Source organism: Nycticebus coucang, chromosome 6 (assembly GCF_027406575.1).
Source record: "Nycticebus coucang isolate mNycCou1 chromosome 6, mNycCou1.pri, whole genome shotgun sequence".
NCBI lineage: Eukaryota > Metazoa > Chordata > Mammalia > Primates > Lorisidae > Nycticebus > Nycticebus coucang.
The window spans coordinates 108,389,131-108,533,309 of NC_069785.1; the positions used below are offsets into that span (position 1 = coordinate 108,389,131).

The following is a 144,179-nucleotide window of genomic DNA, read 5'->3' on the forward strand; positions in this document are numbered from 1 at the left end:
AACTATGGATCATTCTTGGAAATGAGGTATCCAATAAATAAGTTTAGAAAACAAAATAATACCTTAAAACGACAATTTCAACACAGAAACAGTGTAGTGTCTTTAAATTTGGTAGATGATCTTAATGTTACATTATTCAAACACTATCCAATAGGAGTCATGGGTGATTTTTAGCATTTGAATATTCTCCCTATATTACTGTTCCTTGTAAATAACACGAGACTTACATTTCTTATTTATTGTATGTTTTAAAAAGATATCCATAATTTGTAAAGTATGTGAGTAATGTTGGAAGTATTTTCAGAATCACATGATTTCAGAAATTCCCTACAATTCCTGAGAATTCTAATTTCTTTTTCCCAAATCCTGAAGAGATATCTGGAGAGATGGAGAAGAGTTGGAAACACTACATCTTTGAATCTCAGTTCCACGAGATACATTGTAAATAACAAGATTTTAAAAGTTTATTTGTGTCAGAGTTTCTAACAAAATTGTTCTATGCATCGAGGTATTATTCTTTGGAATGTAGTATTTGTCTCTAACTCAATTTGAGTTCATTTTTATGATTTGGCCGATTCCTAATATGTTTCTACAAAGAAGTAAATATGACGGTGGATTAAATCTTGGTTTCACTGCATTTTATTTATTGTTCCAATGCTCTTGTATTGCCATAATAAACTATTACACGAACTTCCCTTTCTGAAAGCAATGTGAAGATTCAAGAAATAGTTTAATTTACCATGGGACATTTAAATTTTAATCCCAGTGCGTTAGGATTACTTATTCTCAATGTATGGGTTTTTCAATGGTCTGTTTGGAGATTTCAACATCCTCAGTTCACATACTGTAAGAAGTAGGTGTAAGAAATGTTCAAAAAAAAGCTCCAAGAATTCTAATAAGCAAGATGCATTTTGCTAAGAATACAAAAATGATTTATCACTCACATCAGGCTACATTTAATATTCTTCCTTATCTTGTGGAAATTGACACACCACTTTTTTTCATATTTTATTCTTCAAAATCCCTGAAGCAATTTGTTTTCAGATAAAGGTCAAGGAGGAAGAATGCTGTCAGCAGCCTCCTTCTGATTTCAAACCTAAAATTACATCTGCCCTGGATTCTAGAACATTCTAACTCATAGAAGGTGCTTCTAGTGGATTTAGTGAATTTTCTCTGATTTCATGGTTGCATTTCCAATGAATACTGAGAAATTTGAGAAATTTTCTCAGGTTACAAAAAATGGTAATTAAGTGTGAAACTTATTTTAAAGAAAAGTTTCTTTAAAAATATCAGCTTTTGACTGCATTAAAAATAGACAAAGACAACCACTTTTATAAGATTTTAATAAAATATTATAAAAAATGATTCTGTATTTGTGACACCTGTGGCTCAAAGGAGTAGGGCACCAGCCCCATATGCCAGAGGTGGCGGGTTTAAACCCTGCCCTGGCCAAAAACTGCAAAAAAAAAAAAAAGATTCTGTGAAATCAACATGCCTCATTGATTTACTAACAAATCACATAACTGTTTTCACATAATTGACATGTTGCTTTCCAGATACTCAAAAGTAATAATTTGGGTGAAGATTGAGGAAATAACTCTTTCCCACATCATATGTTGTCCAAAGCAGAGCACATAAATCTCTACTTGTTATAAATCCACAGAGTGGGGACCCCGGACTGGCTGGGGTTAGACAGTTGCTCAGTCTGCCACGGTGAGAGGTGGGGATCAATGCTGTGACGCTATTTACCTCAAACATCCACAGTGTTTCCTAACATAACTGGTAAAAGAAAACTCGTCTGTGTCCTGCTTACAGAGATAAACATACAAAAACAGCAGTGCTACTCCTCAGAGCTGAGTGTTTTGGGGGCAAGATGTTAACAATGTGTAAGAACTAGATGCGTGGTCCAGCCATGGACTCGAAATTAGTCCAAGAAGCGTCTCCTGGAGTTAGAAATAACAGTCAGAGCATAATGGAAAATCAAAGCGTGGATTTTATGGTGCTGTTTTCTTTGAATAGTGATTTTTTTTATTACCTAATTTTAAAAGTAATCCCAAGAAGCAGTACAGAGAAATCATAAACAGAAAGCATCACAAGTGAGACTAAACGGCAGCTGCATGCAGAGAAGAAATTTTTGTCAGTTGCATTTACGACGTCCAAAATTGTTCAAAAATCTACCTGCGGTGTCCCTTCCACTTGCGTGTGCAGACGGGTCTTCAGGGCACCTGGCCATTTCTCCCCATCAAGACACAGCTCAAACAGCCCCTTTGCTCAGTAAAACATGATCATGCTGTATCTCTACCTTCCACACCAGTCTTTTATAATTTCCAAAGTGAGAATTACCTGATTTAAGAACTAAATCTTAGCTTCTAGGTGATTGTAAGTTTAAGGAAAAATTTGCCCTCTCCCCGGCTATGACATTACTGCCTCAGCAGCTGGAAGTTTAGGCTGGTAACCTTGGTCAAATTCCCCAATTTTTCTATTCTTGAGTTTCCACATTTATAAAATTAGAGTAGTTTAATTTATTTATTTGGCTAATTGTAAATTTATTAAGATAAAATTTGCATAGTATTTGTAACATCTAGCCCATAGTAGACACTCAATACATATTAAAGAGTTACTGTTCCGTTCTTGTTGCTGGGTTTATTGTCCTCCAATAATGGGTCATGTTAACAGTGGTAGACTGGAGGTGAGACCCTGTGCTAAAAATCAGAGCTACATTTAGTTACTCAATTCTGTATCCCTCTCAATTAGACAGTGTGCAACGTAAGTCCTGGGTTCTCAATAAGTGTTTTGTTTTATTTTGTTTTCCAACAGAATAGACCTTCAATGTTCAACCTAAAGATATAATTCAGATGGAAGATAATTTAGAGCAGTCCAGAACAGGAAGAGGTTGATAGATTCAAGATTTGGAAAAATAAAGTGATATCCAAGATGTGCATCTGGGAGTAGGCCGTGAGCTGTTCAGATGCTCTGGAAGGTGATGACCAATCTGGGATCTGCTAGTCTACCTTTTGTGTTCTTCCGTTTTTGGGGAGAGGGGGTTAAATAAATAATTTAATAAACAATCTAGTGTTTATCCACTTCTATTACAAATTAGAATTATATTTAAAAACATTAAAAAATTATATTAAAAATATTCCTCACAGAGAAAAACAATAGTTCACTAATTAATGCATTTATTTATCTTTCACTTATTTATTCATTAAGAAACTTGAGTGTGCCAGAGACTGTGCTAGTATTGAGGTTATTATTATTTCGTCTTTTTTATAATTAAAAATATTGTGATGGTACAAACATTTTTCATTACATGTTGTCAATTTTGTTATTATTACATCCAGGTTGTAAGTGTGCCCACTGTGTAGATAGTGTTCACTGGACCCATTAGGTAGGTTTCTGCCCATCCCTTCCTCCCCCTGCCCCCCAGCTTGATTCCCACTGAGTCTTAACTTCCCTCTTGGCACATGTGTGCTCACTGTTTAGTTCCAGTTTAATAGCAAGTCCATGTGGGGTTTTCCATCCCTGAAATACTTAACTGTGGTTCTCAACCTGTGGGCTGTGACCCACAGGAACTGTAGTAAAGGGTTGCAGCATTAGGAAGGCTGAGAACCACTGACTTAGGATGACAGTCTCCAGTTTTGTCCAGATTGTTGCAAAAGGCTTTAGTCATCCTTATTCATGGCTGAGTAGTACTCCACAGTATACACCACATTTGTTAATCTACTCATGAGTTGATGGGCTCTTGGGTTGATTCCACATCTTTGCAATTATGCTGCAATAAATATTTAAGTGCAAGTGTCTTTTTTGGTAAAATGTCTTCTCTTCCTTTGGGTAAATACCCAATAGTGGGATTGCTGGATCAAAGGCAGGCCTACTTTTCCTTCTCTGAGGAATCTACATACAGTTTTCCATAAAGGTTGTACTAATTTACAGTTCTTCCAACAGTGGATAAGTAAGCACTCCTTTCTCTGTCCATCCACACCAGTATCTATTCTTTTGGGTTTTTTTAACAAAAGCCACTCGAACTGGGTTAAAGTGGTATCTCATTGAGGTTTTAATGTGCATTTTCCTGATAATCAGCAATGTTGCGCATTCTTTTATATGTGTATGTTTTTGGCCATTTGCCTTTTGTCTTTTGAAAAGCTTCTGTTTATCTTTTGCCCACTTTTTAATTTAATTGTTTGTCTATTTCTTCCTTATTTGGTTGAATTCTTTGTAGATTCTGGTTGTTAGCCCTCTATCATATGTACAGCTTGTGAATATTTTGTGCAGAAGTTTTTAAATTAAACAAGACTGTGATTGCCACTAGAGCCAATTTGTTGCCTCAGCCCCTATCTAGAAGAGTTTTTCAACATTTTCTTCTAGAATTGTCATGATTTCATGGCTTTAATTTTTTTTCCACTTTGAATTAATTTTTTTGAATGGTGGGAAACATGAATCCTTCTTCTGCATGTGGCTGTCCAAATTTCCCAGCACCACTTACTGAATGCAGCTTCTTGCCCCCAGTCAATTCCTTGTGTTCCTTGTACCCAGTAGGTAGGTTTGTCTCTGGCTTTGTCACAGATCCTTTGGCTGCATGTGGATAGTTTCCTATCTGGGTTCTCTGTTTTGCTCCTTTGGTCTATACCTTTGTGTTTGTGCCACTACAATGTTACTTTGGTTATAACAGTCACCTTGTATTATAGTTTGAAATCCGGTAATGTGATACCTCCAGGCTTTTTTATTTTTATTTTTTTTCTTAAGATTCCTTTGACTAGTCAGGCTCTTTTCTGGTTCCAAATAAAGCACAGAATTATTTTTTCTGGATCTGTAATAAATGATGCTGTTATTTTGATGGGAATTACACTGAATCTGTGAACATCATCTTGGGCAGTGTAGGCATTATAATGATCCATGAGCAGGAGATGACGACATGTTTTTCCGTTTGGCTAGATCGTACAAACAGAACATAAAGACTGGACTTAAATGGGACTCTGGAACAAAGGGGTGTAATGGTCATTTACAGAACAAGTTGGTTCTTTGAAAAGATAAAATGGATAAACCTCTTGCTGGAGTAACCAGGAATAGAAAAGAAAGGACCTGAATAAGCTCAATCAGAAATAAAAAAGAAGATACTACAACTGATTTCATGTAAATACGAGAACATCATCTGTGAATACGATGAAAATATCTGTGCACATAAGCATGGAAAAGTAGAAAAAATCAATGACAATTTCGTGGAAACACACAACTCCCAAAACTCTGGCAGGAAGACGGACGACTCCTGAATAGACTCATAATGAGCAAGAAGATGGAAACAGGAATAAAAATCCTTCCAAAAAACATCCCTAAGCCAGGTGATTTCAAAGCTGAATCGTACCAGATCTACTAAGAGAGCTGGTACCCACATTGCAGAAATTATTCTGTCACATTGAGAAGGAGGGAATCCTCCCCAGCATTTTCTACAAATCCGGTATCACCATGATATAAAAGCCAGGAAAGGACACAACAAAAAAAGAAAACACAGACCAATATCCCTTATGAATGTAAATGAAAAAATCCTCAACAAATACTAGCAAACCAAATTAAACGGCACATCAAAATAAAGTATAATAATAATAACCCACCCCGACCAAGTGGGCTTCATCCAAGGGATATGTACATCAATAAATGTGATTTATCGCATAAAAAGAAACAAAAGCAAAGACCTTATGACCATCTCAATAAGTGCAGAAAAAGCATTCAATAAAATTCAGCACTCTTTCATGATAAAACCCTCACCAAACTAGGCATAGAAGGAACTATATTATCTCTATATTACAAAAGCCAAAATCATCCTTTCATGATAAAACCCTCACCAAACTAGGCATAGAAGGAACTTTATTATCTCTATATTACAAAAGCCAAAATCATCCTTTCATGATAAAACCCTCACCAAACTAGGCATAGAAGGAACTATATTATCTCTATATTACAAAAGCCAAAATCATCCAAACAGGGAAAGTTGAGAAGATCCCCCAGTCCTTAAAGGCTTCATTTCCTGCGAGTCATGGGGCTCCCACCAGTAGAGGGGAGTGGAACGGGACAAGCCATCCAAATCAGAGCGAGGAAATGTCCACGATGAAGACGTGTAAGCCTGTTCCTCTCACGTGTTTAGCCATGTGGTTATCTTTTACAGTTAGTGGTTGAGGCTAAGATGTGTTCAGGAATAAAGATGTGCCTCTTTCTTGTGGGTAAGAAATTGCTGTTGATTCTGGAGGAAAGTCTCCAGGCAGGGTTATCTCCTTTTCACTACAGGCAGTAAGGAGGCAGGAACCTGCAGCTGCTGGCACATCAGATCAGCACACATCTGCTCGGATTCCTGCCCTCCCCTCTTCTCCCTGCATGATCCTGCGAGAGTTACCTGTCAGGGCCACAGTTTGCTTATGTGTAAAATGGAAATAACAATAGTATCTATCTTACCAGATTGTTATGGAGATTACATGAGTAATTGTGTAAAACATTAGAACAGTGGGTGGCCTGTATTAGCGCTCATTAAGTAATAGAAAATATAATTACTTTTAATCTGCTCAAGAATAGTTACTTCCTGGTAATTTGCTTATTAAGTATTGTAAATTGAGCAAGTACATAGGTGTCTTACTTTATTTAAATTCAAAAATATGAGTTAGCCAATCGTGTACCGATGTCCTAATTTAGCACCAATAAACCTGGCCCTGTAATTTGACTTGCAGGTAAGTTTGAGGAACTGTGCCTGGAAGGGGTGTGGAGGTGTTCTCAATTTCTTCCACATCTCCCTTCTCCCCTAATTAGGTAACCCACCTAGCCCAACTGAAGAGGAGGATTTGGTGTTGACTGTTCATTTATTACAACCCACAATTTACTTTTAGTAACTCTTGAGATAGCCATAGAAACACAGATTCACAAAGTTGCACAGGGCTTTCTGTTCATCCAGTTCAAAATTCATATTTTACATTTGAAGATAAGTGTATTCATTTGGACCCAAAACACTGCCTTCTCTCTGACTTTGAGGGGAAGAGTCTAAAATGTATTGTAACAATACAACACCGTGGCCGTTAGCCTTTGTCTGTCTGCTTGTGTTCCTGTGCACTTGAGCTGAGAGTACAAGTGTTCAGGGGACTGAGAATGAGGATCCTGATGGACTTGGCCAATTGCATGCTGTTTCCTCTAACTCTACCCAACCATTGCATAGTCATCAAGCCCATAGGTACAGTTGTAGCACCATAAATTGATGTGAATGACACTTTATTTTGCTCAATAACAATACAAGCACTATAGATGTGAATCTTGAAATATTCTGAACTTATTAATTTATGACCTGGCCTTAAAGTTTCTTGGACTTTGCGATGTTAATATTGGTATCTCTGGCTGTATATAATTCCAGTTTGGTTTCTGAATATGGGGCCTCATGCATGACAATGTTGAGATTTTTTTTTTTAGTTCAGATTTGATATAACAGGATAACAAAGAAAAAGAATAACGGAGCATGTGATACATTTAATCCCTAAATAGATGACAGAATTCCATATTATTCAGAGTAACTTCACACATCAGCATTAACAGGAGCCCCTCATATACACAAGACAGATCTTCAGCCAGAGGAAATGTGGTGGCCCAGATAGTGCAAATGACAAATTTGGCTTGAGGTAGACAGGGGGCATACTTCTACATGTCAAAGCACATACAAGACGCTATTGAGAACTGAGCCATTTTCTAAAGCGTACTGAATACAGTCTTAGAATGCCATGACTTTTCAAAAGGTGCTGTATTCTGATACCATCACTATTACAAGAAAGAGAGAGCATAGCTTTACACACCTGGGAAACTGTAAAGGGGATATTATTATTGTCTGAAATACTAAATATATCTAACAGCATATTTTTACAAACTAATGTTAGTATATTTTTATTAACAAAATATGCATGTGTGTACATACAACATATTTTCTAATAGTGACTCAATGCATGTCAGATACTATTTGAAAGCTTCCTTTACTCTGCAATAAAATGTGATAACAGGGTTTTCAAGATTAAATTGTTAAACAACTGAAATGGTGAAGCTGAACGCACTATCCCCTTCATGGTGGTTATTCAGAGAAATTGAAGCCAAATGGATATTACTTTTTTTTACTATATATGTAAAGGGTTTATTTTTCTGGCATTAATTCTTCTTATTTAAATATTGTTTAAATAAATCAGTTTGTAGGGCTAATGCCTACCATTTGAAGACCACTTAACATCTTAACAGATGTTAAGAATACAGATGATCCAAGGGAATTAAGGTTTATTTTGATGCGCGTATAGCCTTGTAAAATACAGACAAGCATGCACGCAGGCATTTATATTGCATTGCTGTGAATCACAAGCATAGAATAATGTTTTCATTTCCCCCCACTACAAAGATACATACTCTTTTTTAATAGGGTATATTTATTTCTTAACTGAAAAAATAATCATTTTACCATAAGGACATATGCACATGAATGTTTATAGCAGCTCAATTCACACCTGCAAAGATGTGGAAACAACCCGAGTGCCCATCAACCCATGAATGGATCGATTAATAAACTGTGGTGTGTGTTATGTGTTCAGCCATAAGAAATATGGAGACTTTGCATCTTTTGTACTTACCTGGATGGATTTAGAGAACATTTTTTTAGTGAAGTATCTCAAGAATGTTTAAGCAAGCGTCTCATATACTCAGTACTAATCTGAAAATATAATTTCAACAACAACAGGCCCACATGAAAGAAAAACACAATTAAATCCAAGAAGCAGGGCTCAGCGCCTATAGCTCAAGTGGCTAAGGTGCCAGCCACATTCACCGGAGCTGGGAGGTTCAAATCCAGCATGGGCCTGCTAAACAACAATGACAACTACAACCCAAAAATAGTTGGGTATAGTGGTGGGCACATGTAGTCCCAGCACCTGTAGTTGGGAGGCTGAGGCAAGAGAATCACTTAAGCCCAGGAGTTGGAGGTTGCTGTGAGCTGCGATGCCACGGCATTTTACCAAGGGTGACATAGTGGGACTCTGTCTCAAAAAAATAAAAATAAATTCAAGAAGGGGGCAGGTAGAGGGGTTCAATAAGTTTCCACTTACTGGGTACAATGTAGGAGTATATGGCATACTTCCTGGGTGAAGGATTCAACTGTAACTCAGACTTTGAATTTTACCCTACAAAAAGAAATAATGTAATCTAATCATATGTGTACCCTTATATTAATCCAAAATTTAAAAACATGAAAAATGAAATTGTATATATTTATCTTGTACATGTTTTTTTGAAATATGTATACATCATGGAATGGCTAATTAAGCTAATTAAAATATTCGTTACCAACACACCATTTTTTTGTGGCAAGAACACTAAAATCTACTCTCTAAAGCTCCAGTGGTTCTCAATCTTCCTAATTGCCACGTTGTTACAAATGGAAAAAAGGGGTCACAACCCACAGGCTGAGAACCACTGCAGCAGTTTTCAGGAAAGTGATAAGTTACTTTCAGCCATTGTATTATGCAATATAATCTGTTAAATTTATTCTTCCTGTCTAACTGGAGTTTGTATCCTTTCATCAACATCTCTTCAACACCATCCCTCCCCCCAGCCCCTGCTAACTACCATTCCCCTGGTTAGGAGTATGAATGCAACTTCTTAAATTTCCACATGTGCAATCATATGATAGTTATCTTTCTGTGCCTGGCTTATTTCACTTATTCAAATTTCCCAATGAAACAGCTGCAGTGTTGTCCTGCATACAATACTGCAAAGAACTGTTATGAATAAATAGGTTGTTAAGAAATAGTTCAATTGTTGAGAACAGTCTGACCTCTCAATTCTCAAGTCATTTGAAAAGTAGTGTTCTACCACAATGGCAAGCATGTTAGAATAATCTAAGAAGATTTTTTAATAATACCCACAATCTAACAGCACTTAATTTTCATCTCATGAAAATCAGATAATCAAAAAGTAAGGTCCTATGTACTCAATTTTGATATGAGGACAATTAATGACAATTATGGTTATGGGGGGGAGTAGAAAGAGGGAAGGAGGGAGGGGGGTGGGGCCTTGGTGTGTGTCACACTTTATGGGGGCAAGACATGATTGCAAGAGGGACTTTACCTAACAATTGCAATCAGTGTAACCTGGCTTATTACACCCTCAATGAATCCCCAACAATAAAAAAAAAAAAAGATTTGACTTCTAAAGCTCAATATAATATTGAGCTAACTAACTAATATTTTGGATAAGTCCCATACACTGGAGATCATGAAGATAGCAAAATAGCAAATATAAACCTCAATATCACACTAACTAATATTTTGGGTAAGTCACAATATGCCACAGATCATGAAGATAGCAAAATAGCAAATATTTTAATCTGTAAGAAAGGTTACCCAATTTGCAAAGTGCTAACTTGTCTAAGGGATAAGTTTATGTGAGCGTTAAATGAAATAAAGGTTGTGACAGGATTTCAAAATGTAGAAATTGCCATGCAAGTGTAAAGACTCATTATTATCATTAAAATTAACAAAAAGTTGAATAGTCACCAAACCAGTTCCTTTATGTTTCTAAAAATATGAAAATTTTTGGTAATTTGTTAATATATATAAATTAAGTGCGAACAAGCACAGGATGTATGTAGAATGAGGAAAAAAAGTCCAAATTTAGGGAAAGTAATATTTAAGGGAGAGTGAAGAAAAAAAAATGTTTCAACAGAAAACTATATATTGTCTACATACAGCACAACCTTCCAGATGTCACTTACTTCTAGTCTTTTGTTGACTAAGATATTTTATAGCACTTTGTAAACTGCAGGTCACTAACAGACATGCAAATTCTGTATTGTCTATAAAAGTCCAATAATCCTTTCCTTAAAACTAGTTCTGCTCCATTTACATATTTATTTCAATATTCCTTATCTACAAATGTGCCTGTTTTTAAATTCTCTGTTTAGCCAGTTATAACGTGTCTGATAACTACACTAAATGATCATAAAATGTCTTTATTTTTATATCCATATGAGAGTTACGATTTTGACTTTTCCTGAAAATTATCGTTTAACACACTAAGGAAGGAGGGTCAGATAAAGACAGGTCAGCTGAATGATCGTTTGAACAAGCCAAAGAACACAATGAGAGATTCGTGCGTGAGACCAGTGATAAAAACGGCGGTGGAGAAGGGAGCAGTTATCCAGCTAAGGGGTGTTTGGTAAATTGGAACAGATGAAGAATCTGCTGCATCTGGCTCCTAGGTAACAATTGGTATCTTTGAAGAATACTTCACCCTGTTGAGTTACGCAGTATATGTGGAGTGTGAGGAATGAGGATGAGGTGAGACGGGACCCCTCGAAGGGAGCCGTCTTTTTCTCCTAGGTTTTTTTTCTTTTTTTTTAGAGACAGAGTCTCACTTTATCACACTTGGTAGAGTGCCATGACATCACAGTTCACAGCAACCTCCAACTCCTGGGTTTAGGCAATTCTCTTGCCTCAGCCTCCCCAGTAGCTGGGACTACAGGCACCTGCCACAACGCCCGGCTATTTCCTAAGTTTTTTTTCTTTTGAAATTTACTCTTCTCTATCAGTACAATCATAAATACTCATTACCAAAGAATATTAATATAAAAAGGTAAAATGAAAACATGGCTGCAGCCTTACCTGAAAGTGCACTGACATGTATTAAACATCTTTTCATGAATGTTCCTCTAAAGGCACACAGTTTAAACAAGTGGAACCATAATATATCTGCGAGCTCTCACAGGTGTAACTTAATTTTGTTTTTATCACTTAATGTTACACAGTCCTACTTAAGCTTTTAATTTTTTTCTTAGTAGTTTAGTGGTTAAAATATCCTTCTGGCAAAGAAAAGATAAGTAACAACACATGTTATTTGAATTTATTTACATGCTTCTTTCATTTTTATACCACTTGTGTCTACATAATATTTTATAATTCACAAAGTATCTTCTTCTAATTTATTTATTTAATTCTTAAACTCTACGAGGTAAGCTGAGGACGCATTTTTGTTCTTAGTTTTTCAAGGAGGAATCTGGGGGCTAATATGGTTACATATCTTGCCCAGAGTCATAAAACTGTTATTCAAATCATTCATCCAGTCACAATACGCTGGAGATCATGAAGATAGCAAAATAGCAAGTGGTCTCTGATGTTCTTTCTGCATTTCAAAATTTATTTAGAGAAAAAGGAATGTAAACACACACAAGCAAATCATTCAGTGGTCTCTGAGGACAGACTAGACAAGTTAGGAGACAGTTGTCATCAATTTTTTGTTTGCTGACAGAATGAGCAGCTCAGAACAGAACAGAATGGTGGTGCCATTAACTGAGCAAAAAGAGAAGGGCTCCCGTTTCAAGGAGCCCTGGTGAAAAGTGGGGCAATGCCTTTCTTAGGCACCCCTTCTTCAGATATGGACTTGTATGTAAGGAAATAAACTTGGTTCCAATATGATACTGAATTTAGTGAACAAGCAGAATAAAAAGAACACATCCATAATCTGTGGACATCTTTTCAAGGTAAACGCCCATCATGCAAACACAGTGAAATGAGTTAGAGAGTTTTGGCAAAACTGTAAAGTTTGCATGTCATCATCTTCAATTTCAAAGATCCATGCTGTCTGTCTTTACACAGAAACTTGTGGCTATTGTTACAGAAAAAAATCTTTGAAGCTAAAATTGTTGGCAAGCTCAGAGCAATTTCAGGTATCTTCTAAAACGGCAGAGAGTAAGACGCATCACCATCTGAACCAGCCCAAAGACTGGAAAAAATAATATTTAAGAAGAGCAATGAAATCTGGTGTCCTCACTTTGGAAGTGAAGAGGCAGTGACTGGTGACAGAACCCAGCAAAGACAAGGGGCATTCATTTGTAGAAGTCATGGAAAAGGATGAGAGCCTCAGAGAAATCAAAGGCTCTGGTCTGAACTGAGATTAGCCAACAGCAACTGTAGAACAGAGCACAGAGTCAATTTCAAAGAGGTTCTGATATCCTATTGAAATACCAGGGTTTTTATTTTCTTTGCAATAATAACACAGACTTTTAGTTTCCAGTCTAGCAGGTAAGGAATTAGGAAGTCTTTATTATAATGATAAGTACAATTTGAATAAACTGAAAAATAGACAACTCTTCCCAGTTCTATCAGAGAAAGGAGGTCACAGGGCAAACCACAGAGCCCCGTTACTAGAGAGACAGGTAGGCAGATGCAGAAATCACAACTCACCGGGCGCCAAACACATAAGCAAGTGGATCTTATAAAAGTTATACAAATGTAATTTGAAATATATAATGTATTTCTACAATGACTTTTATTTAATATCTTTAATTTAGAAATAGAAAGCATTAGTCATTATTCAGTTACTTTGTTGTATCTGCAGCACACACAACTTTTTTATTTCCACATAACTTTTTGTTTTTTATAAGTTAACATTCTTCTACTTAAAACACAATTTTACAAAATTTGGTGAAAATCAAACTTACTCTTTGAATGGGACCCCTCCATTCCAGTCTTTAAGGTATGGTCAAATTCTGGTGTCTTGCATGGATCCAAGGTGTTGGGAAGTCTTGGTAAATTGCTCTCTGTTGATATTGATTGTTGCAAGGAATCCCATTGTCCCAGCCTACCTCGCCACAACAGAGCTGCTATTCCACTGCCTCTGTGCCATGTGGAGACGCCGGTGCCGGTTCTCTGGCAGGAGAGGGAGTCCCAGGCTGCACTCAGTGACCTGGTGTAACACACAACCATGGGACCCCAGCAATTGGAGACCCCAACTGCTCTGTGGTCCTCCACCCCCTGCAGCCTCCAGAACTCTCTGATGCTCGCTGTTCTATTTATATACTTTCAGCCACAGGGGAAATTTTAGTGTCTCAAATACCTCTCTCTTTTTGTATATTTTCTCTAGCTTTTGGACAGCAAAGACAAGAAACCTTGCCATATACCTCCTGAGCAACTAGAAATCAAGATTCCTTCCTACTTTACTAAATGGGAGGAAAAAAATTAAAAAGAAAATAGGTCCAAAGTTACCATGTAACATTTTGAAAATAAAATTTTATTTTTAGACTGTACTAGTTTTAAAGGATCTGCCATGCAAAACCAGTTCTCCAAATGCTCCTAAAATCAGGTTGATCAACTCATTTGACTTTTCAGATTCAAATATAGTTTAATCAGCCAAAGCTGATATTAATGTAAAATCAGGCTTTAGGGGGCAGAGCATGATGGTGGACAGGATGGACATGTAGCCCACCTCTCCCAAGCCATCAGGTGAGAGGAAAGGCGGTCTGGACCTTCCCTGTGTGTGGATTATTGGAGTGGACAGAAAGCTGGAGACGCCCAGCGAATTGGCAGATTGCTATATGTGAGGGATAATTTAAAATCACAGACTCTGTTGTAGAGATTCTTCCCTGCTCTGCTGTGGCCAGCAGGCCCCTCCCCTACAGAGGTCAGCAGCTTGTACATGCTGACAAAACCCAATTGACAAATAATCATTCCTGAACTGAGGGAGGCATCTGAAAGGAGAGCCACTCAAAACCACGGGGAGCTGGGCAAACTGTTGGACAATTGAAGGGAAGGGATCCTGCCCAGGAAACAGACATTTTGAAGTACCCAAAAGGGCAGGCACCTTTCCCCCAGGCGTTGGAGGGGGCTGGCAGTTCAGGCTGCGCAGCAAACTGGCAGGCGCCAATCCAAAAGGGAAACTCAGTGGCCTCACTGGGCGCAGAGGCCCTTCTGCATGAAATTATGAAAGAGAATTTTCCAGACATGCCTAGAGAATCTGAAATTCAGATAGCACATAGCTTCAGACTCCCAGCACGACTCAACCCCAATAAGACATCCCCTACGCATATCACAATTAACTTCACTGAAGTTAATATGAAGGAGAAAATTCTCAAAGTGGCCAGGTGAAAGAAAACTATTACCTTCAAAGGGAAGAACATTAGAATGACTGCAGATCTCTCTGCTGAAACTTTTCAAGCCAGAAGAGGGTGGTCATCAATGTTTAATCTCCTCAAGCAAAATAACTTTCAACCCCAGATCTTGTATCCAGCTAAACTGAGTTTCATTTATGATGGAGAAATAAAATACTTTAATGACATACATATGCTAAAGAAATTTGCCATAACTAAACCAGCTCTTCAGGATATTCTCAGACCTATCCTCCATAATAACCAACCCAATCCTCTACTACAAAAGTAAACTCACTCAGAAACTTCTGATCAAACTCCAACTTCCACAATGGCAAAAGTATTAAAAATGCCCACTGGACTTTTCAAACACTCAATACCCAAAATTTCACCAAACTTATCAATACTCTCCATTAATGTGAATGGCTTAAACTGCCCTCTAAAGAGACATAGGTTAGCTGATTGGATACAAAAACTCAGGCCAGACATTTGTTGCATACAAGAGTCACATCTTAACTTAAAAGACAAATACAGACTCAGGGTGAAAGGATGGTCATCCATATTTCAGGCAAATGGTAACCAGAAAAAAGCAGGTGTTGCAATTTTATTTGTTGATGCAATAGGCTTTAAACCAACGAAAGTAAGGAAGGACAAAAATGGTCACTTCATATTTGTTAAGGGTAATACTCAATTTGATGAGATCTCAATTATTAATATCTATGCACCCAACCGGAATGCACCTCAATTTATAAGAGAAACTCTAACAGACATGAGCAATTTGATTTCCTCCAACTATATAATAGTTGGAGATTTTAACACTCCTTTGACAGTGATGGATTGATCCTCCAACAAAAAGCTGAGTAAAGAAATTCTAGATTTAAATCTAACCATCCAGCATTTAGATTTAGCAGACATCTGAAGAACATTTCATCCCAACAAAACTGAATACACATAGGTCTGATCAGCCCACGGAACTTACTCCAAAATTGATCACATCTTAGGTCACAAGTCTAACCTCAGTAAATTTAAAGGAATAGAAATTATTCCATGAATCTTTTTGGACCATCATGGAATAAAACTTGAGCTGAGTAACAACAGGAATCTGCATACTCATACAACAACACGGAACCTAAATAACCTTATGCTGAATGATAGCTGGGTCAGAGATGAGATCAAGAAGGAAATTGCCAATTTTTTGGAACAAAAGGACAATGAAGACACGAACTACCAGAACCTCTGGGACACCACAAAGGCAGTTCTAAGAGGGAAATTTATAGCACTGCAAGCCTTCCTCAGGAGAATGGAAAGAGAGGAAGTAAGCAACTTATTGGGACATCTCAAGAGACTGGAAATGGAAGAACACTCAAACCCCAAATCCAGTAGAAGAAAAGAAATAACCAAAATCAGAGCAGAACTAAATGAAATTGAAAACAAAAGAATAATACAACAGATCAATAAATCAAAAAGCTGGTTTTTTGAAAAGGTCAACAAAATAGATATACCTTTGGCCAACCTAATTAGGAAAAAAAGAGTAAAATCTCTAATCTCATCAATCAGAAATAACAATTACAAAATAACAGACTCCTCAGAAATCAAAAAAATCCTTAATGAATATTACAAGAAACTTTACTCTCAGAAATATGAAAATCTGAAGGAAATTGACCGTTACTTGGAAGCATGTCACTTTCCAAGACTTAACCAAAATCAAGTGGAAATGTTGAACAGGCCCACATCAAGTTCGGAAATAACATCAACCATACAAAATCTCCCCAAAAAGAAATGCCCGGGACCAGATGGTTTTAATCAGAATTCTACCAAGCCTTTAAAGAGGAATTAGTACGTATATTACTCAACCTGTTCCAAAAGGTAGAAAAAGAAGGAAGACTACCCAACATGTTCTATGAAGCAAACATCACCCTGATCCCCAAACCAGGAAAAGACCCAACAAGAAAAGAAAATTATAGACCAGTATCACTAATGAATATAGATGCAAAAATATTCAACAAGATTCTAACAAACAGAATCCAGCAACATATCAAACAAATCATACATCATGACCAAGTCGGTTTTATCCCAGGGTCTCAAGGCTGGTTCAATATATGTAAATCTATAAATGTAATTCAGCACATAAACAAATTAAAAAACAAAGACCATATGATTCTCTCAATCGATGCAGAAAAAGCTTTTGATAACATCTAACATCCCTTCATGATCAGAACACTTATGAAAATTGGTATAGAAGGGACATTTCTTAAACTGATAGAGGCCATCTACAGCAAACCCACAGCCAATATCATATTGAATGGAGTTAAATTGGAATCATTTCCACTCAGATCTGGAACCAGACAAGGCTGCCCATTGTCTCCATTGCTTTTTAACATTGTAATGGAAGTTTTAGCCACTGCAATTAGGGAAGAAAAGGGTATCCACATAGGGTCAGAAGAGATCAATCTTTCGCTCTTTGCAGATGATATGATGGTATATCTGGAAAATACTAGGGACTCTACTACAAAACTCTTAGAAGTGATCAAGGAATACAGCAGCGTCTCAGGTTACAAAATCAACATTCATAAATCGGTAGCCTATATATATAACAACAATAGTCAAGTTGAAAAAACAATTAAGGACTCTATCCCATTCATAGTAGTGCCAAGAAGATGAAATACTTGGGAGTTTATCTAACAAAGGACGTGAAAGATCTATATAAAGAGAACTATGAAACTCTAAGAAAAGAGATAGCTGAGAATGTTAACAAATGGAAAAATATACCATGCTCATGGTTGGGAAGAATCAACATTGTTAAAATGTCCATACTACCCAAAGCAATATACAATTTCAATGCAATCCCCATTAAAGCTCCACTGTCATACTTTAAAGATCTTGAAAAAACAATACTTCGTTTTATATGGAATCATAAAAAACCTCGAATAGCCAAGACATTACTCAAAAATAAAAACAAAGCATGAGGAATCATGCTACCCAACCTCAGACTATACTACAAATCGATAGTGATCAAAACAGCATGGTACTGGCACAAAAACAGAGAAGTGGACATCTGGAACAGAATAGAGAACCAAGACATGAATCCAGCTAATTACCATTATTTAATCTTTGACAAGCCAATTAAAAACATTCAATGGGGAAAAGATTCCCTATTTAACAAATGGTGCTGGGTGAACTGGCTGGCAACCTGTAGAAGACTGAAACTGGACCCACACCTCTCACCATTAACCAAGATAGACTCTCACTGTATTAAAGATTTAAACCTAAGACATGAAACTATAAAAATACTAGAAGAGAGGGCAGAGAAAACCCTTGAAGAAATTGAGTTGGGCGAGTTTTTTATGAGAAGGACCCCCCGGGCAATTGAAGCTGCTTCAAAAATACACTATTGGGACTTGATCAAACTAAAAGCTTCTACACAGCCAAGAACACAGTAAGTAAAGCAAGCAAACAGCCCTCAGAATGGGAAAAGATGTTTGCAGGTTATGTCTCCGACAAAGGTTTAATAACCAGAATCCACAGAGAACTCAAACGCATTAGCAAGAAAAGAACAAGGGATCCCATCGCAGGCTGGGCAAGGGACTTGAAGAGAAACTTCTCTGAAGAAGACAGGCGCACGGCTTTCAGACATATGAGAAAATGCTCATCATCTTTAATCATCAGAGAAATGCAAATCAAAACTACTTTGAGATATCATCTAACTTCAGTGAGACTAGCCTACATCACAAAATCACAAAACCAGATGTTGGCATTGTTGTGGAGAAAAGGGAACACTTTTCCACTGCTGGTGGGAATGCAAATTAATACATTCCTTTTGGAAAGAGATATGGACAACACTTAGAGATCTAAAAATAGATCTGCCATTCAATCCTGTAATCCCTCTACTGGGCATATACCCAGAAGTCCAAAAATCACATCATAACAAAGATATTTGTATCAGAATATTTATTGCAGCCCTATTCATAATTGCTAAGTCATGGAAAAAGCCCAAGTGCCCATTGATCCACGAATGGATTAATAAATTGTGGTATATGTACACCATGGAATATTATGCAGCCTTAAAAAAAGATGGAGACTTCACCTCTTTCATGTTTACATGAATGGAGCTGGAACATATTCTTCTTAGTAAAGTGTCTCAAGAATGGAAGAAAAAGTACCCAATGTATTCACCCTTATTATGAAACTAACGTAGGAACTCCACATGAAAGCTATAACCGAGTTACAACCTAAGAATAGGGAGAGGGAGAAAGGGAATGGAGGGAGGAGGGAGGTAGGTGGAGGGAGGGGGATTAATGGGATTACACCTGCGGTGCATCTTACGAGGGTATATGTGAATCCTCGTAAATGTGGAATGTAAAGGTCTTAGCAAAATAACTAAGAAAATGCCACGAAAGCTATGTTAACTAGTGTGATGAAAATGTGTCAAACGGTCTATGAACCAAGTGTATGGTGCCCCATGATCATACTAATGTACACAGCTATGATTTAATAAAAAATAAATAAAATAAAATAAAATAAAATCAGGCTTTATATTATACTGGGTTAAGATAATATATTTTGTCTATATGTGAGCATGCATATTCATAGGAGTTCTGTATGGTAAATATCTCGAGTATTCAATTAAAAAATTTTTATGTCTTCAGTAAGTTAAGGAAAAAAAATTGGTCTCTGTCTTCCAAATTCCCTTAAGCTTGTGTCTGTACTTGTTTCTATGCCTGTCACATCCTATTTTGCTTCTTAATTAGATGATTACATGTCTTATTCACATTTGTATGACGTTAGGCATCAGAGACAGGGTTTCAATGCCAACTCAAGCATTTTCAGGTATGTGACACTGATATTTTCTAACCTTTGTTTTTTTTACTTGTAGCTGAGATCAAAAGACCTAATTGCAATGTAGGATAGGGCATTCTATGAAAAAGGAACACCCATGCAGAACTATTCGCTTTTTTTTTTCCTAGAACATAAAATACGCTCAGTAAATATTATATAGTAACCACATTCACTGAAGCCTTAAGTAAGCTTTTGTTTAATGATTGAATAGATGAATAAAGCATTCATATATATGCACACAAATACATATATATTTTATCTCACTTTTAACTAAAAAACATAAACAGACTTTTGGATTAAGCAGTAGGTACTAACTTATTAATATTTAGGGTATCTTTTTTTTAATTTGGGGTAAATATGAGAGTAAATACAGTTAGGTTACATTATTTGTATTTGTAAGATAAAGTTCAAGGTCTGAGATGAGTACTTCACCCAGGAAGTGTGCCATAGACCCCTAGTTGTACCTAACAGGTGGGAACTTACCCAGCTCCTTTCCTCAACCCCCTTCTTGAATTTAATTGTGTTTTTCTCTCACATGGGCTTATAGTTGTTGATCCAATACTTTCAGATTAGTACTGAGTACATGCTATGCTTGCTCTTCCATTCTTGAGATACTGTACTTAAGAGAACTATGAAACTTTAAGAAAAGAAATAGCTGAAGATATTAACAAATGGAAAAACATAACATGCTCATGGCTGGGAAGAATCAACATTGTCAAAATGTCTATACTATCCAAAGCAATATATAATTTTAATGCAATTCCTATTAAAGCTCCATTGTCATATTTAAAGACCTTGAAAAAATAATACTTCATTTTATATGGAATGAGAAAAAACCTCGAATAGCCAAAACATTACTCAGCAATAAAAACACAGCAGGAGGAATCATGCTACAGAGAAGTAGATGTCTGGAACAGAATAGAAAACCTAGAGATGAACATTACTCAGCAATAAAAACACAGCAGGAGGAATCACGCTACAGAGAAGTAGATGTCTGGAACAGAATAGAAAACCTAGAGATGAATCCAGCTACTTACCGTTATTGAATCTTTGATAAGCCAATTAAAAACATTCAGTGTGGAAAAGATTCCTTATTTAACAAATGGTGCTGGGTAAACTGGCTGGCAATCTGTAAAAGACTGAATCTGGACCCACACCTTTCACCATTAACTAAGATAAACTCTCACTGGTAAAAGATTTAAACTTAAGAACGATACTATAAAAATACTTGAAGAAAGTATAGGGAAAACTCTTGAAGGAATTGGCCTGGGTGAATATTTTATGAGAAGGACTACCCAGGCAATTGAAGTAGTATCAAAAATACACTACTGGGACCTGATCAAACTGAAAAGCTTCTGCACAGCCAAGAACATATAAGTAAAGCAAGCAGACAGCCCTCAGAATGGGAGAAAATATTTGCAGGTTATGCCTCCAATAAAGGTTTAATAACCAGAATCCACAGAGAACTCAAACATATTAGCAAGAAAAGAACAAGTGATCCCATCTCAGGGTGGGCAAGGGACTTGAAGAGAAACTTCTCTAAAGAAGACAGATGCACGATCTACAGACACATGAAAAAAAGTTCATCATCCTTAATAATCAGAGAAATGCAAATCAAAACTACTTTGAGATATCACCTAACCCCAGTAAGAGTAGCCCATATAACAGAATCCCAAAACCAGAGAAGTTGGCGTGGATGTGGAAAAAAGGGCACACTTCTACACTGCTGGTGGGAATGTACACTAATACATTCCTTTGGAAGGATGTTTGGAGAATACTTAGAGATCTAAAAGTAGACCTGCCATCTGATCCTATAATTCCTTTACTAGGTATATACCAAGAAGACCAAAAGTCACAATATAACAAAGACATCTGTACCAGAATGTTTATTGCAGCCCAATTCACAATTGGTAAGTCATGGAAGAAGCCCAAGTGCCCATCGACCCACGAATGGACTAGCAAATTGTGATACATGTATACCATGGAATATTATGCAGCCTTAAAGAAAGATGGAGACTTTACCTCTTTCATGTTTACATGGATGGAAGTGGAACATATTCTTCTTAGCAAAGTATCTCAGGAATGGAAGAAAAAGTATCCAATGTACTCAGCCCTACTATGAAGCTAATTTATAGCTTTCACATGAAGGCTATAACCCAACTACAGCACAAGAATATGTGGGAAGAGCCAAGGAAGGGGAAGGGATGGGTGAGGTAAGGGTGAAGGGAGTGTAATAGGTGGGGCCACACCTACGTGCATCTTAGAATGGGTATAAGTGAAACTTACTAAATGCAGATTACAAATGTCTGCATACAACAACTAAGAAAATGCCATGAAGGCTGCATTGAACAGTTTGATGAGATTATTTCAGATTGTAAATGAAACCAGCACATTGTACCCCTTGATTGCTCTAATGTACATAGCTATGATTTATCAATAAAAAAAATAAGGTTGCTATCTATAATACATGTATCACCTGTCCCTTATCATAATTTTATCCCTATTTATCCCTTATCCCTATCTTTAATACTATGATAGCATATGGCTTCAAAGTGGTAATTTTTAGCCCAATAGATTATGCTAAATGTATACATTTTCAGTTTTGTTTTGTTCCTTTACCTTTCTCATCATCCTATTGTAGGCAGGGTTATAATTTTTTCTACACCTGATTTTATATTTTCTCTTTCTTAAATATAATAGTATTTATATTCCAGTTATTTTCATGTTATTAAAAAATTTCATTATACATTTGTTTCACTAATAATATGGAACCGTCCAGTATATACATACTCATAAGATTGGACAATTAAGTGTGTGAACTCATTCTAAAGAAATGAATCAGCTCTCTACCTCACAGCTGAATATCAGTGCTATCATCAGATGGCCACAGGGAGTACTTTGAAGGTGATCATAGTGATACTCTGCAGTGAGGTGGGTATGGAGCACTTTTTCTAGGCTGAGTTTGCGAACTTAATTGTCCAAACTTATGGAGCCTAATATAGTTTGGTTTGCCTGGAAAATACACTCTGATATGTATGTTGATTGGAGGAAGTTTAAGAAGGAATATTCTTTGGAAATAAGAGATTTGAGGAACAAAGGAAACAGGGATGAACTAAGGAGGAAGGGGAGAGGTGTTGTGGTAAATCCTAAGGAACTGTAGGGAGGAAAAAGAAGGATTGATTCCAGTCACCATGACTCACTGTCCCTTCCAGGGAATAAGGGATTCAAATTGTACCAGTAAATGCTCTGCTGTTCCCCACTAGAGACTGTGCTGTGTTAGAAGCTCAACAACCGTCTGTTCCTGACACACTGGACATTAGACAATAGCAGTAGATATATCAGCCTTTATGAATAGTACATAAGTATTTTCTTGTTAACACATTTAATAGGCACACTCAGAAAATCTGGAACCTAGCCCTGAATGAGCTCATATAGAGACAAACTGTTCTGTTGAGAAAGGGCAAGAATATTAAACGTCCAAAGAAAAGATCAAGTCTAAAAGATTGATTAGTTAAGAGACGTTCAGTGGTAATATCTGGAACATAATGCTTTGTGATATTTGAAATAAACCCTTCTTCTGTGTCTCCCAAAGAGAAAAAAAGTAATATCTTTTTTCCACATGAATATTCATAGTACATATTTGGGGGGGGGGACATAAAAGAGGGCTTTTTCCTGCTGGCAGCCTGGCTTGACATTAAAAAGTGTGTGTTGCTCACAGTAGGGAGTAGCAGACACAGGGTGAAAGGCACTGTTTTGTAAGTACTGTGGACCAGCATTTAATAATTAATCTTTATATTTTTGGAAGGAATTACTTCTGTCTTATTTGTCATTTTATCTGTAGCACATAGCAGAATACTTGAGAAATTTAAGGTTTCTCCAGCAGCGCCTGTGGCTCAGTGGATAGGGCACTGGTCCCATATACTGAGGGTGGCGGGTTCAAACCCGCCCTGGCCAAACTGCAACAAAAAAATAGCCAGACGTTGTGGCGGGTGCCTATAGTCCCAGCTACTTGGGAGTCTGAGGCAAGAGAATAGCCTGACCCCAGGAGTTGGAGATTGCTGTGGGCTGTAACGCTATGGCACTCTATGGAGGGCAATAAAGTGAGACTCTATCTCTACAAAAAAAAAAAAAAAGAAGAAAGAAAGAAAGAAAGCAAAAGAAAAAAATTTAAGGTTTCTCATTCTATTTTTATAATTAAGGCAAGGCATTCGTCCTTTTATACTAATTGCACATACATGCATTTGTATATTTTCAATTTAGTACAAATTAGACAATATAAAAATACTTTATTGATCTGTCACAGATGCCTGACAAATGTTCCCTGAGCCCACATTCTCTTTCAGGCACTGCCCCGTGTCCATTCAGGGATACACGTTTGCTTCCTGCGCTCTAACTGGGGACTCGCAGAGAAACGCTGCTGTGGGGACAGGACAGTGCTATGCCCACATCTCTACAGGCGGATCGGCAGTATGAGAAAAGGCTTTAGTTAGGGAATAACAAGTTAGCTCAAGACCCAAATAGAAGTAAAACATGATCCAAGCTGAAAGGGAGCAGAGCCGCACATCGTGACCTCCCCACACAGAGGGGGGATGTGCATGGGAAAGAAAGACAATGGAGGGTCAGAGGCGTGGCAGTCTGTGGATAAGAGAGAAAGGGCAGAAATTAAATTAAACATTTTGGAACAATTAATGTGTTAAAGAAGAAATGAAGGGGAAAGCCAAAATTATCCTGAGACGAGTAAAAGTGGAGGCAGGAGTCATGGGGGAAGCGTGACTCTACCACGTGAGAAGAGAACTTCCAGAATAGACGCCTGCGTTACAAAAGAAAGACCTGGGTGGCACTTGTGGCTCAACGAGTAGGGCGCGGGCCCCATATGCCAGAGGTGGTGGGTTCAAACCCGGCCTGGCCAAAAACTACAACAACAACAAAAAAAAAAAAAAAACAAAAACAAAAGAAAGATCTCCCAAAACGTCACACCTCGAGGGGCCAGAAAAGGGATCAGGCCAGGAGCCTGCAGCCGCAGAAGGCGGGAAACAACAGACACGTGGAAATCAACGGAACTGGGAGGACGAAACCACCAGGGAAGAGGAGCTCCACTAAGAGCTGTCGCTTTAAAAACAAAATTGACAACCTTTTAGACTACGAAAACAGATAAAAGGGGCAAATAAATAAAATCAGAAATGGATAATGAGACTGGCCAGGTGAGGAAGGTACTAGTCCTGCAGTACAAACAGGAAGCAGTTCCCCGGCAGACGCGGGGCGGAGCTGGCGACCCCGACACGTCCTTGCCTGGCCCCGCCCCGCTGGGGCGTCACTGGGGAGCTGATGGCGTCACTGGTGGATTCTGCCACATGTCATGTAGTCCACACTGGGGAATGTGCTAACGTCACGTTTGAATTTGCTTTGGTAAGACATCTGCTGGTGAAGCTGAAGCCGGGGTTGGATTCACGGTTCTAGAACTCAGGAAGCAGAGACGTTGGAATCACGGTCGTGTGTATGGACAGCGATTCCTTAGAACTAGAGCACGATCAGTGAGCTAGAAACCAGGGACTGAGAGCCCGAGGATAAAGTGAGCTGCAGAGCAACCAAAAATACAGGAGAGGAAAAACTCCAGGAATATTTACTTGAAAGAATTTAAATACACAAGAGGTTTGCTTTAGTTTATGAATAATTGGTGGTCCTGGCAAAAGCATTGTCTGTGTAGTCGTGAGTAGCAGCTTTAAAACTGTGAGCCATTAGAAAATGAAGCACATAAATGCAAGGAGCTATTGAATGGTGCTTTTGGGCAAAAGTGTTAGATTTTTAAAGGGGAAGAAATGTGACCACAGTCAGATAACGTCAGCAGAAGAGGAGAAGCTGGGGTCACATAAGATACTTACACAGTGAATTGAATTTCATTGGTATCATTTCTTCTCATTTGATTCTCCATGAAGTTAGAGAAAAGTATTAATAATTATTATCATTTCCTTTCGGTGTTATTTTAAGTAACATAAAACAAAATTACAAATAATCTGTAAAAATAAGTCTTATATAAATATATTCTCCCTAATAAAATGTTTTGTGATTTATTTTTCAAACATGTATTTTAAACTTATACTTTAAGTAAAATTTTTATTTGTTTGTTTGCTTGGAAAAATTTAGTACCATAAGTAACCTTTACATGATTCCAACTAACTGGATAGAGGCGTCATTCCTGTGAAGTTTGCAGCAGCTGTATTGCGACACTCAGAAAGTTCAGTGACAGCATCAAACATCTGAAAGTTTAATTTTAGCTTAGAGTTATTTTTCATTCCACAAATTTGATCTATAAAGGAGAAAAAAATTATGGCAAGATCATGAGGCTCTCAACACTTCAGGCAATTTGGAAATTCTCCAATTAGCAATAATTGCAGAATCAGCACTTAACCACACACTTGAAATAAATGCCTCTTTAGTGAAACTACGATTTAAATATTTCTCATACAAATATAGAAAACAACACTGTCTCAGAAGGAAAAAAATGTAAAAACATACTGACAAGCAGCTGAGTTAATTGCTGTGTTCAAATTGTTTTATCTATTTTTTACCTTAAAAAATGTATGCCCTAGTTTTTTTTATTACTATCTTCAGAGATTTTATAAAAACACACAAAACTATATTTTTCACTTGGATTGAAGCCCTGCTTGTTGAACTTTGAAATAGTAACTAATACTTCATGTCTTATAATATTCAGGAAACAATAAAATTAAGTCACATTAAATTAACAATAATTACTAACAATTAATATATTTGTGTTAGTATACTGAACCAAAATTTTTAGGAAAAGGGACAAAATACTTGTAGCTTATTATTTTGATTATTAGAAGGATGCAAAACTAATTTTTAAAAAGTAGTTATTTTTTGTTTGATAAACCAAACAAGAACATACACTGGGGCAGCGCCTGGGCTCAGTGGGTAGGGCACCAGCCCTATATACTGAGGGTGGCAGGTTCAAGCCCAGCCCTGGCCAAACTGCAACAAAAAAAAATTAGCAGGGCATTGTTGCCGGCGCCTGTAGTCCCAGCTACTTGGGAGGCTGAGGCAAGAGAATTGCCTAAGTCCAGGAGTTGGAGGTTGCTGTGGGCTGTGACACCATAGCACTCTACAGAGAGCAAAAAAGTGGGACTCTGTCCCTAAAAATAAATAAAATAACATACACAGGGGGAAGGGCAAAGAATCCCTATTCAATAAATGGTGCTGGTAGAACTAGATAACCACATGTAAAACACTGAATTGGACCCACACCTTTCTCCACTCACGAAAATTGATTCAAGGTGAATAAAAGATTTAAATCTAATGCATGAAAAAAAAAAATCCCCCAAGAAACTGTGGGGAAAACCCTTGAAGTTATCAATCTGGGGAAAGACTTTATGAAGAAGACTTCTGTGGCAATTGCAACAACAACAAAAATAAACAAATGGGACTTAATTAAATTGAATAGCTTCTGTACAGCTAAGGAGACAACAACTAAAGCAAATAGATAACCATCAACATGGGAAAAGATATTTGCATATTATGAATCGGATAAAAGCTTGATAACTAGAATCTACAGAGAATTCAAATTAATCAACATTTAAAAAGCCAATAATCCCTTGTATCAATGGGAAACAGAAATGAATAGACTCTTCTCTACAGAATATAGATGAATGGCTAACAAACATATGAAAAAATGCTCATCGTCACTAATTATCAGAGAAATGCAAATCAAAACCACCCTAACCTCACCTAACCCCAGTAAGAATGGCCCACATCATAAAATCTCAACGCTGCAGATGCTGGTGTGTGTGTGGAGAGAAGGGAACACTTTTACATTGCTGGTGGGACTGCAAACTAATACAGCCTTTTTAGAAGAATGTATGGAGAACCCTCAAAGAACTCAAATTAGACCTCCCATTTGATCGTGCAATCCCATTACTGGGCATCTACCTAGAAGAAAAAAAATCATTTTATTATAAGGACATTTGAACTAGATTGTTTATCGCAGTTCAATTCACAATTTCCAAAATGTGGAAACAACCTAAATGCCCACCAATCCAGGAATGGATTAACAAGCTATGGTATACATATATATATGTATATATATACACCATGAAATACCAGTCAGCCACTTAACAAGAAGGAGACTTTATATTTGTTTTTGTTTTTTTTTGGCCGGGGCTGGATTTGAACCTACAACCTCCCAGTATATGGGCCCAGTGCCCAACTCCTTGAGACACAGGCGCCACCCAAGACTTTGTATCTTTTGTATTAATCTGGATGGAGTTGAAACACATCTTTCTTAGTAAAGCATCACAAGAATGGAGAAGCAAGAATCCAATGTACTCAATTCTAATATGAGGACAAATGATGACCTAGTACATGTTGAGGGTGGGGAAAGGAGTGACTGACCAGAGAGAAAAAAGGTGGAGGGGGTGGGGTGGGGTCATGGTGTGTGACACACTTCTTGGAGGCAGGACACAATTCTAAGGGACTTTACCTAACAAATACAATCAGTGTAACCCGGTTCTCTGTACACCAAAGAGTAAAAAAAAATAAATAAATAAACTGCAAAAAGAAAAAAGTAAATGTAATAGTTTCTGCTGCTTGGGGCAAAGGATAAACCTTGGTGGAAGCAATAGACTAATCAAAAAGTTAAACATATAATTACCATATTACCTAGCATTTCTGCTTGCAGGTATTTCTAAAGAGAATTGAACAGGTATGTTGAATTTGAAAATGTAAATTCAGTCTTGTATTAAGCCAGCCCGTATCCAATCCTAGTGAGTTGGCAGATTTGGGCTGAAATCTCAGCTGGGGAGACATATAAGCAACTAAGACACCTGCCCCTACCAGTGACAACTGGAAGAGGAGAATCAGTCCCTCCTACTATAACACAACCAGGGCTCAACCTTGGAGGGTCCCCTGGTGGCCAGCCCAGGTCAAGAGTTCCAAATCAACTGTCCCAGGCAGCACAATCACTGCTCAACTAGGAGAGTTCAAAAGGTCTCCAGCAACCAGACAGCAGGGGTACACTGGCAGCTCAAGTGGAGCTCCTTCTGGTGCTCAATGGAGTCAGGAAGGCCTGCCCAGCAAAAGAGTTAGTCCAGTGGGGTTGATGCCTCCTTCCCCACCTTAAACCACAGCCACACCCCATCACTGGTAACCCAGCGGAGCTGCAGCTCAGTTCCCTCCAATGAGAAAATGCGCCAGGGATATGCGTCTGCCAGAGTCAAAGAGGAGTCAGTGCCTCTTTGGCCCGGCTGCACTCTGCGACCAGCAGGCAGGGGGAGCTCAAGCCCAGCTCTCTCTGGTGCTCCCTGTAAACTGGTGAGTGTTCCACCGGAGGCTGTTCAGAGCTGGCAGTTACTGTCCCAGCACATGTTTCTCTCCCTCAGAGTCCATGCCCTCAGAATGGGAGAAGATATTTGTAGGTTATGTTTCTGACACAGGTTTGATAACTAGAATCCACAGAGAAATCAAACTAATTAATAAGAAAAGAACAAATGGTCTCATTTAAAATTTCAAGATATTTGAACATTGTGAGCAAGAGACTTCTCTGAAGAAGATAGGAGCATGGCCTACAACCGCATGAAAAAATGCTCATCATCTTTAATCATCACAGAAATGCAAATCAAAACCACTTTGAGATATCATCTAACTCCAGTAAAATTAGCCCACATCACAAAATCTCAAAACTACACATGTTGGCGTGGATGCGGAGAGAAGGGAACACTTCTGCACTGCTGGTGGCAATGCAAGCTAATATGTCCCTTTTGGAAAGAAATTTGGAGAACACTTAGGGAACTAAAAGTAGACCTACTGTTTGATCCTACAATTCCTCTACTAGGTATATATTCAGATGGGTGACCAAAACTCATTTTAATACAACAAAGATATTTGTACCAGAATGTTTATTGCAGCCCAATTCATAATTGCCAAATGATGGAAGAAGCCCAAGTGCCCATAGACCCATGAATGGATTAACAAATTGTGGTATATGTACACTATGGAATATTATGCAACCTTGAAAAAAGATGGTGATTTTATATCTTTAATGTTTACCTGGATGGAGCTCGTACACATTCTTCTTAGTAAAGTATCCCATGAATGGAAGAAAGAGTATCCAGCATACTCAGTACTATTATGAAACCTATACATAATCAGCCACACTTTCATACAAATGATAAAACACAACTATAGCCCAGGATAAAAGAGGGAAGAGGAGAGAGAGGGGAGGGCAGTGGGGAGGTCTTATGGAGAGAGGGTAATTGGTGGGACCTCACCTACTGGGCACAATGCAAGGGTACATGTCAAAAATATTAAGTGTAGAGTATAAAGGTCTTAACACAACAAATAAGTAAGTGAGGTGAAGGTTATGTTAACCAGTTTCATGTAAGAATTCAAAATCGTACATAAAATCAGCACATTGTACCCCATAAATGCATTAATGTACACATTTATGATTTATGATTTAATAAAAAAAGCATATGGAAAAATGAAAATGTAAATTCAAATGAAACAAACATTTGCACATGGATGTTCATAGTAGCAATCATTTATAGCAGACAAGGAGTGAAAACAACCCAAATGGCCATTAATTGATCAACAGATAAACAAATTACAGTATATCTATAAAATAAACTATTATCTGGTCATTTCCGAAAGTAATGAAATACTGATACATGCTACAAAATGGATGAACTTTGGAAATCTTATAATAAATGAAAGAAGCTGGAGACAAAAGGCCACATATTGTAAGTTCCATTTAAATGGAATGTCCAGAATAGGAAAATCCATAAAGATCAAAAGACTAAGAGGAGGGGAGAACAGGTGGTCACTTTAATGGGAAAGGAGTTGCCTTTTCACGTGATGAAAATATTCTGAAATTAGTGGTAATGGTTGTCCAGTATTGCATATAAACTAAAAGCCACTGAATTGTGCACTTTAAAATATATGAAGAATTAATTTTTGTTATATAAATTTTAATGCACATGCACACCCATCCAAACACCCTGAAGTGGCACTGGGTCATGAGGGCAGGTGCAGGCTGTCCTGGCCCTGACTCTGCCCTACTCTAGGCTTAGTGGGGACACAGGGACTAAGCCTGTGCCGCTCTGTGAAGTTCTTTCCCCATTACTTGTTCCTGCTGCTCTTGATACAGTATGTAATTCAGCACGGATACCTGTTACTTTGGTAAAGCATTGAGAAATAGGTTTCTTTAGTGCTATTAGAACACAGTTTGACTAATGAAAAGGCAATCAGTTAACTCTTATTGGGGCGGGCATGTTCCTGGGCAGAAAATTAGCACCTTCAGAAGTTGGAATGTTTGGGCCCCAGGTGGCCTCCATTTCTGATGTTCCCATCTTTTAATCCCTTTGTCACCCAAGATGTGGCTATATCAGCTTTTACTTGGATCTCTCAGTTTTATGTACCATACCACATATAAATATAGTATGGTATACAGGATTCAAAGATATATAAATATAGCATATGATATATATAAAATTCAAGGATATAATTCCTAAGTATATTACATACAATATAAAACATACTTATATAATAATTATATACAATTAAATAATTAATATAAATATTTGCACATATACAGTATATTATATAATTATACATATAATAACTAAACTGTGCATAATATGTATTTTATATGATGTATAATATATAATTATATATGAAGTATATATCATTTAATAATATACATTATATAAATATAATATACCTGAATCTTTCAGTCTTAATATTAACTTGTTAACCAACAATACGCTCTTCTTTTTTCTATACTAGCTTAATCCCTTAATCCCTTATCTGGACAGCCATCTGTCTAACCAGATGCAGGTACAAATACAAACAAAAAAGCCTACTAATGTTTCAGGCCCAAACAGAGCCACTTTCAAACCGTTGGTAATTGTGATGAAAAGCAAGAATTATTATATCTATATGTCATATTGTTTTAAAAGGTAGGAGAAACAAAATTGCTTTTCCTAGTGTACGCTCTCATCAGGAAATCTTGCTCTGTGTGTGTGTGTGATATCCATGCATGTGACTTCCTTGTGTGTAACAATGATTGCTTGTGTTGCTTTTTGGTACTATATATTTTCTTTTGATACTATACAATAAAAAATTAAAAATATCTTTTAAAAAACCATATATAGGTTACTATATAATTCTGTTATTTCTTTATACAATTTACAATCCTTTAAATTTTAAAAGTTACTTTTTTCTCACTTATTTTCTTTTTAAATGGCAGTAAGTAGGAATCCATGGACTTAGGTGAAGTGACAGAGCCTATCTATGTGGTTAGGGAACCCTGTAATAGAAAGAGATGTTTATGTTGTAAGCTAAGGAGAAAGAAATAGCTAGGAAAAGAGAAAAACACTGTTAACTAGAACCACGGTTCCTGCTTCCTGAATTCCTACTGTGGCCTGCAAAGGACACCTCTGTTCCACTAACAGAGACAACACTAGCAGGGAATTCTGCCCTTCCTTCACCTCTCACAATGGGAAGCAAAGTAATCTGTCTAATTCTGAGTTTAGATTATATGGCATATGATTATTTCCTCACCTCTGTTTTGGAGTGATATGTTCTTAGAAAGTGCCTCAGTGCCTTTGTCCTCCTTGGGGGAATACAGTCCATCATTCTCAGAGGATTTATGAAACTATGGATAATGCCAAACTAAAAATACCAGTTTTCTTTCCTATATGTAAAAGTTTTACCAACTTTTATATGGTAAAAGTTAACAGGCACAATAAGAGATAAACAATAATAGCTAATAATAAAATAGAACAATTGTAACAATACATTGTAATAACATTTATGTGAATGTGGTCTCTCTCAAAATGTTGTAAATACTCTGAGAGTGTAGTTAACTATGGGTAACTTAAACCATGAATGGCAAAACTGCATATAAGGGAGAACTATGATATTCATTCTCTTCTCCCTCATGAAGTAATTTTACCACATGAGGACCTGTGAAAGGACCAGTGGGGAGGGTGCCATTGTGAAAGGGTATCTTGCTTTTAGGCAAAAGATATTTAAAACCTATCAGGACACATTTTAATCCCTTAAAAGCACTATTTTTATTTCTATCTATCTGAATAGTGTGTTAACTTCTTAGTTGATTCAAAATTTAATGGAAGAGGAAAATAAATGTTAGCCACAAATCCCAATAGTAGACCATGTGCTTTACACAAATTTATCCCTTAAGTAAATCTGGTATTAGATAAATAGAGACAAAAAAACCTTAAATATGCATAATATCACTTTGTTAGTTTTGAATTTGACAAAAAAAAATGTGCCTAAAGCATACAAATAACACTTTATGCATAGAACATCTATTGTCTCAAAGGTAATGGTATATGATCTGGGGCCATGGATAGATTTCTTCTATTTCTGAAGCCAGGTGTGATAGAATAAAGTTGAGATGATTATAACAGATTCTGTACTCTAAAAGAAAGCAAAACTTGAAAATCTTTCTGAGTCTTTCATGAGGTATTGCAGCTATTATGTCCAAGATGACAGGTTTTAAATATCTTCAAAAGCAGGCACAGGTTATATCAAATCATTGTATAAGAGAAGAGTCAGAAAATCTTCTGCATGCCATCAGCATCTCTCCCCTGCCAGTGCAGAATTCATCTCAAGGGTCATCTAATGATTATAATGGAAATTAATGTTTCAAATTCTGCTTTTGGAAATTCATTGTGGAGGGTGTAAATCTCATTACCAAAAGACTTTGTGTGTGTGTTCAAATAGGCTTGAAGAGAGGTGGAATAAATCTCTCCGATCACAACTTTTATTATTCTAGAAGTTCTGATCAATGTTTAACACTCTTGAGAGCATCACAGTATATATGTATCTAATGATGTGCATCTAATATTTCAGCATGAAGATAAAACACTTTGAAGTTGAATCATAAAAGTATTGAAATTCTTTTGATTTGATTTCTTTTCCACCTGTCCTAATCTATAGTATATTTAACCTGAGGGATCCACATACTTTTTGGAATCCTATACCATACTGGGAATTTTTCCCAGTCCATAAATAGTACTTATTTCCGAGTACCAATTTTGTGTTAGACACTCTGATAGGTTCTGTGCATATGGAAATGAAAGAGACATGACCTGTATCCAAAGGAGCTTATAGTTTTAGGAAAGACAGACATTAAAAAAACTGCAAAGGTAAATGTATAATTACAAATTGTGAAAAGTGCACTGAAACAGAATAAAAACTGCTCATTTTTGTGGCAGTAAGTACAGGGCATTCAGTTTAGGTGGGGGTCAGAGAAGTGCTCTGTGAAGAGGCACTTCGTAAGATGTTAGATGGAGAGGCCCGCGAGGGGACCCAGTGCACAGGGAAAGAAGATCATGGTATCTCAAGCACAAGAAACTCCATGTGAGTCTCACCCTGAGGTGAGAAATCGCTTGGTTGAGTATGGTTCAGAGAATATAAATGGTGTAAAATAAAGTAAGAGAGGTCAGAAGGGCCTATTCAGTACTTTGTAATCTATTCTGAGGTCACTGAGGCTGGATTAGAGGCAAGGATGGGGGTGGAGAGATGGAATAGCTATGGGGGTGTCTAATGTGACTTAAGCCAGCTTCCTCCTTTCTGTCTCTGGTCAGCCAGTGAAGACATCACTGGCTGCCCAGTGAAGAAAAGTATCTGGGGATTTGGTCTGCCAGCTTCTCATGCTCAGAGAACATCTTCTATAGCTTTCTTCAGATAGGGAAAATTGTCTGTGAAATAATAAGAAATAATCATACTGGTGCCAGACCCCAGTCCCTGGCACAGAATTCCTAAAAACCTTGTAAATTTTTGAGAAATCAGGGTGCCAGCAGAACTCTTTGTTCTAGCGTTTAGCCTCTTCCCTGGTTCCTCAGTCAGAGCCTCTAATACCTTTGTGGATAAGGGTGGTAGAAACATCTTTGATTCTCGTATTTGGTCTTTGACCCTGATTCCTGGCATAGAGCTCCTAAATCCCTTGGAATTTCCTGAAAGTCAGGACTGTCTTCTGTTCCAATGAGGTGACTTGCTGAGCTTTGGAATGAGGGCTTGTCACTAGAAAGACCAAACCATGATTATAATCTAGAAGCTTCTAGCTCACCATTATTCTCCAGAGAGAAGAGAGGGGCTAGAATCAATAATATCTATGTGACGAAGCTGCCATAAAAATCCCTGAACTACAGAGTTCGGGAGTCCCAAGCTGGTGAAGTCATCAAGTTCTGAGAGGGTGGCGCACCCCGACTCCATGGGAACAGCAAAGTCTGGGCGCAGGGCCCTTCCAGAGCTCATCCTGTGTATCCGTCATCTTGTCCCCAAGCTGGTGAAGACATCAAACTCTGAGAGGGTGGTGCACCCCAACTCCATGGGGACAGCAGTGCCTAGGCGCAGGGCCCTTCCAGAGCTCATCCTGTGTATCTGTCATCTTGTCGTTTGCCCACATACATCATTAAACACATTATTAAAAACTGGTAAAGGTAAGTAAAGTGTTTCTCTGAATTCTGTGAGGTACTGTAGCAAACTAATTGAACCCGAGAATGGAGTTGTAGGGGCCCTACCTTAACGCCAGTCGGTGAGGAGCGCAGGTGGCGACCGACTTCCTGTAACTGGCCTCTGAGGAAGGCGCCCGTAAGCCATCCGACACTGTCCGGGCAGAAGGCGTCGGCACTGGAAGGAACCGCAGGACTCCTGGCCCAGTGTCGCTGGACAATCTCTAGGCATGCGGGGAAAGCAGCCCGCACATCTGGGGTCGTAAGTGCATTGAACGCCTGCTTGAAAACAACACTTAGGTTTTTTCTATATGTCGGAAGGTCAATACTTGTGCTTTTATCCTCTTAATTAGACTTTGACCTGACTTGAAAAATAATAGTTTTGGTGTAAAAACTATTTTATGGTTCTGAAGTGATTAGAAAATGGGGATTTTATTTCCCTGGGCATTGTCATGTCAGCCCAAAGTCACACTGGATTCCAGTGGAGGATTAAAGAGTTCTTAGAATGAAAGTCTATTAAAAAGCTAGAGAGAGAGTTAAAACACAGGGGCGCCTTCCTTCTCTTATACCTGAGTGAGGGTAGGACCGTGTGCGTGTGTGTGTGCGCGCACCTGCACATGTGCACAGCAGTTGACCACATGTACTCCTGTGGTGTCAGTAACTCACGTAATTGATCTTTATCTTCTACATGCAAGTCTTTTCCCGAGGCTCCCGTCTAGCTGCCGCCTTTCAGATACTTAAACCCCTGAAGAGTCCGTCTCTGTCCTTGAACTCCACAGCATCTGCTGCCGCGGAGGCTTTGCTGACTGATGAAAGCTTGGGGGCTCCAAGCTCTCGGAGAGTTTTCTTCATTCTCTCCACCAGTAAAGACTGAAGATGAAGTTCTTCCTGAATTACTTAAGGGCGAACACACCAGTTCCAGGTACATTACATTTCCTCGAAGGGCACATATTTTAGTCTTATTAAGGAATGTAAATTTATCCTCTTAATTAGACTTTGACCTGACTTGAAAAATAATAGTTTTGGTGTTATGACTCTGAGAAGCAATTGCCTCTTTCCCAATCTTCTTTGAAGACAAAAGGCCACTACATTAGCTGAGAATGTGTTATGCGGGAAATCACCTTAATGTGGTAGAAGCACTAACTTCTGAGCTATCCCAGAGGTCACGTAATAGAAAACACTTCAGACTAAATTAAAATGACCAAACCATATGGCTTATTAAATTGATTAAAACAGGGAGCAGAAATAAAGGAAACGAAACAGGGTAAAATAATACACTTAGGTGCCAGCGTGATGAAAGGATGGCACTCCGAGAGCCCTGGGCTCCACAGTGGTCGCAAAGCCTGCTTCTCTCTGGCTGCATCAGCCTCTGGCTTGTGATGAGGACCAGAGGAAGCAATCCTGAACCTGGGACAAAAATCTGTTCCTTCCACGGTACAGGGGAAGTGTGCTGTTGGGAAAGCAGCTGTCAATTCACTTGTTGAACAGCCTTTCGTCTTATTTGCATTTCTCAGAGCAGATGTAGGTAGGACCAGAATGGGACCAGTCTGTCAGCAAATGGTAACCACTGGAGGTGTGGTAAAATACTTTTCATTATTTACATCTCTAAGCAGCACATTTTTGTCCCAGCACATGTTCTATTTTTGGCTGTCTTATGGGTTACTAACTTACTATCTACATTTGCCAAATCATATGCATTCTGTATCTCATAAAATACTTCTTATTCATAATATACACAGAACCTATGCTATGAGTTGTGCCTATATTGCAAAGGCTTACTGTCTAGCATATTTAATCTAGCACTTCTTACCAATTCCATCCTTCCTGTTTTCTTGTCTTCTACAGAAGAATTTAATATTCTCAACAGTATAGCAAATGCCCATTACGGAATGCTATTAGCTGATCCATCTAATTTGATTAGTATAATATCAGAAAATTTATTCTATTATCCAACATTTGCTCCTACAAAGGGAGAATTTTAATTTTTAAAGGAATTAAGAAATGTTTGTAGGGCGGCGCCTGTGGCTCAGTCGGTAAGGCGCCGGCCCCATATACCGAGGGTGGCGGGTTCAAACCCGGCCCCCGCCAAACTGCAACCAAAAAATAGCCGGGCGTTGTGGTGGGCACCTGTAGTCCCAGCTACTCGGGAGGCTAAGGCAAGAGAATCGCTTAAGCCCCGGAGTTGGAGATTGCTGTGAGCTGTGTGAGGCCACGGCACTCTACCAAGGGCCATAAAGTGAGACTCTGTCTCTACAAAAAAAAAAAAAAAAGAAAGAAAGAAATGTTTGTAATAGTGCAAGTAGAAACGATGGTACTTTTACCTGGAATGGCAATACAGAATGTGGGAAAATGGATGAAATCAAGAAAAAATTAACACAAACAGACAATTGGCTTCATGTGGGGTTTGTAGGAGATAAAGATATAAAGGATGACTCCCAGGTTTCTAGTTCTATATAGAAATAGCTTACTAAGGAAGCATGGGAATCATGAAAGAGGAGTAAATTGGGGAGTGAAGAAGAATAATAAATGCAAATTCAATTTTGGAATTATGCCCCCAAAAGGAAATCCAGTTGGCAATTATTTAAATATTAATGTGAAATCTAGTAGAAAAATGTATCACATGTTTACAAAGTTGGGAATACATCAACATATAGATTGTATTCAATAAGTAGTTCACTATGAAAATTTTGAGACAGACTGTGTTGTGTTATGTTTCACTATTTTACTTCCAAGAAACACAGTCAACAGCATCCTGATTCGCTTGTGTGAGTCTTAACTTCCTCGGTTTATTGGTGTTGCAGGAAGAGCTTCATTTTTTTCTGTCCACACAGATTTTATAAATTTTTGTTTTCCTCAAAACTTTGATATAATAATGTACATACCATGAAATTGTGATTTCATCTAGGGAGAGAAGGCAGAAGGGATAATTGAAGTCAGCGAATGGGTATATTTGAGTACATGTACATACATATTTATAGTCTACTATAGGCAGGCCACTTTTTTAGGTCTTTATTGGGTCAACTTAGCTAAGTAGGAACTAAGCTTTTCAGAATTGCTTTTGCTGCATAGTTCCAGGTTACCTTTGGATGCAAGAGTAATTTTTTTTCTGTGAGACTTGGAAGATGGTAGTGAAGTGGCACTGATGTTCTTTTTAAACATGAAAGGCTGGTGGAGGATATGAGCCACTTTGTAGTATTGCTCCTCACCTGATTGGCCAGAGGAAGTAGCCAGGCCCAAAGCTACTTCAGGCTCAGCAGAGTTTCTCAGTGAGCTTCTTCAACTCCTGAGTCACATGAATATTTAGCTCCAGTTATGAGGTTAGCATTAGCTTTTCTTGGAGAACACATCCATCTCCAAAGTTGGAGGCAAAGAAAAAGTGAGAGATTAGTTTATTTTCTTTGTTTCTAGCTCTGTGGTCCCTAACCCGAGGCCATAAACAATTGAAACATCAGCCTCACTTAGATCAATTAAACAGCTTCCAGGTGGTTCTCCTTTTCTAATAAAATCCTGAATGATGCAGGTATGAACAACTTGATGTGGGTTCTGTGGTAATGCTATCATGGCACTAAGCAGAATGACTTGACAAGCTGCACAGGACATAGTGCACTGTGTCAGTTGTTTAACTATTATCTATCAACTTCAGTCTAACCCTTCCACGCTCCACTCTTGGATATTGAGACTAGAATTCTGAAAATCCTATTTTTCCTTGCTCTACTAATTCCCTCTTAGATTTTGCCAATATGGGCTGAAGTAAGTACAGTGGCAAGTCATCTGAGGATGGCAATGAGAAGGGGCATCACTTTAGGCACTAAATTCTGACATGAGAATGTATTTGTCAGGTTAGAGGAAAAGACTGATGGGGTCTGAAGCCAGACAGTAGCCCAGAACCAGTTTCTCCAAGTCTCAGATGACCTTGTAGAGAACCTGTGGGCAAGAAGAGACCCCGGTAATATTTAAGTTGCATAGAGTGACCACTAAGCATATGGAAGGATGCTAAGCTAATTTGTAAAGCAAAAGAAATAAGATTTAGTGTTATTTTGGTTTTGGCTTGGCAAATTCACAAGATTGATTGTATGTTGGTAAAAAAATATAGGAAATAAGTCTTATTACATTTTGCTCTGAGGGACTGTCTTTTTGGACAAATTTCTGAATAATACATTACATAGAAAATTTAAATTTTGATGCTTTTGACACTGTTATTTCATAGCTTAGATTTTATTCCAATAATGTTATCAGACAGAAACTTAAAGATGTATATGCAGAGAATTTTTATTATAGCAGTTCTTAGGAAAATAAATTTGGAAATTACCTAAATTAGTAAAATCAATTCTAGTATTTTCTTCACAAGAAATACTAAGCAACAATTAATATGGAAACAATGTTCTGCAGAGACACCAATTGAGACCTAATATTGTTCTTTCCCTTTTCTAACAGAATCCCCAGTTTTGAACTAGGCATGTGGCAACATGCAGCAAATATTTTATTTCTTATGTTCATTATATCTAAGAGTTGTGCTGTAACTAAACTCTGGTAAATGGCTCAAAAGCATAAATTGTTCCCTGAAAAGGTGGGGGCCTATGCTTTTTCTTGCCTTCTTTCTGGCTAGAGTGAGCTTTTAATGATGGTAATGGATGTAGCTCCGGCAGCCATCTTGAAGCAAGAGGTAACCTGTGAATGGAAGGTCTTCTGTCATTTATGTCACTCGCCAAGTGACAGAAAGGACAGTGCGGGGGGGCCCCACATCAGGAAGCCTCCCCCTGGCCCTAAAACATCTTACCCATGTCTTTTGAACTTACCCTGTTTATATCGCTGATTCTTTATGTAGCTCTTACTCAACTTAATCCTAGGGGATTATTTTTAAGAAAAATTAAAAAGCAGATCGTAGCAGAGCCTATATAGTGTGTATGTATGTCAATCTGTGAGTCTGTGTGTGGGGAGAAAGAGTCAGAAAGGAGGCAAGATGGAAATAAGAGAACATGAATCATCTGTGGGACACAGGTGATTTTCACTTCCCACTTTATATAAGTTTCAGTTCTGATTGAATATTTTTACAGACTTGATAATGTTCTCAACATTAAAAAATGAAGAGGTTTTACTTTTTGTATAACTAGCCTTTGATTGAAAGTTAAAACAATAAATACAAACATGCAGAGGTAGGTTGGTAATTTTAAAAACATAAAATTTTTATAATTTTTACAAATTAATACTTAGGCATAAATTTAGACTAGCTTTTATTAAGTGAAGTCAGGTATAAAACATTTTAAGATATGTTAAAGTTCACAAAAAATACTATTATAATTCATTGAAAGTGACTATTATTATAGATATTTTATAACTTATTCTATCAACAAGTTTCATTACCGAAACAGATTACAGAACTTTTGAGTCTTTATTCTATATTTTGCTCAAGTGAGTGCATACTATTTGGTTTGGGGATTTATTTCCATTCCTCTATCAAACATTAAATAATTGATAACTAAAAACAATAAGATAGATGAAAATTCCATCTAAAAATATAAATATGTAATTTCTAAGTCAAATCAGTAGCTCACCACCTTCTACATTGACCACCTCAAGTCGATCTAATTTTCATAGATCAGACATGCACCACATCAGTACAGGCCTAGTTTCTTATATGGGTCACCTCCATATGTTGACCAATTTGTTACAGTTCCTTGGGTTGTCAACATACAGAGGATCTTATTAACAACATCATTTCAAGTATAGAAAAGATAAATAATTCTACATGACAGAATGTCAAACTAAGAATTTAATTACTTCTTGATATTAACTACGTATTAATACATGTATAAACTTATCAGTGGTTCAAATACATAAATTATACTTTTCCATTTCCTCCATTCTGTTCTACATGAATGCCTTAAATAACATTCATCCCTGAGAGGAAGAAAAACCATTGGTAAGGGTGGAGCCTGTAGCTCAAAGGGGTAGGGCACCGGCTCCATATGCTGGAGGTGGCGGGTTCAAGCCCAGCCTCGGCCAAAAACTGCAAAAAAAAAAAAAAAATTGGTAAAACAACAACGCAAATATACATTTTATTGTTATTTTAAAAAGAACTAGCTGGCTCGGTGCCCGTTGCACAGTGGTTACGGTGCCAGCCACATACACCGAAGGTGGAGGGTTTGAACCTGGCTCAGGCCAGCTAACCGACAATGACAACTGCAACAAAAAGTAGCCAGGTGTTGTAGCAGGTGCCTGTAATCCCAGCTACTTGGGAAGCTGAGGCAAGAGAATCACTTAAGCCCCAAGAGTTAGAGGTTGCTGGAGCTGTGACAACACAGCACTCTCCCGAGGGTGACATAGTGAGACTGTTTCAAAAAAATAAATAAATAAATAAAATAAAATAATAAAAATTAAAAAAACTAGCTTAAATCATTAGGAAAATATTTAATGATAAAATACTGGAAGCATTTAGACTACAATAATAATTTTGAATGCCCACTATCATTATTTTAATAACTTCTTTTATCTGGTTAGATGGCAAATATAAAATTTCATGAATATAAAATAAAATATGTGAATATTGGTAAGGAAGAAGCAAATCTATAATTTGCAGATATTAAATTTTACATGTATGATTTTCAAAAGATAAAACAAGTGAAAGATTCTCCAGATCAATGAAAGTTCAATAAACCTACTAAACACAAGTTTACACATATATAAGATTCAAGGGAACCCATCACTTTATTTTCTATACACTCACAGCAGTAATCAAAAACTACAGAGGAAAAATATTCTCATACAAAATAGTAACAAAATACAATATGTCTAGGAATATCCTTATCCAAAAAGTTGAGGAGGTTATACAAACAAAAATGTAAACCTTTGTCTAAAGATAAAAAATAATACATGACTCAATAAATTCATAATACAGGGGTCTAGATAATCAAAGGTACATATTTAATTTCCATTAAGTGGTCTTTAATTATCAGACCACTTATGAAATCATTCTAAAATTCACCTGGAAGCATGTACTGTATGAGAAAAAATAAGGAAATATGAACAAGGGAGGCCTAATGAAGATTATTAAACAATAGTTAATGTGATAGGACACAAGCCCTGACAGATAAGTCAGTGTGTGTGACAGTCATGATTTTGACCACAATCAATTGTCTACTGGTGACAGGCCATGAAATAGGGAGGCACATACTATTGTGCCTGCCCAGTGAGAGTCAGCTTTTAGAGCACCCACCCCATACCTGGACCTGGAAACGAGTCTCAGAGAAGTTAACTAATTTATTAAAAGTACCATAATTAGTAATTTGTAAATGTGGGATTTAACAGAAGGGGTCATAAAATACCAAAGATGCTAATCAGAAAGATTACTTATCTGATTTTGTATTTTCTAGATCGTATTTTCAGTGACATAGGTTTTTTGTTGTTGTTGTTGTTGTTTTCTTCCCTGGAGGATTATCATATTACCTGTTGTATGCTCATGTCAATTTTTTTGTGAAGCTTTTGAGTGGGTTTCAATTCCTTGTTAAATTCCTAATGTAGATATGAGAGTCCAGTATCTTTCTTATATATCCTTCCCAAATAGCCCACAGAACATCCTAAATTAATGTTAAAAGCAAGGTTATAATTAGTAAGAAAAAGAAGCATGATTCCAGTGGTATATTTTTGACAAATGATAATTTACTGAAAAAAAATCAACAATATCCTCATCAGAGTTCACCATAAATGTATATAATTTAAAGAAAGGTAAATCCATATAATGTATAGAAGGATAAGATATTTTAAATATATTTTAATTATAAAAAATTGTAAGTGGTCATATAATATTTAAACTTAAAAAGATTAGAATCCAACACAGAAGGAAATAGAAATAGATTCCATTACTGAAAATCTGAACATTCCACATTATCATATGATATCATACACAAATTTAATACTGAACAGCTAACTTTAACATGTGATAGGACCATAAGAAAACATAGTTGTCATGTATAAAAATTTTATATGATTGATAAGGAAAACATATAACTTGAAATAAAATGGAAAAAGAATATTATCTTACAATTTATGCAAAAGGAACCTAGCTAATAAAGATGTGAGAAAGTCCAATGATGTCAGTAACAAAAGGTATGCCACTGAAATTGACTACTTTCATCAATTAAATTAGTATAACAGTTTTAAAAGGAGACATTTGTCTAGCTATCAGTCATTTTTGTTAGTATTAGTGATGGTTATAACATAATAGAAGAAAAAGACAAAATTGAATATACAAAATGAATGAACTATATAAAAATGAATTAAAGTTTTTAGAAATAGAGTTTCAAAAGAGTTAACAATGATTAGTAAAAAACCTTTTTTCTTTTTAATGCTTGTTTATATACATACTTTTCTGTAATGGGCATGAGTGACTTTTATGATTAAAAGAAGAAATAAGCATAATTTTAAAAGAATTTATTAATCATTAATTCAGCAACAATATCAGAGTTATTTTAGTCTGGTGTTTGTGGAGAGTGGGCAGTTGAGAAGTTTGGTATAAAAATACTCTTGATCAAAAATTAACCTTGTACACCATAATACCTTCGTTTTCCTAGAAAAAGTAGAAATAAGAGAATATGAATAATTGGCTATTACAGGGAAGATATAAACAGAACTAATCTCTATTATGGCAAATACCTTTTCACATAGGTATGTATAGACCTGCCATCTGCAAGTGGGAAGATCTGTGGTAGGGCCTAATGCCTCAGCATAGATTTAGCAGCTGGTCAGATGAGGCTGTGGTCTAGGCAAGTCTCATCATAAACAGGGAAGGATGTGACTCAGCAAAACTGACTTTCTTCAGTGAGGAGGACAAAGAACAGCTACATGTAACATTTCCAACTATTTTATGTTGTACATGCAACAGACCCAAATATTCTCCACTCACGGCACAAGTCCTCGAGAGAAGTTAGAATTAAAGTGTTTTCCAGCTGGCTGCCAATGGACTTGTCATTTCCTAAACAATCATTATTCTGTGGCTGAAGTCAAAGTAAACAGGGGTTTCTCTGAGGGCCACCAGGAAAAAGCAGATAATATGAGCCTCAGTAGCCCCTGGGCAGCTGGTACTCCATCATTATTCTCCATTCTGTACATACCCTCTAAATATCCTCTGAGCAGGGAATACCCAAATCCGCACCTAGGATACGTTACCTGCAATCCTTCTTAAGAGTTTTAATTCCCTGGGAAGAGGTAGAAATATCGTGTCATGGATACTCTTTCAATGGTGGGCATCTGGGTCAGTATGTTTGGGGTCTCAAATGAACGTTGAACCTAAAGTAGTAAAGAAAGCCGTTAGAAATGGTCTAAAAGGAAAATTTGGAATCTTTTCTCAGGAGGGAGAAAATTTATAGTGTGTATTAAAGCTGTAGCTAAGTAGCATAAACAGAAGATATTTTTAGTTTTTCCTGGGATAGAGTACATTCTCAAATGAATTAAGTACCCTAAAAGAATTTCCAGCGTGAACAAATGTTTCAGAACCAGGTTATTGGGAAAATCCACACAGGTTCTAAACATAATAGGATTTCAAAGTATTTCCTCTTAAAATAAACTTGGAGTACAGGAAACATTAAAATGACCTAAGAGCTTTAGGATTCCTTATAAAAGTTTGAAAATGGTCCTACCAAATTTTCTGAAATTGAAAAGAGAAGAATATTCCTACCTTTCGAAAAATGTCCTCTAAATGATGACACCAAGAATACTCTTTGAAGTAGAAGATAAGTTGGGAAATGAAGAGAGATCCTACGTCAAGCCTCCAAGAAACATTATCTGCAAATAAAAGGTAGCAAAATATTGGGGAAATGTGGCCTTTGAATAAATGTAGAAGAATGTTTTTGGGAGAAATTCTGATTTGAGTGTTTCGGAGTAAGAACCAGAGCCCAAAGTGTAAGAAAGACAATACCTTAGCTTGCCATAGCAGGCACAGAGAGAATCACCAGGCATCATAAATCTCCTTGACCTTTTTAGCAGGCAAGACTAAAGCTATGGCTTCTGGAATTGCAAGTTGCAGAAAAGAGCCTAAGTCCTTTCAGCAATAACTATATAATAGAAAAAAAAAAAAAGAACCTACCTCATAACTGTCTTAATTCTAGGCATCCTCTTAAGCACGGTTGCTTCATACTATAATTTTTTGCATTACTGTTGTGTTGTATAAACGTTTTTGAATGACTACTTCTCTTTGGCATGTCAGTGTGATCAAGTCTGTTCTATCTTTTAAGAAAAATGGGCAATGCTGTTTCTCCTTTTTTTTTACAGTCAAAATTTTCAAATTTGTCTATATTCACTATCCCAATTCTTCCTAGCATGCTTGCTCCTGTCTGCCTTATCCCTTCTACCGCTGACACCAGCTTTAACAGGGACTTTCCCCTAGGTCACCAGCAGCCCTCACCTTCATCTGATCTCTCATTCCCATCACAAAGCGCTTGCAAGTCCAATGGTTTCTTTGTTGGCAAGATTCCCAATTCCCCTTCTCATTCTCTGACCTCACTTCGAGTGTCACATTTGCTGGCTAATGTTTCTATAAACTCTAGAGTTCCTTCAACCTCAACTTTAGAACATTTTATCACACTAATCTTAATTCTTAGGTGATTTCACCCATTTTTAACATATTAAATATCATTCTTAGGTCAGCATCTCCCAAAGTCCAATTTCTAAGACAGGTCTCTCCTTGGAAAACTACAACTATGCAACTCTCTGCTCTCATTTCATTTTGGAATATGTATGCCAAAGGTATCTCGAACCTCCTCACACAACATCCACTTTAACGAATGCACCACAGTCATCTGCTCAAACACCAGAGTCACTTTTATTATCCCTTCTTGTTCACCTACTATATCCACCAAACTACCACATAATGTTAATTTTACATACTTATTACTTCTTGGATTCAACAGTTAATCTCATCCCAAGACTATCATTCTCACCTATGACTTGTAAAATTGCAGTAGCATTTTAACCTGTCTCCCTATGTCTACTCTTGCTATACTGTAATCTATTGCCCACAGAGCTCCCAGAGTGATCATTTAAAAATAAAAATATGATCATTTAATTTCGTTAAATCTTACCCATTTTCTAGTACTAGGAAATTCTTGTTTCTAGGACCACATGAAGCCTCAGACGCTCTGGCCCCTGCCTGGCCCTACAGCCCCTCCTGGCTCTGCTCTCTGTCTCCCAGCCCTCTCTTCCTCACTCCTCCTGTCTTCAGGTCTCAATGCACACTGTGTTTCCCATTAAAACGTTCCTTTCCTTCCCTGGACCTTGTTAATTCATTCATTTTTTCAAAGCACAAATTTTTCTTTCAAGTGTTTCAATTCATTCATTTTTTTCAAGCACAAATTTTTCTTTCAAGTGTTTATTGCAGCTGACAATCTCTGTTTGTTACATGGTGCCTGTGCCATCCCTGTTTTTCTTCCCAAATTAATTTCAGACTTCCTGGCCTGACTTTAAAATCCAAGAGGTTCAGTAACTATGTCTGCCTACTATGCCCTTCACCCTACCCAGTCTGAGCACACAATTATGTATACTAAAAAAAAAAAAAAAAGAAGAAAGCAAGAATTTTACATAAAGGTAGACTGTTTTTCCTCAACCAAATTAAACAATCTTTGAGAATATGAATCAGGCCTTACATGTGTATGTCTTTTTAACTTTAACAGCTAAAAGTGTAACATTCTTCCTTCAAATAAAATCTTATTAAAACTCTCATGTGTAAAACAAATTTGTAGTGCAGCTATTCCAGTTTTGAGTTGGGAGTTGCCTGCATGGCCTTTTTACTCTTTCCTTTTGTGCACACTCTGAGTCCCCTGGTCCCTTGGCACCCACCTGGGGCCATGGCCATGTACCAACAGCGCTGACATCACCACAAAGCTTTCCAGAAAGGCAAAATGTAAGGACCTACCTCTGACTACTGAATTAGAAATCAACATTTTAACAATCCCCTTCCACACCCAGTGACTTCTATGTGCAATAATGTTTGTATTTACTATACAAAAACCCTTACAACCATGAATTGTGTGAACTAGGTTTTTAAAATTAGCCTTGTTAACTAAACCATTGATAAAGCAATATTGTGAATGACTGTTAAAGAGATTTTTCTACAGATTTGACCAGGAATGATCACCAGTGTTCTCTATTTCTACCTTCTACTCTGAGTTTCCTGTCAAATAAGGATTGATTCTTTTATTTTTGGATGTATTATCCTACAGGTAGGCTTTACATGATAAACTAGACGTGAATAACAAGCTAAACAGTACTAGGTTATATGGAGGAAGTGTAACAGTTTCACTGGTTGGCTTGTTTAATTACAAGTAGGTGATCCAAGGACCAAACAGTGAGAAAATGATGCATTTCCATGTGATGTTTTAAAAACAAACAGAAAAAAAAAGTCTTAATTTTTATAGTTAGACTATTAGGTCAGGATCCTCACCAAATTTCTGCTAACTTCAAAAGTTTTTCTCAAATCAAGATTTATAACTTTCTGATCATGAGAAAATCTCACAATTTTAAATGTCTCTTCCACCTAAAATACCCACTAATTAGAGGAGAAATGCTCCTATTAGTGAGATGATCATAGACAAGCCTATTATTTAGAGACTAATAAAAAGATTTAGCAGTTCTCCTTTCTGCAGTCACTTACGTGGCGTTGAAGATTTGAAAGCAATGAAGTCCTTCTCCAGGTGGGCCATCGTGATAGCGTTGCTCCAGATACAGCGCTGCGGCAAGGGCTGGCCGTGTGTGTCTGCAGTAGCTTCTCCCAGGTCAGTGGCCACCCACACCATCCCACTACCTCCTGCAAGAGACACCATGTTAAATGGAAGACATGATATTTACACACACACACACACACACACACACATATACACACACACACACCCCACTATGTCTTTACCTTAGTACGCTTCATCACGGCATTCCTTAAAAAATGCAAGATCTTACTAGCATTAGAAAGACTTCCTCACTGACAGGGGATAATACGGAGACCAGTTAAGTTCAGAATGACCATGTTGACAACATATTCCCAATCGATTTGGGACATTTCTCATTATTCTACGTTACTTATCATTTCTTAATAGAATGGTGTAGACAATACAATTTTTTTCTGAGCTAGACCTGAAAATAATACTTAAATGTTATTTCCTGTACCCATCCTTAGGAAAATGATAATAGAAAAAAAGCAGGTGGTCACTCCCCGGGATCCCCAAACCAAGCTTTGCAGTGTCCACGTTGAGACTCACGGCCGCGGCAGGCCTGCATAATGATGACTTTGGGCTTGTCTTTCAGACTCCAGCAGTTCTGGTTATTGAAAATTTTAAAGATGGTGTCATCGTGAAGAACATCTGGCTCCTGCATCCTGTGCTTTATCCCACAGATTCCTTCCAGGATGCCGTGTGACATGAACACCAGGAATGTGCTATCCGAGGACTGGTGCTCTGGGCGGGCCGCAAACTGCTCTAGTTCTTTCTCCATTTCCTGAAAGAGATTCTAGAGTCACTACTGAGGAGCTCTCCAGGCACAGTTTGTGCTCAAACAGCAGATGGAGTTCACAAAAAGGAACTGGCTCTGAGGAAACAGGTGGATCTGGACTGAATAGAATGTAAGAGAAATAGTGCTCTGACATAATACCACATTTAGATGTGTGGAATATTAAAGTGAAGAGGGTTTTTACATGACATCTAGTCCAGTAGATTTCAGCAGAACCTTGGATTTCTGAAGGTGCTGGCAGATGGAGTGAAATGAAAGCTGAGTGAGATGTTAAGGTACCAATTGGGCCACTTTGCTTAAGGCAAAGTGGGGTTCCTGTAGGTTTTATTTTAAAAGAGAGAGAAAGCATAACAGAGAGAGACAGACAACAGGTTTTATTTTGTCAAAAATTAGAAAAATTTACCAAATTCATTTATTATAGAACACTAGAAAGTTAAGTTTAAAATGTTCTATCTAAAAGGACTCGGAGAAGACCTAGAATTGCCACGTTTCCTTTATATGTATGTGTGTGATTTTTGTAACATTAGACTTGCCTTTGCATTTAGACACATGATATTGACATTGTAAAAATCTCACAAGCTCATTCTGTGGGTATCAATCAATTTCAGGGTCTACAAATGTTGTCTCATCAAGAACATCAAATAATCACTGGCTCCACACTGAGAACTTCAGAAAGGCCCAACATTTCTAGTAAAATACAGCTATGTAGATTGTCTCTACATGTTTGCACCGAAGAAGGCTGAAAAACAGGAGATTCTGTTCTGGACCAAATACAACTCCTGTAATAGCAGTCACTTTGCTTATGCTGCTGTCAAAGAAGATGCTGAAAACTGCTTAACATGTAAGGGAGCTTGCCCTCCCTCGGGGCCATTACCTCAGCAGTGAGATTCTCTTTTACAATCACTGAGTATCCAAGGTTTTCCAGTAGGTCTTGCATCCCCAAAAGGTCAATTTCAGAACCACATCGATTAGGTAGATAGTTGAATTTTTTGTTGCAGATGATGAGGGCTAGGCGAGTTCGGCCCTCTCTCTCCATCACTGGATATATCTGCAATTAACAAACACAGAAGGAGTCACCCCAGCCTCCTCTTCCCTTTTGCCTCCAAAGTTCATATAAAACACACCAGCCTAATTATGAAGTGGATGAAAGAAAGCTTGGGAATGGAAATACAGCCTCATGAGGAAAGAGATAAAACCCCAAACTGAAAACATGTACTCTGTGAGTATCCGCTTAGGGAACTCGGCCTCAGGTATGGGGTGCAGAGGTGTTTAGTGAGTTTGCAGATGGATGAGATGAAAGAAGCAGTAGAGGCTGATGGGAAGAGCACTGGATTAGATGGCATCCTGTGCTCTTTGGCCTCCTGGTAAGTCTCCAGTGTCTTGTCAATCCTGGGTCTCCCTATTTCAAAGCTTATTACCTCATCTGTCATTTTTGTCTTCATTTTATGAAAATGATCACGGGGGCAAAGCTTCAACTTGTTAAGTTGGGTACACTGGGTTTCCTGACGATCTAAAAGAAAAAAATTAAGCAGTAATATCTGTGGCCTTGAAATCATGTGGCTACTTGGCTGGGCCCTTAGTCCTTAGGGATGCAGATTGCCATTCCACGGAAAAGTTCAATTAAATTAGAAAATGTCTTTGCAGCAAACAAAATGCAGGGTGTTCGCCTTTTTTCTTTCTGTTTCTTACTTATCCCACCGTAAATTTCTATGTTTTTGTTAGTGCTCACAGCATTGACTAATCTTTAAGATCCAACATATTAGAGTAACATAAATACAGAATCTCAGATTTGGAAGGAAGCCTAATGTTCATCCAGCCTAGTCAAATCACTACTCAGATATTTGAACACTACTGCAGTATCTTGATTATGTTTACTACCACTCTCTCCACTTACTAGGAACTGAACACAATCTAAGGCACTCCTGGACAGTTTTGTGGATCCCAAAGTATGGACAAGGTGAGGCAGTGGCTATGCATTAACTGCCTCTAGGCCAGACAGAAAACCTCTAACACCACCTCTGATAGAAGCTCCATGAATTCTTTCAGAACTTCACTATTACTTTCCCTGTGTTTCTATTCTTATATGTGAATACCCCAAATAAACAATTATAATGTTGTATATTAATCATGTTTACTGTGCCGGAATCTGAATTAGGTAGGATAGGGGAGGGGTCGTTCATCTTCGTATTCCCAGTATCTAGAATGGTGTCTGATAAGATTAAAAGTTTATAACTTCTGTTACCGAGTAGGGATCTTCTAATACTTGAGCTATTAGGTATAATCTGGTTTGTTTTCCCTTAGGGCAACAAGACTACTTTTACTTATCATATTTTTGCATAAAAGTTTTTCATCGTTTTAATGACCAATTTACCCACATCTCTACTCAGCGTCTCTACTGTCCTTCCTACTACAAAGAAAGATGTGTCCTTCCTCCCACCATCTAATGGCAATTCCTCTACTTATGCTCTAAATTTCCATCACCTCCCACCCACCGTATTTTACTCAGGATTTATTACTCTCTATGTTCTACATTATTTTTCCCTTTCTCACCATTGTGTTCTCACCACTGGCATTCCTTAGTATGGATCAACTTTTAAAAACCCTCTTTTTGGTCCTGTTTCTGCTCCAGCTATTGTCACATTTCTCTGTTTCACTTATCTATAACATTCCTTACAGGCACTGTCTATTTTCACAATTTCCATTTTGTTTTCCTTGCATGCAATCCAATCTGGCTGTTATTCTCACTACTTACAGAAAATGCCTGTCACCAAGGCTCTCACCTCATTATTTTCTGCTTTCTTACCATTATACATGGTTGAACACTTCCCACTCCTTTTTTTTTGAGACGGTCTCACTCCCTCACACTGAGTAGAGTGTCATGGCATCATCATAGTTCACAGCAACTTCAGACTCCTGGCTCAAGCAATCCTCTTGCCTTAGCCTCTGGAATAGCTGGGACTACAGGCACCCGCCACAATGCCCAGCTAGTTTTCTTTATTTTTAGTAGAGACAGGGTCTTGCTTTTGCTCAGGCTGGTCTCAACTCCTGACCTGCCTTTGCATTTCAGAGTACTAGGCCCACATCCTCCTTCTTGAATACATTCTCTAGGCTTTTGGTATGCTACATTTCTAGCCATTCCCAAATACGTCTGTCTGCATTGCTGGTTCTCCTGCCATTCCTCCAAGAGTTGGGTTGTTGTGCATGGGACACTCTATCATTTCCTGCAGTGCCTTGCCTAAGTGGCATCCTCTAGACTCATCTTAAATACTGTCAATGTGGTTATGAATCCCCAGATTTATTCCTAGCCCTGCTTTCTCTGTGAACTCTTCAGCAGGACATCCCTCTGCCTACTCAATCTCTACCCTTGGAGGTAACACATTTCAAACTAAATGTATGTCTCCTAATATCTATAAATTGTTTATCCAGCACACCAGTTTTCCTCAACTCAGTAAATGATATCACTCACCTATTTGGAAAAACCTAGTGTCATCTTTGATTCCCTTGTCTTTTTCATATACCACACTGAATCCATTTGTTAGTTGCCATTGATTCTGCCTCCAAAATAGATCCCAAATTTAACCACTTCTCATCTCTATTGCTACAATCCCAATCTAAAAGCCATTATCCCCTAACTGAAATATTTAAACAACTTTCATCTGGCCTTTATGATTCTACGCTTATCCTATCACTCCTCTGCTCAGAAACTTCTAGGGTAGTATAAAGGATGGCAAAATTCATCATTTGTAAGTTTTTTGCTGTAAACATCAGGTCATATCTTTGCAGTTGCAATTTACTTGGTTCTGTTGCCATGTAATGGTCTCAACATTGGCAGGGAGACAGAAGCCAGAACTAAGAGTCTGGTGGGGTAAAAGTAAATCCCAGGAGGGAGGAAAAGAACAAAGAGGGAAAAACAGAGAAAGGAGAAATAGAATGTCAGTGGAAAAGAAATAAAGCAGAGGTCAAGAGATGGGAAGAAAGAGAGAAAGAGAATGAGGTAGAGAAGGAAAAGTAGGAGATTAAAAGTTCTCTTTCACTGAAGAGTTGTCAAAAGGATTCTCAGCTGGGACCGTCTTATTTACACTTCAGTGAAAGGGAGAAAGGGGGTGCCAAACTCACACCTAGAGAGAATGATTTCCTATTTTTCATATTGTTTAATGTCAATTTACTTAAGAGCTAAGATTAAAAACTTAGCTTTCATGAAAACATTTTTTAGTACTTATATAAACGTTACGCACTTGTTTTAGTAATAGATGGTTGGGCTGAACAAAGGCTATACAACATGCCTGGAACTTGTAAGGAATGCCAACTATGGGAAAACAGTTGCCTTAAAAAAAAATTTAAGGCTTTCTATTGCAATTAAAATCCAAAGTCTTTTCCAATGACTAAACACCCCTAAAGTGATTTGACCTGGGTCTGACTCCTAAACAGCTCCTAGGAAGATACTGCACCTAATTTCCCACTCCCCAGTCAGATTGGCCGTGACCCTTTCACAGGACAAGATCATTTCTATCTGGGAGTTTTTGGTCTAATTTCTCTTTTCTACAGAACTGTTTTGCCTTGGAGTTTGGCAGAACTCCTCCATATTTCAAATATATACTAAAATGGCACTGCCTTGGAGAGGGCACAGCTTCCCCTGATCAGCTCCTCTCCACCCACACCTCCACTCAACATTTGGCCTGATCTTTTCTCTTGGGAGCTTTCTGAAATGATAGCGAGATCTTTCTCTGTCTTGCTCACTGCTGTAACCGCTGACTAGAACAGCACATTAAGGGTGTTCAACTAGTATATGCTGAATGGATATAACTTTGAAAAATAATTATAAGTTTCTCATTACTTATAATTTTTTTCAAAACTTTTGAAAATATGGTACTTAGAAGTCAACATTATCAACATCCCCCTTTCCAGACACTACAGTTTTTCACATTGCCCAATAATTCATTAGTCTCCTTGGTGACCTTGTGGCATGTGTGACTTGTGCTGAGTTGTGTGGTTTTGTTTCTCATTCTGTATGCGCTTTTCTTAACTATGTTTTATTCTGTCTGTGCAGCTATGAGTTTCTTATAACTTTGTTAATTGATAAATTATTTTTAAAATACTTTTAATCCCATTTAAAAATAGGAGTCTGAGAAAGGTGGAGATATTTACATCAGAATGCATAGTCTGTGGCAGGATGGTCTCAAGGTATTGTAGCATTTTTGGCTTTAGTGCCAGTGCTCTTTCTGTTACTCAATAGCATAGCCTTTTTAAAATCTGCCTTAGCTCAAATAATGCCCTTATGCATCCATGACTAGAAATTACCTGTTAGTGCTAGAATTGATGTCTGTGCCAATAATCCAGCATCCTGCTCCGTTTCTTCATCTCCATTCTCAGTTTTGGACCCTAAGGAGAATTGAGGGGCAGGAATGTTAAGTGCCAACCTTACCTTTGAGGGACGTTTTAGAGGCAGAGGTGAGAGATAAACCCACGTTGTCTGAACTTCGACGCAGTGGTCTTTCCACTGTAACATAACCTCCCTCTGTACCCCCATAGGGATGTCTTACCCCAAATGATATCTGGAGGATTCTATGAATCATTTGGTTTGGTGCTAATTTACCCAGGGGAGACACAACCCTTGCCTTGGCTGATCCAGCCTTCTTTTTATCTCTACTTTATGTTTTAGAAGATAAAAAGAAAGCTGGATCAGATTTCTTCTTCAGATTCTGAGGTAGAATGAACAAAAGTGTAAGAATCAGTGCTCTACTCCAAAGGTGATTTCTAAAGATGAAATGGGATGAGAACACAGGATTCCTAGACCTGTACTTGGACACCTTCTCACGTCAACAGAGGTCTAAGAGTTTCTGACTGGGACCTGGGATTCAGAGGCCGTTGTTACCTGCTGAAGAGGAAGATGATGCAGAGTTTTCCTCAGATTTATCATCCTCATTTTCAGAAAGACAATCTGAAATGATATCAAAAACAGATTGTTAACAGAACTAAGTTTCTAGAACATACACATTTCAAGTTCTTCCCCTTGCACTGATGAGTAAATGGGGCTATTCTATGAATCCTGGAGATCTGGCCTATTCCCCAAGCTGCCTGTTTGTTTTAGAGAATGACAGCCTTCTGCTAAGCAAAAAGGGAGGCAGGGTTTCCAGAAAACAAATAAGAGCTCATTATCTTTTTGCTTACAGATCAGATTCAAGGAATAATCAAAATCTTTAATCAAAGTTTGTCTCCAGTAGCATTTTCATTGTGGGGAAGGAAAGTCCATTTGTGTATAAAAGTTAGTCTTTCTACAACAAAAATAATCCCAGAGGGATGTTGCAAGCATGGAAAATATACCCATTTGTATTTTGTACATTAGAGTAGGGGTCACTAAACTATAGCCCGCAGGTCCAGCTCAGCTGGACACCAGCTTTTATAAACAAAGTTTTACTAAAACACAACAATACTCAAGTGTTCTTATTTTCTACTGCTGCTTTTATGCAATAATAGAAGATTTCAGTCATGACAGATCATATGGTCCACAAAGCTTGAAAAATTTACTACCTTTCAAAGAAAAATTGTGCCAACTCATCCTCTGGAGAGAAAGAAACACCCGTGTTCCATTAACCCTCAAATCACTTACACCTTCTGTTAGTAGAAATATTGATTTCCAGACAATTCCTTCTGAGGTAAAACCAGAGCTAAGCAGAGGATAGTAGAACATTCTTTATCTAGGAATAGGTATGGACTCCACATTGTACAGCCAGAGAGGCCCAGACGAGCTTGCGATCACTTAATTTAGTAAGATTTCAGCACCATTCATTCATTTAACAAACCTTCACTGAGCACCTATGATGCTCGGGTGTCCTTCCCATGTGTTTGGGATCTCTTCGTGAATAAATAGTAGAGATCCTTGCCTCATGGAGCTTACATTGCAGCAGGCAAAGACATAACAACATAATGAAAAAGTAAATTTTATCAAATGATTGAAGATAATTGTTAGAAAATGTGTAGCAGTATAAAAATAATTGGGGTAGATCAGGGTATATTTTGGTAGCAAATAAGATAGACAGTCAAATGTCCTAGAAATGAGGATTATTCATTCTTCACTTGCCAACAGGAGAAATAAAGGAGCAAGAAGCTGCATCAGGAGGCAGGAGGGAAGGGGCCGTGGGCCCACGGCGCTACTCACTTAAACTCAGCTGAGCCTCCGTGTTGAGCAGGCGTTCCGTAAGGAGTCTGCTGGCCTTTTGAGTTTTCTTTTTGATATCATCAAACAGGTTTCCAGTGTTGTTCACGATGAGAGTTACACCTTCTTCTATTTTGCGCAACTCGTGTGTATTTAACACGCTATTTTCCAAGTCATCAAAAATGCCATCGAGCATGTTCCTGGCCATCAGCTTCACCGCGTTGACCGGGTCTTCCTCCAGGGACCTCTGAGCTGTGACAACGACAGGATCTCAGATGGACAGAACTCCCATATCCCGTTCTAGGCTTGTGGTTCTCAAATCTTAATGTGCATTAGAATCATTTGGAAGGCTTGAGTAACAGAACTTCCTGACCCCATCCCAAGAAATTCTGATTTAACAGGTCAGAAGGGGGCCCATGAGCTTTCATTTCTAACAGTTTCTCAGTTGATGCCAAAGCTGCTATTCCCAGGAGCACACTTGGTGTCGTGCCCATCTTGGTCACCCTTCTCCTTTTTGACAAAGGCGGAGAAAAGTTTAGAGAAGAGAAACGACTTTACGGAAGAACTTAGTGAGAGCTGACTTAGTGTTAGTATCACTCGTGATTCCCTCACTTTTTTCATTTTTATTAATAACGAGTTTAAAAAACATTATCTTCAGTATGTGCAGCAGTAAAACATAAACACGTTACACTTATAAAATATGTTTTTGTTTCTCCTTGTTCAGGCTGGCGGGGCGGCTCAGCCTGCAGCGACTGACTTGCTGCTGCCAGGGAAAGGCACATTTCCTCTGCTCAACCACATGGGTCCTGCCCTGACAACAGAGTAAGTGAGAATTCTGCTCATTATGAGTTAAAATGAAAGCCTAAAATTATAGGAAAAGTTTAAGAATGAGGATCCAGAATTGTTTACATTTGTCTTTCCTGCAAGACACTGTTACATATGAACAAAGAAAGATACTGCCGCATGCATACTGCTGGGCGCCATCTCTCCCTCCACGCCCAGAGGGAAGTCGCCATATGTGGTGAGAACCACCTCCACACTTCCCTCTTTCACCTGAACTGTATGTAACTCCCTCAAAATACAGCCCTGAGCAAAAAAACCAGAGCTACTCACCAGCCATGACTGTTTCCACTCCCGGAGCAGAAGATCTGAAAGTGAAAGCAGTCAAGACCCAGCGTGCTGATACTGCCTAATTGGGAAAATGCAGCTTTTCCAGTTCTCTCATTTGTTGCCAAGATGAACTGTGCTCCTGCTCTTATACATAAATTCTTTCCTTTGGAAAACGGGAAGCAAAATAAGTCTTTCCCTCTGATAGAACGAAGTTATTGGAATGAAAGCATGCACAGTCAAATCTAGGTTTCTGTGCTCTGCTTTCCAGCATATTTTTAAAACTTAGTAAATCAAATTAAACCCTGTTTGTCCCTGTGCCACTACCAGCCTTTAAATGCTAGTGTCTTCACTGAGCCTGCTCAGTATCAGAAGGGTGAGTCTGGTAAATGAAGGAAGAAAGAGGCTGCTAAGGACTGCCAAGGGGTGATACTTCTGCTTTAAGTCAAATACCAACAGGGAGGGGCGGAGACTGCTTTTATTTATTATTATTATTATTATTATTATTATTATTATTTTTGGCATGTCCCTGACCCCTCCCCCACATTGGTTTGCAACTTAAAAGCCCTGAAAACCTCTCCCTTTTTCCTCTTCAGATCTGCTCATTTGTCAGCTACGGTATTGTTTATCCATGAGATCAGGCATGTGTTTTTGTTTGTGAAATATACAAGGGACTTTTACTTAAATTATTTTTTAGTAATAGATATGTGTCTGCCATTAAAATAGAAACAATAGAACAATAGAAAAGTTTATAAAATGAAAAAGCGTCATCCAGATTCTTTAACTTCACAGGACAAGGTAACCACAATTATATGTTTAGCTTTCATCTTTGCGAATTTCTTTCCTATACTTTTGTAAAACACTTAATACAATACTGATTTTATCAATGGCCCTAATTAATGGTTTCCTTATACCCAGACCCTTTGCCTCAACTCTGAACTGGGCCTTTGACTTGGCTTGGGCCAACATGACACAGTAGTTTTCAGCCCAGGTTTTACGAAGCCTGTGCACTTCTCCCTCTTTGATACCTGAAAGTCCACGCAAATAAGCCTGGGCTGGATCCCAGCTAAGAAACATCCTGTGGGGGAGAGCTGTTGTCCTGTGAGACATCCAGCTGTCTCAACCAAGGCTGTTTTTAGCCAGATGCCTTCCAAACACATGAGAGATCCCAGCCTGTTCAGTAGAGACACCTACCCTCTGTGCAGGTGACCTCAGGGATGATACCAGCAGAAACAAGAAAAAACACTCAGCTGCCTGGTTCCCTTGGGAACAATAGTCAGTGCTTATTGTGTTAAGCCGTTGAGTTTTGGAGTGTAGATACTCAACAATAGATCACCAACAGATACATATTTACCCATAGCTTTTTTTTCTTATAGTGCCGGGATCATAAAATCATATTACCAATAATTTACTTTTTATTCTTGACTTCACAATGTATGACAAAAATGTGCTGGTTTATATTTTTTAAAAACCAACACATTAAGGATTATCTGATTTTTGGATGGCTGTATAGTATTAAAAGGGCTGATGGATTAAATCTTAATTTTTTTTTCAAATTGCTACAATTCACAAGGTAGCTAGACCAGTAGTTCTCATAGGCACCAAACTACATTCTCTGGGACAGCTCTCCCCACCTAAGTCCCCTGTGCCAGATGTCATTTCCACAAATTATTTCTGATTTTGTTTTCTGGTGGTAATCTTTAAAGTTCTCAATATGGACCATTTTCTCTCTCTATTTCTTGACATATATAATACACACAATGCCTTCCTGATGTATATATTACACACAAAAACTGAGACGCAGCTCACTGACACTGAGCCCTCTCTGTTCTCTCTCCCGATAATTGATCATGATGTGATTTTCAATTCTTGTCTTGATTAACTTTAAAATATTAAATAATACATTCAAACTTCATTTATTCTTCCACTGATGTCACAGTAGCTTAATTCTTCTCTATGGAATTGATCATAGTTGTCCTCAGGCAATTTTCTTCATTTCTCTTACCTCTGATGATATCATCTTTTCCAAATTTGTATTGTGGCAAAATATATGTAACACAAAATGCACCACCTTAGCCATTTTTAAGTGCACAATCCGGTGTTGTTAAAACACATCCATAGTGTCCTGTATCTGAGACAGGGAACCAGCAGGCCCTGCTTAACACCGACTCAACGCAGACTCAAAGAGCCCCTAACCACCCTGATCAAGGACAGTCAAAACCAAGATGACAAAGACACTGGCAGCTCCCTCACCTCACAGCTAATTACACCCTAGTGTAGTATATCAGCACACACACTTTCACTTCCTAGCTTATGATGAAGCCATTGCTTAAATTAAAAAACAAAACAGAACACTAAAGGTGCTGTTCTCCTCAGCAGGGAGAACTAGCCTATACTCTTTCTTGGAGTAGATCTTCAGATTTCCTAAATCCAACTTACCTTCACTTTACACTGTCAACTCACCCTTGAACTTTTTCACTTGAGTGAGAAGCCAAGGACCTATTTGGACTTTATATGACTCCCAAAGTTGGGAATTACTTTCCTGTAATATGGCTATGGTTCCTATCCATCTAATTTTTTTCATCTTGTGAATCTGAAACTCTATACTCAATAAATAACTCCCATTGCCTCCTCCCCAAGTCCCTGAAAACCACCATTCCACTTTCTGTATCTAAGCATTGACTTCACTAGGCACCTCATGTCAGTGGAATCCTACAGTAGGGTTTTTGTGACTAGCCTATTGCACTTAGCATAATGTTTTCAAGGTTCATTCATATTATAGCATATGTCAGAATTTCCTTTCTTTCCTTTATATGTGTAAAGGAAAATAAAAATCTCAGGACTACCAACCCCCATTTCTTATGCAAAAGGGAAGGTAAAGCCTGAAGGCTGAGTTTGTAACAGCCTGTTCATTTGGAAGGGGGTTCTATTACTAATGAACTAAATGAACAGCTGCTACTAACATTATGCATTGGCCAGGTCCCTGCTAAAAAGTGAAAGGCCTCCTACAGACCATTCATGAGAAAATCCCTTTCTGGGTCCCTATAGCAAGGACATAGAAATTGCAACTTTGGTCCCCAGGCTACATCTAGCTCCTAAAACTCAAGTCTTTTCCATACCATGTGAATAAATAATTATAAGTTTATCTTCCAAGATGCTGTTGTGCCCAGATCTCAAAATCCCCCACAAAGACCACAGAGGAGCCCAGTCCGATGCAAAAGCAAAAGAGCCTTTTATTGCAAGCTTGAGCTTGGGCTCCCCGGGGCTCCGCTGCAACAGATCCAAGCCAGGAGCCTTGAGCGCTAGAGCAGGGGGTTCTTATTGTCAGGCACAGTGGGTGGGCATGCACAGCTTGAAACAAAGGGGGCATTTCTTGATTGGCTAGGTGGGGGTCCCTGGTTGGTGGGAGGTTGTCTCATGATTTCGGGGAATTGCCTGGGCTTGCCTGGGCTTGTCTGGAAAGTGAAACTTACTGAGTGAAATAATGAAATGGCGGGCAAAGCTAACTCTTAAGGTGGCGCTGGTCTGGTTCTTTCATTCCCTCCTCTACTTGTAAATCTAAGGGCCCAATCATGGGTCTGGCACCGTGTGTGTCATCTCTAGCTTTCTATCTGAAAGGGGCTAATACTGGCCTTTTAAGACCAGCACTTGTACAGCTTTTACAGTCAGGAGTAGGAGTACTAATACTAGGGGACGAGCCAGGGCTGATATCAGAGTTGTTAGCCAAGAGAGACTTATACCAGCTCTGATTATTTTCTCTTTCTAATTTATGCTTGCGCAAGCTCTCTGGCACAAGGGTCATTCCTGAATGATGAGCATAAAAACAGCATTTCTCGCCTAGAGGAGCGCACAACTTTCTTTTTTTTTTTTTTTCAAAGTTCAAAGTTCAATTAAGACAAGTTCCTGGAGGAGTTTCCTCAGGCTTCAGCTGTGCATTGACCAGCCAGCTCCCAGTATGTGGCTGGAGCAGGGCATGTTGGACATCTTAAAAGTTACCTTCACTTCTGAAGGGGCAGTGAAGCTCTATTCAGCCAGCTGTGATGACTCCAGGTGAGGATTCTTCTCATCTCACTGCCGTGCATGTGGTCAGGATGATGGTGTAAGATCCTTTCTACCTTGATTTGAGGGGGACCGGGTTCTGATTCCAGACTTAAACTTGGTCCCTTGATCTTCCAGAGAGAAAAGATATACAGACACAGAAAGAACAAACAGAACACAGTTAATTACTCTAGTGGAGATTTTCCTTGTTACTCTTTTTAGGGTTGAGCTCCAGAACTCATGGGATGAGAGGAACTACTCACACCACCTGGTACAGTTGGGATGCAGCCCTCTTTGCCTCAGTACTAACCCTAGTGCTCCTTTTAGTGATGGTGGTAAGGCTCCAGTCAAGGCAATTAACTCACCCATCTGAGTCAATGTCCCTTGAGGTAGGGGCTTAGCCTCCACAGTCTCTGTTAAGGTGACCACTGCATACTCAGCCCGCCGCTCACCTTGCTTTATCACATAACTGCTTTCATTTACATACCAAGTCCCAGTCTGCATCTGTCCAGGGCTGGTCACTCAAAGTCAGGTCTGCTAGAGTACACATTATCTATAACTTCCATACAGTCATGCTCAGTCTCTCTTCCACTCACTGGAAGGAGCGTGGCTTGGTTTAGAGTGTTGCATTATAGAGCCAAAAACGTTCCTTAGTGTCCATTAAATTGACCACAGAGTGCGGTTCTTTCACTCTGAGATCCTGCCCTAGAGTCAGCTTATCAGCTTCTTCCACAAGGAGAGCAGAAGCGGCCAGAGCCCGTAAACAGGGCAGCCATTCTTTTGCCACTCCGTTCAACTGCTTAGAGAGGTGGGCTACAGGCCTTGGCCAGGACTCAACCAGCTGGGTTAATATACCCACAGCCATTTTATCTCTCTCTGAGACATACAGAGTAAAGGGCTTGGCCAAGTCTGGCAGTCCCAATCCAGGTGCAGCCATCACCCTCATCTTTAGCTGGGAGAAGGCACGTTCCTGTTTTTCTCCCCACCTTAAGGGCTTTCCCTCCTCTCCTTTAGTTGCCTCATACAAGGGCTTAGTTAAGATGGTAAAGTTGGGGATCCAAAGACAACAGAAGCCTACCGGGCCCAAGAATTTCTAAACCTGCTCTTGGCTTGTGGGGCTGAGGAGGCAATTAATGACCTGCCTCTATTTCATGCATAGATACCTTTACCCCTGCTGGATAGTAAATCTTAGATAACGTATTTGCTGCTGGCAAATCTGGGCCCTCCGTTTGGATACATTATAGCCACATACCTCTAGATGTCATAAAAGATAGTCCATGCCTCTGGCGCAACTCTCCTGGGTAGGGTGTCCTGAAAGGAGGTCATCGAAATATTGGAACAGCACATATTTTAATTCTTCAGCCAGGAATTTCTGGAGGTCACAAGCCAGCCTTTCTTCAAAAATCGTGGGTGTTTTGAATCCCTGTGCAAACTGGTCTATGTGTACTGTTTCCATGTTTGGTCTTTCCCACTGGAAAGCAAACAGACTCTGGCTTCCCAGAGCCAGCCTTATACTAAAAAAGGCCTTTTTTTTTTTTTTTTTTAAGTTCAGAAAAGTGGGCCACTTGGCTTCTGCTAGCAGCAGATTCAGCAGAGTAGAATGCAGTGTTTACAGTTACACTATTTACTGGGAAATTTTAGATAACATTTAATACTGCACAAGTTTTTTAGTGTAGTCAACAGGCAACCTTTGTTGAGTTTTAAGCCTTTAGAGTAAATATAACTACTATATATAATTCTATACTCTTTGGCCAATCTCTTAGTCCCATTTAACAGATTAATTTAGTAAAACAGTTACGTTTCATTTTATGAGTACAGATAAGGCTGGGGTATAATACATGTGGACTACAGCGTCTTTTTCTTTCTTTTAAACTATTTTTCTCTCTCTAACTTCTCTTTTTATTAAAGGCAAATTATAGTAGAACTAACTAATTTGCCAAAATAAACTGTACCTTCAGTATACGGGGTCTAATTATTTGCATCAAGTGCAGTAAGAATAGTTAATTATTAGCCATCTAGGCTCTTTTTTCTTTTAAAATTGGTTTTGCTAGAACTTTTTATAAGGAATTTCAGGCTAGACTTTTTTGAAAGCCTTTCAGAGACCAGTTTTCATCTGTACCATTAGATACCGGTATGCATTGGGTAAATCCCTCTTCTCTTGAGGTTCCCAAGCACATTTCAATTCCCAGACCCATCAGCAAGTGACCTTCGTTACTTACCACAGATCAGGAAATGTTACTGATGGGTATCTGGCCAGTTGTCCAAAGGGCTTTTATATTGGCCTTATAAAGTTAACCTTAATTCCTTAACACAGTCTGGACACCTCTGGGAATGCAATTCCAGCCAAAGCCTTGGTAAAAAAAAAAAAAAGTGTTTTTATCATGTCCTATACAACAAAACAGAATCTTATTGAACTTATGCAAATAACTGTATTGTCAGAAATTAAGAATACTTAAAAATGGCTTTTATTTTTTTTTATTTTTTTTTTTTACTTTTTTTTTCAAGATAATTTTTATTTTTTTTTCTATTTTATTTTATTTTTTTTTATTGTTGGGGACTCATTGAGGGTACAATAAGCCAGTTACACTGATTGCAATTGTTAGGTAAAGTCCCTCTTGCAATCATGTCTTGCCCCCATAAAGTGTGACGCACACTAAGGCCCCACCCCCCCTCCCTCCATCCCTCTTTCTGCTTCCCCCCCCATAACCTTAATTGTCATTAATTGTCCTCATAACAAAATTGAGTACATAGGATTCATGCTTCTCCATTCTTGTGATGCTTTACTAAGAATAATGTCTTCCACTTCCATCCAGGTTAATGCGAAGGATGTAAAGTCTCCATTTTTTTTAATGGCTGAATAGTATTCCATGGTATACATATACCACAGCTTGTTAATCCATTCCTGGGTTGGTGGACATTTAGGCTGTTTCCACATTTTGGCGATTGTAAATTGAGCTGCAATAAACAGTCTAGTACAAGTGTCCTTATGATACAACCTTTCTGGAAGGAAGTATGGAGAAACCTCAAAGCACTCAAGCTAGACCTCCCATTCGATCCTGCAATCCCATTACTGGGCATCTACCCAGAAGGAAAAAAATCCTTTTATCATAAAAATGGCTTTTAAATTCCAGAGAAAACAAGGAGAGAGAAAAATGCATACATTGCTTGAAAAGCTACAAATAGCTCAAAGGACAGAAAATTATTTTCTTGACTTCTGGAAAATAGAACACAGAAAGAATCAATAATATTTTGAACAAAAAGCCATTATAAACTAACCCAGCTCCACATAACTGATTTCTGTTCTGTTGAAGTTAGGTTAGCAATACTCATAGACATGTTAACTTTTTAATGAAAGTTCTAAAAATCTGCTTTTTAGTCCAAAGGTATTAAATTTTCAAAGACATCAGAAATTTGAATTCAAGAGAATTTGTCAGCCTCTCTTAATATTTCTTTTTCTTCTCAGGTTCAGAACCTGTCGGCCTTGGTGCATGTGGCCAGCGTTGCAACCACTGCCTTAAAGGCGCCAAGCCCCAGACTTAGAGTTTTTATTTTGGAAGGTTTGTCAAATATTAAAGGCCTAAAACATTTGTTCAAACAAGATTACAAGTTAAAATATTTTAAAGACAATAGTTAACTAGATCACAAGCAAATTGTTTCACAATTTTTTTATGAACTTCATTTAACCTGCACAGACCATCTACAAACATTCTAAACTTTTTTTAACTTTTGCCCTGCCTTTCACTTTCTTACACAACCATTCTGTTTCAGGACAAAACTTATCACATAAGATTCTTTTTTTTACATAATGCCATTCTCCTTTCTGTCTAATTTCTCTTACTCTCAAAAACTTACTTCCCACAAAACAGGATCCCAGTTTTACCATGAAGTCACTTATTCACTCAGTTAAACTGATAATTAGAAGGTTTAAAAGGCAAGAATCTTATACTTTGATAAAGATTCAGTTTTCCCAACAATTTAAACAACCAAATTATTAAATTTTACAAATGAGAGATATTCATGAGATGTAACATTGATATAGGATTTTCTCACTCAGAGCTGGACAGGGAACCCCTATTTTTCAGGCTCAGGTGAGCTCAGACATCAGACTCCCATCTCTAGGCATAAACACATTGCAAGCCACACTTTCTGAGGAATAAAGCAGTTCTAAACTTTTTGGATGACTCTACTCTGAGTAGGGAGCACACATCCTAATGTTCTCCCAGATAAAAACTGCAAAGACTTAATAACTTTGTCCAAGGTTCAGGGTTGCGTTCATTCATGTGCTAGAATACCCATTCAGTTTGTAAAAATATTTTTCTATTTATACAAATCACTAGTGGCAAAGGGCCAATAATAAAGGTTCTGAGCCTCACCTGGCCCCGAGGGGCCCATGGCCTGCAGGGGTAGAACAACAGTCAAGTTGGTTGCTGCCTCTCCATGAGCTCACTGCCTGGCAGATGGCGGATTTGCAGCAGCAGGTCCTGCCACCTCTGGAGAGAAAAAAACAGTCCCCCAGCCTGACGGTGCAACCCGCCCAGGGTGCACTAGGGACAGTCCGCCCAGCCCCTGCCTATGCGGCATCCCTGCCCCATCTCAGGGACGAGGGCTAATGTGGAGGGGGTGGGGGAGCGGTCGTGCCATGGGAGGGGTGGCCCGGCCCCCCCCCCGGAGAGCACCAGCACAACCCCCTGTGTGGGGGAGACCCCCACCTCAGCGGGACCCCCACAGGGGTGGATGCTAGCAGGGGGGAGACCACAGCAGTCACGGCCAACCCCGTGCACTCACTTGGCTCTTTTCTCATGTGGCCCCTGCTTCCACGACAGGCTCCCCCTCCGCCACCGGGAGGTGGGTGTTTGCCCTGTGGGAGGTTCAGCGAGTGGGGGGTGATACGGAGAAGGACAAGATCTTGGTCTGCACTATCCTGAAAAATGGGGTAAAGTGGCACAGAAGGTTTATGGGGTTTCTTGTTAGGGGAGTCAGAAGATTTCTCACGCACTGTGAGAACTGAACTGCTCGGGAAGTGCTTTCAGCCAGGGAGGGGGAAAAAAAAAGTTCCCTCAGGTTGACCACTAACTCCTGCAAAAAACTAATCAGTTTAGCTTTTTTTTTTTCACCACAAGTCCCAAATCTTGAACTCTGAGTTTAACATCAGAAAAGTGATTAAGAAAAAGAGAAAGGGGGTTCGTCTGAGTCTGTCGCATGTTAGCAGTCAAAGTCGCCCCAAATGCAACACGCATGACACACGGAAGACACACAATGCACACAACACACTGAGGACACACAAAATTGACAATCTGCAGAAATGAAAATAGGATGACGATCTCTGACCAAGCTGCGGGAGTGACCTGTTACGTCCGTTCAAAAGAACCACAAGGGAAACTGCGTCCACAACACGCCCTGGAGATTCCACGTCCCAGTCGGGAGGGGCAAAGTCCCTTCCAGAAGGGGCCGGGACTTCTCCTTGGCACCCCTGTCCAGCAGCCTCCAGCACATCCTCCTTGACTTCACCCCGACCACCCTTTACAGATTCCAGATTTCCAAAAACAATCACAGCAGACAAGACAGACAGACACTTACCACTTAGCGGTCCTTCAGGTCGGGGTCCTCAAGGGGTCTTGGGGGATATCCCAGATGAGCCCCCAAAAGTTGTGCCCAGATCTCAAAACCCCCACAAAGACCACAGAGGAGCCCAGTCCGATGCAAAAGCAAAAGAGCCTTTTATTGCAAACTCGAGCTTGGGCTCTCAGGGGCTCCGACGGATCCGAGCCAGGAGCCTCGAGCTCTGGAGCAGAGGGTTCTTATAGTCAGGCACAGTGGATGGGCGTGCACAGCTTGAAACAAAGGGGGCATTTCTGGATTGGTTAGGTGGGGGTCCCTGGTTGGTGGGCGGTTGTGTCATGATTTTGGGGAATTGCCTGGGCTTGCCTGGGTTTGTCTGGAAAGTGAAACTTGTTGAGTGAAACAGTGAAATGGGGGGAAAGCGAAACTTAACTCTTAAGGTGGCGCTGGTCTGGTTCTTCAGTGCAGAACAGAGATAAGACAACATGAAACATTCTTCTACCTACCCAGGGACATCTACATAATTGATGCTTCTCCAAGTTTCTCTTTCTCTTCTAATATTCACCTTATCATTTGTAAATGTAGATTTCCTGGGCTTCTCAAGAATGTAACCATTTTGCTTCAGTGGCCACCACACTGCTCCTGCTCCTTTTTCTTTCTGAATGCCCTATCTCCCTTTAAGGCTGATGTTCCCAAATTCCCACCGGGCAATAGGCACAGAGACTTTTGTGGTTTGTGTTTTTCCAGGAGCACATCCTCAAACTTTGACTTAATAAAGATCCTTTGATTGACATCTTTTCCTTAGTCACAACTATTGTGGGTTGTCATGTATATCATATTTGCCTGATCCATTCTTCCGTCAGTGGATACTGGGGTTGCCTCAACATCTTATCTACTGTGAATAATGATGTTATGATGTGTGGAAAAATATACTTTTAAACTTGCTATCAGTTATTCAGGGTCTATACCCAGAAGTGGAATTTCTGGAGCGGCTGGTAATGCTACTTTGTTTCTTTTTTTTTTATTTTTTTTTATTTTTTAGTAGAGACAGAGTCTCACTGTACCGCCCTTGGTAGAGTGCCGTGGCATCACATGGCTCACAGCAACCTCTAACTCTTGGGCTTATGTGATTCTCTTGCCTCAGCTTCCCCAGCAGCTGGGACTACAGATCGCCCGCCACAGTGCCCGGCTATTTTTTTGTTACAGTTTGGCCAGGGCTGGGTTTGAACCCGCCACCCTTGGTATATGGGGCTGGCACCCTACTCACTGAGCCACAGGCGCCGCCCAGCTACCTCCCTGTTTTCCATGGAGGGTGTATCATCTTATATTCCCACCAGCAGTGCACAGGTTTGCAATTATTCCATGTCCTTGCCAACACTTGTTATTTTCTCTTTGTTTTTGCTTTTTACAGCAGCCATTATAATGTGTGTGTGAGGTGGTATCTATACTACTATAGATTTACTGTAGTTTTAGACACTACATTCTTTTACCATATTGTTGAAAGTCACAGCCAGTTATCTTCAGTCAGTGAAATGCAGATATTACATGAGCCATAAAGCTACAAAATTCTTTATGCTTCTACTTCATTTTTATTTACCTGTCATGTTAATCAAAGTTATATTCTCTATTACAGAACCTAAAAAGACATAGTTCATTTTTTGTGGATTTTTCTTTTTCTTTCAAGAGATGAAGTGGTTTTGCCGTATTGTGTAGGCTAGTCTCAAATGCCTAAGGATCAAGAAACCCTCCTGTGTCACCCTCTCAAATAGCTGGAGTTAAAGGTATAACCCATTGCACCCAGATTCTTCTGTATTCACATTTACTGAAATATGAAAGGTTAAATGCATGTGCTTCTTAAAGTTGACAAAAGAGGGCTGGGTGACCTGTAGTTTCCTGAGGAGAGAGAAAAAACCAGGTCAAGATGGTTATCCCCCACAGCCTTCATCCATTCCTCACAATTCTTCTATCCTCTTCCACGAGCTTTCCTTGCTTCCTTTGACTCCCATCTGTGACCCATGCAGGAGATTCACCAAAAAGTACTCAGGATGCTCTTTGTAAAACTTAAGTAGAGTACGTTACTTCTTTGTTCAAAAGTACTTGAAGAGTTTCTTATCTCACTCAGTATAAAATTTTTAAAAGATATACCACCTGTGGCTCAAAGGAGTTGGGCACCAGCCCCATATACCAGAGGTGGAAGGTTCAAACCCAGCCCAGGCCAAAAACTGCAAAAAAAAAGGTGTACCATGTTATCACCAAGGCCCATAGGATCAGCTTCCTCACCACTTCATCAGATCTGTCTGTACCTTTTCCCCAGTGCAGTTCTCATTCAGTCTCACTGTCTCACTGCAGTTCTTTAAACAAGTTTAGCTGTTTCTACCCCTGGGCATTGCACTTGCTTTATTCTGTGCTGGGACACTTTTCCTACATAAGTAACACATGGTTTACTCTCTCACCCATCACACTGTATTCCCCTTAATCACCTTCACTATTTTTCTTAGCTCTTATCACTCTCTGACTTATGATTATATTCAGAGTCTGTACTCACTTGGAAGGAAGCTTTCTGAGAGTAAGGAATCCTTTTATTTTGTTCACTTATATATTCTAAGCATCTAGAGCAGAATCTAGAGCATGGTAAATGTGGGTTAATATTAGCCAGACAAATACTTCAATGCCCAGATATTGTCATATTAGATGAATTAGGCACCGGAAGCTGTTTGGTGAAATATCTATGCAATTTTGAAACTGGAGTGTCAGAAACAAAGAGTAAACTGTTGTGTGGGTAAATATTTGAACCATTGAGATAACCTTTACTAAAAAATATAATTTTAAGTGTGTTTCTGAGAAGGAGATTAAGGACATGCTTTTAATATAATGTGATATAAAACTGTTATTAGTAGAAAAATTAATCCCTGAGTCTAAACTTTATGTATCTATTCCAAAATATTTTAAATATTATGAAACCAAAGAAGTTTATATGTTAACACAGGAGATTGAAGGAATTTCTCAGAAGTAATTGGGAGTCTGAAATCAGACTTTAGGGTCATCTGTGATCTACACTGTGAGAACCATCTAAGAACCAGAGCCTGAACAACACAAATGTTACAGTCCAGGGTATATTTTATACCCTTGGGTAATGGGAGCTCCATGTCAGTAATGTGATCTCTGCACTAGAGGACTTGCGTTCTCTATGTTTAGCTCCTCTGTTTACTCTGTTTTTTTCAGGGTCATGTGTAATGTTTGGTACCTTGGCATGTGTGTGGGTGTGTGGTGTGTGTGTGAGAGAGAGAGGGAGAGAGAGCATGAAAAATAAATGAGTATGAGTAATAATGAAAGCATGAGTACATTTCAATTTTAGTTGATTGCTCTCCTGGGTCTTTCATTGTTTATCACATCCTGCCTTGGATTTCCTTACCTCATTGATAGATTAATTGACTAATTGTATAATAGAGATGAGAACATTAATTTGAACATCCAGGCAGTCAGCTGTCATTAGTCATTGGACCTCACCACCAAATTTGATCTTCCATTTATTTCACCATGTACAACTATCCATACTCACTATTTTTAATTTCCAGGAAACAGGTAGAAATATCTTGTCATGGATAGTCGTTCAACAGTGGGCATCTGGGCCTGAGTACTTGGTGATTCAAATGATTGTTGCACCTAAAAAGAAAAAGAGTATGTAGGTGACATATAAATCTTTTGAGAAATATTTCAAAAACATCTTGCCCCATGAACCAGGAAGTGTCAGAAATGAGGGGTGCTCCTGGGGACGACGGGACAAGTGCATGGATGTTCCAACTCCCTGCCAGGGAATCCTGTCTCTAGGAATGGACACTCCATGCTAGACTGTATTTCTTACCTCTAAACAAAAACCTCATGTGTAATCCAAGGCCTTTCAACCTCTATTCCCCCCCCCCTTTTTTTTTCATTTCAGACCTGTAGATCTAGAAATCAATATTCATGAGTACTCTGTAAGGAGGTCCTCCCATCTTCAATGCCATCAAGGCTGACACCTCAATTTAAGGAGACTTAAAAATCCCAGGAACTTGTCTTTAAGGCCTCAACACTAAAATATTATATCCCAATCACCAAGCTGATCTCTGAAACCTTTTGCAAAAAAACTGATCAATGAGATCCAACTGACCTGAAATCCAGCATTTATAGTCTCTTTCTAGGAACCTTCTTGAAACTATAATATCTAATTGCTATTCATCCAACAGGACTTAACATCTAGATCCCTATTCACAGAAACCCTGACTCATGTTACCAAGGAATCTTCTCTAATCTACCAAAGGTACATCTGTTTTCCCAACATAGTATTCCTGGTCTCTATAGTTTGGGACTTACAACAGTTATAACTTTCTGCATTCTTATTATCTTCCTATTTCTGTAGAAAAATGAAGGGGGCATATACCCCTTAATTCATGTATTTATTTATTAAGTGAATATTAATTGAATGTCTGCTATGTGCCAATAATGTTGAGGTGTTGAGAAAATACCTGCCTTCATGAAGGTTGCATTTCCGTGAGTAAATTAAGTAAAAATCAGACCTATAAATAAAATACATATTGACTAGGTGCTGATAAGAGCTACAAATAAAAATACACAAAGCAGAGAAGGAAGAAGGAGTGTCCCAAGTTGGGGAAGGAGTATTAAGTCTTCTTTCTCTACTCTTCCATTCAAAAAGTGTCACATTTTTTATTCTCTTTCACGTCTTGATGGATCCTATGACAAGCGGTGGTCACACATTTGTTTTTTGGTCTACTTTTTAAGCATCCACATCTCTCACAATTACTGTGAGTCCTAGGTAGGCTGATATACCTTTGCCTCATGTACCCATCTGTCCCCCGGACAGCACCCATTGCATAACAGACCAAGACAATACATATTTATTTAATACATTGAGCAATGAAAAGTAATTCAAAATACTTTGTGTTTTGAATTTTAAGAAATTCACAGTTTATATCATTTTGTTCTACTTTGGTCTTCTGTGGGATATATTAACATCTTTTTCTAAAACAGATTTTAAACACCTAAATGACATAGATCAGCTCCAACTCTACTTTTGCTTGTCTGACAAAGTCTGTTAATGTCCCCTAAAATCTGAATAATGATAGATTCTTCCTGAACAAATATAGGAATGACTAGAAGTAGAAAGAGGAGCTTACCTTCCGAAATATTTCCTCTAGGTGGCAGCGCCAGGAATATTTCTGGAAGCATGCAACCAGCTGTGTGATGAAGAGGGAGCCCTTCCTGATGTCTCTCCAGGACACGTTATCTACGACCATAGAGAAGAGTATGACGTGGACTACGATTTTCAGTGTTTTTTGTTTACATTTTGTATTTTTGTGAAAAGAAAAGCACAAAGCAGAAATTATCGTAATAGATTTAGAGAAAGAACTTACAACCTCAGATTAACTTATTTTCCACACGGAGGAAAGGAAAAAGCTGGCAGAGGTTGAACTGAAGGAGCAGCTTGTTGGAATTGCAAGAAACTGAACAGTGATTACATTTGGATGCTTGGAGCTGATAGTCTACTATGTGTTCATTCACTCAGCATTGTCACAAATGAGATTATCCCTCCTTATAGAAGAAAAAGTAAAGTTCAGAAAGATAAAACAAAACTTCCCCATGTTTCTACCATGATCAAAAATGGCCACCTCCAATGTAGATACCGGTTTGGGGGTATTGACCTGTGGTCCACGGGCCACATATAGATTATTTGAGGCCTTTTAGGTCCACGGGCCACATACAGATTATCTGAGGCCTTTTTGCATATCTGTAGAGTCATATGTCATGAAAATTATGCACTAACCTTTTTATTGTGCATCAGCTTTTATTAGTGTTTTTAATATGTGGCCCAAGCGATCCTTCTTCCAATGTGCACCAGAGAAGAAAAAAGGTTTGACAACCCTGGACATTGCACTGTCTTTAACAATTTAAAATAGATCAACAGAACCAAAGTCACTTATAGAAGGAAAGTAAGTCATAGAAATGCACTGTATGGCATAGTGTCAATAATTAACAATATTAACTATTATATACATGCTAAGAGGGTAGTTCTTACGTTGAGTGCTATCATCACAGACACAACACAAACATAAAATAGAATAATAAATGGAGAGCTAGAATAATCTTTTGGAAGGAAGGGATATATTTATGGCATAAATTGTGGTGATAGACTCTAAGTTTATTCTTATCTCCAAATAAATTAAATAGTAGATACTAAATATGTACAGTTTTCTAATGTTAATTATACTTCAATAAAGTGATTTGAAAAAATAAGACTCAAACCTTGCACATATGAAACAGTCCTTAAGTTTCATAAAATGATTACCTAAAGATAAAAACCTAACTGCTATTACCTGTATCAAACCCTGTCAGTCCCATATTACCATTTTCTACTTCTTTTGAAAGGCATCCACATTCCTGCTGGGCCATGAATGGGCACCACTCTGTGTAGAACCAGATGGACAATATGGGGGAAAGGGGCTTGGAGTTGATAATTTGAGAAAGGACAACTAGTCCACAAAATCTCTGGTAAAAATGTAAAATGGATTTAATTTTTTAAAAAACTGCATCAATTATTTATGTTTAAATGAGTTTGGTGGAGGGGCTTCCTTGTTTGGATTGCTTTTTTATTTCGTATGCCTGACAGTGAAGTATGACACTTATTTTAAGAAAAGGACAATTTTTAAACCTGGGTATGTAGGGAGAAGAATCTGTCCTTTATAGTACAGATAAGATAATGTAAAATATATAGACAGCACTGAAATTTTTTCTCAGATCCTTGAGGGATAGAGCCTGTGTTGATTTTTCTAGAATAATTTAAAGGCAGCCTCAGGCCCACAAATCCCTGAATGCCACAGAAAGTCACATACGTGGGGTGGAGGAGCAGAAAGCAATGAAGTCCTTCTCTACATGGGTCACCCGAACAGCATCATCCTCCAGGGTGTCAGGTGACTGTGAAGCGCTGACCACCAAGGCTTCCGGAGAGTCTCTGACCCACACTTCTCCCCGGTTTTCTGTAAAGACATGGAATTTCCACACACCACTGTGCCTCGCTCAAGGTGACGATCACAATTTTCCACCTGTCCTTTGTGTGTTCACAGTAACTCATTTCACACACGCACTCAACCATGCTGCCTTCTCTCTAATGCCACTGAGAGATGTGACAATTAATAGTAACCCCATCATGCAGTTGCCAGCTTTTAGCTAAATTATTTTTGGTTTTTATTTAAAGGGACCTTCCAGTAGCCATGACAATATGGATGTCAGGAAAAAAGAAATAGAAAAGTTTGATAGCAAAGCCCACAAGTTCCACGATCCCCACACTCGCTCCCCTTCAGTAACTATGGCGTGTGTGTAGGGGGAAGTCTGCTATTACGCGATGGCCCAAATTTCAAATCTAATTCTCACCAGACCAGATAATTTCAAAATGTCCTAAAACATGTTCAAGAGTAGCTGGCATCAAACGCCCTCCACTCTGAGGAGTATTTCTGTTTAACCTTGACTCAGGGATTCTACCGATCTCCTCCCCCACTTCCCCTGATTAAATTGTGTGGAAATTTCCCAGCTGAGCAGGCGACCCTGCGACACTGCGACACTAGGCAGTGGTTCTCAACCTTCCTAACGCCTCAACCCCTTAACACAGTTCCTGTGGGTCTCGACCCACAGGTTGAGAACCGCTGGGTGGAGGGTCCTCGGGCTCAGTGCGCGGTGTCTTTACCCAGGGAGGCAGGATTGTCCCCGTAGGGACCACGCATCGCAGTCCTCGGCAAGCGCCTCCGGGATCCTGGGACCTTCCCTCCCACGACTCACCTCCTCTGCAGGCCTGGACGATGATGACCTTGGGTTTGTCTCGTAGACCGAGGCAGTTGCGGTTGTTGAATATCTGGAAGATGGTGTCGTAAGGCAGCACGTCCTGGGCCTCCCGGCGGTGCGCGGTCCCACAGACTCCGTCCAGGACACCGTGGGACATGAGGACCAGGAACGTGCTGTCCGAGGACACGTGCTCCGGGCGGGCGGCGAAGGCGCGCAGCGCAGACTCCATGCCCTGGGGACGAGCGGGTGTCACCTGCAGGACGGGCCACCTGCCCGCCACCCGGTCACCAGGGAAGAGCAGGTGTCACCTGCCCGGGAAGCGCCACCTGTCCAGCTGCCGGGTCACCAGGGGCAGCGAGAGAGATACCCGGAACGTTCTGGGCAGGGGTCCCCACGGTGGGGGGCGGTATGGACGTGGCCTTTTTCTAACGGGGCAGTGGCTCCACCTCCCCCTCTGCTGATCCCTCATGAACGGCCTTCCGTGTGTAGCCTGTGCACGTGGCTCACAAAGCTGGCTGTCTCCTTTCCGGCCCTATCTCCTCTCTCATCACTTACTAAGGACCGTGTGTGATCAAAGCACCACACACTTTCCTTCTGAAACCATCGTCCCTCTGAGCTCAGAGTAACACCAGACCTCCGGCCCTACCTGCTCCCTCCCCAGCTCAGTCACTCTGGTCTTTTCGTGCCTCTCAAGCGCCAGCGTCCCCTCCAGTGCCAGCGTCCCCTCCAGCATCGCCCTGTTTGGGTGCCCGCCCGCTGGGAGGAGTTTCATGAGTTCCGGTGTCACCTCTTCACCGGGGGCTGTTCTGGGCCACCCCATCCAACAGCCCCCGACACCAATTCCCTCTCACTTTTTTTTAAAATTCTTTTTCCTGTTTTTTGTTCACTTACTTTGACTTAGGAAGGCACATGCACACACCCGCCTGTGCAATCGTCTGTTTTGCTTTTATCTTCCTTGTCCCCCTGCGCTCTAACCTGGTCAGTACCAGCGGGTAACTTCCTGTGTCCCTCACAGGCCCACCTGGGGGGCAGGGACAGCTCTTGCCCCGGATTGAGGACGTGGCGTCTGTTTTAGTAGAGCCCTTCTGCTTACACTCACCGCTCACAGTGTCCGGGTTGACTCACCCCTGAATACCAATCATAGTATGTCCAGTTTCATAGAACTGAAATATTCAGAGCTCTAAAGAGACACACATCTCACCTGTAGAATACCCTCATTTTGCCAACACCCTCAAGCACAAAAACACACAGGCTGAGGACGGTGAAGCAGCTGAGCCTTCCTAAAGCTAAGTGGTTGGTGAAGGACGTGGGTTGACTGTGTGGGAGGCCCTTACCTCGGCTGTGAGCTTCTCTTTTACATCCACGCTGTAGCCCAGGCTCTCGAGCAGCCCCTTCATCCCTTGCACGTCCAGGTCAGCCCCATCCCTGGGGGCGAGATGGTCAAACTCTGTATTGCATATGATGAGAGCCAGGCGAGAGCGCCCGTCTGCCTTCTCCTTTATGGGGTAGATCTGCAGGAGATGGAGGTGTAGATTTTACTTACCTGGGTCTGTTTTGAGAACACATTCACCCCACAATGTTGCTTTATTAAGGCCTCAGACAGCTGCCCTCTCCCCTAACCTCTACTAGAGGACCCTGCCTCCTGTCTCTCAAGAGCCCAGAACAAGAACCAGGACATATTTGAAAAGTTTACACAAGAATTTTTTAAAAACTAGAATAATTCCTATCCATCCTTCTACCCTTTCTTCACCCAATCAAATCTTTCTTAGCATTCAAGGTTCATATCAAATTTTGTAAAAACCAAGAGATATCTGTCATTGGCTCTAGTAAAAATGAATATACCAAAGACCCTTTGCCTTTAGTAGCATTGTGATTTTGGTACTCTTTTTATCATATTGACTCATAATGTTTTGCAACCTTTAATTATATTTTTAAAGTACATTTCATGTTCAGGCCTTTCAACTACAGTAGAAACAATTACCTTTCAGCCATGCTATCTTACAAATATTTGGATTCTATGGCTACAGTTGAAATTGTCATAAGCCCCAACTAGGCATGTGAATAAACAAATGAACAAAATGAGGCATCTGCATTTTATCATGGTGTTTAGACTGACTTGGAATCTGTGTGGGACCACATGACCTCCTCCTCACATCTATGAAGAAATTACCACCATCTTTACCGCCAGCTGCTTAGTGATTTAAGGAAGTGTGCATTTAGGGAAAGCAACTGCTTCTCCTTCCCTGTTGCATGCATGGAGCACAGCACCTCTGCAGCCCGCTCTTTGCTCAGTCTCAGGAAATCTTCATGAGGGCAGAGCTTGAGGGTATCTGTGGGTTCTGCTGCCTCTGGTGGTCCAGCCTTGATTTCTGGAGCAGCTGCAGGATATATCACATTATATAAATTGTGATTTCTGCCATGGTGATCCAATTTATCCCTCAGAAGATGGAGAGACAGTGAACTCCTAAGAAGAAGACTGTTTTGCATGTGGGTTTACACCTGTCTCTAACCTCTCAGATAAGGAGACACACTGTTATGGAGAAACTGGAGAGAAGTTCCTGACTGAGAAAGCTGATCCTTGCATAAAGACAATAATAGAGTCTGATAATTCTGGGGAAAACAGGCTCAGCACCTGTAGCTCAAACGGCTAAGGCACCAGCTACATACACCAGAGCTGGCAGGTTTGAATCCAGCCTCGGCAACTACAACCAAAAAATAGCCGGGTGTTGTGATGGGTGCCTATAGTCCCAGCTGGTTGGGAGGCTGAGGCAAGAGAATCACTTAAGCCCAGAAGTTGGAGGTTTCTGTGAGCTGTGATGCCACGACACTCTATCTAGGGCAAAAGTTTGAGACTAAAGAGGGATGAAGGGAGAGGGGTGGGGCCTTGGTGTGTGTCACACTTTATGGGGGCAAGACATGATTGCAAGAGGGACTTTACCTAATAATTGCCATCAGTGTAACTTGGCTTATTGTACCCTCAATGAATCCCCAACAATAAAAAAAAAAAAAAATTCTGGGGAAAACACCTTGATAACTTGGGGGTCAACACTGGCCTTTCCATAGTCAGGAAAAATAGCTCAACTTTTCCAGTGGTGTTATTCTAGGTTACTCATCCATCACGTAGAACTTCTATTGTTTCTGAGCAAGAATGTGCTGAATAAATATTCATCAGAGTGCTATCTATTAGAAATACAATGTGAATTCCATAGGCAATATTAACTTTTCTAATATCCACATGAAAAGTAAAAATAAACAGGCAAAATGAATTTTAATAACATTTTATTTAACACAATATGGCCCAAACATTATCATCTCAACACGTGATACTAGCCAAGATTGGCATATTTAACAGCCATTTGTGAGTAGTAGACATGATATTAGAATGACAATCCCACACATCACACACAGAGGCATTCAAACAGCACAACACTATACCAGAATCTGGAATCTTACACAATCCAGGATTATCCTTTTAGAACCTTACGCTGAATTCTTAACCTTTCTAAAGAAAATGGGCTTTAATTATGTGTCACCAAATAGTAAAATACTTAATGGAGAAATGGTCTCTAGAACAACAGAGTTGTATCTAAGATCAAAGGGAGGCCATCTTTGCTGGAGGTTTTCATATAACTCTGGATGTCTTGCCTTTAAAGGGCTGAATAACTGGCACTAATTTTTTTAAATCCATGTTTAATAATACAAGTAAATAATACATCTGTTGTGAAGGAGCTTGTTACTCTTTCTAATCTATCGCCTAGAAAAATGTAACATGATCTGACTTCGCTTGACCTCATTTGACTGTGATTGTGCAAGAGATTGAGAAATTCCAGAGCCCTCCCTAGAGGAGAAAGGAAAAGGAATTTATAAACAGAAATTACAAGTTTACCAAATCTTTAAACTAATGAGGTTTCTTGCCATGATAGACATGGACAGCCATATTATTTCTGTTCAGTTACATGAGACGACCTAGACATTCTCAAGTTAATTTTATTTCAATGAGAAAAGAAAAATTATCTGGCCTAAAATTTTTCAGATTTTGTTTTATATTTTTCTATTTCATTCACTTGTTTTCATTAGTTATTTAATAATACTTTTAAATAAAAGTCTTTCTAAAAAGTACTATGAGAGCCTAATGTTCAGAGACGCACCAAGTTGTAAGGGTATTAAATGTTCTGAGCATTTCTTTTTATAGATTACACAGTGACACATGATTTTCCTTCCCATTCCAAAAAATTCTGCCAACATGAGGGCATCTAGGGCCCTATTCCTTGGACAAATGGTATTTTTTTATCCAAAAGTTTCCAATTTCCAATTTGTTTAAAAGTTTGGAGAACTTTCTAACAAAATCTCCTAATGTTCTTTATATGCCTCTGTGTGTGTGTGTCTATGTAATTCTCAAGCAAAACAAGGCATTAGATTCTCTATCTCATATCAACAGCAAAATTACCAATAAAACAGATTATTTCATCACAAAATAGTAAATATTATAGTTTAGTCCACTGACCAAAGGGAGATCCTATCAGCCTGGTGGTTCAAGAGAAGGATATGAGGAAACTAACAGTTCAGACACATATTTTAATTTCTGAGTCTAACCCATTATCCAATGAAATGCTTAGAAATTGAAACATAAAGGAAGGGACTAATATAGAGTAAGACAAAGCCAGCTCCTAAGGCAGATAGAGATTCGAGTAGTTATCTCTCAATTAAATAACATCACTTGGCACATAGTATGTGTGTGTCTGTGTGTGTGTGTGTATGTTACATGAAACAAAAAAACATGTTTTTTGTGTGTGTATGTTACAAAAAACAAAAAACCTATTCTCCAGTCCACACTATCCATACTATGCTGGAAAACCTCACAATTATATCCATGGCAAAGGCACAGCCAGGACTTTTGCCTACTCTAATAACCCAGCCCACCCGTTTTCCAGACCTTTTTAGAGGTTCCCCAGTTATATTTTTGTAACTCACAGAAATAGGTAAGAACTAGAAAAGTCTAAACCTTAGCATCCACATAATAATTATAATAACTAATATTTATTGCATACATATACTCCATTTGTTTATTTATCCTGTATTAATTAGGTATCTGCTATGTGCCAGGCACTCTATTAATTATTGTTATTCATTGGTGGGAAAAGCAGTTGCATTCTGGTGGAGGAAATTAGCATATACTAGTTCTGTTTACTGAGGTAGAAAAGGTATAAAAGTGGAACAGACTTGGTCAGGGGAACAGTTTTATGAAGCTAGTGGAACATTAAAGCAGAAATACTTTATGCTAGAGCTGAATGAATCTGGAGCTAGAAGGAAGCTTTCTGGATGAGAGCAGGTACCTTGGGGGTGGTTAGCACATGTTTCGCATTACCATTTCTAGCCTTACATAGTTTTATGAGGAAGCACTTTAATTTTCTCCATTTCTAAGACTGATAACTAGGGAGCAAGGAAGGTTAAGGAACTTGGACAATCTCACATCATTCACAAGTGACAGAACGTAGGCTAAGGTCTCTGTATCCCTTCCTACCTGGTCTCTACTGTTAACTATTTCTATGGAAAGTTTGTACTGAAGGACTCAGCATTTTAGCTAATTGGAAGGTGGATCCCACTCTACAAAAGATGAGGTGACAGCCAAAGGATAGGCTTAATGAAAATGATACTTTAGTAAAGGAAAGATGAGGGAGGACAGAGAACACCACCTGAGCTTGGAGTTAAATCGATTCTGGAAAATTTGAGGTATCCATTAGCAATGATTCTTACCTTCCATGCTGCTGGCCATTTGGTTCATAGTCAGGAAGGGCTTGACAAACACTTCTTCTACCTCCTGGTTCTCCACAGTGTTTACCAAGACCCAGGCCTTGTCTCCAATTTTGATATCAAAATTATTTTTCTTTACTGCTTCCTTTGATTTCTTTTCTATTTTTTTTGCCATGTTATGCATAATATCTTTTCCCAGGAACTCCAAAATCTTAAGTGGATTTCTGTTTGTGCAGTTGTCCTCTGTCAAAAGGAGAAGGACTCCAGCTATGGGTACGGTTAAAGAGGGTAGCCCTCACTTTTTCTGTGTTGTGAAATACACCTTAGAATACATTTTTTTTTATTTATTATTAAATCATAGTTGTGTACATTAATACAATCATGGGGCACCATACACTGGTTTTATATACCATTTGACATATTTTCATCCCACTTTCTATTTCACCACGTCCCCCAAGAAATTATATCCCTCTTTTCTCATACATGAACAATTCTCTTACCCTATCAAATTCATGCAGGAGACTTAACATTTCATTCCCACTTAATGATTTTTGATACCTTATCTCTCTTCTGTGGTATTGGGTCCAGTGCTAACTTCCTGGCCCTCCACTGTATTCATATTTCTCTTTCTCTTGCTCACAGCCCAAGATGATAAGGACCTACCTGAAATGTGTGTTCCCACCGAGTCCAAGCTCTTGTCTAGACTGTAAATTCCTCCCACTAGACCACAGTGTCTCTCTCTTCTCTGGGTTAGTTTCCATGGTGAAAGCACTATGACTTTGAATTTTTAATTTTTACATATATAGCCACATGTTTGTGCTCAAAATGCTTTAAAGTATTTAATATGCTTGTCAAACATATGAATTGATGAATAAATGGATGACTGTATCTAGATCTTGTTTTCAATCAAAATATAGTGTTGAAAATGACCTGACGACTAAATTCCCAATATGGTGGATTAATCTGAGACTTGATTTATGTATTACTCTTTAAAATGATTTGTTTTTTTATAGGGAAATACAGATATCAAAGTAATACATTTTTTATTTTGATGAAACAGAAATGATTTGTGCAAAGTATATATGAGCAAGCTAAATATCTCATCAATTTGTTATTAACTCTATAAAAGTAGTAATCCAGTCCATCTAGATATCCAGCTTTAACACAAAATTACATTTTCTAAGGAAAACACATTAGCACATTAAACAAGAACTTGGTCCAGAAGCCCCAGCTTCATTGCCCATGTTGTCCTGGATTAATATTTCAATAAATACTCATTGAGTAACTATTGTGAGAAAGACACATGGAAAAAAAACAGGAAAAAATGATCTAATATCTATTAACTTCATAAAAGATAACACCTATGTTGAAATTCTGATTAAAAAAGAAATACATATAAAGCAACAATGTATATCGTCATAATTATCACTGTTATTTACAAATCTCTGTGCTAAATATTCTACAAATATTAATTTACCAGACCCCAAAAGTCAGCCAGTGGGATAGTTATTTTCCTTATTTTGTAGATCACTTAAGTAATAACTTGCCCCAAATCATAAAAATTAGGATTCTAATCCTGTCCTTATATCGTATTCTACATAGTTAATCATGACTCAGCTTTAGTAATAAAGGTTACTATTCATTGAGCCCTCATCATGCTAACTGCTTTATGAAATTTCATGAAAATGCTATGTAAAAGAATGTTAATGTTTTTTATATGGAAAAGGAAATGTACACAGGGGTTAGTTAAGTAATTGACCCAGGTTGTATGAAAAGAATAGAGTAGCTAGCAACTGGGATGCAGGAACTGAAATTCAAGGGTTTAAGATCCAGAGCCCTACTGGTAAATCATCAAACTGCATGATATGAGACTCAGTGGAGATTATCTTAAAAGAACACAAACAAAAATAATTAAGGAACTCAGAAAAGGCAAGTAAATCCCAGCAAGTGGGATTACAAAGGCTTTCTGGCAGAGTCAGCAAAAACACTGGTTTTGAAATATGGTTCACAGATATTGTAATAGAGCGTTTAAAGATTTGCAAGCAGCACTCACGCTAGCATGCAAAATATCCACGTTGCCTGAGTTACAGACTTCTGTTTTATTAATTTGTGTGCTCAATAAACTAGTATTGACTGAACGAATATTCTACTCTACTCTAATGTGGAGAAATATGTGGAGAAATATGGCAAGCAATAAAACTACATGTGCTGCATATGATAAACCAACAGCTAACATCATGTTCAGAGGTAAAAAGTCAAAAGCTTTTTCACTAAGATTAGGAACAACAGAAAAATGCTAAATTCCACCACTTCTATTCAGCTTACTACTAGGTGTTTTAGCCATAAAATTAGGCAAGAGAAAGAACAAAAGGACATCAAAATTGGAAAGGAAAAAGTTAAATTGCTGCCAGGTGCAAAGACTCACACCTGTAATCCTAGCACTCTGGGATGCCAAGGCGGGTATATGGCCTGAGCCCAGGAGTTCAAGACCAGTCTAAGCAAGAGTAAAACTCTCATCTCTACTAAAAATAGAAAAAACTAGCCGCTGTTGTGGTGGTTGCCTGTAGTCCCAGCTAGTTGGGAGGCTAAGGCAAGAGGATTGGTTGAGCTCAAGAGTTTGAGGTTGCTGTGAGCTATGATATCATAGCACTCTATGCAGGGTAGCAGATTGTGACTCTGTCTCAAAAACCAAACAAACAAACAAACAAAAAACCATATGTATATATCTGTAAACAGATAGAGGAAATGCTAATGGCTGCACCAAAAATTAAAAAAAATAACTAAATTCAGTAAAATTGCAGGATACAAAATCAACATCAAATTAATAGTATCTCTTTATAATAATAAAAAACTATATGAAAAAATTAAGAAGGCAATCCCATTTAAAATAGCTATTAAAAAGCCCCCAAACACTTGTCAGTAAACTTAACCAAAGGAGAAACTATAGACTCAACACCATTAAACATTAGTGGAAGAAATTGAAGAAGATACAAATAAATAGTAAGATATGTTGTATTAATGGGCTATAAATTGTAACGGTCTTAAAATGTCTATAATACCCAAAGTAATCTATAAGTACAATGTAATCCCTATCAAAATTCCAATGGGGTGTTTTATAGAAATAGAAAAAAAATCCTAAAATTCATATGGAATCACAAACAAACCTGAATAACTAAAGTGATATGAGTCAGGATAACAGACTTGGAAGCATCAGACCACCTAATGTTACATTATGCTAAAAAACATCACTAATAAAAAGTCCTCACATCAAAACAGAAACATAGGCCAATGAACAGTCTAGAAGACCACAACTGAACCCAATTCTTTACATTCAATTGATTTGCAGCAGAGGCTCCAAGAGCACACAATTTAAAGAAAAGATCGAATAAGTAGGTCTAGGAATATCAGAGAGCCACATGCCAAAGAAAGAAATTGAACCCTTATCACTCGCTATATATAAAATCAACTAAAAATGGGTCACAGACTAAATGTTAGAACTTAAAATGTCAAACTGTTAGAAGAAAATGCTGGTAGAAGGAAAGCTCTATGACACTGGAATAATTTTTGGATATGACACTGAAGTGAAGGCAACGAAAGCAGAAATAAATAAATGGAATTACATTAAATTAAAAAGTTCTTGCACAGCAAAGGAAAAGATCAACAGAGTGAAAAGATAACCTATGGAATGACAGAAAATATTTGCAAACCATACTTCTCATAAGGGGTTAATATCCAAAATATATAATGAATTCAAACAATTCAACAGGAAAAAATAAACTGATCAAAAAATGAGCAAAGGACCAGAATAGACATTTTTTAAAAGATGATATATATATGGTCAAGAGGTTTATTAAACAATGGTCAACATCTATAATCACCAGGAATGGACTATAAATTCTTACCTATCAGAATAATTGTTCCCAGCAAGACAGAAGACAAGCATTGGAGAGGATGTGGGAGGAAAGGAACCCTTGCCCGACACAGGTGGGAAGGCAAAGCAGCACAGCAATAATGAAATATCTGGAGGCCCCTCAAAAAATTAAAAATAGAGCTCAAATACGATCCAGCAAACCCAGTGTGGGCTGACTCTGCACACCACTGTCACTGAGCCATCATTCACAGTCACCAAGACACAGAATCAAGCTAAGTGTCTGTAGATGGATGAATGAGAAAAGAAGTTGTGGTTTATACACATGATGGAATACTATTCAGCATCAAAAAAGAAGGACATCTTACCATTGGTGACACGGATGGACATAGAGGACACCGTTTTAAACCAGTGGTTCTCAACCTTCCTAATACCCTTTAATATAGTTCCTCATGTTGTGGTGACCCCCAACTATAAAGTTATTTTCGCTGCTACTTCATAACTGTTATTTTGCTACTGTTATGAATCACAATGTAAATGTCTGATATGCAGGATGTACTTAGGTGACTCACCCACTGTGAGAGGGTCATTTGACCCCCAAAGGGGTCATGACCCCACAGGTTAAGAACCACTGTTTTAAATGAAAGAAGCCAGGCCATTCCCCAAAAGAAAAATACATGATCTCACTCACATGAAGAACCTAAAACATTAAACTCGTAAAAGAAGAGACTAGAATAGTGGTCCCAGGGGTCAGGGAGGGGGTCAAATTGGGAGGTGCTGGCCAAAGAAAACAAAAGTTTGATTATACAGGAATAAGTTCAAGAGATTTAGTATACAATATAGTAAATATAGTGATGTATTCTTGAAAATTGTTTGATACTAAATTTTAAGTATTCTAACCACAAAAACTGATAAGCATAGGAGGTAATGTACATGAAAATTATCTTCGGCATTATACAATGTGTACACATTGCAGAGCAACACATTGTACTTGATAAATAAAATTTTATTTGAAAAATAAATAAATAGCAACAACATAAAAACAACAAAGAGAAGCTGGCCTCAGATTTTAATTTCATAATATATACATTCTCAAGGCATAAATTACATGCTTTAAGAAATGAATGAATGACTCAAATTTGTAGCTTCGGCCCAGCTGTAGATCACAGCATGGAGACTTATCCGTCCAACAGACAATGAGACATCTCTTCTCCATGTCCGACTAATGCGTTGAACTCAACTTTTTAAACTCAAATGTTCATGTTTTATTCCTCTTCTCCCTTCACTCTTCCACATACTAGTAAATACTCTCTAACCTATAAGTGCAAGGAAGCAGCGGACCCAGTTGCAGTCACCCTCTTCTGCTTTCTTCATATCTCGTTTCCATCTTGGTCAAATCATATTGATTTTATTCACCAAATATTTATAACATCTAACGATTTCTCTCAATTCTGCTTGTTCGTTGCTTCTACTTAGGCCAATATATTTCTTTTCTTAATTGTACTAAGAACCTTCTAAATCTATTCTTGCCCCTTCTAACCTTGTTTTCACAAGGAAGCAGAGTGAGAGTTCCAATATCCAGATTTGATCTTGGAACCCCCCAGCTTACTCTGACTACACCTCCTCACTCATCCTCATCCTCAGATACTGTCCCCACCTGCTCATTATTATGTTTTAGTTATGACACTCTTTGTTCAGTTTCTAGAAAGCTTCTACTTAGGGATCTCTATGTTTTTAGTCACCCAACCCTCATTCCTTCCTGTCCTCCCACTATTCTATATTTATGTTCCAAGTCTCAGGTTAAAGGCTACTTTCATCAGGGCATCCTCCCTGACAATCCCTAGCTAGATAAAGTGTCAGAGATATGTGTTCCTAGAGCACTGGGTCTCTCCCCAGGCTAGCATTTTTGTTCCATGCAATTGTGATTCTCAGCCTACCTACCAGTATCCACCACTAGACTCTGTGTTCTGTGAGGCCAAGGGCTATGAACTAGGTCAGCACTACTTTGGGCACTCAGGGGGTACTGAATAATTATCTACCATGGGTGGTGCCTGTGGCTCAGTGAGTAGGGCACAGGCCCCATATACCGAGGGTGGTGGGTTCAAACCCGGCCCTTGCCAAACTGCAACAAAAAAAATAGCCTGCTGTTGTGGTAGGCGCCTGTAGTTTCAGCTACTCAGGAGGCTGAGGCAAGAGAATCACCTAAGCCCAAGAGCTGGAGATTGCTGTGAGCTGTGACACCAAGGCACTCTACTGAGGGAGATAAAGTGAGACTCTGTTTCTAAAAAAAAAAAAAGAAGAAGAAGAAGAATTATCTACCAAATTATTAGTCAAGTGATCATAGGAACAAATTAATGAGATGTAGGTGTGGCCCAGCTCTTGAGGAATACTTAAGACCAAGGTAAATAAGTTTTATTTTAATTAACAGACCACAAGTATACATTGGGAGTTTTTAAGCAGAGGGAAGGTGTGTTCACTCTCAAATTCATTCAGTTATATTTAATAAACATGTGTTTGTGAAAGATACTTGGCTAGTGTTGGAGGGTGTATCACTTTGGAAAGATATTCCTGGAAGTTAAAGCTCTCAGTCAAATAGAAATAGATGTATGTAAATATTTAAAATACATGAACTACAATAACTTAAACACTGGGCGTACGCACAAGGGAAGCATAAGGAAGCCTCAGGAGGAGGACCCCGCCCAGGGGAGGCAGGGCTTGGAAGCCTGAAGGATGGGTCTGGGCCTTCTCGGAGAAGTGGGGCTCAGTTTTCTGCCAGGGAGCAGGGCAGGCAGGAGCACAAAGCCTTGGGGGTGTCTGATGTAAACAGGAAGCAAGGAGCTTTGGGGTTTGTAAAGACTACTGTACGCAGAATACTACAGTCTGGACTGAGGTGGGAGTGATCAGAGATAGGGCAGATATTTGAAGGTTTTTTTCAAAAAATTAAAGTAGCAGCACGGCCTTGAGTTTGAGCGTCAGGCCAACCCAGGATCACTCCTCCCAGGAGATGTTTGAGCCAAGGCAAATTATGTAATCCTTCTCTGAGTATCTTCTTCAAGTATAAAAGAGCAGTAATAGCAAAAATTTAATTGGGTAGTCTTAAATGTTCAACCAAAGACAGTGTATGACACAGCTGTCATGTGTTAGGTGTTTAAAAAAATAGTTTTTATGGATTATTTGTTGTTACATAATTGATGCTGAGTTAAAGTTGTAGTGATAATAAAACAGAAGAAATAATTTAGAGGACAAAACTCCTCATGACCAGTTTTGGTCCCAGGCAAATTGATATAATCAATAGGATACTATTACTATGATGTAATTAATAGGGTAATATTACTGTGATATAATCAATATAATATTACTATGATATACTATTACTGTGATATAATCAATAGGATACTGTTACTCTGATGTAATCATTAGGATACTGTTACTGTATCAGTAGGGTACTATTACTGTGATGTAATCAATAGGATACTATTACTGTGATGTAATCAATAGAATACTGTTACTGTGATGTAATCAATAGGGTACTGTTACTATGATATAATCAATAGGGTAATGTTACTATGATGTAATCAATAGAATGCTGTTACTATGATGTAATCAATAGGATACTATTACTATGATATAATCAATAGGGTAATGTTATTATGTAATCAATAGGATACTATTACTATAATGTAATAGGATATTATTACTATGATGTCATTAATAGGATACTATTACTATGATGTAATAAATAGGATACTGTTCCTCAGGTGCTTCAGCTAACTTTAGCCAGCTACAATCATTTGTTTAAAACATTTGAACCACTTTACTTTTTAGTGTGGAGTACCTTTCAGTGACACTTCGTTTCCAATCCAGTAACCAGTAAAACCAGCCTGCCTGGCCAAAGAATCCTCATCAGTATACGTTTAACTCAGTGGTCCCAGACAGATGCTTCATTAATATCATAAAGAAGACAAGACAAGAAAGCAATCAATCTCTGCATTTTAAGAGCTTGAGTTAAATGTTGCCAGGTGAGACATAAATCCTGGGGAAATTTTACTATAGGGAGAATCAAGGGAGTAAAGGAACACAATAGCAAAACAGCATGAGTGAGATCAGTACAGCAAACAGCTCCTTTTCCTGAAGCAGTGTTTTTCAACCTTCTTTATCTCATGTCATCCTTGAATCTATAATTAAACTTCTACGGTGCCCTTAAATTATGTTGATAAAAAAAGAGTTAAAAATAATATACTTACTGTGCTTGGAATTTCTTTCGAAAATAACTTAATTAATGATCTTTAAAATTTCTCATGGCCTACCTAAGATCTCACAGCACCCCAGTGTGCCGCAACAGGCCAATAGAAAATTGCTGCTTTAGAGGAATTAATGGAAAAATGTATAAATACATGTTGAATGGCAGAAATCCTGTCTGGAAAATTCAGAAAGTTTTATGGAAGCAATAAGGAGCCATCATGTGTTTCTGGGTGAGAAAATTTCTGTAACAGACACCTAAAGTGTGAGAACTGAGAGTTAACTAACTCATCACCCTTCCCACTAATTCTATTCTGCAGACAATCCTTTGCCAGGATGGTTACATAGAATTATTTGCAGATCTTTAAAAGATTGTAAATGCTTTCAGTCTTTTCAAGATCGAGCTATTCCGGGTCAGAGAGTGTACCGTAATCTGATTTTTTATGACTATAGATTATTCATGCATATAATAAGTTTTAGAAATCAGTGATACATTTCAACCTTTTACTTTTTAAGTGAGAATGAATCCAAAGAAGTTATATGACATGTTAGAATTCCAGCTGCCTAAATAAGGGCTCAGCTCTCACAGCTTCTCAGTTTCTGTGTATCAGACAGGTGATCTGGAGGCAGTGAGCGGGACGGAGAGAGGGTGAAGTCTGGGAGAGAGGCAGCCAGTTAAAGAGTGAGACAGTAGCCCAGCAGGCACTGTGCTGGAATGATTAGTACCAGGAATAGAGCGAAAGGGGAAATGGAATCCCTTAAACACAGGAAGAGTATCATTCAATAGATTGGCAAAGAGGCCAGAGCTGAAATCTCAGATCTGATTTTGGGATCTGGATGGCAACTTGGAATCAAGCAGAAGCAGGGAAGACTTCAGAGTGCATTTAGAAACTTCCAGAGTTGCCTCTCACACAAATAACTCTGACTGTTTTTTACCCTTTGATTAACAGAAGTTGAAAACACCAGGAATTAATCACCTTCTTTCCGGTTTGAAGCCATCTGGCAGTTGGTCACAAGCTCCTGCAGTGTCTCCAGCACCAGGTCCTGTGATTCAAGTTACACAACCAGCAAAAAAGGAATCAGCTTTCTCACCAGGATTCACTTCTCTTATTTCTTGCTTATGCACAGCAATAGAATGTTTTCTAAGACCCAGGTTCCTAGCTTTTAGTCAGAAAAAGACAAAGATGGACTCACCAGCCACAGGTAGCAGCCTCCGTGCCTTTCTTTGTACAGAGCTCAGGAGAACCTCAGACTCAAAGCTGAAACTCCTGGGTCTTTCCTTATTGCCTGCCGGGGCAGAGACATCTAATTGCCCATTGTAAAGTTGCTGCTGAGAACTTGTAAGTTCATTGCCAGGAAGTTCCCTGTGATCAGGACATCAGCTTCTTGATCCCAGACTCTAGTTTATTTGCTTGGATGGAAGGAAAAAGTGAAATGACAAAGCATTGCTCTGTGTGTTGGCGCCGCAGCCCAGGTTTCCTCCCTTTCCGGTTCTCCCTCCACGGCTCCCACACCTTCTATCCACCTCCCCTCCTTCTGACCTCTCAGTATTTCTACCTCTACTCAACTAAAAACTCAAATCCTAGAAGAGCTGAATCTAACAAATCTCCTTTGTTCTGGATGATAACTATTCAAATAAGTCATGTTTCTTCAGTTTAAATTGTGTGGCTCAATTCTGATGACACATTCCCTTCAGTGTCTCTGTCATCTTAATCTTTAATAAGAGGTGAGTCTCACAGACACCCCCCCTTCCTGGTGTGCTTTCCTTCAACTGCCTAAGCTTGCCTCGGTATTCTTAACATAGCATTTTTACTGAGGGTGACCCTACCCCTCTGCATTTTGAAAACCTCTGACCTGACGGTGGAGGCAGAATCAGGCTCTAGTAGAACGAAAGCATGATTATACAAAAGAGAACAAAACAGGAGAACAGTAAGAGAGGGGGGATAAAAAGGCTCTGACAGGTTAAACAATGAACATTTTCGAAAGGTTCAAAATGTATTTTCACATTAATAAGGTTAGGATCAGAAAAGGCTCATGGGCCAGGTGCGGTGGCTCACCCCTGTAATCCCAGCACTCTGGGAGGTTGAGGCGGGTGGATTTCCTCAGCTCAAGGGTTACAGACCAGCCTGAGCCACAGGGAGACCCTGTCTCTAAAAATAGCAGGGCATGGGGCGGTGTCTGTGGCTCAATGAGTAGGGCGCTGGTCCCATATACCAAGGGTGGCGGGTTAGAACCCAGCCCCAGCCAAACTGGAACAAAAATAGCCAGGTGTTGTGGCAGGCACCTGTAGTCCTGGTTACTCAGGAGGCTGAGGCAAGAAAATTGCTTAAGCCCAAGAGTTGGAGGTTGCTGTGAACCGTGACGACACAGCCCTCTACCCAGGGTGACAAAGTGAGACTCTTTCTCTAAAAAAAAAATGCATAAATAAATAAATAAATATAGCAGGGCATTGTGGCAGGCACCTATAGTCCTAACTACTTGGGAGGCTTAGGCAAGAGAATCACTTGAGTCCAAGAGTTGGAGGTTGCTATGAACTATGATGTCACGGCACTCTACCCAGGGCGACAGCTTGAGACTCTTCCTAAAAAAAAAAAAGAAAGGAAGGAAGGAAGGAAGGACTCATAATTTCAAATAGAGAGGTAGTTATCCAGTCCTTCCTAAACCTTGTTATCGAGTGAACCCATTTTCCCTGCACCCCACATTGAGATCATTTTACCTGCAGTGCACCCTAGCTTTTATTCCTGGGGGCATTTACTGTCCTCTATTTGTTTCCTGTTTTCTAACTGTCGTACCTTCTCGACAAGACTATAAACTACTAAGATTCTGTAGTGAAATAAAAATTTGCTGTGTATCCCCTGCATACCTTCACAAAGGGTACACACATGCAAGTTTCGCACATGACTTTGTCTTGGTAATCCTAGGATCTGGGGAAAGTCGCTTATCACACTAACAGTAACTGTCACTGCTATGCGCCTTCTGCACGTCCCTCCTGGTGAGCTCTAACCTCTTCTAAGTCAGGTACCTACTGTGATTTGCACCTGTGTTCCTATAACAGCCCAGCGGTTTACTGAAGAAAAGAATGGAGCCCTCAGCCAGGTCAGCCCTCCTGGATCAAGCCTAAAGACTAAATCCATTACCAGCTGCAGGCTCCACTCCATTTTTTTCTGAGCATGGTAAAAATAAACCAAAATAAAAACAGGACAACCTTTTCCTTTATCTCAGATTTATTAGAATTTTTTTTTTTGGTCTGTTTCCAACATGTCTAGTCCTCCAAACAGGTACAGAATGACAGTGCTCCTGGCTTCCTACAAAAAAAGAAATGAAATAATATTTTTAAAAGTTCCCCTGAAATTCATTTGACACACAATACAGTAACTGTCATTTCTGTCTTCTCCACATCTCTGCTGGTGAGCTGAAAGTCGGGTACCCACTCTAATTGCACCTGTGTCCCTAAAGCAGAAAGCCTCATTCATGGTTACTGACGAACAGAAGGGTGCTATTTGCCAATTCAGCTCTTACGGATCAAGTCAAAACACTAGCTGTGGGCGCCACTCCTTTTTTTGCCTAACATAGTTTAAAAAAAAACAAACAGGATAACCTTTTACATTTTTATGATTTATTAAAATGTTTTAAAAAACAACTGATTCCAACATGTCTAATCTCCACGAGAGGTAAAGAATGACAGTACTCCCAGCTTTCTATAGGAAAAAGAAATGAAACAAACATTCTAAAAATTTCTGCTAAAAGATATGCATGTTACAAAGTCACATTCCCCGTGGGAACACACACACACACACACACACACACACACGACAGGAAAGAACCCCTGTTACATGTGAATATCGCCCTCCTAAGGTGAAAGGGAGAAACACCCCAAAGTGAGCTTTCATAATCCCGTGTCCACCTCGCCATCAGCATCAGCTGACCCTCCGAGAGGGCCGTCTAACCACAGAGCTTTGAGAGAAGAGCGCTGTGTCTGTGGCCAGAAGAAAGGTGTCCTCAGTGTCTCCACCCTGCATCACACTGTAGGGACTCTCCCTTGTCTGAAACGCTTGGGAGCTCTCAGCCAGGTGCTTCCACACCAGCACCAGCACCAAACCAGGAGTGTTTTGCACTTCAGATTTTTTCAGTTTTTGGAAACTGGTTGAGTGTTGCTAATTTAAAATTCTAAATTCTGAAATGTTTCAGAAAATATTTCTTTTGAGCAACATGTTGGTGCTCAAAAAGTTTTGGAGTTGGGGAGATTTCTGATTTTGAACTTTTTGATTAGGGATGTTCAACCTGCACCACATCTGGAGACCTTGGCTGGGATGGAGTGTCAGCACTCTCTCTCCAACCTCTCCCCACTCCTCCCCCAAACCTGCCCAAGACATTCATACAACTTACTTACTTAATATCCTGGGAAGAGGTAGAAATGTCTTGTCAAAGTAACCCTGTCAGTGGTGGGCATCTGTGCCTTGCCATCTGGGTCTTCAAATGAACGTTGAACCTAAAAAAAGAAAGTCTGTAAACTTTTCTGTTTGAAGAATCTTCACTTAAGCCTTAATACTGCAAAAAAAAAAAAAAAATACACTGAAGAAAATAATAAAAATAAAAAGTACTTGCATCTGTAATAAATATAGTACTAGGCATATCTCAGCATTTAATGACCCTCATCGCCACTTTTTCAAACTCCCGCTGGCTGTGATAGCCGTGATGGACACAGGCGAGTTGGGGTCCACTCATTTATCTTTTCAGGGCAGCAGGGGAAGTAAGTAAATGATTGTCTTCTAAAGGTTGTGGGTCATAACAGATTGAATCCAGCTTCCAGCCTCAAAAGACTTAAAAACTCGTTTGAAGAGGGTATTACTGGAAGATAAACATGTCCACATCTGTTTTCTAATTTTTCAACTGGAAGAGACAAATATCTAGGTAGCCAGAATGAGAGAAGAGGAAGCACCTAGAGTTCTACCTTTCGGAAAATTTCCTGCAGGTCACAGGAGCAGGCATATTCTTGGATACTGCTGATGAGCCTCATAATAAAAAGAGAGCCCCGTGTCGGATGTCGCCAGGAAACATTATCTGTGAATGAAGCACATTTCAACTCTTCTTCAGCTTGGGGATGCTGAGAAGTCCTAGTATTTCCACACCAGCAGAGCTTACATGCAGAACTGTTCAGGTGTATTCTGTTCCAGATACTCCACACCTCTCGTTAACACCCACCCTAACTGGCGCCCAACATGCCTGGCTTGCTCTGATGCTTCTGTGCCCTGCCCCAATATTGGCCTATAAATCCTGGATGCCTTTGCAAATTGGCCTGCTGACCTTTTCTTTGCAGAGTCAGAGTCTAATGCACTTTGATAGATGGCTTTCTTTTAATGCTCTGTCATCCGTCACAGTACTAGGAGAATATTTTGCGTCATAGATGAGTTCACTAAATCCTAATTCTGTGGAAATATATGTAAATTTGGTTTTGTCAATAAAGGTGATTGAATGCATGACTGGGAGGAAGGCTTGAGTTTATCTTCTGATATCTCATAGAAAGTTATCTGTATTCAGGTATCTATATTCTAAAGGATGGGTGTGAGTTCCTGTGTTGATAACTCCTACAAAGATGTCCTGTACAGAAACCTGTTACCTGGTGTCGAAGAACAGAATGTGATAAAATCCTTCTCCACATGTGCTTTTCTGACGGCGTCATCCTCATAGTCTTCTGGATTTGGTCGGGAGACATTTCCACAGGCTCCTCCGACCGAATCTTTTACCCACACCAACCCTGGGTTCTCTGGAAAGACAAGATTTTTTTTTATATACCACCTTCTAAGAGATCTACTTTCTCCTCTAAACCTCTGTTCAATCATGTTCATTAATTTATGCATCTTTATATTTAATTCACATGAACATACACACATATATCTTAGAACTCATATTTTTAATCCTCATCTCTCCTAAACTTTAAACAAATTCTAACAACATCTAGGCAACATCAAAGTTTCAAGCTTGAACATAGAACAGGTATCTACCAACCATCCATATAATTCAGAGAAGCCACAATCTTGACTAGTGACAGTAGGTGTTCTTTAAATGTTAGGGTCTATGGCACACCTTTTGGCGGGACACAATTACAAGAAGGACTCTACCTAACAAATGCAAATATTGTAACCTGGTTGTTCATACCCTCACATTAACCTGAAATAAAAATAAATTTAAAAAATAAAATAAAACCTAAAACTCACACACACAAAGAAACTAAGGAATACTGGACACATACACATAAGGAGATCAATAATTGAATATTATGTGTACTAACAGACATCAGAACTCACCGCCACGACAGGCCTGAATAATGATCACCTTGGGTTTATTCACCAAATTCGGACAGTTCTGGCTGTTCAACATTTGAAATATTTTATTGACTCCTAATATATCTGGCACTTGTTCAGAGTATTTCTTCCCACAGATGCCTTCCCGAATACCATGAGACATGAACACCAGGAAAGTGCTGTCGGAGGTTCGGTGCTCTGGGCGGGCAGCAAATGCCTTCACCTCTGTGATCATGTCCTGAAAGAAACCATACCACCAATTTTGGACTATGTCATTAACTATCACGGCATCTTAGAATTCCAATAAAAAATAATATCTAAGGAAATTTTAAAATAATTCTATTATAATCAATGAAGTGGAAAAGAAAATTTAAGTTTTAAATTGAAAAAGGTGAATAAAAGGGTTATAGGATGGCATCCAGTGATTTCTAGCAGAGTGGGTCATCTTATTGATTTAATAGAATATTTCCTAATTAAAATCTACACCACACTCTTGCTAAAAGACTTTTATATAAGATGAGACTATGTGGTCTCGAGCACCCTTCAATGGCAAAATTAGATTTGAGGCTATCAAGAGATTACATTTCCTGGTGCTACGACCAAGTGTTAAGGTGACTTCTGAGTATGGAGGGCATGGCCACTGTCTGCACACTCTGCAGTCCTTACCGCGGCAGTGAGATCTTGTCTCACATGCACACTGTACCCCAGATCGACTAGCAGCTTCTCCATATCTCTGATGTCAACGTCAGCTCCAGCCCTTTGGTGAAGATTGTCAAACTCTGTGTTGCAGATAATAAGAGCAAGACGTGTACGGTTCGACTTTTCCATTATTGGATAAATCTGTAAGAAATGCAGATTAAACAAACAGCTTGTTCTCTCCTATTAAATATTCGTTGGTTTATAACTACTTTCCCTTCCCTAGTCCTATGAAGAAAGTTAATCCCGTGACTCAACATTAAAAGCAGGGAAAAGGATTGAGTTCTCCAACAGAAGTGGGAAGGGAGTTCCCAGATGATTCTTCACAGGTAGGACTTTGGAAAATGTACAAGCTTTGAAGCTACAATGACAGGATTTTCAGACTGATTCATCCAATATCTGACTTTTTTACTTTGGGCAAAGTATTTAACCATCTCATGCCTCAGTTTTTTGCTCTATTTATACAACTAATTGTTAGTGCTTAATGGTATTGTTATTTGAAAACTGCTTAGAACAGTGTAGGATGTATACTAAGCATTCCATAGCTGCCATTGCTGCTACTGTTTGGAATATTATTATTTACTCAACGAATTCAACCAGACTTGAAACTCACTGTACAAATCTAGGACTCTAGGATATGGGAACCCTTTATGTAAGGTGAGCACCAGGATGATTCTCCAGACGCTTTCAATAAAATCAGCTCTAAGTGAAAGCCGCTGTGCTTCAGAATCGCCTCCGTGTATCTTTCCCCCCACCCGTCCTTTATTCTGGGCAGGGCACCTCTGTCGACTTCCCTCTCTTTATGTCTTGGACGAATTTAAGGGAGCAGAGCTTGAGGCTTCCTCCTGGGCCTGAGGATGGCAGCACAGCCGGGTTGTCCTGCACTGTCAGAGGAGCTGCAAGAGACGAGGAACATGGTAAAAAGGCCCCGGTGTGCGTCCCGGGTGTGCGTCCCGCTTCAAGTTCCTCAAGCCATCATCCACTTATGAAGCCACAGAGGAGGAAGCACATTCTCAGGAGGACAGTCCTGATCTGGTCATTAACACCACTCCATTAGTTCACTCCTACAGGTGCACATCCCAAACTGGAGGGCATTTCTAGGAAGGAAGGAATCTACCTTCATGTCTTAGATTCAGCACTTTGACAAATATTTTAGATAAAGACATAGAAAGACAGATTTTCAAGGCCATGCATGAAAAAACACTCAGGAAAAAATCAACATGTTAGATAAGACAATAGTTAATAGCTGATGTTATTTTAAGAAAGTCATAGCCCAGGATAAAATTTAATAGGAACAGGACTAACTATATTGAAATGTTTTTTAAAAGATGAATGTTTATCTATTTATTTATTTACTTACTAGACATGATGGTAAGCATTAGGAACAATTTTTTAAAAAATGAACTTTTTCTTGTCTTTCAAGATCTCATTTTAATATGTGTACATATGTGGAAGAAGAGGAAGAATAGTGAATGTCTGAACTAAAATGAATATGAAATAGAATGATAAACACTGGAATCGAGGTGCAGATGGATTCAGAGCACTAAACACTGCAAAAAATGAGCGTTTGCACAGCAGTTTTTATGAAAAATATCTCTTAAGCTTTTACTCAATCATAAGTTCAATGCCATCCAACAATGGGATGTACTTGTTAAGGAAATTAATGTAACATTTGTCTGTATAAAAATAGATATAAATTTTCTAAATATTGGCCATACCTCATATTGGCCATTGAACACTCTCAATCTCATCAGATCTTAAAAGCTAAGCAGAGTTGGGCCTGATTAGTACTTAGATGACAGGATCTCAGAGAAAATAAACTATCAAAATTAGAAAATTACATTCAATTTTGAAAATTAATCTGAGAAATTGTTGTTTAATCAGTAAGGTAAACCAAGGCAGAATACACTGTGTTGACTACAGAGAAGATGAGAGCTAATTAGAATTAGTATTTCAGAGAAAACTATGGAAATAAGCACTAGGTAAAAGAAATGTGTTTCTACATAAAGAAGTCCAGAGAGCAACAACAAAAAATAAATAAATTGAAGTATTTGGATTGTATTCTATTAATTTTATTTAGTAAGTAATAGGGTATTTGGTTTATTGAGTGTCCCTTCCCATAGAATATCTAAGGAAACATTCATGGTGTAATCAGTCTCTAATTGATTCAGTAATTTCTAAACCCTAGGAAATATTTGTTTTCCTGGCCTGCAAACTTCCTTCAAATATAAGGCTCCTTTGTTTTAGGGAACAGGGTCACATTTAGTTAAAATTATTCTACAACCATGGATGAAATAGTGTACAAGCTAAAAAAAAAAAAAAAACAAAAAAAAAAAACGCACTGATTGTCTAATAAGCAGCAGACTAAACTCAATATAGAAATAAAATCAGCTAAGGGAAAGCTGCGCACGTGTTGATCCAATTTTAAGGGAAAGCACCGCAATGCTTTTTAGAGCTTTCTTGTCATCTGGGACAGAAATATTTCCTCTGCTACCTCTAATATAAAATTTTCTCTGCGCTTTCATTTTTGAGACCAGCGTAACCCCCTCAGTGTTTACCCCAGCCTGGTCTCCCCACGCAGCCCCCGCGGTCCAGCAGCGCCCGGGCTGGTCCAGCTAACCCAGGTGGAAGCGCAGCAGGAGCCGGCACAGCCTGGGCCAGAAAGGCCCGACACCGAGGACCCAGACGCGGATCTTGCCAACGCCACTGACTGGCAGTTGTGGTAACGGCTACTGCAGCGTCAGAGTCAGAATGGAGGAGGTCCAGGGATCTGGGTCAGCAGGTGGACATGCGCTGTCCGCGGATGGTGAGAGGCTACCGTGGGATTTTCACGGACGATGAGTAAGTTTCTATCACAGCAGAGCCATCAGAAGCATCTGACTTTGTTGAAGCTCCCATGTCACCTTAACCCACACAGGTGGGCACGTGTATTTTTTTTTTTTTTTTTTGTCGTCGAGATAAATTTATCTCCTTGATTCATGAGAAAACGCATTCATTCTAAAAGCAGCACAGCTAGAACACAATCACAACGCGCCAGAACACCGAATAAGCAGAAGCTGTTTTAAAATCACGGGGCAGAGAATGGACCACGAACTATTAAAGTTAAGAAACAGAGTCCAAACAGCAGGACTCCAGCTTGGCGCCCACGGGTGGTGATCAGTCTGGGCAGTCCATTCACCACCTCAGTTACAGCAATGGATAGAAACATTTCAGTTGAGATTTGATATCTTCATAGACTTTTTAGTAAGCTGCAAGAAGATTCACAAGTCCCAATAGTCCCATAAATGAACATCGATGCTTAAAGTTTAGATTGTTAAGAAACTTAAAGGCAGAGACAAATTGATTTGGAAAATGGTAGATATTTTACCATGATTATTTTGAAGGTAATTGGCTATTTCCTTAAAAATATGTGTAAGGGTATATTTTAAAATTGTAATTCTTCAAGTTTACTACGTCATAGGTGGCAATTCAAAGGAAAATAAAAGTGGCTGGTGTAAGTGAGGGCAGTGGTGTTTACAACCCATTGATCAGGACCAGTTACAGACTCCTCTGCCCCTTCCCCACTCCTGCTGCTCCACCCCACCAACCATACAACTGAGCCACCACTGGAGTGTTGGAGGGGACGAAGAAGAAAGAGCCAAAATGAGTTTCCGATGTTCAGGCTTGAACAACTAACTGGTGATATTGGCACCATTAACCAAGACAGTGGGAACTGGAAGAGAATTGGGGTGGGGAAAAATGGCAATTTCAGCTCTGGGAATGTTTAGATATAATTGCCTCGTGGAGATGTGAGTTAATATTCAGTAGGCACTTTCATAGTCCAATTTGGCACTTAGGTGAATAAATAAGATTTGATACACATATTCAGAATTTGTTAGTATAAAATGGATAATAATGAAGCTGGGGGAGCAGATTCTGCTGAAGCAGAATTGATGAAGAAGAGAAAAAAGTTTGCAATCAATTCATGAGAACTACCCATTGTTTCCTCACCCTGGGCTCAGTCGATGGCATTAATATCCAGGAAGATGGCATTCAAAAACTCTCTTTCTTAAAAACACCCTTACCTGGGAAGGAAGAAAACACTGCTTGGGAATCCTGTTTGCTCCACAAGTCACTTACAGATTGTGGACCTGAAGAAAAATGAAAGACATTAAAATAGTTACTTAGCAACTCGGACGTATTGGACAATCTCCACTGAAAATTCCTTTCACAGGCCTGAAGGATGGAGAATCCACTCTCCTTGAGATGTGACTTGTGTGGAACCACACTCTTCATAGGGAAGAAGGACCCTCTGCATGTTAATGAATATACAGTTGCTCAACCCTGAGGCAAAATAAAATAGTATCTGAGAGTGGCTCCCTGGATCTCTGATTTCTGTCATGAGACTGGAATTGAGAAGTCACTAGCTACAGAATCAATGATTCTACTGACACATGTATGGCAAGGTGGCTCCTGATGTGACCTCTGCTGCCTATCAGGTATGTACAAAGAAGACCTCCTAACTAAGAGCTGACCCAGCTTTGATGACAACTATGAAAAGATGGCCTTGTGCTTGGACGCCAAGGCTTGCTAAAATATTTATCACAGCAGAAAATGGTGAGCTGAACATTGCCCACATGAGGCGGAACAAACCTCCTTCCAAGCCTGAGATGAATCAGTGAAGTTCTCAAAGAAATCTGTTCAGATTCAGAGAGGGATGGGGTCAGAGAAATGAGGGGACTTACAATGATTTTTAATCTGTTTTTAGGAAGAGAGGGTTAGCAGGAATGCCTTCTTCACTTTAGAATCACAGTTGTCAACGTCAGTAATACTCCCTTACAAGTTTCTGGAAAAAAATTAAAATTTATTCCTTGGCGGTGTTAATAGTCTTCCCTCTGATGAACTAGTGAAATTTCTGTGCTCCTATGGTCCTGTCAGACCATTTTATACGTTTAATGCTCTGAGGTTTATGAAAGTTGCATGGAATTACTCTTTACTGTGAGATTCTGCTCTTCAGCCACTCTCTATTCTATACGTGTGACAATATTCCCTTTCTCTGTACCATATCTGTAGTTTTTATCCTTTGTCATTAATAGACCATAATAATCCCTGACTATTGGCAGGTATTCATTAGCTCCCTCACTGTGTAAGTCATGATCTCAGATGGGTTAAGCAAAGTTTTTAACTGTTATAGGGCAAAAAAGTGGTGGAGTCAGGATATGAGCAGAAATATGTCCTGACTATCAGTCCTGGTTCTTCATCTCTACCCAGCTCTGCCAGCTGGCCGAGGAGTTCTGCATATTAACGTACATAAACGGGAGATCTGGCCACACTCTCTACATAATCTCTCAGGTAAATGCACTCAGCTTGTCAGAATCACTAGCCTCACTATGAGGATGAAGACGTTGGAAACTCTCAGCTAATACACGAATGCATAAAGTCACTCAGACCTAGTGTTAATATTTCCAACAGAGGGTGGTGCCTGTGGCTCAGTTGGTAAGGCGCCGGCCCCATATACCGAGGGTGGCGGGTTCAAACCCGGCCCCGGACAAACTGCAACCAAAAAATAGCCAGGCGTTGTGGCAGGTGCCTGTAGTCCCAGCTACTTGGGAGGCTGAGGCAAGAGAATCGCTTAAGCCCAGGAGTTGGAGGTTGCTGTGAGCTGTGTGAGGCCACGGCACTCTACCCAGGACCATAAAGTAAGACTCTGTCTCTACAAAAAAATAAAAATAAAAATAAAATATTTCCACCAGAACTTGGAGAATTACCAAGTCCAAGGACAAGAATTGAATTTAATTTTATTCACAGTTTTATAAAGATTTCAAAGAAACAACCTCCACCTGAGAAATTATTCTAAAACTTAAAGAATTGCCATGAGCTAACCAACGAGGAGCACTTAAAGTCTTCATTTTATAGAACCGGTTGAAGACAAGATTTCTGCAGACAAAACAGAGTCCATTCCCCGCTCTGAATGGGGGAGCCATGGGATGTGCCGTAAAGCCTTGAATCCAAGGCTGTGGGCTGCACTTGTCTCACCCTTTCCACCCAGATGGCTGGGATACAGGGAACATCCACAAATCCAAGGACATTTTCTGTGGGAGAATTATTGCAGCAGCAGTATCCATGCCAAGAGTTTTTTTTCTAGAAAGATTCCTCCCAATAGAGCACAAATATTCTATCAAATTACAATATTCCATGGCCCTGTAAACAAACCCTGAATGAGGAGTTATTTGATTACTGCCCCAAGAGTAATAATCATCACAGCGGGTGGCGTGACAGCCTCAGATTCCAGGAATGGAGCAGGGAGGAAGAGACTTTGGCTATTTTACATCTATTCTTAACCTTTCTCATTATTGATAGGTTGTCTTTATTTCATAGAGGGTAGAGAAGGCATAAAAGGAAAAAAGGGTACTGAAAGAAAAACATGAAATGGACTGCGCAGCTGAACACAGAAAACACCCACGATGTCAACTCAGACAGGCTTCGGCTTCCCCACAGAGTCTTGCTTTCAAAGAACACCTGCCTCCGAGGAGGCTCTGGGAGGTGCAGCAGAGATGAGCTGCTGGGCGTCCTCCAGAGCTCTCATCATCCCATGTGGAAAGACTAAGGGACCATAAGCACAGGCCAGCTGAGATGCCCGCCTGTAAAAGGCCCTCAGGGGGGCTGGAGCTGGAGGCGTCAAGGGTCCACAGAGGGGTGCCATGCTGATGGGGGATATTCCTCAAAAGAAACTGCAAGAAGGGAACTGGAGAAAGAGACTTCTGAAAATCCTTACTTTTCTAGAATCATTCAACTAATTCTGTTTTCCCATCATTGAATTATTTTCTTCTTCCTAATTTTGTGTACAAGTTTTAATTACAGACCTTAAATCTTCATGTCAGAAAACTACACACATGCTCAGAAACACACCCTGGATTTAAGAAAACTAAAGAAATTAATAATGACAATAATAATATGCCTTGTCAGGAGAACAGGCACTAGAGTATAAAGATTTTCAGATGGTTCTCATAAACTTGAATAAATGAGCTACCACATACTGTGAACAGTAAATGAACTTTAATCAAGATGTGAACTTCCTCTATTCCTCAGTGGAGCAATAAGAAGAAAAATCCTACGACCTGCAATAGGCCTTGGTACAGAAATAGGGCCCGCAAGCTGGAGATAAGGCCATTGCCTGTGACTATTATGCCTAATACAGAAATCAGATGTTGGGCGTGGAAGCACGGACACACGTGGCCTCTAGTCCGCAGCAGAGTCCTTACCTGAGAGCTGCAGCGTCTGTGCCAGGTGGCAGTCATTGTGAAGTATGTTTCTGATGAAAACCTGGCTCGCCAGGGGCCCTTTCCGAATGACGCCATCGATCAAAGCCCGGGCCTTGTCCATCACTGTAGCATTCTCGTCTCTTACTTTCTCCATCTCTTCCTGGTTCAGCACCCTTTTCTCTAATAATTCATCCAGCAAGCCATTTATGGTACCTGTGCCTACTGACTGGATAAACAGCCTCCTCTTCTCCTTCAGGACCTTGTCTGTTTGGGAGCACAAAACCTTCTCAATTCATGGAAACAGCCTCATTTTCCTGTCATCAACTGGGGTTTCAGCAGTAAAGCGTCCCTCTCCACCCCGTGGGGCAATCCCTTCTCTTATTCTATCACTGCCCCACTTTGTTCCCTCAGTGTTAGCCATGTATGCTCCTGGGTGGCCTGAAGACAGAATTGCCGTCCCCAAGTCAGTATCTGAAAGGCAGAGATCATCCTTTTGTGTCCTGTGTTTATTCAACTCCGAATAATAAAATAATAAAACCGTGTTTGCCCATATCCTGCGGGGACAGTAGCTGTTGGTCATCACCCTGTGCTGATTCTGCAACTTCTGTCAGATGTGCACCCCTGAAGAGTGTGGTTAAGACTACAAAGTGACAGCCTGGGAGAGAACAGCCACAGTTCTTCCTGGTCTGGCCTCTCCCTTCTGGGCCTCCTCCCTCCTTCTGCTCTTCCCTCCCCTTCACTTCTGCTGGCCTGAACCTCTGAGAACCTAATTATGGCTCCTACAAGACCTGGCTCCTTCCAAAAGGATTTTTTTCCCACAGACCATTCCTTTTAACAGTGAAAAACTCACCGGCCATGGCCTTCTCCCAGCCTTATTGTGGGGAGTGAAAATGAAACTATGTTGAGGCTTCCGTAGCAGGGGCGGTGCGCATATTGTGAAATAACTCCTGGGCGTGCATATGCATTTCTTAGGGTGTGTTTTTTTATTTTTTGCCCCAGAGAAGTAATCAGAGGGCTGTACTGAAATGTAAACTGCATGAAAGATTGTGTCCCTAGAAAATTATCTTTACTCTTACTCGGAACAGGTCAGGTAAGAGGATATTTGGCTTTGAGTGTAAGATGGGAATGATAAAATATGTATACAACTGCACTCCCAGAATAAACAGGCTCCCATTTATTGGGAAGCAGGATTGGGAAAAGTAACTCCTTTGGAGAAGATGAGCCCCCATTTCTCCTGCCTTACCCTCCAAATCTGGGGACAGTCCCAGGAACTGCATGGCCCCTGAAGCGACTTTGTTTTTTAGTAATGGAAACAATTTTTACCAAAATCAAATATCTTCTTAACTAGTCTTCCTTACCAGATCTTAACTAGTCTTCCTTTCCAGATATCTTGCTTTTGTGTGACATTGAGTAGTTGGAAGTAAAAGTGCGGACAGTAGACTCACAATGTGGAGCTTGGCATTTTAACTTTTTCTTTGTGGGTAAGATATTAAGCTTTTCCAAGCATTGGCTCCTCTGTCTATAAAATAATTTCATTAATGGTACATACCTATCCTCGCACTCTGGGAGGCCGAGGCGGGTGGATTGCCTGAGCTCAGGAGTTTGAGACCAGCCTGAGCAAGAGCAAGATCAAGAATCCATCTTTAAAAAAAAAAAAAAAAATAGCCTAACAAATGCAATCATTGTAATGCGATTTATTGTACCCTCAATGAATCCCCAACAATAAAAGAAAAAAAAATAGCCGGGCGTTGTCCCAGCTACTTGGGAGGCTGAGGCAAGAGAATCGCTTGAGCACAAGAGTTTGAGTTTGCTGTGAGCTGTGATGCAACAGCACTCCACCTAGAGTGACCAAGTGAGACTCTGTCTCAAAAAAAAATAGTGTAGACCTACACAGTTATAAACATTCAGTGAGTGAAAATACGGAAACTGAATAGAACATTGCTCAGCATATGGTAAACACATGATAAATGATATAATTATTTTCAATATAAATATTTCACACTAGAAAAGTAAGCAAAGTTAAGGATTTACAGATTATCTAGTGAAGTTTATCTTTTGAGAAAATCCTTGGGCATCTCATAAAGTCACTCATTTAGCAAATGCATAAGGATGACTACTCCACATCAGACACTGTTCTAGGTGCCAGGGGAGTGGGGATTCAGTAAAAAGAGACCACGGTACCTGGCCCCAGGGTCTCACATTCAAGAGGGAAAGATGAACAGGTAGCCCAACATGCAGCTGGCACATTCAGAGTGTGGGGTGTTATAAGTGCTAAGAAGAACAACAAATCAATTAGGGAAGTGGTTAATGAATGTGGAGGGCTCCTTAAAACTAGAGGTAGAGGAGTCAGGGAAGGCACAGACAGGTCATTGTGTTTTGTAAGCACTTATTAAATTGATTAAACTCAATGTGGCCAATTTATTTTATGTATATATATTATATATATTTATTGTGTACATATATAAATACATACATACATACATATGTGTATATATATATTTTTTTTAATGAGAGATTACCTAAAAACAAAATGCCAATAGTTCTTCACAGTTATCATTTCTTTCTTTTTTTTTTTTTTAATTAAATCATAGCAATCATGAGGTACAATGTCCTGGTTTTATATACGATTTGAAACATTTTCACTGAACTGGTTAACATAGCCTTCATTTGAAAAGGTCAATAAAATAGATAAACCTTTAGCTAACCTAACCAGGAAAAAAAGAGTAAAATCTCTCATTTCATCAACCAGAAGTGGTAAAGATGAAATAACAACAGATTCCTCAGAAATTCAAAAAGTCCTTAATGAATACTACAAGAAACTTTATTCTCAGAAATACGAAAATCTAAAGGAAATCAACGAATACTTGGACTCACGCCACCTCCCAAGACCTAGCCAGAATGAGGTGGAAATGTTGAACAGGCCTATATCAAGTTCTGAAATAGCATCAACTATCATTTCTTTATCAAAAGTACTGTGGGGATTATTACCTTACTATCTTAAGAGAACAAGGACCTAGAATTACTGAAAAGTTCAGATTGTGCCTCTGGGTGTGTGTGTGCGTCTGTCTTCATTTGTGTGCCGTGTCTGATGCGGAGTCATCGTCCTCATACTCTTAAATGTATGTGAATACACAGGATGTATCTAATTTAAACATCGAGGGCTGGATTACTATCACTTTAAAAGTCTAGTAATTCAAAATAAACAGAACTTTTGACATGTGGGCCCCAAGCTCTTCTTCCCTGTGCTGTAGGTCAGTGTTAAATGTTTTCAGTTAGGACAGACTTGATTTACAGTGTACTAGGCAATGATATGCAATAATATGGCTGAAAGCATTATGTTTTGTTATGAGTAAAGAAGCCACACAAAGAAGAATACATATACTATGATTCCAGTTAAAGTTCCAGAATAGGAGAAACTAATGTACTGCAATAAAAGTCAGTCATGAAATGCCTGAGGAGGAGGTGGAGGGAAATTGAGTGCAAAGGGCATCAGTGAACTTTGTGGGGTGACAGAAATATTCTGCTTCTTGATGGGATGGAATTACACCAGAACATGCATGTACCTTAATAAGCTAATTGTATTATTAAATATAATTTTTAATTTTACTTGAAAAAATTACACTACTATAGCATTATATTTTAAAACCTAAAGAGATCAATAGCTGTAATAATAGACTAGCTTGGAGAATATTTTCTTCTCTTGATTTCAGGGTACACTCAAGCCTCCATAAAGCAGTCGAAAGAACAGGTTCTTATGGTGACTGGGATGGAATGACCCGCAGCAGGGAGATAATTTATAAAGATGAGTATATTGACTAAGATATACACTGGAAAGAAGCATTACACAGATAAATAATCTAAAATAAATGAAGATAGCAGTTCAACTGCAAGTTTTTAAACTAAGCATAATGATTTAAAAGTCCTCATGTCAGAATTCTGTATTAAGTCTGAGAACGGACTTATGTATAATTTTAAATAACTAAGCAGATATTATATAAATCTCTGACATAGAAAGCAAAAGACTCCTGTGTTTGGGTTTCTGTTATGCCACCTACAACCTTTAGGAGCTCAGTTACCTTTTCACTCTATCCAAGTCACATTCATCTTTATATTTTAGGACTTTGAGAACTCCGATTAATACAACTTAGTGAGAGCACTAGTCAACTATAACATGCTATTTTATTTTTTTGTCTAAAACCTTATTCCCTCTCTACAGCTTACCAACATGGAATTTGGTCCTCATAATCCTGAGACTGACTTCCATTTTCAGTTGTCGATGTTGGACTAGTTACTTAACACTTCTAAGCCTCCAATTTCTCATGTGCACTGCGGAGTTCATGGTCATTCCTTCTAGGATGTGACTGCAGGTGTGAAGACCATGCCACAGTGCCTCCCACTGGTAGTGTCACAGCTACAGCCCAGATGCAAGGTCAGGTCGAAATACACTGCTTTGTTAAGTGCTTCTAAATTGTTCATCCTGTTTACTTAGTGGCTTGTTACCAACAACAGTATAAGTTAGACAAGTCAAATAAGCATTAATCAGACGTTATGAATAAAAAGAAGTGAAACATTGGTTCAGAGATTTGGCAGGCACGGGTTGCAGAACCAATACTTGCTCTAGGTGATGTGCTGCTCTTCAGCCTGGCCCTACTCTGGAAGATCCAGAGTATGGACTTGAAGATAATTTGAGGGAGATAGGGGATGAGGATTAAAGAGACATTCAAAGACATTTAATGGCATTGGTGGTGCCTGTGGCTTAAAGGAGTAGGGCGCCGGCCCCATATGCCAGAGGTGGTGGGTTCAACCCAGTCCCGGCCAAAAAAAAAAAAGACATTTAATGGCATTAAAGGAGAACCTAGGTAAAAGTTCTGGGAAAGTGTAATACCAGAGGAAAGTCGATTACGTGTGGCCTGGAACACTGGGGGAAGAGGCTGCCCCAGGCAGGTGGGACACACCCAGCTGGCCGATGGTTTCTGGGTTGGTAATGGGAGGAGGGAAAGGCACCCAATGTACTGAGTCACTTCTGTGTTCTAGGTGTGATGATAGTCCTTTGATACACGCAAGGGTGTTGGAAAATGGTTTCTAGTATTCACATTTTAAAAATCAGTAAATTCAGGCTAAGAATGGATGTGTCTTTCTCAATAGCAGGGTCTATGTGTGCAAAGTGTAATTGTATTGCTTTGCTCCAAAGTCCCTTGTTATTTTGATTTGGTTTGTTTTTTGATTTGCAGAAAGTAGAGAGTTGAGACCAGTGCAATCCACTGGAAGGTAGTGGGCAAGAGTCATGAGAGGTTTAGAGAAGAAAAATGAAAATGTAATTTTGCTTGCTGAAAAAGAAATTTATTTGGCTCAATGGGAATAAGTTTTGAAAGACCACAGAGGTCTCCATCTTCGTGGTCTTGTGCTAACTAGGCAGAGAAGGAGGCAGTGCTGGTTTTGCTGTCTCAGGAGTGTAAAAGCAGGAGGGTGGAGGAGGCAGAAGGGGGGCGGGCAGGCCACTGTGTGCTTAATATGTATGTAGCAAGTTTCATTTGTCTTTTTGCTTTTTCATTTCTCTATTTCTGTGCAGTACTAACTATTCCTCCGTAATTTGTTTTCCTTTCCTTTCTCATACCATAGAAAGGTCCATTTAGTAAAATGGAGAGATGACATGTAATAATCAGAATCCTCCCAGCACACGGTCTGCTGTGCTTGTTCTTCAGCTCCTGGTCGTCTTCCTTATCGCTGGTCCTGGATCAGAGCCCTAGCTTCCCTCAGTCCTCCTCTGTGAGCTTCCCGATAGTCATGCCTATTATCTCTTGAATTTTTCTAAGATTTGCACAAAATACTAGACTTAGCCCATCTCTTTGTACCCTGAGTCTTGGTGCTTACTTCTTTTCCTTACTAATTTTTCCAGAATGGGACACTTTCATCTGCATGAAAAACCTGTTAAGGCAGAGATTCTTTCTCCTCAATAATTTTCCTTTTTCTTTTATTTTAATAATTAATTTATTTATTTTTACTTCAAAAAATTTAGGAGGCACAAGTGTTTTTCATTACATAGATTATTGTATCAGGCTTAAGTCAGGCCCTGTCACAGGGATAGAGCATGGTGTACTTGGAGGTAGATCTGTGTTTCTCGCGCCCCACCCCAACCTCCTCTCATCTTAGTTTTCAGTGTTTATTACATCACTTTATGACCATCTATTTTTCTCATTTAGCTCCCACTTGTGAGAACATGCATATATTTATTTTTTATTTATGAGATACTTTGCTCAGGATAATGGTCTTCAGTTCCATCTAAGACACTGTAAAAGACATCATTTAATTCCTTTTTAAAGTTGGGTAGGACTCCATAGTATATATATGTATATACCACCTTTTCTTTATCCACTCACCAATTGAAGCATACTTAGGTGGGTTCCATATCTTTTCAATTGTGAATTATGCTATGAGAAGCATTCAAGTGCAAGTATCTTTTTGATAAAATGACTTTTTTCCTTGGGTCAATGCCCAGGACTGCGATTGCTAATCAAATGGTAGGTCTACTTTTAGTTCTTTGAGAAATTCCCATACCCCTGCTCACAGTGGTTGTACAAGTTTACATTCCCACCAACAGTGTTCCCTTTTCACAGCATCCACACCAACATCTATTGCTTTTTGACTATTTAATAATGGCCTTTCTGACAAGGTAAGGTGGTAGCTCACTGTGGTTTTAACTTGCATTTCCCTGATAATTAGTGATAGTAGCAAATTTTTTCATCTGTTTATTGGCCATTTGTCTATCGTTTTTTGAGAAAAATCTGTTCATATCTTTTGCTCATTTTTCGATAGGGTTACTTACTTTTTTCTTGCTGATTTTTTTTTTTTTTTTTTTTTTGCTATTTTTGGCAGGGGCTGGGTTTGAACCCACCACCAGGGGTATATGGGGCCGGCGGCCTACTCCTTTGAGCCACAGGCACCGCCCTCTTGCTGATTTTTTTTTTTTAGTTCTTTATAGAATCTGGATATTATTAGCTCTATGTCCAATGTATGGTTAATAAATTTTTTCCCCATCTATAGATTGTCTGTTTACTCTGTTGATTACTCCCTTGCTGTGCAGAAACTCACTAGTGTAATCTTGTCTATTGTCTCATAGTCAGCAGAAGCCATTCCTCCTGTATCTTGACATATTTTATGCCCAACCTCTTTCTAAAATTATCAAACATTCCTTCACAGGTATTGAATTTTCCAGCTTTAGAGCCCTCAATTTTCTTTTGCTTGAAGTGACTTTTCTTTTTCTAAAATCGTATCAGAGTCAATGGGGATGCCTTTCTTACAGCACTCCTGCAACCACATAAAAGCTGTATCTTAAATACGAGATAAAAAGGTATTTCAGATAAAGTGCAAGGTTCTCCTGTCAGCTGACACAGCTGCAATGATGGCTTCCAGAATTCTTTTCTTTTTTGGTTTACAGTAGTCTTTATGTCAAATTCACTTATCTTGAAATGGGGGGCAATCACAGCTGCAGACCTCAATCTATGATGCATTTCAAACAATTCAACATTTTTCTCATAATGCTGTGACTTTTCTTTGCTTTTTAAGAGCACTTCCAACATCACTGACAGCACTTGGTATGGGTCCATTGTGCAATTCAAGGATTGCACTATTTCACTAATCACAACAAAAAATACAAAAAAAAAATGAGAGATTGCTTTTTACTGCTACACACAATTTATTGGGAAAAAAAGAAGTATGCATGCAGAGATGATTAGCATCATATAGCATTCTAAGTGTATACTCAAAAGGATTCAGCTCTCTGCAACAGCAACAGCAGGTAGCTGTGAAATTATTACAGTAGTACACAGTATAGTCCACACCACAGTCATGGTTTAACAATGCATCTTTATGTTTGTTTATCATCTTTGAAGAAGCCATTAAATGTCAGGTGTGCTGTGTGTCACAGGAATGGTTCAGATAGTATTATTCTCTGTGCATGGTGGGATGTGTGATAGCAGAGGGAGGAACCCACAAAATATGCGAAATTCAGTGTCTCCCTAAGACACTGGTCTGAACTGTTTAAATGTCTTTTCTTAGGCCCGCATATATCACGGCCTCCTCCTTCCATTTCTAGATGTATTGATGTCTGTGTACTAGTGATGTGAAATCATTAAATCTGTCTAGAAATTCCTTCATTTGGATTGAAGAGTAGAAAGCAAAAAAAGAAAAAGAAAATCATCTCCCTGTGGGTTTTATTAATGATACCATCAGAGGCCAGGAACGAAGTGTCCCAGATTTTCTAGTGAGTTTTTTCACCCATACATTCTCTTTGTTCGCAGAATAAATTTTTTATATTGCTATTAGTCACTGAAAAGACACAAACATCCTCATGTTTTTTATTTCTCTTAAATTCTTTCTTCCCCACCACCTCCCTACAGTCTCTCTCTCTCTTTCATATTAAGTCACAGTCTGTTTTCCCACCTTCCTTCTTGACAAATAGTCAAGGATATATTGTCTTTCCTGAAAAGAATGCTAATGGAGCATAACAAACTTCAAAAAAAGATAAAAATAAGTTGTTGTCCACTGGATGGAGTGAAAACCACTCCATGACAATAAAAACTTGCAAATTTGTTATGACTCCTGACTAGAGCACACAATACTCCCCAAGGTGGTCTTGGATGATGGTGACCTTCCCTTGTCCTCATCGTCAGGAACAGTTCCATGTACCCCATATTTGGAAGAAGGTGTTGCAGCAAGTTGGGAGCCTCCACTGGACCCCTGAGAGCCGAGGTCAGTCCTGAGTCCAGCCGCACGGGGACTGCCTGTAGCTCATGGGAAACACAGAACATCAGGCTCCACCAGACCTGCTGAGTCTGAGTCAGAATTTAACAGGATCACCAGGTGATTTATCGGTATTTTTGAGTTTAAGAACACTGCTCTAATGTTTCTTCCCACAGTAACCTGTGAGATGTGTCACAACATTCAAACAGGAAATGTTACCCACAGCAATTCAAGATTCTGGGTGGGCAGCAAATGATTCATCACTGACGTCATATCTTGAAGAGATTCCAGAGCCACTGAATTTTGATTCAGCTGAAGTATGGCTGGCTCATTAAAGCAAATTGAAGCAACAGAAAATGAGTATTGAATTAGCAAATTCTCTCCTTTAATCTTGAGGTTCCACTTGCCCACTCTCTTATGGATAATTGTATTTCCCATTAAATAGTCAAAAGACAAGGCAATACTTCATTTTATATATTTTTGGAATACAGCAAGAAATAACATAAACTTGTTATAAGACTAGCAAATTTCTTCTAGTCCAGGTAAGCTGGATTATCATTACCTGAAGAAGAAAAGAGAATCTGGCAAAAGCTACTCAGCCATATCCTGAAATGACAACAGCCTCATTATGCACACTTTTGTTTCTCAATCACTAAATGTGCTTTATCTGTTAAAGAATGGTAAGGAGGGCGGCGCCTGTGGCTCAGTTGGTAAGGCGCCGGCCCCATATAACGAGGGTGGCGGGTTCAAACCCGGCCCCGGCCAAACTGCAACCAAAAAAAAAAAAAAATAGCCGGGCATTGTGGCGGGCGCCTGTAGTCCCAGCTACTCGGGAGGCTGAGGCAAGAGAATCGCTTAAGCCCAGGAGTTGGAGGTTGCCGTGAGCTGTGTGAGGCCACGGCACTCTACTGAGGGCCATAAAGTGAGACTCTGTCTCTACAAAAAAAAAAAAAAAAAAAAAAAAGAATGGTAAGGAACTGCAAAGTGATGTTTATAGTGCTTTGCAGCAACATTACCCCCAAATAACAATGGTCAGCAAACCCTAATGTGATTGGTGACATCTTCGGCTGGATTCTCATGACTGAGAATTGATGACAAACACTAGATGTGAATATCAAATCCCTTAATATCACCTTGAGTTGATTTCACACTATAAATGCTAAGTAATTAAAATCTCCTAGAACATATGTAAGTTTCCTAGATATAATGATGACTATTGGTATGTATTTAATTAATTGTTGACTGATACATGTACACGTTTGTAAAAGGTTGTGACCACAGAGAGGTCTGATTGTTAGCATGAGAAACTGAAGGTGTGTCTCAATAGTGAGTAGGTGCTTGAAGGATGATTTCAAGTATCTGTCGTCTGCATGGTGAAAACAGATTTGAATAGGGCAACAATCAGATCAATGCCCACATTACATATACACAAGGGTATGTCATAGTAATTTCAGGGTCACATGAAGATACCTGGGAACTGAGATGAAATCAAAGCCCTGATTTCCAGGTAGTTCTAAACATCTCCTACACCTTTCCTCTGGGTCCAGGAGAAGGTGGAGCCAGTATCCCATTCCCTTCCCCCACCCTCTGTGCCAGAGCTAAAGATGTGGCCTGTCTCCTAGGAAGACAGTTGCTTGGCAGCTCACAGCAGTCACACCTCTCAGTACCTAAGCTGACATGGCAGCCTGCATCCCAGGGAAACAATGCCCATTCCTGAGCTTAAGCAGTGTATCGCCTTCTGGGAAATCAGTGCCCTGGATGCTCTGAGCGGCTGTGGATCTCAAGGCTAAGCTGGTGTAGCACCCTGTGTGCCAGGGAAAAAAAGCAAGAATTGAGCTGAGACCCTTAGCCCTATAGGCCAAAAACTTGTTAGTACACTGCCTCCCTGGAGCTAGCTGCTAAGACACCTTCTGCCAGGACTCCAGTCATCACTGTGCTGCTCCCTGCAGGAAACAGCACAGTGTTCCCAGCCCAGACAGCAGCTGTGCTCTGCTTTCTGTGAGGCCATTGCTACTGGAAGACTGGAACACTGGCAAGACCAACTCTCCAGGGCCTACAGTCACTACTGCACAGTGCCTCCTCCTCTGGGACCTGAGATGCCAAGGAGCCCTGTTGGCTCAGATTCCCAAATCCCAAATCGGAGTCAGAGCTTTCTTTCTGGGCCCATGCTTCCTGAGAACTCCTTCTTATCCAGAGTCAAGTCAGTAGAGTGGCCTGCCTCCCAGGACAATGTAGTATCTAAAGCCCAGCCCCAGGCCCAAAGCTGTTAGGGAGTGACTCTGGGTCAAATATGTGTGTCCTGGCTCTGTGACCAATATGTATGCATCTCAGCCTGCTGCAGAGAACAAGAACCAACCCTTCTGGCCCTGAAGAACTGGATGTCATAATAGATTTGCAAGACCCTACACCCCAGCCTTATAGCTGCTTAAAAAATTGCATCTGGAACTCAGCACCACTGCAGTTGCTTGTAATCCTGGCTATATCTGATAACAAGAAGGATCTCCTATGTTACCTCATTGTGGAGGAAGCAAGAATAGCAAGAATCTCAAAGCTTGTGACACTGACGCTGACAACCTATGCCACCTCTGCCACTGTCACACGCTTTGATAGCCTAGGCTAGGAGGCACACATAGTCATTGCTGATAATTAGCAAAGCTAAGAAGGCCACACAGACTTTGTACCAAATACTTACCAAGAAACAGAGTCACCACACCCTTCCAAACTGGCACAGCAAAACCCAGTTGTGGGTGAAAGTCTTTCTCTATGAAAGCCACACTAGAAAGTTTAGAAGATGTAATTGTTTCATCAGCTGCACAGATATCACAGGGAAACAAAGAAACATGGTTAAAAAAAAAAAAGGAAATATGATACGGCAATGGTCATAATGCTCTAGTAACAAACCACAATGAAAAATAAATCAATGGATTGCCAGAGAAGTGTTTCAAAGTAATGATTATATGGAAACTCAGTAAGACAACAAAATAATTGAAATAGGTTAGAAAATTAGGAAAACAAATCACGATATACATCAGAAATTCAATAAGATGACAGAAATCATACCAAACAGAAATCCTACAGCTGAAGAATAGAATGAATAAAATTAAAAAATGCAATAGAGAGCTTCAAAAGTAGACTGGATCAAACAAAAGAAAGAATCTCTCTGAATGTGAAGATAGGTTGTTTAAAATTATCAAGTCAGGGGAAAAAAGGAATAAAAATGGAAATGAGTGAAGAAAGCCTACAAGATTTTTGGAACAACATATTTGTATTAAGAGAGTTTCAAAAGGAGAATGGATGAAAAAAAGCATAGAAAAACAAATTAATGAAATACTGCTAACAATTTCTCAAGTCTGAAGAGGAATATGGAAATACAGATTCAGTAAAGTCAAAGATCAAAGGTCAACTCATATGTAAGGTAATATAAGAAAAAAATGCTCAACATCTCTATTCTTCAGAGAAATACAATAAAAACCACAATGAGCTATCACCTAACTCCCTTGAGAACATCTTTTATTAAAAAGGCCCAAAAAAACGGATGCTGGCATGGATGTGGGGAGAAGGAAACATTTATGCACTATTGGTGCCATTGCAAATTAGTACAACCTCTATAAAAAGTACTATGGGGGTACCTCAAAGAACTTAAAAGAGACCTACCAATTTTTTTTGAGACAGAGCCTCAAGCTGTTGCCCTGGGTAGAGTACCGTGGCATCACAGCTCACAGCAACCTCCAACTCATGGGCTTAAGCGATTCTCCTGTCTCTGCCTCCCAAGTAGCTGGGTCTATAGGCGCCCGCCACAGTGCCCAGCTATTTTTTTGGTTGCAGCCCTCATTGTTGTTTGGTGGGCCTGGGCTGGATTCGAACCCACCAGCTCAGGTGTACGTGGCTGGCGCCTTTGCCGCTTGAGCCACAGGCACAGAGCCTAGACCTACCGTTTGATCCACTAATTGGGTTAGAGTTAGATTAAGTGGGTGGGGGGCACATTTTATCAAAAAGACACTCTCACTTGAACGTTTATTGCCACATTTGTCACAAAGATGTGAAATCAAATATGAATGGATTGATAAAATGTGGTCTCTGCATACCATGGAGTGCTACTCAGTCACAAAAAAAGATGGTGGACTGGAGACCATTTGTCTTAAGTGAAGTTCTCAGGAATGGAAACATCAATACCACATTTTCTCATTTTTAAATTGGAACTGATCAATCAACACTTGTACTTGTGCACACATGGAAGTGGAACTCAGAGAGAAAAGGCAAGTGGCAGTGGGGAGGAGGAAGAGGTAAAATCACACCTCACAGGTTTAATGCACCCTGTTTGGGTAATGGGCACACTTATAACTTTGACTCAAATCACATGCACTGTGTTTGGGTAATGGGCACACTTATAACTTTGACTCAAATCACATGCACCATGTTTGGGTAATAGGCACACTTATGACTTTGACTCAAATCATGCAAAAGCAATTCATGTGGTCAGAACATCTGTTATATTCTGAAAACCTTACAAGATATTAAAATAAATAAATAATTAATGAATTTAAAAAGATAAACTATAACAGATGCTGCTTGGAATGAAGAGAAAGAACTCTTGTACAATGTTGATGGGAATGTAAATTAGTATAGCCTTTTCTGGAAAATGGTATGAAGTTTCCTCAAAAAACTAAAAGTAGAAATACTCCATGATTCAGCAATCTCACTACCGAGTATATATCCAAAGGCAGTGAAGTCAGTATGTTGAAGATATCTGCACTCCCACATATATTGCAGCTGTTCATGATAGCTAGGATATGGAATCAATCTAAGTGTACATGAATAATGAATGGCTAAAAAAATGTGGTGTTTGTACATAATGGAGTATTATTTCACCATAAAAAAGAACAAAGTTCTATCATCAGGGTGAGCTTGGAAGATACCATGTTAAATGAAATAAGAAAGCATAGAAAGATAAATACCCTATGTCCTCACTTATAGTGGATACGGAAAAATTTGATTGCATAGAATTAGAAAGTATAATATTAGCAGAGGCAGGGAAGAGCAGGGGTGGAGATACCCAGTGAATGGCGGAATGAATGTAAAAGTCTGGTTAGATAGGAGAAAGCAGTTCCAGTGTTCTACAGCACCTGTGAGCTGATAGAATTAACAAAAACATGTTATATATTCCCAAATAGCTAGAACAGTGGATTTTGAAATTTGAGATAATGAATATGCTAATTACCCTGATTTGAACATTATGCATTATATACATACATTGAAATATTGCACCAAATCTTAGAAATATGTTCAATTATTGGTTTTGGCAATTAAAATAATAAAATAAATAAATGTAAAAAACACAACAAAAATTTAAAAATGCATCTTTGAACAAAATTTCTGCGCATTAAGTTACTATTTGATATTAACTCTCTACATCTGTTTCTTTTGCATTAAGTTCATTTTTAATTGTAATATCTTAGTTCTATAAGCTTATCTTTTTTTTCCCTAAAAATGGTAAGCTGGATTTTTTTGAATAGCAGGTTCATTGAAGTATAATTTACATTTAGTATAATTCACTTTTTTTTTAATTTAAGGGGTACAAGTGCAGTTTTGTTACATGGATATATTGCTTAGTGGACTGGGTCTGATGGCTCATGACTGTTCTCCCGGATACCCAGAAGGTTGAGGTAGGAGGATCTCTTGAGGCCAGGTGTTTGAGACCAGCCTAGGCAATATAGCAAGACCCCATTTCTAAAAAAAAACAAAATATATGGGCAGCGCCTGTGCCTCACTGAGTAGAGTGCTGGCCCCCTATTCTGAGCGTGACAGATTCAAGCCCAGCCCCCTGCCAAACTGCAAGAAAGAAAAATAGCCGGTTGTTGTGGTGGGTGCCTGTAGTCCCAGCTACTCGGGAGGCTGAGGCAAGAGAATCACCTAAACCCAAGAGTTGGAGGTTGCTGTGAGCTGTGACACCACAGCACTCTACTGAGGGTGACATAGTGAAACTCTGTCTCAAAAAAAAAACCCCAAGAACAAAATATGTCCAATAGGAAGCTCAAGACATATGTTCATAACTCGGGAGAGTGGTTTGGACTTGAGATTTTATGTAGGAAAAAGTAGTCTTTAGATGAAACTTAAAGCCATGGAAATAGATGATACAGTTCAAAGAGAGCATCTCTGAGTAAGGCTTAGAATCAAATCTTGATTGTGCTCTCGCCACTTAATTACCTTTGTTGGTCAGTGGTTAATATCAAAGAAGGTGGGCTTCAAGGATGTACTTGCTTTTGGAAGCACCTTTCATAACTGGAGGAGCAATGGGTGCTTTGTGTACTTTGATCATTTCTGGAATGGGGTTCTGAGGAAAGATGAACTCTCATTACATTGTTACTTACCTATACTGAAGATTATTTTCCCAAATACACTGGGTATTTGTTACTGTCATTTTTTTTTTTTTCTACAGCCTGAATTTCAAGGTGTGACTTTCTGGAAACAATAGGACTTGCTGATTGATGTCTTAAAATAAAACTCATTTCTTGAAATGAAAATGTCTTTGTGACTGTAAAACCAACCACCACATGTGAGTTATTTTCAACATGAAGCTGTCCATCTCAGTGCTGACCAAAAGCCTTATCTACTGGGAACTCAGCCTTGCAAAAATTTATCACAGAAGAAAGTAGTTAAGTAATCCTCTTGTTTTCACCCAATCACAGGTTATATACCTCCAGCACCATGTCTGAGATATAAATGAAATTACTCAGAGGAACACGTTTAGAGATTAGGAATGTTGAGAGTTCAGGGATAGAGAAATTGTGCAACTCACAAAGATGTTTACTCTGCTTTTGGGAAAAGGCAGTTAATAGAAATGTCTCCTTCATCTCAGAATCATAGATATTTGTGAAAATCAACAAACATACCTATAAAAATTAGAAAAAATATTCAAAAAATTTTAAGACGTATTTATTAAGATGTCTCTGATATGCCAGGTTTTGCTTGTCACTGGAGTTAACATAGTCAACAAAAATTGACATAATGGCCAATATCCTCTTGGAGATATTTATCCCCTTCATGATAGAAATATTACACAAATAGGGCCCTCTACCGAGGGTGGAGGGTTCAAACCTGGCCCCAGCCAAACTGCAACAAAAATATCTGGGCATTGTGGCAGGTACCTGTAATCCCAGCTACTCGAGAGGCTGAGGCAAGAGAATTGCCTAAACCCAAGAGTTGTAGGTTGCTGTAAGCTGTGACACCCCAGCACTCTACAGAGGGAGACAAACTGAGACTCTGTCTCGGGAGGGGGTGGGAAAGTATTACACAAATAAACACATGAAAATTTTTTTTTTTTTTATTTTTTTTTTTGTAGAGACAGAGTCTCACTTTATGGCCCTCGGTAGAGGGCCGTGGCCTCACACAGCTCACAGCAACCTCCAACTCCTGGGCTTAAGCGATTCTCTTGCCTCAGCCTCCCAAGTAGCTGGGACTATAGGCGCCCGCCACAACGCCCGGCTATTTTTTGGTTTTGCAGTTTGGCCAGGGCCGGGTTTGAACCCGCCACCCTCGGTATATGGGGCCGGCGCCCTACCGACTGAGCCACAGGCGCCGCCCCACATGAAAATTTTTTTAAAAACTGAAAACCGCCTCCAACCTATGTGCTGTGGGTATGATCGGGAAGTAAATGACCTTACATGTAGTGTATGGTGTGTACTGATGTTTTGAGAACACAGGCATTAGTGTCTCAGCCCCCTTTTATTAGCCTTACGGAATTGGAAGTCACCTCTGAAAAGTGAGGATAGTAATTGGAGCAATTTAAGGTTGATGTGAAGATTAAATGAGGGGATACTAAATGCTGGCACAAAGTAAAGACCCCCCGAATGCTAGCAGTTATCAGAAGAGCAGATGGTCAGAGGAACAGAAGCTGCTTAGCGCCAGTGAGGGCTTCCGTGGAGCAACAACATCTGAGTGGAATGTAGATGGTTAGGGAGGAGTTGGAAAGCACATGTAGTGAGAATAAGATGGAGCCGGTCAGGCTAGGCTGGCAAGAAACAGCTGGAGTGGTCAATTTAGGTGCTAAGTGACCTTTGTCCCCTGTCTCCCATTCTTATTATTTTGTAAATTTAGCTCCCATCCTAAAGATGCTTAGCTTGAGTAGTTTAGGTGGATTGATTTAGGAAATTAACTTCTGAATTGGATTGTTATAATAGGTCACTGAAGTTATGCTGGTTATTATTTAAAAGAAGGGTTTATGCAGCCTTTGAACTGCGATTTTGGAAATGGAAGGAAAGAATAGTCTTGGAGAGGCTACTCTCACTGTTCTCTAGAATCCCGGTCTTTTTATTTATTGAGACAGAGTCTCACTATGTTGCCCTGGTAGAGTGCCCTAGCGTCATAGCTCACAGCAACCTCAAACCCTTGGCCTTAAGCCAGTCTTTTGCCTCAGCCTCCTGAGAAGCTGGGACAGCAGGCACCTGCCTCAACAACAGGCCTAACACAAGCAACCGGCTTTCTGACAAATAAAGTTTGGTGGACCTATCCCCATCTCTGCATACTGGCTGACAGTGACAGTTGGCACGCCCCTCTTGGCTGGGTAAAAGTTGAGAAGAGCCCTCTTGAGAGAGGATACCCAAGAAGGGTGGGGTCTAGGAGAACAGGTCTTCTGAAGGAGACCACAAGGATATACCTGCGGGGTCCTTTCCAGGGTGACTCAGCTCTTAGGAATTTGTAAACTTAACTTCCTGGAACTTGCCAAGTTCCGTGAAATCTTGTAGTTCTGTAGTGGCTGGAATAGCATCTCCTGCTTGATTCAAACTGGCCAATGAGAAGGGTAGCTGTAGGGTGGAATTTTTTTTTTTTTTTTTTTTGTGGAGACAGAGTCTCACTGTACCGCCCTCGGATAGAGTGCCGTGGCGTCACACGGCTCACAGCAACCTCTAACTCTTGGGCTTAAGAGATTCTCTTGCCTCAGCCTCCCGAGCAGCTGGGACCACAGGCGCCCGCCACAACTCCCGGCTATTTTTTTGTTGCAGTTTGGCCGGGGCTGGGTTTGAACCCGCCACCCTCGGCATATGGGGCCGGCGCCCTACTCACTGAGCCACAGGCGCCACCCTGTAGGGTGGAATTTTTTGACTGTCGATAAAGGAAAGACCAAGGCAGTCAGAGAGCATGGTCATTTGGAATTCTTCTATACTGTAAGCTCCCAGCTGGTGAATAAAGCCCTTTCTTATAAACATGGTGTTTGGGTGCTCTTTCTCTCTGTTGGGCCTCGTCTTCCTGTAACACTCTGATAAGAAAAGACAGAGTTCAATAGAGGAAGTGCAGAAAAGGAAATGAGGTAAGAGTGTGAGCAGAGGACTTGGTCCAAGCCATCACGAGCTCCAGGCAGATATACAGACTGTGGCAGGAAGCTTTCTAGGTCACCTTGAAGGACAAGAAGTGGCAGCTCTGGTTATGTTTTATACATTAGCTATGGTTATGTTATGACATTTTTTCCCCCTAAAATGTCTGGCTCCAAAAGTGGTGGCTCCAAAATACTTTCATAAGAGGGATTACAGATGATCATCTGGTTGAGGAAAATGGGAATGAGGAGTGTGTTTTCTTAGACTGTACTCTTCGATTTATGTTAGCCAGGATAGATTGAGAACACTTCGTGCTGAGCTACTTCTGAGATGCAGGGATTGGGTCAGGTTAGGCAGTAAGGAGCAGCCAGGAATAAGCTACTCTTTCCTACGTTCTTCCTTTCAGGGACCTTCACAGACATCCCTGCTAATTTGTTGCCACCCACCCAACAGGAAGTGCCCACACCCAGAGCCTCTGATTGGCCCACCCTAACCCGAACCCTAACCCTGGCTAACAGCTTCGCTGAAGGCCAGGACACCCTCAAGCCACTCTCATCCTCATTTAATTTAGATAGAATAGACAGGTTTTACCACTTGATTTGATTATTTACACATTTTATACTATACATAGAGTTAAACGAAAGTATCTGTGATCTCTGTAATGTGGGTTATGATTCTTATTCCCTGAACTTTTTGTTATGATTCTTTGTCTCTATGAATAGACAGCAATAAAATCATTATGCTTGCAGGCAACATTGTTACTTGCTCCCTCGTTAGCCAGCTTTGGGTGTAGACTTTCAGAAGCTCCTTTAGTTCTTTCAAGGACTCTAGGTGGATGGTGGGGGTTTTTTTGTGTGTGTGTGTTTGTTTTTTTTAGACAGGACACAGTTTATTGACAGGGAGAAAGATTGATAAGTATGATAAGCAAAAGAGGGTGAACAGAAGCAGGTGGAACAAAATATGATCATAGATATGCAGAATTTAAAGAAATATACTGTTTTAACTTATTATTCTCTTGATTACCTAATTCAGGCTTATTAAGAGTAGTTATTGGTATAGGAATTGCTCTTACTTTAAGACAGAGTCTTACCATTTTGCCCTGGGTAGAGTGCTGTGGCATCGCAGCTCACAGCAACCTCAAACTCTTGGACTTAAGCAATTCTCTTACCTAAGCCTCCCAAGGAGCTGGGACTACAGGTGCCTGCCACAACGCCCAGCTATTTTTTCTTACAGTTGTCGTTGTTTAGCAGGCCTGGGCTGGGTTGGAACTGGCCAGCCCCAATGTATGTGGCTGGCACTGTAATGGCTAGCTCCAAGCCAAATTGCTCTTACTTTAGAACTCTTACATGTTGTTGTGTTGCAGGAAAATGAGGCCCAATGGAAAGAAACAACAGAACATCCATGTTTAAAAGAGGAAAAGCTTGGCAGTGTCTGTTCAGTGGTTAGGGCACTAGCCACATACATTGAGGCTGGAGGGTTCAAATTCAGTCCAGGCCTGCTAAACAGCAATGGCAATAAATAAATAGATAGATAGATAGATAGATAGATAGATAGATAGATAGATAGATAGATAGATAAAGAGAGAGCTTTATTTCAGCCTTCAGAGCCACGGCAGACTAAAGTCCAAATGTGGCTGAGCTCCCCGACTGGCTCTGTCCTTTCCCTTTTATCTCCAGCTAAGGGTTCCTTGTCCACAGGTACCCTTCTTATTGGCTAGTTGGAATCAACCTGGAGAAGGGCGGCTCCATTTTTTACAGAAGCAGAAGCAAGCATTGGTTTCAAGGTCCCAAGAAGTAAAGTTTCCACAAATTCCTCAGAGCTGAGTCACCATGGGGAGGACTTTGTAGGAGTATCCTTGCAGCTCCCATGAGAAGGCTTTTGTTCTTCAAGATCTTACTTTTCCCATGTATCCTCTCTCAGTTGCATCCACTATACTCCACATTTTATGTCCCCCTGTAACTGTTACTCTCCTAGGTATCATACGGTGAACTACTCAGGACCATGATCAATCCAGATTTCCATTTACCATGGAACCCTGGATTGCCCTCCTCCAAGGAACCTCCAACTGCCCCTCTTTATCCTCAGCCATCTTCAGGAATGAGGGGCTCTGGCATAGAACTGAGGTGAGGAGGCCAGTCCAGGCACAAGGAAGACTTTAATAGAGGAGAAAGGAGAATGGAGACTGGCCACTGGCCTGCTGTCAGCTCACTTCCATGTGGTTGCAAAAGGCTTTTTTTTTTTATTGTTAAATCATAGCTGTATACATTAGTGCAATCAAGGGGTACAATGTGCTGGCTTCATATACAATCTGAAATATTGTCATCAAACTGTTCAACGTAGCCTTCATGACATTTTCTTAGTTATTGTATGTAGACATTTTTATTCTGCCTTTCATAAGTTTTGCCTGTACCAATTCTAAGATGCACCATAGGTGTGGTCCCACCCATTACCCTCCCTCCATCCTGACTTCCCTCCTCCCTTCCCCTCCCTTGACCCTTTCCCCATATTCTTCTGCTATAGTTGGATTATAGCCTTCATGTGAAAGCTATAATTTAGCTTCATAGTAGGGCTGAGTACATTGGATACTTTTTCTTCCATTGCTGAGATACTTTGCTAAGAAGAATATGTTTCAGCTCCATCCATGTAAACATGAAAGAGGTAAAGTCTCCATCTTTCTTTAAGGCTGCATAATATTCCATGCTATACATGTACCACAATTTGCTAGTCCATTCATGGGTCGATGGGCACTTGGGCTTCTTCCATGATTTACCAATTATGAATTGGGCTGCAAAAACATTCTGGTACAGATGTCTTTGTTATACTGTGATTTTAGTTCTTCTGGGTATAAACCTTGTAAAGGAATTACAGGATCAAACGGCAGGACGTTTTTAGGTCTCTAAGTATTCTCCAAACATCCTTACAGAAGGAACGTATTAGTGTGCATTCCCACCAGCAATGTAGAAGTGTGCTCTTTTCTCCACATCCACACCAACATCTCTGGTTTTGGGATTTTGTTATGTGGGCTACTCTTACTGGGGTTAGGTAATATCTCAAAGCAGTTTTGATTTACATTTCTCTGATGATTAAGGATTATGAGCTTTTTTCCATGTGTTTGTAGATCGTGCATCTGCCTTTTTTAGAGAAGTTTCTCATCAAGTCCCTTGCCCACCCCGAGATGGGATCATGTGTTCCTTTCTTGTTAATACGTTTGATTTCTCTGTGGATTCTGGTTATTAGACCTTTATCGGAGGTATAACCTGCAAATAATTTCTCCCATTCTGGAGGCTGTCTGCTTGCTTTATTTACTATGTCATTGGCTGTGCAGAAGCTTTTTAGTTTCATGAGGTCCCAGTAGTGTATTTTTGATACTGCTTCAATTGCCTGGGGAGTACTCATAAAATATGTGCCCAGGCCAATTCCTTCAAGAGATTTCCCTATACTTCCTTCAAGTATTTTTATAGTTTCATGTCTTAAGTTTAAATCTTTTGTCTAGCGAGAGCCTATCTTAGTTAATGGTGAAATGTGTGGGTCCAGTTTCAATCTTCTACAGGTTGCCAGCCAGTTCACCCAGCACCATTTGTTAAATAGGGAATCTTTTCCCCACTGAATGCTTTTAATTGGCTTGTCAAAGGTCAAATAACAGTAAGTAGCTGGATTCATCTCTTGGTTCTCTATTCTGTTCCAGACATCTACTTCTCTGTTTTTGTGCCAATATCATGCTGTTTCGATCACTATCGATTTATAGTACAGTGTCAGGTCTGGTAGCGTGATTCCTCCTGCTTTGTTTTTATTGCTGAGTAATGTTTTGACTATTCAAGGTTTTTTCTGATACCATTTAAAACGAAGTATTTTTTTTTTCAAGATCTTTAAAATATGACAATGGAGCTTTAATAGGTATTGCATTAAAATTATATATTGCTTTGGGTAGTACAGACATTTTAACAATGTTGATTCTTCCCAGCCATGAGCATGGTATGTTTTTCCATTTTTTAACATCTTCAGCTATTTCATTTCTTAGAATTTCATTGTTCTCTTTGTAGAGATCTTTCACGTCCTTTGTTAGGTATACTCCCAAATATTTCATCTTCTTTGGCACTACTGTGAAAGCAATAGAGTCCTTGACTGTCTATTTCGGCTTCGTTATTGTTGGTACATATAAAGGCTACAGATTTATGGGTGTTGATTTTGTAGCCTGAGACACTGCTGTATAACTTGATCACTTCTAAAAGTTTTGTAGTAGAGTCCCTAGTGCTTTCCAGATATACGATCATATCATCTGCGAAGTGTGAAAGTTTGATCTCTTCTGACCCTATGTGGATACCCTTGATCGCCATTTCTTCCCTAATCACAATGGTTAAAACTTCCATTACAATGTTAAAGAGCAATGGAGACAATGGGAAACCTTGCCTGGTTCCTGATCTAAGTGAAAATGATTTCGACTTAACTCCATTCAATATGATATTGGCTGTGGGTTTGCTGTAGATGGCCTCTATTAGTTTAAGAAATGTCCCTTCTATACCAATTTTCTGATTATGAAGGGATGCTGGATATTATCTAAAGCTTTTTCTGCATCAATTGAAAGATTCAGGAGAAAGATTAAAGACAGCGGCCGAGTATCAGCTTCCCTGCAACTGGGAACAGCGAGTCTGGGGAGACAAGACTCCAGGCATCTCTGGCCAGTGGAATCTGCCTATAATCATGCCTTTTAGGATACAGGGAGCCAGCAAGGGACTGCTGGACCCCAAGAGGAGGACAAAAACAGTGAAAAACTGGCAAGTGGTTGCGTGTGTTCGATCAACCTAATCATGCTGGCAACCATACGTACAAGCAGCAGTGAGACTGCAAATCGGAAAGGCCTTACCTGTGAACTGTTTCGGTGTTCTTGGACTTGGCACTCAGTTGAACTGCCTTGGGGAGAGCTTGAGCAGGAGTGTGGAGAACTTTGGTCATTGTCTGGGGCCCCAGACTGAGCCACTGAGCTGGGTGCAGGAAGCCATTGTGAAAGAACTGCCCTGGCAAGCTCCGCCCTCAGGGTCTCAGAGCAAGGATTGGGCGGGTCAAAGTAACCTACTGACTGAGCAGCCTAAAGGCGGGGACTGAGCTGCCTTACAGCCTTAATCCTCAGGGGCAGAGTGAGACGGTTTTGGCACACTGGAGCCTTGGGCTGTTGCCCTGGGTAGAGTGCCGTGACATCACAGCTCATAGCAACCTCAAACTCCTGGTCTTGGCACCGCCCAGACCTCCATAAGAGCTGTGCAGTGACCCCCGACCCGTGACCCGCACCCACCGGGCCTCCACATTCCCTGACCAGGAACTGAGGGAGCCATGCAAACCTGCATCCTCCCTCCTTTGTCCTCCCAGCTTCCACAATAGCCCATTCATCTGGACGGGGACTCTGGTAGCTGTGTGCCCTTTGGAGCACTCCCTGCCTGTGCGAAGAGCTCTTCTCCTGGCCAGAGACTGCTGGAGCCTTGGGCTCTCTGTGCCAAAGTCACTGGGCGCTTGGCACTCCCAGAACCATGCGCATCACCCAAGCCCTGTTGCTGGATCCGGGTGTGTCACACACCGGAGCTGCTTCCACAACCAGAACTCCCTAGCTAGAGCAGCCCCAGAGGAACTACACAGGGTCACTCTCTACAAAGATCCAGCAACAATAGAGTGACCCTGCTGGGGTCTAATCTTGGAGAGACACCTCCCCAACTCTAAGGACAGCCAGAGGCAATGGTGAAAAACAATCATGAGGTGAAATCGACAGAAAAAGTCTGGCAGTATAAATAATCAGAGTAGATCAACTCCCCCAAGGATCAATGGGGGCAGAAACAGCACAAGACCCCATGCACAAACAAATAGCGGAGATGTCAGAAATTGAATTCAGGATCTGGATAGCAAATAAGATTGAATTAGAATTCCAAAAGTTATCTCAAGAATTCAATGGATTCAAAGACCAAATGACCAAAGATTTCGACACATTGAGACAAGAAGTTGCATCCCTCAAAGATCTGAGAAACACAGTAGAATCCCTCAGTAACAGAATGGAGCAAGCAGAAGAAAGGATTTCGGACATTGAAGACAAAGCTTTCGAATGCTCCCAAACCCTCAAAGAAGAAGAGAAATAGAGAACAAAAACAGACCACTCTCTCAGAGAGCTCTCGGATAATTTGAAGAAAATCAATATTCATCTTATAGGGATCCCCGAAAGTGACAAAGTGGCTTCACTAGGCAAAGAGTCTCTTCTCCATGAGATTATGAAGGAGAACTTTCCAGACATGCCAAGAGATTCCGAAATTCAGATAGCAGACAGTTTCAGAACTCCAGCATGACTCAACTCAAATAAGACATCCCCCAGACACATCATAATCAATTTCACTAAAGTTAATATGAAAGAGAAAATTCTGAAAGCTGCCAGACGAAAGAAAACCATTACCTACAAGGGGAAGAATATCAGAATAACTGCAGATCTCTCTGCTGAAACCTTTCAAGGTAGAAGAGGATGGTCATCGACTTTGAATCTCCTAAAACAAAATAACTTTCAACCCAGGATCCTGTACCCAGCTAAACTGAGCTTCATTTATGATGGAGAAATTAAATACTTCAACAACATTCACATGTTGAAGAAATTTGCCACAACTAAACCAGCTCTCCAGGACATTCTTAGACCTATCTTCCATAAAGACCAGTGTAATTCTCCACCACAAAAAGTAAACCCACCCCAAAAATTTTTGATCAAATTCCAACTTCCACAGTCGCAAAAGGATTAAAAATGTCCACTGGTCTCTCGAAAGGCTTATCAATACTCTCTATTAATGTGAATGGTTTAAATTGTCCTCTAAAGAGGCATAGGTTGGCAGACTGGATACAAAAACTCAAGCCAGATATCTGCTGCATACAAGAATCTCATCTTACATTAAAAGACAGATATAGACTCAAGGTGAAGGGATGGTCATCTATATTCCAGGCAAATGGAAAGCAGAAAAAAAGCAGGTATTGCAATCCTGTTCGCAGACGCTATAGGCTTTAAATCAACCAAAATAATTAAGGATAAGGATGGACACTTCATATTTGTTAAAGGTAATAGTCAATATGATGAGATTTCAATTATTAATATTTATGCACCCAACCACAACGCACCTCAATTTATAAGAGAAACTCTAACAGACATGAGCAACTCGATTTCCTCCACTTCCATAGTAGTTGGAGATTTTAACACCCCTTTAGCAGTTCTGGATAAATCCTCCAAAAAGAAGCCAAGTGAAGAAATTTTAGATTTAAAATCAACCATTCAACATCTGGACTTAACGAACATCTACAGAACATTTCATCCCCCCAAAACTGAATACACATTCTTCTCATCAGCCCATGGAACATACTCCAAAACTGACCACATCCTAGGCCAAAAATCTAACCTCAGCAAAATTTTAAAAAAATAGAAATTTTTCCTTGCATCTTCTCAGACCATCATGGAATAAAAGTTGAACTCAATAACAACAGGAACCTGCATACCCATACAAAAACATGGAAGCTAAACAACCTTATGCTGAAGGATACATGGGTTATAGATGAGATTAAGAAGGAAATCACCATATTTTTGGAACAAAACAACAATCAAGACATGAATTACCAGAACCTCTGGGATACTGCAAAGGCAGTCCTAAGAGGGAAATTTATAGCACTGCAAGCCTTCCTCAAGAAAACGGAAAGAGAGGAAGTCAATAACTTAATGGAACATCTCAAGCAACTGGAGAAAGAAGAACACTTCAACCCCAAACGCAGCAAAAGAAAAGAAATAACCAAAATCAGAGCAGAATTAAATGAAATTGAAAACAAAAGAATTACACAAAAGCTCAATAAATCCAAAAGCTGGTTTTTTGAAAAGATCAAAAAAATAGATAAACCTTTGCCCAACCTAACCAGGAAAAACAGAGTAAAATCTCTAATTTCATCAATCAGAAATGGTAATGATGAAATAACAACAGACCCCTCAGAATTCAAAAAGTCCTTAACGAATACTACAAGAAACACTACTCTCAGAAATATGAAAATCTGAAAGAAATCAACCAATACCTGGAAGCACACCACCTACCAAGACTTAGCCAGAATGAAGTGGAAATGTTGAACAGGCCTATATCAAGTTCTGAAATAGCATCAACTATACAAAATCTCCCTAAAAAGAAAAGCCCAGGACCAGATGGCTTTACATCAGAATTCTACCAAACATTTAAAGAAGAACTAGTACCTATACTACTAAACGTCTTCCAAAATATAGAAAAAGAAGGAATATTACCCAGCATATTCTACGAAGCAAATATCACCTTGATCCCCAAACCAGGGAAAGACCCAACAAGAAAAGAAAATTATAGAACAATATCACTAATGATATTGATGCTAAAATACTCAATAAGATCCTAACAAACAGAATCCAACAACACATCAAAAAAATTATACACCATGACCAAGTGGGATTTATCCCAGGGTCTCAAGGCTGGTTCAATATACGTAAATCTATAAATGTAATTCAACACATAAACAAACTTAAAAATAAAGACCATATGATTCTTTCCATTGATGCAGAAAAAGCTTTTGATAATATCCAGCATCCCTTCATCATCAGAGCACTTAAGAAAATTGGTATAGAAGAGACATTTCTTAAACTAATAGAGGCCATCTACAGCAAACTCACAGCCAATATCATATTGAATGGAGTTAAATTGAAATCATTCCCACTTAGATCAGGAACCAGGCAAGGTTTCCCATTGTCTCCATTGCTCTTTAACATTGTAATGGAAGTTTTAGCCATTGCAATTAGGGAAGAAAAGGTGATCAAGGGTATTCACATAGGGTCAGAAGAGATCAAACTTTCACTCTTCGCAGATGATATGATCGTATATTTGGAAAACACTAGGGATTCTACTACAAAACTTTTAGAAGTGATCAAGGAATATAGCAATGTCTCAGGCTACAAAATCAATACCCATTAATCTGTAGCCTTTATATATACCAACAATAACCAAGCTGAACAAACAGTCAAGGACTCTATTCCTTTCACAGTAGTGCCAAAGAAGATGAAATATTTGGGAGTATACCTAACAAAGGACGTGAAGATCTCTACAAAGAGAACTATGAAACTCTAAGAAATAGCCGAAGATGTTAACAGATGGAAAACATACCATGCTCATGGCTGGGAAGAATCAACATAGTTAAAATGTCCATACTGCCCAAAGCAATATACAATTTAAATGCAATTCCTATTAAAGCTCCATTGTCATACTTTAAAGATCTTGAAAAAATAATACTGTGTTTTATATGGAATCAGAAAAAACCTCGAATAGCCAAAACATTGCTGAGCAATAAAAACAAAGCAGGAGGAATCACGCTACCAGACCTGAGACTATACTATAAATCCATAGTGATCAAAACAGCATGGTACTGGCACAAAAGCAGAGAAGTAGATGTCTGGAACAGAATAGAGAACCAAGAGATGGATCCAGCTACTTACAGTTATTTGATCTTTGACAAGCCTATTAAAAACATTCAGTGGGGAAAAGATTCCCTATTTAACAAATGGTGCTGGGTAAACTGGATGGCAACCTGTTGTAGATTGAAACTGGACCCATACCTTTCACCATTAACTAAGATAGACTCTCACTGAATAAAAGATTTAAACTTAAGACATAAAACTATAAAAATACTTGCAGAAAGTACAGGGAAAACTCTTGAAGGAATCGGCCTGGGCGAATATTTTATGAGGAGGACTCCCCAGGCAATTGAAGCAGTATCAAAAATACAGTACTGGGACCTGATCAAACTAAAAAGCTTCTGCACAGCCAAGAACATAGTGAGTAAAGCAAGCATACAGCGCTCAGAATGGGAGAAAATATTTGCAGGTTATACCCCCAATAAAGGTCTAATAATCAGATTCCACAGAGAACTCAAACGTATTAACAAGAAAAGAACACGTGACCCCATCTCAGGGTGGGCAAGGGACTTGATGAGAAACTTCTCTAAAGACCTACGCAAGATCTACAAACACATGAAAAAAAGCTCATAATCCTTAATCATCAGAGAAATGCAACTCAAAACTACTCTGAGATATCACCTAACCCCAGTAAGAGTAGCCCACATAACAAAATCCCAAAACCAGAAATGTTGGTGTGGATGTGGAGGAAAGGACACACTTCTGCACTGCTGGTGGGAATGCCCATTAATACGTTCCTTCTGGAAGGATGTTGGAGAACACTTAGAGACATAAAAATAGACCCGCCATTCGATCCTATAATTCCTTTACAAGGTTTATACCCAGAAGACCAAAAGTCACAATATAACAAAGACATCTGTACCAGAATGTTTATTGCAGCCCAATTCATAATTGCTAAGTCATGGAAGAAACCCAAGTGCCCATCGACCCATGAATGGACTAGCAAATTGTGGTACATGTATACCATAGAATACTATGCAGCCTTAAAGAAAGATGGAGACTTTACCTCTTTCATGTTTACATGGATGGAGCTGGAACATATTCTTCTTAGCAAAGTATCTCAGCAATGAAAGAAAAAGTATCCAATGTACTCAGCCCTACTATGAAGCTAAATTATAGCTTTCACATGAAGACTATAACCCAACTATAGCACAAGACTATGGGGAAAGGGCCAAGGAAGGGGAAGGGTGAGGGGAAGTTTTGGTGGAGGGAGGGTAAAGGGTGGGGCCACATCTATGGTGCATCTTAGAATGGGTGCAGGCGATTGCACTAATGTACACAGCTATGAGTTAAAAATAAAAAAATAATAAAAAAAAAGAAAGACTCATATGGTCCTTATTTTTTACTTTGTTTATGTGCTGAATTACATTTATAGATTCATGTATATTGAACCAGCCTTGAGACCCTGGGATAAATCCCACTTGGTCGTGGTGTATAATTTTTTCTTTCTTTCTTTTTTTTTTTTTATTGTTGGGGATTCATTGAGGGTACAATAAGCCAGTTACACTGATTGCAATTGTTAGGTATAGTCCCTCTTGCAATCATGTCTTGCCCCCATAAAGTGTGACACACACTAAGGCCCCACCCTCCTCCCTCCATCCCTCTTTCTGCTTCCCCCCCATAACCTTAATTGTCATTAATTGTCCTCATATCAAGATTGAGTACATAGGATTCATGCTTCTCCATTTTTGTGATGCTTTACTAAGAATAATGTCTTCCACTTCCATCCAGGTTAATACGAAGGATGTAAAGTCTCCATTTTTTTTAATGGCTAAATATTTTTTTGATGTGTTGTTGGATTCCGTTTGTTAGGATCTTATTGAGTATTTTAGCATCAATATTCATTAGTGATATTGGTCTATAATTTTCTTTTCTTGTTGGGTCTTTCCCTGGTTTGGGGATCAAGGTGATGTTTGCTTCTTAGAATGTGTTGGGAAATATTCCTTCTTTTTCTATATTTTGGAAGAGGTTTAGTAATATAGGTACATTTTCTTCTTTAAAAGTTTGGTAGAATTCTGACGTAAAGCCATCTGGTCCTGGGCTTTTCTTTTTAGGGAGATTTTGTATAGTTGATGCTATTTCAGAACTTGATATAGGTCCGTTCAACATTTGCACTTCATTCTGGCTAAGTCTTGGTAGGTGGCATACTTCCAGGTATTGGTTGATTTCCTTTAGATTTTCATATTTCTGAGAGTAGAGTTTCTTGTAGTATTCGTTAAGGATTTTTTGAATTTCTGAGGGGTCTGTTATGTCATCATTACCATTTCTGATTGATGAAATTAGAGATTTGACTCTTTTTTTCCTGGTTTACTCTTTTGGCCAAAGGTTTATCTATTTTATTGATCTTTTCAAAAAACCAACTTTTGGATTTATTGATCTGTTGTATAATTCTTTTGTTTTCAATTTCATTTAATTATGCTCTGATTTTGGTTATTTCTTTTCTTCTGCTGGGTTTGGGTTTGGAGTGTTCTTCCTTCTCAAGTTGCTTGAGATGGCCCTTTAAGTTATTAACTTCCTCTCTTTCCATTTTCTTGAGAAAGGCTTCCAGTGACATAAATTTCCACTTAGGACTGCCTTTGCAGTATCCCAGAGGTTCTGGTAATTCGTGTCTTGATTGCTGTTTTGTTCCAAAAATTTGGTGATTTCCTTCTTTCTTCTTAATCTCATCTATAACCCATGTATCCTTCAGCATAAGGTTGTTCAGCTTCCATGTTTTTGTATGGGTATGCAGGTTCCTGTTGTTATTGAGTTCAACTTTTATTCCATGATTGTCTGAGAAGATGCAAGGAATAATTTCTGTTTTTTTTAATTTTGCTGAGGTTAGATTTGTGGCCTAAGATGTGGTCGATTTTGGAGTATGTTCCATGGGCTGATGAGAAGAATGTGTATTCAGTTTTTTGGGGATGAAATGTTCTGTACATATCTGTTACGTACAGATGTTGAATGGTTACATTTTAATCTAAAATTTCATTGCTTAGCTTCTTTTTGGAGGATCTATCCAGCACTGCTAAAGGGGTGTTAAAATCTCCAACTACTATGGAACCGGAGGAAATCACATTGCTCATGTCTGTTAGAGTTTCTCTTATAAATTGAGGTGCGTTGTGGTTGGGTGCATAAATATTAGTAATTGAAGTCTCATCATATTGAGTATTACCTTTAACAAATACGAAGTGTCCTTCCTTATCCTTCCTTATTTTGGTTGGTTTAAAGCCTATTGCCTCTGCAAATAGGATTGCAATGCCTGCTTTTTTCTGCTTTCCATTTGCCTGGAGTATAGATGACCATCCCTTCACCTTGAATTTATATTTGTCTTTTAATGTAAGATGCGATTCTTGTATGCAACAGATATCTGGCTTGAGTTTTTGTATCCAGTCAGCTAACCTGAGCCTCTTTAGAGGACAATTTAAACATTCACATTAATTGAGAATATTGATAAGCCTTTCGAGGATCCGCTGGACATTTTTAATCCTTTTGCAACTGTGGAAGTTGGAATTTGATCAAAATTTCCTCGGTGAGTTTACTTTTATGGTGGAGGGTTACACTGGTCTTTATGAAGGATAGGTCTGAGAATATCCTGGAGAGCTGGTTTAGTTATGGCATATTTCTTCAACATGTGAATGTCATTGAAGTATTTAATTTCTCTGTCATAAATGAAACTCAGTTTAGCTGGGTAGAGGATCCTGGGTTGAAAGTTATTTTGTTTTAGGAGATTAAAAGTCGATGACCATCCTCTTCTACCTTGAAAGGTTTAAGCAGAGAGATTTGAAGTTATTCTAATATTCTTGCCCTTGTAGGTGATGGTTTTCTTTGGCTGCTTTCAGAATTTTCTCCTTCTTATTAACTTTAGTGAAATTGATTATGATGTGTCTGGGGGATGTCTTATTTGGGTTGAGTCATGCTGGAGTTCTGAAATTGTCTTCTATCTGAATTTCAGAATCTCTTGGCATGTCTGGAAAGTTCTACTTCATAATCTCCTGGAGAAGAGACTCTGTGCCGTGGGCATCCACTTCATTGCTTTCGGGGATCCCTATAAGACGAATATTAGTTTTCTTCTAATTATCCCAGAGCTCTCCGAGAGAGTGATCTGTTTTTGCCCTCCATTTCTCTTCCTCTTTGAGGGTTTGGGAGCATTCAAAAGCTTTGTCTTCATTGTCAGAAATCCTTTCTTCTGCTTGCTCCATTCTGTTACTGAGGAATTCTACTGTGTTTCTCAGATCTTTGAGGGCTGCAACTTCTTGTCTCAATGTGTCAAAATCTTTGGTCATTTGGTCTTTGAATTCATTGAATTCTTGAGATATCTTTTGGGTTACTGCTTGGAGTTCTAATTTGATCTTATTTGCTATCCAGATTCTAAATTTGATTTCTGACATTTCAGCTATTTGTTTGTGCATGGGATCTTGTGCTGTGTCTGCCCCACTGATCCTTGGGGGAGTTGATCTACTCTGATTATTCATATTGCCAGAGTTTTTCTGTTTATTTCACCTCATGATTGTATTTCACCATTGCCTCTGGCCATTCTCAGAGTTTGGGAAGTGCCTCTCCAAGATGAGACCCCAACGGGATCACTCTATTGTTGCTGGATCTTTGTAGGGAGTGACCCTGTGTAGTTCCTCTGGGGCTGTCCCAGTCAGGGAGTTCTAGTTGTGGAAGCAGCTCCAGAGTGTGACACACCCAGATCCAGCAACAGGGTGGGAGGTGGTGTGCACGGTTCTGGGAGGGCCTGGCACCCAGTGACTTTGTACGGAGATCCCAAGGCTTCAGCAGTCTCTGGCCAGGATAAAGGCTCTGCGCAGAGGCAGGGAGGGTTCTGGAGGGCACGTGGCTACCAGAATCCCTGGCCAGACAAGCGGGCAGGTGTGGAGGCAGGTAGGGTACAGGAGGGAGGATGCAGGGTTGCGCAGCTCCCACAGTTCCTGGTCAGGGCATGCGGAGGCCTGGTGGGCTCCAGTCATGGTTCGAGGGTTCCGGCACAGCTCTTATGGAGGTCCAGTCAGTGCCAACCCTAGGAGTTTGAGGTTGCTATGAGCTGTGACGCCATGGCACTCTACCCAGGGCAATAGCCCGAGGCTCCTGTGTGCCAATACCAGTCTCACTCTGCCCCTTAGGGTTAAGGCTGTAAGGCAGCTCAGTCCCCGCCTTTAGGCTGCTGAGTAAATAGGTTACTAGCTCCCACCCGATCCTTGCTCTGTGACCCTGAGGGCGGAGCTTGCCAGGGCAGTTCTGTCACAATGGCTCCCTGTGGCCCACAGCCGAACACTACTAGCTCCGTCCAGCTTAGCGGCTCAGTCTCGGGCCCTAGACAATGCCCAAAGTTCTCCACACTCCTGCTCAAGCTCTCCCCAAGGCAGTTCAACTGAGTGCCAAGTTCAAAAACACCGAAACAGTTCATAGGTAAAGCCTTGTACTTACAGCTGCCAGCGGGATTAGGTCGATCGAACACACACAACCACTTGCCAGTTTTCTACTGTTTTTGTCCTCTTCTTGGGTCCAGAAGTCTCTTGCTGACTCCCTGTATCCTCAAAGGGATGATTAGAAGCAAATCCCATCTGCCAGAGATGCCTGGAGTCTTATCTCCCCAGACTCACCATGCCCAGTTGCAGGGAAGCTGTTACTCGGCCACCATCTTGCTCCACTCCCAAAACACAAAAGGCTTTTATTGGCCTTTTCAGAATAGCTGGAATGGGGGCAGTGAGCCCCACTACATGGTCAGAATATGGATAGGATGTTTTCAGGAACTCTGGCCTTCAGGCCCTCCAGGAATCTGGGGAGGGGATGTTTGGTTTCTGAATTTTCTAAAATAGCTGCTCTCCTGTCAGGTCATGAGAATTCCTTTCCAACGGCTAGGAAGCAGTTTGGAAGAGCTGGCATTCCTTTTCCTATAAGGGCAGTTAAAGCTTTTATTCAGAGAGGAGGATTGATGCAGGGTTCCCCCACTCAGGGCTGGATAGGGACCTCCCATCCTCTAGGCCCAGGTGAGCTCAGATATCAGCTCAGATACCCCTCCATCTAAGCACTAACAGGCCATCCTCTGCAGGCCACATCCTCTGGGATTTAATGAACTATAGAAAAGATCCCTGAAAGTATAGTCTTCATCCTCTGGGATTTAACAAGGTCAGTAACAAAGCAGCCAGAATGTTTCTAGGTGTTTCCTAATTCCTTGCCTGAGGCAAAAACTGCAAAAAACTATTCCTGTGCTGATTTGGGGATTATTTTAGAATTATTTTCTGCCTGCAGACCTCCTCTGGCTAATTGTTACATACTTCCTCAAGATTCCCTGTTCACAAGGTAAGAAAAGCATCATAGTTGAGTCCCTGGGGTTTTCCAGTGAGAATTTGACCTTCTCTGAGCCCATTTGAATACCCTTGATCCCCTTCTCTCACCTGATTGCAATGGCTAGGACTTCCAGTACTATTTTGAATAGTAGTGGAGACAATGGGCATCCTTGTCTAGTTCCAGACCTGAGTGGAAATATTTCCAATTTTAATCCATTCAATATGATATTGGCTGTGAGTTTGCTGTCAACAGCCTCTAGCAGTTTAAAAAATGTCCCATCTAGGGTGGTGCAGGGGGGAAAAAAATGTCCCATCTAAGCCTATTTTTTTTAAATGTTCTAATCACGAAAAGATGCTGTTTTTCCTGCATCAATTGATAGAATCTTTTTTTTTTTTTTTTGCAGTTTTTGGCCAGGGCTGGGTTTGAACCCACCACCTCTGGCATATGGGGCTACCCCTTTGAGCCACAGGCACCACCCTATAGATTTATATTGTTGCTGGAATTTCTTTATTCAGTAGGTTCTTGGTTTGGGGAATTCGAAGAATGAACTCATAGCCCAGAGATCAGTGGTAAGAAAGGATTTTATTAGACAGAAAATAATACAGAAGGAGTAAAAAAGCACCTGAGCTTCTGGCAAAGAAGAAAACCCAAGTCAGAAGTCTCCCCCTAGGTCCTTTGTCTAGGGGTGTATATTGTCTGGAAAATTACATTTTGGCTAGGACTTGGGAGGTAGAAAACATCTTTTCAAAGTTAATGAGTGTATTAACAAATGAATGAAAGCAATACCTCCACTGGGGTACCGTTATTAGGTCTTTGCAGTTTTTGTCTCAGGGAAGGGATTAGGGTGTGTGCTCCCTACTGGGGTGGAACCACCCAAAACATTTCAGGCTCCTTTGTTCCCCAACCTTGCTAGAGCCCAGAGGGTTGTCTGGAAAGTGCAGACTATTTGTGCCTAGAGATGGGGTCTGATTTCTGAGCTCACCTGGGCCTGGGGTGGGGGGGAGATTCTGTCCAGCCCTGCAGGGGGAAATCCTATATTAATATGGTCTTTGTTTTTTATTTTATTTATCTTTTAAAAGAGTATAGCAGTGTCTCAGGATATAAAATCAATACCTACAAAACAGTAGCTTTTATATATACTAACAATAGTCAAGCCAAAAATATAATCAAGGACTCTATTCCTTTTACAGGAGTACCAACGAGATGAAATGAAATACCTGGGAATTTATCTAACAAAGGATGAGAATTATAAAACCCCGAGAAAAGAAGTAGCTGAAGATGTTAAAAATGGAAAAACATACCATGTCCATGGCTTGGAAGAATCAACATTGTTAAAATGTCCATACTACCCAAAGCAATCTACAGATTTAATGTAACCCCTATCAAAGCACCAATGACATACTTTAATGAACTTGAAAATATAGCACTTCATTTTATATGGAATGAGAAAAATCCATGAATAGCCAATACATTACATATAAATAAAAATAAATCAGAAGGCAGCACATTACCAGACTTCAGGATATACTACAAATCTATAGTGATCATGGTATTGGCACAAAAATAGAGAGGTAACTATATGGAACAGAATATAGAATCTAGAGATGAACCCAGCCACTTATTGTCATTGGATCTTTGATAAGCATAACAAAAACATACATTGGGGAAAAGATTCCCTATTTAACAAATGGTGCTGGGAGAACTTGCTAGCGACCTGTAGAAGACTGATACTGGGCTCTTACCTTTTTCCACTAACAAAAATCTGATTCTCACTGGATAAAAGATCACAAACCTATAAAAATACTAGAAGAGAGTACAGGGAAAATGCTTGAAGTTATTGGCCTGGGAAAATATTTTATGAGGAGGAACCCCCTGACAAGTGAAGTAACCCAAAAAATATATTACTGAGATTTGATAAAGCTAAGTGCCTTGCAAGGAAAGCAAACAGACAGTCTTCGGAATGGGAGAAGACTTGCAAGTTATGATTCTGATAAGGGTTTGAATCTACAGAGAATTCTAATTAATCAATCAGAAAAGAACTAACAAACCCATGTCTTTGTGGGCAAGACACTTGAACAGAAACTTCTCTGAAGATGACAGATGAATGGCCAACAAACACATGAAAAAATGCTCATTATCTTTAATCATCAGAGAAATGCAAATCATAACCACTTGGAGATATCATCTAACTCCAGGAACATTAGCCCACAACACAAAATCCCAAAACTGCAGATGCTGGCAAGGATGTAGAGAGAAAGGAACATTTCTACACTGTTGGTGGGATTGCAAACTAATACAGCCTTTTTGGAAAGAATAGAGAATTCTCAAGGAACTAAAAGTTGACCTACTGTTAGATCCTGCAATTCCATTACTAGATATCTACCAAGATGAACAAAAATAATTTTATCAAAAAGACATTTACACTAGAATGTTTGTTGCAGCCCAATTCATAATTCCAAGTCACGAAAGGAGCCCAAATGCCCATTAACACATGAATGGATTAACAAATTGTGGATAAAAAATATGGAGACTGTATCTTTAATGTTTACCTGGATGGAGCTGGAACATATTCTCTCTCTCTCTCTCTCCTTATTTATTTAATTTTTTTTTTTGAGACAGAGTCTTACTATGTTGCCCTTGGTAGAGTGCTATGGCATCACAGCTCATAGCAACCTGAAACTCTTGGGCTTAAGCAATTCTCTTGCCTCAGCCTCTCAAGTGGCTGGGACCACAGGTGCCTGCCACAATGCCCAGATAATATTTTGTGTTGTTGCAGTTGTCACTGTTGTTTAGCTAGCCCAGGCTGGGTTCAAATCCACCAGCCTCTGCATGTGGCTGGCACCGAGCCATGGAGCTGGAACAACATATTCTTCTTAGTAAAGTATCTTAAGAATAAAAGAAATTTATCCAATGTACTCAATACTATTATGAAACTAATATATAATCATTTACACATTCTTTTTTTTTTTGAGACAGAATCTCACTTTGTCACCCTCGACAGAGTGCTGTGGCACAGCTCACAGCAACCTCCAACTCTTGGGCTTAGGCAATTCTCTTGCCTCAGCCTCCCGATTAGCTGGGACCACAGGTGCCCACCACAACGCCCAGCTATTTTTTGTTGCAGTTTGTCCGAGGCCGGGTTTGAACCTGCCTCAGTATTGGGGGCCAGCGCCCTACTCACTGAGCCACAGGCACTGCCCTATTTACACATTCTTATGAATGACAAAATACAAATATAGTCCAGAAAGGAGGGGAGGGGTGGAGAAAAGAGAGGAGTGGGGAGAGAGAATGGAGGGAGCATAATTATTAGTATCTCACCTAATGTACACAATGCAAGAGTACATTTCACAACAACTAAGTATATTATAAATGTCTTACCACTAAAAATAAGTGATAGTTATGTTAATCAGTTAGATTTAAGCATTCCAGACTGTATATTAAATTATCACATTGTACCCCATAAATGTATATGGTTATGATTTAATAAAAATTAAGTTTTTAAAAAAAAGCAGCATATACCCCCTAAACTGAAGACTGGAGGGTTGGGGATGGTGCTTCCCCTCTTCAGTTCTGCTCTCTTTTGATCAGTCTTTCTCCCTATAGCTTACCATGTGGTCTTTGGTTGCATTCTTCAAACCCTAAGATCAGGAACCTACCTTAGAAAGAAATTTCTGCAACAACACCTTATGATGTTAATATAATTTTATTTTTGCTGGTGGGTTGTTTTCTCTCGCAAAGACATCTTAGTTTTTTTTTTGATAGGTGTTGGTAGTCCACCAGTGTTCATACGCACACTGTGGAGAAAACAAAGGGTTATAAGAATAGGTCAGCTTCCACATCATGAATTTAAACTGGCCTCTTAATGGAACTAGAAATAAAATGACATGAGATGCAGACTGGCACCATGAAAGGAGACCACATTACACAAAATAAAAAGCAGAAAAGTTGACTAGCTCACAGAATCCATGTATTATTTAGTGCAAATGTAATTATTTAGTTCACATTTAATTTTATGCTCATTTCAATTTGTTCAATGACAATTCCACTATCATTATACATCCAGAAAAACACTTAATAGAGAGGTGGGGTAAGAGTAGAGTGGTAGGCACAAAAGGAACTCATGTCTTCTCTTCCAAAGATCACATGGGTTTTTGAAGCTCTAGGAAGAGTGATCTTGTACACTGCTGCCTAGAAGTATCAGAGGATTTAGAATGAAGACATCTGGACTCTTCAGATAAACTACAATAAGCTACTATTGACCCAGAACCCAAGATTAGCTGTGGGCAGCAGAGGATGCTGACGGAAAAAGAACAAAGGACACAGAGGAGTAGAGACAAAAGATGTTGAGTCTGAGACTGAGATGCCAGGAAGCCTTTTCTAAACTGAAAGATAAATGAAGGGCTCAGGATACAGGGACTAGCTGACACTAGGTTGATCTGTTCAGTCTTACCTGAGGGCAGACGCAACTTCCATGCAAGTTCACCATCTTCTTGACGGAGATGTTTGATAAATGATCTAGAAGCTCCAGGCCCTTTCCCAATGACCATGTCAATCAAGACTCGAGCCTTATCCATGACTGTGGCATTTTTATATTTCACTTGGCACATCTCCTCCTGATTTATCACTTCATCCTCAAGTAGGTCATCCAGCAAACAATTTATTACACCCTCGCTCACTGAATGGATAAACAAATTCCTCTTCCCTGCCAGGATTTGGTCTACTGGAAACACAAAGATCCTTTAAATAATTATCATAGCAATTCGCCAGCAGAGAAGCAATCATTTTAGTCTTTCCCAGCCAAACGTTCTTCACAATGTACCTTAGTCTCAGGAAATGATATCATACCTTTACATCTTGAGGTACCTACTTGTTATAATTCTGATCCTATGTATGCTTATTGAGTGACCTAGAACACCTGATTCCATAATTTTTCTGTTAACCATCTGGAAATATGAATTCATTCTGGTCTAACACAGCCTAATTTCTTGAACTCTGCAGGGGGTCAACAGGCTGTTCCCTCTGGAAGTAATAGTTGCTAATACCCATCCTATGCCAATTCTCATCCTCAACTAACTCATACCTCTTTAGATTCAGAGAAGGCTCTAACAAAGTTTCAGCAGAGATCAATAGAATCCCAGGATCCTCCCAGCATCATTTTTCCTTCAAAAATGCAGCAAAAGCCTGGCTGAGCTTCTTCCCTCCCTCCTTCTCTTTCCATTTGCCGTTCTCCCTCAACACTGCTCACATAAATCCTCACCAAACCTAATGAGAAAGGCAATTCTTTCCCAAACTAATTCCTGTCAATACTTTTCCCCTTATACTGGGAAAGACTCACCAGCCATGGTTCCTCACACAGGTATTGGGTGTATAGTTAAACTGTAGGCAAGGTGGTCCTACTTTTGTTAACAGGGTGTGTACACAGATTGAAAAAGAATGATTACATTTACATATTTTGTAATTATTTCCTCCTACTTCTGAGTAGGAGGAAAGAACCAAAGGAGAAAAGATCGTTTTATAAAAAGGACACCTGCACTCAACTGTTTATAAGAACAGACAATTGACAATAACAAAGATATGGAAACAACTCAAGTGCCCACCAATACATGAATGGATTAATAAATGTGGTACACATACTATGGAGTACTACTCAGCCATAAAAGGAAATGGTGATTTAGTACCTTTTGTGACAACCTGGATGGAACTAGAAACCATTCCTCTAAGTGAAACATCATGGGAATGGAAAAACAAGCATGCGTACACAATACCAAACTTGAACTTATCAATTAACAGTTAAGTGCACATATGGAAGTAAATCTCAGTGAAAATGCTGAAGGAAGGGGAGGGTGGAGGGGACAGGCGGAGGGGAGGGTAGAGGGGACAGGTAACTTCACATCTACTGGAGACAGTGAACACTATCTGGACACAGGGCACACTTACAACTTTGACTCAATCTGTACAAAACAAAATATGTAAACAAAAAATATGTACCCCTCTAATATTCTGAAATTTAAAAAGATATTTCCTAATTAATATTTATGTGTTATATTACTTATATTACTATTCATTATAATATTGAAATATCAATCATAATTACATTAATTATGTTATTTATAATTATTATTTCCTTAAAAGTTTTTAATTGTTGCCATTTCCTAAATTATTTTCAGGACACTGAAACTTAGATGGTAACAGGAACTGTGCCTGTCAAAGTCTGCTTCATCATTCCTTGTGGGATGAGAAAAAAATATAAAGAAGAAAAAGCACATATATAATTTACACGCAATAAAGAATCTTCAGTAGACTGAAGTTCAAACAGGAAGTCAAACTAGAGTGAAGGACAGTTTTCCATGTAAATCAAATATGCATATTTCTTTTATAAACATTGTAATCAAATACATATAATATAACATTTAAAATATACCATCTTAACCATTTTCACTGTCCTGTGGCATTGAGTGGATTCATACTGTTGTTCAGCCATCACCACCATCCATCTTCCAATGCTTTCATCTCAGAAAATTGAAACATTGAGCAATACTTCCTCACTTTTGTCTTCTCCCAGCCCTGGGCAACCACCACCGTATTTTCTGAATTTGACTACTCTAGGGCCTCAAATGAATGGAAACATGCAGAGATTTTCCTTTGGTGACTGATATATTTCACTTAGTACAATGTCCTCAAGTTTCATCCATGCAGCAGCATGGGTCATCATTCCTTTCATTTTAAGGCTGAATAATATTCTGTTTTATGTATGTACAACATGTTTACCCATTCAACAGTGAACGCAGGTTATGCCCACCTTTTGGCTATTGTGAATAATGCTGCTGTAAATGTGGGTGCCCACATATAGCTTTGAGACTCTGTTTCCATCATTTTGGATACATACCCAGAAGTTGAATTGCCAGGTAATAGGGTAATTTTATTTTTCATTTTCTGTGGAAGCACTATCTTATTTTCCATAGTGGCTGTACCATTTTACATTCCTATATACCTTGCACAGGCTCCAGTTTTTCCACATTCACACCAATACTTGTTATTTTTTATTCTTTTGATAATAGCCATGCTAATGGGTATGAGCTACAATAAAACTTCTCAACTCTTTTCCATTGTGAGAGTTTCATCCAAACTCTGTCTTCAAACACAGGAAGGGTGTGTGTCCCCATGAAGTACTTTTGCAGTTCAGAATGCAAAATAAATCTTCTAATTTAATGTTCTTTCTCTTTAAATGGTTCCATTTTAATGAACACTGCACAGGCTCTAAAGTCAGAATAGTTGAACCAACATTTTAACTGCTGATTTCAAGTAAGGAACTTAACTGTGTCTCAATTTTGCAATCTTCCAAATAGATTTAATGAAAATTTCTACCTTGAGGGTGTTATTGTGAGTAATTAAAGAATCAATAAAGTTGTTACAATAGTATAAGGCACAAAGGAAGCACCTCAGTAACTATTATTGCACATGCACACGTAACAACCATAATTCACGTCCTCAATTCATCCAAGGTAAAATTTCAATTCTTTTGATTCTGTTGAGGTTTGTTTTGTATCCTAGGATGTGATCAATTTTGGAGAATGTTCCATGGGGTGATGAGAACAATGTATATTCTTTTTCTTTGGGATGGAGTATTCTATATGCATCTATCAAGCACAGTTGTTCTAGTGTCTCCTTTAAGTCCCTTACATCTTTGTTTAATTTCTGTTTAGAGGATCTGTACAGCTCTGTAAGAGGAGTGTTAAAGTCCCCTGTTATTATGGTATTATAGGATATCATATTGCTCAGACTGAGTAAGGTCTGTTTCAAGAATCTGGGAGCATTTAAATTGGGTGCACGAATATTTAGAATTGAAATGTCTTCTTGTTGTAGACGTTTCCCTTGACCAG

The 144,179-nt window shown here is 39.4% G+C and overlaps 3 protein-coding genes across 12 annotated transcripts; all 3 read right to left on the reverse strand.

Moving 5' to 3' along the window:
- Positions 1 to 43,017: 43,017 nt before the first annotated feature.
- LOC128588267 (caspase-12-like) lies at positions 43,018 to 66,908 on the reverse strand. 7 transcript variants are annotated; one of them, XM_053594979.1, is made up of 16 exons: positions 66,602 to 66,908; positions 65,810 to 65,945; positions 65,398 to 65,514; positions 63,244 to 63,374; positions 62,277 to 62,335; positions 60,983 to 61,155; positions 55,883 to 56,131; positions 54,599 to 54,664; positions 54,025 to 54,105; positions 50,145 to 50,236; positions 49,601 to 49,774; positions 48,480 to 48,714; positions 47,882 to 48,034; positions 44,912 to 45,018; positions 44,404 to 44,523; positions 43,018 to 43,804 (listed from the first exon to the last, which is right to left on the reverse strand). In XM_053594979.1, exons 7-15 carry the CDS (start codon positions 56,085 to 56,087, stop codon positions 44,425 to 44,427), a joined length of 1,212 nt encoding a protein of 403 aa, XP_053450954.1. In that variant the 5' UTR covers positions 56,088 to 56,131; positions 60,983 to 61,155; positions 62,277 to 62,335; positions 63,244 to 63,374; positions 65,398 to 65,514; positions 65,810 to 65,945; positions 66,602 to 66,908; the 3' UTR covers positions 43,018 to 43,804; positions 44,404 to 44,424. The 7 variants fall into 7 exon arrangements, with proteins under 7 accessions (XP_053450954.1, XP_053450959.1, XP_053450957.1 ...); XM_053594984.1 differs by lacking the exon at positions 62,277 to 62,335; XM_053594982.1 differs by having other exon boundaries at positions 60,983 to 62,335.
- A 1,257-nt stretch (positions 66,909 to 68,165) lies between these two features.
- Positions 68,166 to 89,548, reverse strand: LOC128588587 (caspase-4-like). Of its 3 annotated transcripts, none has more exons than XM_053595502.1 (10): positions 89,463 to 89,548; positions 89,246 to 89,312; positions 80,165 to 80,404; positions 76,679 to 76,788; positions 75,745 to 75,921; positions 74,408 to 74,642; positions 73,468 to 73,611; positions 71,755 to 71,864; positions 70,143 to 70,246; positions 68,166 to 68,476 (listed from the first exon to the last, which is right to left on the reverse strand). In XM_053595502.1, the coding sequence occupies exons 2-9, from the start codon at positions 89,265 to 89,267 to the stop codon at positions 70,148 to 70,150; spliced, it is 1,137 nt and encodes a 378-aa protein (XP_053451477.1). In that variant the 5' UTR covers positions 89,268 to 89,312; positions 89,463 to 89,548; the 3' UTR covers positions 68,166 to 68,476; positions 70,143 to 70,147. The 3 variants fall into 3 exon arrangements, with proteins under 3 accessions (XP_053451477.1, XP_053451476.1, XP_053451478.1); XM_053595501.1 differs by having other exon boundaries at positions 68,166 to 68,805; XM_053595503.1 differs by lacking the exon at positions 80,165 to 80,404 and having other exon boundaries at positions 68,166 to 68,805.
- A 1,926-nt stretch (positions 89,549 to 91,474) lies between these two features.
- LOC128588586 (caspase-1-like) lies at positions 91,475 to 103,419 on the reverse strand. Of its 2 annotated transcripts, none has more exons than XM_053595500.1 (10): positions 103,358 to 103,419; positions 102,508 to 102,771; positions 99,331 to 99,396; positions 96,047 to 96,162; positions 95,237 to 95,410; positions 94,574 to 94,808; positions 93,886 to 94,032; positions 93,220 to 93,329; positions 92,659 to 92,757; positions 91,475 to 91,573 (listed from the first exon to the last, which is right to left on the reverse strand). In XM_053595500.1, the coding sequence occupies exons 1-9, from the start codon at positions 103,362 to 103,364 to the stop codon at positions 92,659 to 92,661; spliced, it is 1,218 nt and encodes a 405-aa protein (XP_053451475.1). In that variant the 5' UTR covers positions 103,365 to 103,419; the 3' UTR covers positions 91,475 to 91,573. The 2 variants fall into 2 exon arrangements, with proteins under 2 accessions (XP_053451475.1, XP_053451474.1); XM_053595499.1 differs by having other exon boundaries at positions 92,655 to 92,757.
- Between the last annotated feature and the right edge of the window lie 40,760 nt (positions 103,420 to 144,179).

Coding starts and splice junctions, on each gene's coding strand:
- LOC128588267 (XM_053594978.1), bottom strand. Junction 49,775..50,144: donor AGACAAAAATGACAGATGAG/GTAATAAGCTTT, acceptor TGTTAATTGCAG/ATATATCCAGTGATGGAGAG. Junction 48,715..49,600: donor AAGAGAATCTCACTGCTGAG/GTAATGGCCCCG, acceptor AATCTCTTTCAG/GAAATGGAGAAAGAACTAGA.
- LOC128588587 (XM_053595502.1), bottom strand. CDS start 89,267: ATGGCTTCAAACCGGAAAGAAG. Junction 75,922..76,678: donor GCAAAGAGCGGGCTGCAGAG/GTGCTGTGCTCC, acceptor CATCTCCTGCAG/ATCTACCCCATAAAGGAGAA. Junction 74,643..75,744: donor AAGAGAAGCTCACAGCCGAG/GTAAGGGCCTCC, acceptor GCTCGTCCCCAG/GGCATGGAGTCTGCGCTGCG.
- LOC128588586 (XM_053595500.1), bottom strand. Junction 99,397..102,507: donor ACAGACGCTGCAGCTCTCAG/GTAAGGACTCTG, acceptor ATTTTTCTTCAG/GTCCACAATCTGTAAGTGAC. Junction 95,411..96,046: donor AGAGAGGGAAGTCGACAGAG/GTGCCCTGCCCA, acceptor CATTTCTTACAG/ATTTATCCAATAATGGAAAA.